The 143,235-nt window shown below is 45.0% G+C and overlaps 7 protein-coding genes across 13 annotated transcripts; 2 read left to right on the top strand and 5 right to left on the bottom strand.

Annotated features, from left to right (window-relative positions):
• Positions 1–22,919: 22,919 nt before the first annotated feature.
• On the bottom strand, positions 22,920–26,518 carry LOC121578598 (U6 snRNA-associated Sm-like protein LSm3). Its single transcript, XM_041892965.1, has 4 exons — positions 26,422–26,518; positions 25,779–25,889; positions 25,509–25,604; positions 22,920–23,502 (listed from the first exon to the last, which is right to left on the bottom strand). The coding sequence occupies exons 1-4, from the start codon at positions 26,440–26,442 to the stop codon at positions 23,422–23,424; spliced, it is 309 nt and encodes a 102-aa protein (XP_041748899.1). The 5' UTR covers positions 26,443–26,518; the 3' UTR covers positions 22,920–23,421.
• Positions 26,519–26,802: 284 nt separating this feature from the next.
• Positions 26,803–39,774, top strand: LOC121577934 (zgc:171566). The gene is made up of 9 exons (XM_041891917.2): positions 26,803–27,231; positions 28,164–28,278; positions 28,744–28,794; positions 29,052–29,136; positions 29,585–29,723; positions 32,015–32,121; positions 36,366–36,456; positions 36,788–36,925; positions 38,709–39,774. Exons 1-9 carry the CDS (start codon positions 27,129–27,131, stop codon positions 38,828–38,830), a joined length of 951 nt encoding a protein of 316 aa, XP_041747851.1. The 5' UTR covers positions 26,803–27,128; the 3' UTR covers positions 38,831–39,774.
• Positions 39,775–42,532: 2,758 nt separating this feature from the next.
• podxl2 (podocalyxin-like 2) lies at positions 42,533–86,146 on the bottom strand. The gene is made up of 9 exons (XM_041891916.2): positions 85,883–86,146; positions 61,278–61,427; positions 60,790–60,987; positions 51,327–52,108; positions 50,999–51,073; positions 46,862–47,018; positions 46,508–46,569; positions 46,147–46,326; positions 42,533–44,223 (listed from the first exon to the last, which is right to left on the bottom strand). Exons 1-9 carry the CDS (start codon positions 85,911–85,913, stop codon positions 43,984–43,986), a joined length of 1,875 nt encoding a protein of 624 aa, XP_041747850.1. The 5' UTR covers positions 85,914–86,146; the 3' UTR covers positions 42,533–43,983.
• A 7,990-nt stretch (positions 86,147–94,136) lies between these two features.
• On the bottom strand, positions 94,137–115,692 carry mcm2 (minichromosome maintenance complex component 2). Its single transcript, XM_041891918.2, has 16 exons — positions 115,606–115,692; positions 114,424–114,617; positions 114,082–114,245; positions 113,749–113,873; positions 113,421–113,559; positions 111,520–111,739; positions 111,050–111,257; positions 110,503–110,637; positions 110,049–110,240; positions 107,934–108,027; positions 107,481–107,731; positions 106,846–107,085; positions 106,460–106,702; positions 106,070–106,252; positions 102,251–102,406; positions 94,137–94,774 (listed from the first exon to the last, which is right to left on the bottom strand). The coding sequence occupies exons 1-16, from the start codon at positions 115,609–115,611 to the stop codon at positions 94,664–94,666; spliced, it is 2,661 nt and encodes an 886-aa protein (XP_041747852.2). The 5' UTR covers positions 115,612–115,692; the 3' UTR covers positions 94,137–94,663.
• ccdc51 (coiled-coil domain containing 51) lies at positions 115,393–119,530 on the bottom strand. 4 transcript variants are annotated; one of them, XM_041891921.2, is made up of 4 exons: positions 119,473–119,530; positions 117,814–118,248; positions 117,328–117,492; positions 115,393–117,101 (listed from the first exon to the last, which is right to left on the bottom strand). In XM_041891921.2, the coding sequence occupies exons 2-4, from the start codon at positions 118,186–118,188 to the stop codon at positions 116,280–116,282; spliced, it is 1,362 nt and encodes a 453-aa protein (XP_041747855.1). In that variant the 5' UTR covers positions 118,189–118,248; positions 119,473–119,530; the 3' UTR covers positions 115,393–116,279. The 4 variants fall into 4 exon arrangements, with proteins under 4 accessions (XP_041747855.1, XP_041747856.1, XP_041747853.1 ...); XM_041891922.2 differs by lacking the exon at positions 119,473–119,530 and adding an exon at positions 118,818–118,965; XM_041891919.2 differs by lacking the exon at positions 119,473–119,530 and adding an exon at positions 118,839–118,965.
• Positions 119,531–122,353: 2,823 nt separating this feature from the next.
• Positions 122,354–124,461, top strand: LOC121577941 (translation machinery-associated protein 7). Its single transcript, XM_041891933.2, has 4 exons — positions 122,354–122,497; positions 122,963–123,018; positions 123,172–123,259; positions 123,701–124,461. Exons 1-4 carry the CDS (start codon positions 122,482–122,484, stop codon positions 123,733–123,735), a joined length of 195 nt encoding a protein of 64 aa, XP_041747867.1. The 5' UTR covers positions 122,354–122,481; the 3' UTR covers positions 123,736–124,461.
• LOC121577939 (deoxyribonuclease gamma) lies at positions 123,895–133,157 on the bottom strand. Of its 4 annotated transcripts, none has more exons than XM_041891927.2 (10): positions 133,084–133,157; positions 130,894–130,979; positions 128,826–128,914; positions 128,409–128,495; positions 128,158–128,270; positions 125,376–125,488; positions 125,001–125,158; positions 124,734–124,830; positions 124,463–124,529; positions 123,895–124,269 (listed from the first exon to the last, which is right to left on the bottom strand). In XM_041891927.2, the coding sequence occupies exons 2-10, from the start codon at positions 130,972–130,974 to the stop codon at positions 124,250–124,252; spliced, it is 825 nt and encodes a 274-aa protein (XP_041747861.1). In that variant the 5' UTR covers positions 130,975–130,979; positions 133,084–133,157; the 3' UTR covers positions 123,895–124,249. The 4 variants fall into 4 exon arrangements, with proteins under 4 accessions (XP_041747861.1, XP_041747863.1, XP_041747862.1 ...); XM_041891929.2 differs by having other exon boundaries at positions 130,894–130,982; positions 133,084–133,153; XM_041891928.2 differs by lacking the exon at positions 133,084–133,157 and adding an exon at positions 131,427–131,506.
• Between the last annotated feature and the right edge of the window lie 10,078 nt (positions 133,158–143,235).

The following is a 143,235-nucleotide window of genomic DNA, read 5'->3' as shown; positions in this document are numbered from 1 at the left end:
ATTCATATATACATATTAATATTGTTATATCCAGTACAGTTAAATTAGATCTTTAGAAAGAGGAGAGGCGCTGTGATACAAAATGCTTTTAATCCGTTTTTTAAAGCGAAACATTTTGCCTGATTAACCCCTGGTGACAGAGCATTCCACGATGACACGGCTCTATACATAACTGAGCGGCGAATTAAATCCATTTTTGGTTTGTTACCGTGAAGAAACCCATAGTGGCGTGCCTTCGGAAAGTATTCACACCCTTTTCCACATTTTGTTGTGTTACAGCCTGAATTTAAAATGGATTAAATTGAGATTTTGTGTCACTGGTCTACACACAATACCCCATAATGTCAAAGTGGAATTATGTTTTTATACATTTTTACAAATTAATTAAACATGAAAAGCTGAAATGCCTTGAATCAATAAGTATTCAACCCCTTTCGTTATGGCATGCTTAATACATTCAGGAGTAAAAGTGTGTGGGTCAGTGTCCAGACCTTAGAGAGACAGATGGGAGAAAAGGTGATCTCCTCTGCCCCTGGCTAGGAATTAAAAGCAGACTGATAAGTGCCACACACTGCAATTAGGCTATTGGATCTGATGCACTTAATGTAGTATGGATGGATTAAGTAGATGATGCATTCATCCATAACTCAGCTAACTCTGTATGATACAGACAGAGACAGTGCTTTGAGCGGACGTGACCAAACTGAAGAGAGCTTTTTGTTAGGCAAACACTCCCAGTGCTCACAAGACAGAGCAGAGTCCAGGTATCAAACTCTTCTCTTCTATCCTATTTTATTGTATTGTATCGTATTGTATTCTATTGTAGTCTATTGTATTGTATTATATTGTATTATATTGTATTATATTGTATTGTATTGTATTCTATTGCATTCTATTCTATTGCATTCTATTGTATTGTATTCTATTGTATTCTATTGTATTGTATTCTATTGTATTCTATTGTATTGTATTCTATTGCATTATATTGTATTGTATTCTATTGTATTCTATTGTATTGTATTGTATTGTATTGTATTCAATTGTATTGTATTCTATTGCATTCTATTGCATTGTATTCTATTCTATTGTATTCTATTGCATTCTATTGTATTGTATTCTATTGCATTCTATTGCATTGTATTCTATTCTATTGTATTCTATTCTATCAAGCCAAATGAAAGACAGAAAGTATCAGATGAAGTACAGCTATTGGCTGTTGTGAGATGAGACACTGTGCACATTCAGCCAGGTCACCCGTGATACAAGTCAGTATTCGACGTCCATCCATGTCGGAGGATGTCGGGAGATGACATGGAACCCGGCCACTAGGGGCAACAGTGAGTGCTGTTACCTTCACGTAGGTTTGGGATGGCAATTGGGCATAAGCATCTGCCTCTGATAGCAAAGGTTGCATGTTTGAATCTAGTGATTGAAAGTTTTGTTGAGATTTTTGTTTTAAGCCTATCCCAAACCTTAACCCTTACCTTAACCATTCAGAGTTAATGCCAAACCTTAAGATTTCGGCGTTAATGCCTAAACTTAACCCTAACCTTACAAATGTGGAGTTAATGCCGAAACTTAACCTTAAACACTTCGAGATTTGGCGTTTGGAACAACTTAGAAATATGACGTTTGGAACAACTTAGAAATTTGATGTTTGCGAAACATGGATGAACATCTAATTCTGACGTGAGACTGTGAGAGCTAGTTGTGCACATTCTAGTGATGACACTGTGCACTCAGCTCAATGCCAGTTCTACTTGAACCACAGCCTCCATCGTTCAATAATGGTCTACAAATCTGGGAGCTGGACAGAAAGAAAAATATCCAGTGTGTCAAAACAGAGCAGAGCAGGGTTGGTGGGACATTCTCAGGATAACTTTGTCTCACCACAAACCGTATTACTTTTCCATGTGAATTCGACTTCAAAACAACTCAATAAAGCAATAAGGACAAGTTGCCAATGCATATCTCTGGTTGTGGATGTGGTCAAGCCAGTGCTAATAAGTCTGTGGCTTAGTGTCTACCGCTGCACGGAACCTTACAGTCTGACTGTGGCAGACCTGGGTTCAAATAGTATTTTAAATCATTTAAAATACTTGATCTGTGCTTGATGGAGCTTACCTGGCACAACGGAGTAGTCCCAAAACCACACCCTCATCTGGCACCGCAGACGGGCTAAAGCAAACCTTTAAATTATTTTAAAGATTTCTAATAGTATTTGAACCCAGGTCAGGTCTGTAGGCTTGCATGGTGAACAGATGCTATGATTATGAAGAGACTGACAACCATATGTTTTCACTGCTTTTCAATCTCTCTCTCTCTCTCTCTCTCTCTCTCTCTCTCTCTCTCTCTCTCTCTCTCTCTCTCTCTCTCTCTCTCTCTCTCATCCTCTTCATATTAGCACTATGTCTACGTCCCAAATGACACCCTGTTATCTATTTAGTGCACCCATAGGGCTTTGGTCAAAAGTAGTGCACTTTATACGGAATGGGTTGCCATTTGAGATGCAGCCTATTATAGCATAGCTACATGGAGTAAAAAGTATGCCCAAAGGAGAATTCCCATTGTGAATGTATTTCAGGAGTAGGCTTAACCTTAACTGGTTCTAGAACAGAATCTTCAACGGTCACCTCTCCCAAAGAAGTCATGTGTTGGCAGAGCAGTACTGAACCCCAAATGAAGGGGTAGGTAACAACACATCTGCCACGCTGATCCTCAACACGGGGGCCCCTCAGGGGTGTGTGCTCAGTCCCCTCCTGTACTCCCTGTTCACCCATGACTGCATGGCCAGGCACGACTCCAACACCATCACTAAGTTTTCCGACGACACAACAGTGGTAGGCCTGATCACAGACAACGATGAGACAGCCTATAGGGAGGAGGTCAGAGACCTGGCCGTGTAGTGCCAGGATAACAACCTCTCCCTCAACGTGACCAAGACAAAGGAGATGATTGTGGACTACAGGAAAAAAAAGAGGACTGAGCACGCCCCCATTCTCATCGACGGGGCTGTAGTGGAACAGGTTGAGAGCTTCAAGTTCCTTGGTGTCCACATCACCAACGAACTATCATGGTCCAAACACACCAAGACAGTTGTGAAGAGGGCACGACAAAGCCTATTCCCCCTCAGGAGACTGAACAGATTTGGCATGGGTCCTCAGATCCTCAAAAATGTCTACAGCTGCACCATTGAGAGCATCCTGACTGGTTGCATCACCGCCTGGTATGGCAACTGCTCGGCCTCCGACCGCAAGGCACTACAGAGGGTAGTGCGTACGGCCCAGTACGTCACTGGGGCCAAGCTTCCTGCCATCCAGGACCTCTATACCAGGCGGTGTCAGAGGAAGGCCCTCAAAATTGTCAAAGACTCCAGCCACCCTAGTCATAGACTGTTCTCTCTGCTACCGCACGGCAAGTGGTACCGGAGTGCCAAGTCTAGGTCCAAAAGACTTCTCAACAGCTTCTACCTCCAAGCCATAAGACTCCTGAACAGCTAATCATGGCTACCCGGACTATTTGCACTGCCCCCCCCCCCCCCCCCCCCACCCCATCTTTTTACGCTGCTGCTACTCTGTTAATTATTTATGCATAGTCACTTTAACTCTACCCACATGTACATATTACCTCAACTACCTCAACTAGCCGGTGCCCCCGCACATTGACTCTGCACCGGTACCCCCCTGTATATAGCCTCCCTACTGTCATTAAATTTTTTTCTCAACACTTTTTTGTTGTTGTTGTTTTATTTTACTTTTTTTTAAAGAAATAAATGCATTGTTGGTTAAGGACTGTAAGTAAGCATTTCACGGTAATGTCTACACCTGTTGTATTCGGCGCATGTGGCAAATAACATTTGATTTGATTTGATTTGATTTGAATCACTTTCACCTGACATCAGTTTTGATGTAAAATGTGTGTGTGGACATGGTGACAGATGAACGATGGTGTTGGATGGCGTTGGATGGACATAGAGCATAGGCATTAGACAAACACTCCAGCGCCCCTTCAAATCCCTGCACCCTGCATCACTGTCCACATAAAAAAAGCCACAATGTTATATAGCTGTACCTGTCGGTGCACACACACACACAAACACAGGCACGCACCCACCAAAGGGACTCATTTCGTGGAACAACCCAGGAGCTGTCTACAGTACCTGCACACACACGTACAGTTCCTGTGTGCCGTCCCTGACTATCAGTATTGTGGCAGGCTAGTTATCTAACACCACACTAATTAGCCATGCAGCCCCACTGACAGACAGGGCCATGGGCCTAATCACTACCGTTAGTCCTCCTGCACTTTAACTCCAGACATAGGTAGCCCCGACTGAGACCTGAACCCTGGTCCAGCAACTGTCAACCCAACACCTTAGCCGTTATGCCAAGAGATCTGAACCTCTGGATGAGGTCACTGAGTGTTGGGTTAAGGTCTCTACAGTCTACAGTATATTCCATTCAGCAGATACTGCACACCATAAATGGGGGATACTGGCTAATGACCCTAGATGGCTCACAAGTCTCCTAGACGTCTTAGCACTCTAGGTTTTGGGGAAATTATTATCAATCACAGGTAAACATTACGGTTGGCAGGTAAATTAGACTCTGTTGTCATGTTGGATGAATAGCCTACTGATTTAAAGGGACAGGGTAGTCTCATATATCAGTCTGTCTGAGAGGGGTATGGGAGGGGTATGGGAGGGAGGGGTATGGGAGGGGGTATGGGAGGGGTATGAGAGGGGTATGGGAGGGAGGGGTATGGGAGGGGGTATGGGAGGGGTATGGGAGGGGTATGGGAGTGGTATGGGAGGGGTATGAAAGGGGTATGGGAGTGGTATGAAAGGGGGTATGGGAGTGGTATGGGAGGGGGTATGGGAGGGGTATGGGAGGGAGGGGTATGAGGAGGGGTGAGGGGGTATGGGAGGGAGGGGGTATGGGAGGGGTATGGGAGGGGTATGGGAGGGAGGGGTATGAGAGGGAGGGGTATGGGAGGGAGGGGGTATGAGGGAGGGGTATGGGAGGGGTATGGGAGGGAGGGGTATGGGAGGGGTATGGGAGGGTATGGGAGTGGTATGGGAGGGAGGGGTATGGGAGGGAGGTATGGGAGGGAGGGTATGGGAGGGTATGGGAGGGGGGTATGGGAGGGGTATGGGAGGAGGGGTATGGGAGGGGGTATGGGAGTGGTATGGGAGGGAGGGGTATGGGAGGGGTATGGGAGGGAGGGGTATGGGAGGGGTATGGGAGGGGTATGGGAGGGGTATGGGAGGGTATGGGAGGGAGGGGGTATGGGAGGGTATGGGAGGGTATGGGAGGGGGTATGGGAGGGAGGGGTATGGGAGGGGTATGGGAGGGAGGGGTATGGGAGGGGTATGGGAGGGGTATGGGAGGGGTATGGGAGGGGTATGGGAGGGGTATGAGAGGGGGGTAGGGGAGGGAGGGGTATGGGAGTGGTAGGAGAGGGGAATGGGAGAGATGTGGGAGGGGTATGGGAGGGGTATGGGAGGGGTATGGGAGGGGTATGAAAGGGGTATGGGAGGGGTATGGGAGGGGGTATGGGAGGGAGGGGTATGGGAGGGGTATGGGAGGGAGGGGGTATGGGAGGGAGGGGTATGGGAGGGGTATGGGAGGGGTATGGGAGGGGGTATGGGAGTGGTAGGAGAGGGGAATGGGAGAGATGTGGGAGGGGTATGGGAGGGGTATGGGAGGGTATGGGAGGGGTATGGGAGGGAGGGGTATGGGAGGGGTATGGGAGGGAGGGGTATGGGAGGGGTATGGGAGGGTATGGGAGGGAGGGGAGGGTATGGGAGGGGGTATGGGAGGGAGGGGTATGGGAGGGGTATGGGAGGGGTATGGGAGGGGGTATGGGAGGGGTATGGGAGGGGTATGAGAGGGGTATGAGGGGGGTATGGAAGGGGTATGGGAGGGGTAGGAGAGGGGAATGGGAGAGATGTGGGAGGGGTATGGGAGGGGTATGGGAGGGGTATGGGAGGGAGGGGTATGGGAGGGGTATGGGAGGGGTATGGGGAGGGAGGGGTATGGGAGGGGTATGGGAGGGAGGGGTATGGGAGGGATATGGGAGGGGTATGGGAGGGGTATGGGAGGGAGGGGTATGGGAGGGGTATGGGAGGGAGGGGTATGGGAGGGGTATGAAAGGGGGTATGGGAGGGGTATGGGAGGGAGGGGTATGGGAGTGGTATGGGAGGGGTATGAGGGGGTATGGAAGGGGTATGGGAGGGTAGGGGGAGGAGGGGTATGGGAGTGGTAGGAGAGGGGAATGGGAGAGATGTGGGAGGGGTATGGGAGGGGTATGGGAGGGGTATGGGAGGGAGGGAGTATGGGAGGGGGTATGGGAGGGGTATGAGAGGGGTATGGGAGGGGTATGGGAGGGGTATGAGAGGGGTATGGGAGGGGTATGGGAGGGGTATGAGAGGGGTATGGGAGGGGTATGGGAGGGGTATGGGAGGGAGGGGGTATGGGAGGGGTATGGGAGGGGTATGGGAGGGGTGATGGGAGGGGTATGGGAGGGGTATGGGAGGGGGATGGGAGGGGTATGGGAGGGGTATGGGAGGGGTATGGGAGGGGAGGGGGTATGGGAGGGGTATGAGAGGGAGGGAGGGGGTATGGGAGGGTATGAGAGGGGGTATGGGAGGGGTATGGGAGGGGTATGAGAGGAGTATGAGAGGGGGTATGGGAGGGGTATGAGAGGGGTATGGGAGGGTATGAGAGGGGGTATGAGAGGGGGTATGAGAGGGGTATGGGAGGGGTATGGCAGGGGTATGGGAGGGAGGGGTATGGGAGTGGTAGGAGAGGGGAATGGGAGAGATGTGGGAGGGGTATGGGAGGGGTATGGGAGGGGTATGAGAGAGGTATGGGAGGGGTATGGGAGGGGTATGAGAGGGGTATGCTGCCAGTCCTCCTCTCTGCTGCCAGTCCTCCTCTCTGCTGCCAGACCTCCTCTTTGCTGCCAGTCCACCTCTCTGCTGCCAGTCCTCCTCTCTGCTGCCAGTCCTCCTCTCTGCTGCCAGCCCTCCTCTCTGCTGCCAGTCCTCCTCTCTGCTGCCAGTCCTCCTCTCTGCTGCCAGACCTCCTCTTTGCTGCCAGTCCACCTCTCTGCTGCCAGTCCTCCTCTCTGCTGCCAGTCCTCCTCTCTGCTGCCAGCCCTCCTCTCTGCTGCCAGTCCTCCTCTCTGCTGCCAGTCCTCCTCTCTGCTGCCAGTCCTCCTCTCTGCTGCCTGGCATACATGGTGAACCACACTTCTATTGTTGCATGAACAATTAAGACTTGGACTGCGTCTCAAACGGCACTCTATTCCCCCCTGGTCAAAAGTAGTGCACTGTAAAGGGATTAGGGCGCCATTTGGGACACAGACTTGGTTTACAGACCCGATGCAGACTTTACATTGGCTTTGGAAGGCTCAATGAACAGTTGACCTAAAGTAAACAACCAAATTAAACAACAGAAGCATTGTTTTACTACAGTCATGATATAGAGCAATATTCCTTGCCTTGTTGTGTGTGTGTGTGTGTTTGTGTGTGAGTGTGTGTGTGTGTGTGTGTGTGTGTGTGTGTGTGTGTGTGTGTGTGTGTGTGTGTGTGTGTGTGTGTGTGTGTGTGTGTGTGTGTGTGTGTGTGTGTGTGTGTGTGTGTGTGTGTGTGTGTGTGTGTGTGTGTGTGTGTGTGTGTGTGTGTGTGTGTGTGTGTGTGTGTGTGTGTGTGTGTGTGTGTGTGTGGACGTGGACGTGTTTAACTATACTTGTGGGGACCAGAAGTCCCCACAAGAATAGTAAACCAAGAACAATTTGACCAACTGGGGACATTTTGTTGGTCCCCACAAGGTCAAATGCTATTTTTAAGGGGTTTAGGGTTAAGGTTAGAATTAGTTTTAGGGTTAGAATTAGGTTTAGGGTTAGGGTTAGGAGCTAGGGTTAGGTTTAGGGTTAGGGTTAAGGTTAGGTTTTTGGGTTAAGGTTAGGGTTAGGGTAAGAGTACGGGTTAGGGTTAGGGTTAGGTTCAGGGTTAGGGTTATGTTTAGGTGTAGGGTTAGGGGTTAGGGAAAATAGGATTTTGAATGGGACTGAATTGTATGTCCCCACAAGGTTAGCTGCGCAAGACTGTGTGTGTGTGTGTGTGTGTGTGTGTGTGTGTGTGTGTGTGTGTGTGTGTGTGTATGTGTGTGAGAGAGAGAGAGTAGGCAGAACATTGCATTAAACAGCAGGGTATTCCAATTGAAATGACTATTTACATCGTTAAAAATAACCCACGATAATCCAACCGTAATGATCGCTGCAGAATTTGCACATATCCCCATCATTGTTCCTGGCAGGCTTCACATAAACCTTAAGAATCACAACAATGAGAAATGAGAGCTCGGAGAAATAGTATTATTCTGCTACGCACAGCATGACTAACACAGAGGCTGCGATCCCAAATGGAACCCTATGTAGGGCCCTGGTCAAAAGTAGTGCACTATATAGGGAATAGGGTGCCATTTGGGATGCAGACAGACAGACATTCATCCTATTGTCCACAGTCCAAACAACGAGAGTAATGCCAGGGATGGAGGGAGGCTGCCACATCGTACAATTAACTTTTCACAAACAATGCTTTAGAAAGATTAGCTTCCCACAATGGACATATCCTCTTCCGATACCGTTTCAAATGCCTGGGGCAAAGCCAGTACCGGGAAATATTCAGGGATTTAGTCTAGTTAGTCTAGGCCTAGCCTAAACCTACACAAAAGGCCAGATTGATTAACAACCCAGAACAAAGATTCACAACACAACTTTGGTGAACACTGAGAACACAGCGTGCCTCTGTTTCTGTTTCAGTGTCTATATCTGTGTCTGTGTCTGTGTCTGTGTCTGTGTCTGTGTCTGTGTCTGTGTCTGTGTCTGTGTCTGTGTCTGTGTCTGTGTCTGTGTCTGTGTCTGTGTCTGTATCTGTGTCTATATCTGTGTCCTGTGCAGTATACAGATCTCTCGTGCTTTGTTGCCCTGAGTGTCTATGTGTCTTGTTACAGGAGGGGGTCGCAGTTCCGGAGTGACCCACTAGGTGTCATCCTCCGACAACCTTAGGCACCTCCTCACTCACAGTCTGGACTAATCAGTATCCTATTGGTGTCACCTGTGTCTACCAGTTCACCTGTATTTATGCCCTCACTTCCCTGTGTTCCCTTGCTCCGTTTTCTCTGTTAGTTTCTCTATGTCCAGCAGTACTACTCAGTGTCTGTTCAGAGACCTATGTACAGGTACTTGACTTACTAGACTCCCTGCGGACCTTGCATCTTTTCACTCCCTCCTCTCTACATTTTCTTCATCTGTTTCTGGTGCTAAGGCCACTTTCTACCACTCTAAATTCCAAGCATCTGCCTCTAACCCTAGGAAGCTCTTTGCCACATTCTCCTCCCTGCTGAATCCTCCTCCCCCCTCCCTCTCTGTGGATGACTTCGTCAACCACTTTGAAAAGAAGGTTGACGACATCCGATCCTCGTTTGTTAAGTCAAATGACACTGCTGGTCCTGCTCACACTGCCCTACCCTATGCTTTGACTTCTTTCTCCCCCCTCTCCAGATAAAATCTTGCGACTTGTGACTGCAGGCCGCCCAACAACCTGCCCGCTTGACCCTATCCCCCTCCTCTCTTCTCCAGACCATCTCCGGTGACCTTCTCCCTACCTCACCTCGCTGATCAACTCATCCTTGACCGCTGGCTATGTCCCTTCCGTCTTCAAGAGAGCGAGAGTTGCACCCCTTCTCAAAAACCAACACTCGATCCCTCTGATGTCAACAACTACAGACCAGTATCCCTTCTTTCTTTTCTCTCCAAAACTATTGAGCGTGCCGTCTTTAGCCAACTCTCTTGCTATCTCTCTCAGAATGACCTTCTTGATCCAAACCAGTCAGGTTTCAAAACTGGTCATTCAACTGAGACTGCTCTTCTCTGTGTCACGGAGGCTCTCCGCACTGCTAAAGCTAACTCTCTCTCCTCTGCTCTTGTCCTTCTAGACCTGTCTGCTGCCTTTGATACTGTGAACCATCAGATCCTCCCTCTCCACCCTCTCCGAGCTGGGCATCTCCGGCGCGGCTCACTCTTGGATTGCGTCCTACCTGACCGGTCGCTCCTACCAAGTGGCGTGGCGAGAAGCTGTCTCTGCACCATGTGCTCTCACCACTGGTGTCCCCCAGGGCTCAGTTCTAGGCCCTCTCCTATTCTCGCTATACACCAAGTCACTTGGCTCTGTCATATCCTCACATGGCCTCTCCTATCATTGCTACGCTGACGATACACAACTAATCTTCTCCTTTCCCCCTTCTGATAACCAGGTGGCGAATCGCATCTCTGCATGTCTGGCAGACATATCAGTATGGATGACGGATCACCACCTCAAGCTGAACCTTGGCAAGACGGCGCTGCTCTTCCTCCCGGGGGAAGGACTGCCCGTTCCATGATCTCGCCATCACGGTTGACAACTCTGTTGTGTCCTCCTCCCAGAGTGCGAAGAGCCTTGGCGTGACCCTGGACAACACCCTGTCGTTCTCCGCTAACATCAAGGCGGTGACCCGATCCTGTAGGTTCATGCTCTACAACATTCGGAGAGTACGACCCTGCCTTACACAGGAAGCGGCACAGGTCCTAATCCAGGCACTTGTCATCTCCCGTCTGGATTACTGCAACTTCGCTGTTGGCTGGGCTCCCTGCCTGTGCCATTAAACCCCTACAACTCATCCAGAATGCCGCAGCCCGTCTGGTGTTCAACCTTCCCAAGTTCTCTCCACGTCACCCCCGCTCCTCCGCACACTCCACTGGCTTCCAGTTGAAGCTCCGCATCTGTTACAAGACCATGGTGCTTGCCTATGGAGCTGTGAGGGGAACGGCACCTCCGTACCTTCAGGCTCTGATCAGTCCCTACACCCAAACGAGGGCATTGCGTTCATCCACCTCTGGCCTGCTGGCTCCCCTTCCTCTGCGGAAGCATAGTTCCCGCTCAGCCCAGTCAAAACTGTTCGCTGCTCTGGCACCCCAATGGTGGAACAAGCTCCCTCACGACGCCAGGACAGCGGAGTCACTCACCACCTTCCGGAGACATTTGAAACCCCACCTCTTTAAGGAATACCTGGGATAGGATAAAGTAATCCTTCTACCCCCCCCCAAAAAAAAAAAAATATATATATATATATATAATTATAATAAAAAATAGGGGGAAAAAAATAGAAATATTAAAAAGAGAGATAAAAATAACAATAAAATTAGGAAAAAAATTAAATAAAAAATAAAAAAAATTGTAAAGTGGTTATCCCACTGGCTATAAGGTGAATGCACCAATTTGTAAGTCGCTCTGGATAAGAGCGTCTGCTAAATGACGTAAATGTAAATGTAAGTTTTTTCCCTGTTTCGTTATTTTTTTCAGTCGTAGGTAATATTTCGTATTTTGGCTGTCAGCTTGTTGTTGGAGACTTATTTTCTCTGCCTTTCTTTTATCGTGATAAGTCCGTTATTTTGTATTCTGGCTTTGGGACCACTGGTAAAGATCCTTGTTTCACCATCTCTGCCTACTGCCTACTGTATATCCTGCTCCGCACCTGGGTCACACCTCACACCAACCCTTAGAGTGTCTGTGTTGTGTCTGTGATGTATTGGAGTTGTGCCGCAGAGCATCATGTGTTGAGATGAGCACGTTCCAGATAAATGGTTGAATCGCTATAAATACGTGGTTATGAAACCCACGAGACATAATAAAAGATTGGCGACGAGTAAGTCTGAATCTACTGGAACTATTCTGTCCGGAAGAAGTCGGTTTTTACAAGTTTAGAACTGTTATTTTCCGTGGTACAGTCTAGGCTAATTGCTAGCAGAGGCAAGTTCATAGCCTAGCTAGCTAAGAGAGAGAGTTAGCATCGTCATGGACGGCAGAAAAGCATTCGAGACGGACGTCGGAGCGGGAAAACAACGTCATTAAAAGGGAGGAATATACAGTGTGTAAAGGAAAGGACATTTATTCAGCTGTGAAGACGAACTTTGGAATTTAAAACTGCTAAATGTGTGAACTTGAGGATAAAATGTCAGTGAGTGAAGGGAATGAAGGGTTAAGGTTAGCCCTAACCCACGTGACTGAGGAAAACATTGCCATGGTTGAGGACAATACTGAAGTGAGTGACAATCTGGAGCCTTTTGAGAAACAAAAAATTGCAGAAATTGTTGGAAACATTAAAACAGTTTGATGAAAGTGTTGAGCAGTGGAACTCGTATACAGAGCACACATCTTGGAGGGCAACCACCACCACCACCACCACCACCACCACCACCACCACCTCTATGATGACTGACTGACAGCCCTCCGAGGAGAATGGGATTGGAACGCTGCTTTGTCATTTGGATGCTGCGCTTCTGTTTTTTCTAGGCTAACCCTTTTTTCAGCTTTGTTATGAAACATAGTGGCTTTGTGTGAACATGGGTGAATGGAGTCACATTTTATCTCTGACGCGTATAGCCAATGATAACGACACTGTGTAGTGTACACCTGTAAAAGTCTGCCAAAGCCAAAGCTTCTTTAATCAGCATCGTAACACACACACAAACTCACCGCTTCTGTAATCAGTTACTATGATCTTCTAAATGAGCAGCTGTGGTTCTGGAGGTTATGCAAGTAAAGGCTAGACCAGACCAGACCAGGCCAGACGAGGGAAGAAGTCACAGGTGTCCAGCAGACCTACCTGAGTTCAAAGACTATCTGAAATCAAAGAAAACACTCAAAATACTCTGACAAAGATGTCATGTGACGTCAAAACATCAGTATACCTGTGTTCATCCAATCATGGAATAAATCCTGAACCAAGAAGATATATATCCCTGCCTGTTTATTGAGTTCTCCAACCTGTTTACCATCAATTAGTCATTTTTGGAAAGTTATTTATTGGGTAAGCCCTATCACTAGATATCCAATTGTTTTTGAACCCAGGTTTATTGGGTAAGCCCTATCACTAGATATCCAATAGTTTTTTAACCCAGGTTTATTGGGTAAGCCCTATCACTAGATATCCAATAGTTTTTGAACCCAGGTTTATTGGTTAAGCCCTATCACTAGATATCCAATAGTCTTTGAACCCAGGTTTATTGGGTAAGCCCTATCACTAGATATCCAATATTTGTTGAACCCAGGTTTATTGGGTAAGCCCTATCACTAGATATCCAATGGAATTTGAACCCATGTTTATTGGGTAAGCCCTATCACTAGATATCCAAAAGTATTTGAACCCAGGTCTGGAGTCTAGCTGGAATACACTAATATAATAATGCAAACCATAAATACCCGAGCATAACTTACCTACACAACAGCAGTCTTAATAGCTTCTAGTGTTGTTACTCAAAACAGTCTGAAAACGGATAGCAGATCAAACAAGACAGTTCAAGCTCTAGTTTATATTTCATATGCACAGGATACACATGCTTACTTAATAACATAGAATAGAATACAACTTCTGCATAAGCATAAATAAGCAACATCTCAACTTGCTAGATCAAAGCATGAATCAGTAGCCAACACCACATGAACGGCGTCAGGGCCCACCTTGAACAAATCGAAGGTGCATGTTCAGCACCAGCCTCCTGCTCCAACACTGCTGCCATAAGTCATAAGCTGTACCATGAGAGGGACATTAGCCTACGCTTTGCCCTTCTCGGCCTGACACAAATTATTATTAGTTTTTTTCAACCATATATGACTGGGCACAACAACAACAAAGAATCCCACTGCACGTTGGAAACAACGATACTGGTCAAGTGGACTACATACACATACACACACACACAAACACACACACACAGTCGTAACCTTCTCAGAGGGCACCACAGAGTCTAGATGTGCACGTTTTGCAAATGTTTAGAAGGCAATTTTTTCAGAAGGCTACTTACTGATGAGTCACTGTTCCCCTCCAGCTCAATGAGGAGACACTTATAAACCTTTTTCACATGGCTGAGCTGAGTCAAACCAATCCCAACGGTACTAGACTGGCCTGTTTAGATGTACTGGTTATGACCAGCAGTGACAACCAATGGTACGCTACATTAGTTTTTGACAACCAACAGTATGCTACATTGGTTTTTGACAACCAACAGTATGCTACATTGGTTTTTGACAACCAACAGTATGCTACATCGGTTTTTGACAACCAACAGTATGCTACATTGGTTTTTGACAACCAACAGTACGCTACATCGGTTTATGACAACCAACAGTATGCTACATTGGTTTTTGACAACCAACAGTACGCTACATTGGTTTTTGACAACCAACAGTACGCTACATCGGTTTATGACAACCAACAGTACGCTACATTGGTTTATGACAACCAACAGTACGCTACATCGGTTTTTGACAACCAACAGTATGCTACATTGGTTTTTGACAACCAACAGTACGCTACATTGGTTTATGACAACCAACAGTACGCTATTATTGGTTTATGACAACCAACAGTATGCTACATTGGACCAACACCAACAACAACATACACATTCCAAGTATACCAGAGAGACTATGTGAAACATGATTAGAAGCAGGTCTATTAAGAGAAAACTGAGTTATATTTGGGATGCAATCTCACATAAATGGATGTATTGACAATAAATCTGCTAATGCTCGTTGACATGGTGGTAAGGTGAGGGACATGGCTTATACTAGCTTGCCAGGAGAGTGTGGTGGTGGCTAGTTACTGTTGGCTCAAATTCTTCAACTGATGATCAGGTGTAATGATGCTCAAATCAATATGTGGTGGTAAGAAGGAAACACAGACACTTCGTCAAAGTATTACGATTATTCTTTAGTTAATGCAATTGCAGGCAGAAGTTAGTACAGAGTACAATATTGATAGCTCTCCCCAAGTTATGCAAGGTGTCTAAGACATCCTGTAACTTATAAAGCCTCCTCGACCCTTCATAGCGTGACTTCCCTAACAACAACAACAGCTTAATAAATCTTGTCAGTATTTTAATAACTTCAAAAACATGGGTTTGACCGATACTTTACTCCTCATAGAGGAACTAGACAGTATCATCTTGCGACATTCAACATTTCATAAGGGAGATGTAAGCATCTTCTAGATGAAGGGGATTCTTCTGCGGTTAGGTGCAGCTTCCTCTTTTCACAGAACCAGACAGCTTGGATGTCGGTACCAGACACAGGGCCTCAGTAGAGCAGGTGCGTAGGCATTCGTCTGAGACCCCTTCACTACAAACCTATTTTCAATATAGAAAACGATATGCAATATACAGTATTTGGGGACATAATTAACATAAAGTATACTGGCATGCACAGCATTGGGCTTTTGTGTTGGCAGTTTATGTCAGTGATAATGTTTTGGGATTGTGCTGTTTTTCAAACAGTTCGTAGTAAATTCCTTCTGGGTATTATCGTAAATATCCACCATTAGGCCTAGACTTTTTGGAATAGACAAAATTGTTGTTGTGCAAGAAGCTGGTTACATGCATATTATCCAACCCCACGACATAGACCACAAACACAAAACCAGACTGACTTTTGTTTTTATTTTTTCAGTTCCTTCTGTTGTTAGTCACTATATTGTTTTGATGGGTCAATTATTTTTGAAAAAGCAGTTTAATAAACAAATAAATCACCTTGAGAAAGACGCAGTATAAATCAACCACATAAACACATGGTCAGTTTCAGGACAACACAGTAGCCCTTTATATACAGACAGACCCAAAGGATTTGATTCCAACCTTTTACAAGTAAATAAACTGTTTATAGAATTCCTTTGGTTGGGCTCCTAAGGCTACTGGCAGCCTCTGGTTTAACTCATTCCAGATTTCCATTTTACATAACAGACTTTGTTAAATGCCTAACACATTGTAACGTAGTAAATGGTCGGCCTGCCAGCAGAAACCCAAAATCCAAGTCCACCCGAACCCCGATACAGAGGACCCGAGTGTGTTTATTTTACGCTAATAAGGTTAATTTATTGACCTATAGAAGGCCTAGCCAACATATAAAGACCTATTTGTTAACCAAAAGAGAAACTTGGCTGATAAACATGATCATGTCTAGGTCTGGTTGTCGTCGGGTCCATTCGGGTCTGATCTCGGGTCTGTTTGGATCTCGGGTCTGTTCGGATCTCGGGTCTGTCCGGGTCTGATCTCGGGTCTGTCCGGGTCTGATCTCGGGTCTGTCCGGGTCTGATCTCGGGTCTGTTCGGGTCTGATCTCAAGTCTGTTCGGTCCGGGTCTGATCTCGGGTCTGTTCGGGTCTGATCTCGGGTCTGTCCGGGTCTGTTCGGGTCCGGGTCTGATCTCGGGTCTGTCCGGGTCTGATCTCGGGTCTGTCCGGGTCTGATCTCGGGTCTGATCTTGGGTATGTCTGGGTCTTGGGTCTGTTCGGGTCCGGGTCTGATCTCGGGTCTGATCTCGGGTCTGTCCGGGTCTGATCTCGGGTCTGTTTGGTCCAGGTCTGATCTCGGGTCTGTCCGGGTCTGATCTCGGGTCTGTCCGGGTCTGATCTCGGGTCTGTCCGGGTCTGATCTCGGGTCTGTCCGGGTCTGATCTCGGGTCTGTTCGGGTCCGGGCCCCCCTTTCTTTTTTATTTTATGATTGGGTCCGTTCTGGTCCTGGGATGATTGTCCTCATGTCCGTTTGGATCCTGGTCCAACTTTTTGGACCCGAGAGGAACCCTAAGACAGACAGACAGAGAGATCAGGTGAAGCTTGACACGGTTTGTTTTTTTCAATAAATGATGATTCTAACCTGCCATGGTCAAGTCATATAATGACTCCAGAAAGTAAAAGAAAACACTGGGCACAGAGAATTGCCATAATTTATATTTTCTCATGACCAGATTCTAGCTAGTAGCCTAAACAACATAACAGACAGTTGGTGTTGAACACACATGTTGTGATGGAATTCATGTAGACAAGGCTCTGTAGACAGGAATAAACAGTTTACTATAGCTGCTAGCATGTGTTTTCACACACGCACACACGCAATCCTTCCATCTATTTCTGTCAGAGAAACTCTCTCAGGCTATTTCCTGCTTAGAGGGATTGGAGTGGGACAGGACAACACTAGATTCCACTAGACTAGAGCACTATGGTTGCCTCTCAAATGGCACCCTACAAAGAAAGGGGCCATCTAGAACCTAAAAGGGTTCTTTGGCTCCAGGTAGAACCCTTTTGGTTCCCTTTCCACAGAGGGTTCTACATGGAACCCAAAGGGTTCGACCTGGAACCAAAAAGGGTTCCGCTATTGGGACAGCCGAAGAACCCTTTCGGAACCATAGAACCCTTTTGGAACTTTTTTTTTTTTAAAGAGTGTATTCCGTTTATTGTGCACTACTTTTGACCTGGGCCCATAGTGACCACGATGGGATGTATAGAAATTATGGACAGAATGTGGATTCAATATGTAGTATATCTGAAGAATACGTAGATAGAATAGTATATGTACAGCAATAGTTGAATAGGATGGCCTTGACTAGAATACACTATATACATATGAAATGGGTAAAACAGTATGTAAACATTATTAAAGTGACCAGTGTTCCATGACTATGTGAATAACGCAGCAGCCTCTAAGGTGCAGGGTTCAGTAACCGAGTGGTAGCCGGCTAGTGACAGTGACTAAAGTTCAGAGCAGGCTACTGGGCGGAGGCTGGCTAGTGGTGACTATTTAACAGTCTGATGGCCTTGAGATAGAAGCTGTTTTTCAGTCTCTCTGTCCCAGCTTTGATGCACCTGTACTCACCTCGCCTTCTGGATGGTAGCAGGTTGAACAGACTGTAGCTCGGTTGGCTGAGGTCCTTGATTATCTTCTTGGCCTTCCTGTGACACCGGGTGCTGTAGATATCCTGTAGGGCAGGCATTCTCTCTCTCTCTCTCTCTCTCTCTCTCTCTCTCTCTCTCTCTCTCTCTCTCTCTCTCTCTCTCTCTGACAGGTTTTGCTGTCACCCAAATGTCTATCACTGCGCTTCAACCATTTAAAAGCACAGCAAAGTTAATATTTCTGATATTTTGTTTATTTATACAACAGATGAATGTGATATCACTGTGGTGCTTCATTTATGAAGATAAAACACCAGGTAAAAAAAACCTAACTGTCATTATAGTTCCTATAATGACTAAAATAGCTTTTTACCACCTGGGGAACATTGCCAAGGTGCGGCCGTTTCTGTCTCAGGCTGATACAGAGAGACTCATCCAAGCTTTTATTACAAGCAGGCTTGACTACTGTAATGCTCTCCTGTCTGGTCTACCCAAGAAATCATTGGTCAACTGCAAAACATACAGAATGCTGCAGCACGGGTACTGATCAAGACCAGATGGAGAGCACACATTACACCGGGTTCACACATTATCCATTACACTGTGTTTAAGGTCTCTGCACTGGCTGGCTTCCTGAGAGTTTTATAATTCATTTTAAGATTCTTCTATTGGTTTTTAAATCAAATCCACGATTGTGCACCCCAATACGTCAGACATGCTTTTAAGTTATATACCCAGTAGGTCCCTCAGGTCCTCTGGCACTGGTCTTTTAACTAATCCCAAAGCCTAGGACCAAGAGGCATGAAGAGGCAGCCTTTAGTTATTATGCCCCCAGCTTCTGGAATAGCCTGCCAGAGAACCTGAGGGGGGCCGAAACTGGGTACGTATTTAAAAGAGATCTTAAAACACACATTTTTAGCTTTTCTTTTCCTTAGGGTGCTTTTTAGTCATTTAGTTTTTATTGTTATTATTTTGTTATTTATCCTCTTATGTTTGTTGTGTAGTAAATATTTTAATTTCATTGTTTTTTCTTAGTTTTTTCTTGTGAAGCACATTGTGTTGCATTCCATGTCTGAAATGTGCTGAATAAATAAAGCTTGATTTGATTTGATTTGAATAGCAGGACCAAATGACCTGGATTGCATTTGAGATTACATTAAAAGTACATGGTGCAAATATCAAAATTTGAAGGAGATTTATCTTCTGCTTGGATAGTTCCATCTGTTCCACTGATTTAGTCTGGCTTTAATTCCAGTTTGTCTACAAATTAATAATTGAGATGTTGGAATCACGTCTCCATCTCAACCTAAAATCTAAGTTAAAGTATAGGACTAAATCAAATAAAATGTTAAATGCACTTTAAATAAAGTTTGATTTGATTTAGTTATATTCTTTAACTTAGATTTTAGGTTGAGATGGAGACGTGAATCCAACATCTCAATTATTAACTGACTGGGATTTTATTTATTCCCAGAATGCATCACAAGGACACACAGAGAGAGACACTATGGGTAATACATTTGTATCTTCAAAATAAGTTGCCTTTCATCTCTAAACACACATCTGTTTACCAGTAGCCAGCCATATGGATGAAGACAGAAAGGCAGAGACAGACAGACAGGCAGAGACAGACAGACAGACAGACAGACAGACAGGCAGAGACAGACAGACAGACAGACAGACAGACAGACAGACAGACAGACAGACAGACAGACAGACAGACAGACAGACAGACAGACAGACAGACAGACAGACAGACAGACAGACAGAGACAGACAGACAGAGACAGACAGAGACAGACAGACAGAGGCAGGCAGGCAGACAGAGGCAGGCAGGCAGACAGAGGCAGGCAGGCAGACAGGCAGGCAGGCAGGCAGGCAGACAGACAGACAGACAGACAGACAGACAGACAGACAGACAGACAGACAGACAGACAGACAGACAGACAGACAGACAGACAGACAGAAGGCTACCATAAGCTACTGTACCAAAGAGGATATACATTTAGTAGCCTACTATTTTTCCACTTTCTCTGACTGTACTGTAAAGTATTGTACAGTACCTACTGTACAGTACCAGTGACACCAAGGGGTTAACCTCTCAAAATGTCAGACCCTATTCCCTATATAGTGCACTACTTTTGACCAGGGCCCTATGAGTCAGTCCCTATGGGACCTGGTCAAAAGTAGTGCACTATATAGGGAATAGAGCGACATTTGGGATGCAGACATGTAACACTCATTTACATTTACGTCATTTAGCAGATGCTCTTATCCAGAGCGACTTACAAATTGGTGCATTCAACTTATGATAGCCAGTGGGACAACCACTTTTTTTCTTCTTTTTTTTATTTTTATGGGGGGGTGGAGGAGGGGGGGGTAGAAGGATTACTTTATACTATTCCAGGTATTCCTTAAAGAGGTAGGGTTTCAAGTGTCTCCTAAGGCCATTCCTGTTGTTGTTGTTGTTGTTGCTGAACATTTTAAGTTTGGTCGGCTGAATTGGCATCACTGCTCACATGGCCCTTTCTCCTGTAACTGTCCTCTCTCTCTCTCTCTCTGTGGTTATATAATCTGCCAGGCTTAACAACATATTTGCAATATGAAGTGACACACCCACAAAGGGGGAGGACCATGAAAAAGGCAACACTCTTATCTCAATAGAACTACAATACAATAGAACTACAATCTATTTCACTCGCTTTTGCAATGTAAACATGTTTCCCATGCCAATAAACCCCTTTGAATTGAATTGAAATGAGAGAGAGAGAGAGAGAGAGAGAGAGAGAGAGAGAGAGAGAGAGAGAGAGCGAGAGAGAGAGACAGAGAGAGACAGAGAGAGACAGAGTGAGCCAGAGATAGAGAGAGAGAGAGAGAGAGAGAGAGTTTATCCATGTTTGTGCATAATAACAAATGCATCCACATAGTACCAGTGAATTCAGAGGTCATTATAGCAGAGTAATGCAGCCAAAGACTGCATCCCAAATGGAACCTTATTCTTTGTGCTTGACTTGGACTGAAATAGGTGACGGTACTCAAATCCACAATACTTTTCAGCCAATATTCTATAAGAGGAACAGGAGCTCAAGCAGTAGAACATTTGAGGTGCCGGTACTCAGCTCTGGTGAGCTCCTGCCCAAGTCAAGCAACTACCTATTCTCTATTTAGTGCACTACTTTCACCAGGGCCCATAAGCTCTGGTCAAGATTAGTGCACTATATAGGGAATGGGGTGCCATTTGGGTTGGTACCAAGGCTAATGTTGTCTTTACACAAGAAGACGGTGGAGTGAGTGTAACGGGTAGTAATGAAGCATCATTATTTTTTCAAACTGGCAGCGGTATGGCAGGGTTATTATTAGTCTGTGGGAAGAAGATGACTTGGGGACGCATCCCAAAATAGCACCCTATTCCCTTTATAGTGCACTACTTTTGACCAGGGTCCGTAAGGCTGTGGTGAAAAGTAGTGCACTATATTAGGGAATAGGGTGCTATTTGGGACGCGGCCTTGGCCTTGGTCCTCCTGGCTGGAGAATAAGTTACTTTCTATTCTCTCAAGAACAAACTGTCAGGGAGGGAACGCAAATATCTTGCGTCGACTTTCTGACACATCGCTCCTCTACGCTACTAATCACTGGTGGCCAGGCCTGTTGAGGGAATACTGGGATTCCTTACAGACAGGTGGATCTACTGGGTCTGGGGCCATGTCTCAGAGTAGGAGTGCTTATCTTTGATCAGTTTTGCCTTTTAGATCACAATGAATATACAGTAAATACATGAACAGGGGGGACCTGATTCTAGATAAGCACTCCTACTCTGAGACATGGCCCCAGACCCAGTAGATCCACCTGTCTGTAAGGAATCCCAGTATTCCCTCAACAGGCCTGGCCACCAGTGATTAGTAGTGTAGAGGAGCGATGTGTCAGAAAGTCGACGCAAGATATTTGCGTTCCCTCCCGGACAGTTTGCACACACAGCCGCTGGTCTTGACCCCATCTCTGCTCCTAACACTACAAATACAATATAACTGCAGTTTGTCTGTGTTGTATCCATGTACATTTAACATCATTTGAATTAACAGTGTCAAATCAAATTGATTCATCAGGCTTGTCCAGCAACAGTAGTCTTACATCTTGCAAAAAAATAAACCATGACAAGCCTACGATAAATGCTCTGAACTTTGTCGTCGTTCCACTTTGTCAAACTGCTTCGTTATTTCAGAGTCGTTTGTAACGTTTCGCTGTTTCTTCTGTCGCCATTAGCATAGTCGGTTCAAAGGGAGATCAACGGAACTGATTACCAGTCTGATTGTATTTGTAATTATTTGATACTCAATCAATGTGATCATTGATACTCTGCAGCAAGCTACATGTGACTATTACAGAATTTAAATGCACCCAATTATTTGCCTGGTGAAATGATACTATTGGGCAAGTGTCAACATAAAAGGTTGTGTATCCGAATCTTAATGACAGCAGTCCTTTGCACACAAGATTGAACTTTTGTGGGGTGTTTTTGTAAACCCACTTGTTTGAATAGAGGCAGAAAAAATATATTGAAGATGTCTACAAGAGTTACTTACTAAAGAAAGCTAAATGCATTCTGTTTCATCCGCCTCTGCTATACAATGCATATTGAACAGGCAGACTCTCTCAAAGTGAAACTGGAAGTGCAGACTTCGAAAACATCATTTGAAAGGTGCGGCCTGCTCCTCTCCTCCTCCTCAATCAAGTGGATTTTAAGTCAAAACACAATTTGCCATCTCCTCCACCCGAAGCAATGGAAAATTACAGAGGTTGTGTGGCTGGTGAGACACTAGAACTGCAGAGGATGGGTTAACACTGCCATCTTGTGGTGGTAGTACTAATGGACACAAGGGCACGCGTTCCAATTCTCTACCCTTCTCTTCAGTGTGCACTCGCTCCCCCTTGTGGATATTCAAAAAGGAATGGACAGTCATAATCCTTCCATGGAAAAAATGCTTTACATTTGTATTCACTACGCTACTTTTGACATTAGTACATTTGATCATTCATGTTAATACGATTACCTCCTTCAAAGGCTTTACAAGGTTGGTGGTAATTCATCTTTGTTGGTGAAAATGTTTATTTTTGGGTTTTGGAAAGCTCAGAAGAAAATACAGGACTCATGCCAAACTTAATAGTCAAGACTGAGCTTTATTAACATGGTTTTACTTTTTTATTCAGGTGAACATCAGACTGAATTTGATAACAAAACGAATACTGGAGAATCTGAGGACATCATTTCTTGTCTCAGCATAGTTCACATGTTCATTACAAAAAATATAAATGAGCACAACTTTGACAGAAATTAAAATACTGTGCAGTACAGTGGAGCTTGTGAAATTAAATTAAACTAAAAATGTTGGGGAAGGGACGTGGTATTTGGAACAATTTAAATCCTGAATTAAACCATTACCTTGGTTTATGCATTTAATATTATGGGGGAATATCAATGTTTTACACAATTCCCACAGCGATCCAACTAAAATACAAGGCCAAACAATACTTCTGCATTAACTTCAAACCATTGGTCATTCAAAACTCACAAAATGTAACGACTAAATAATTATCTGTGATTTGTCAACAAAACATTTTATCCTTCAGGATCCAGGAACGCAGCAGAACATGGTGAGCTGCTAGCCCACCCTGAGTGGAGGAGCTACCAAGACAACTCCGTCACCTCTCACAAACAACATGGGGATGTTCCTCTTAGTTGACTGAAAAATAGAAAAACACATTAAGGAATTACGTTGCCGTCCTGAACCTTCTTTCAGCATTTCAGTGTTAGATTCCTAGGGCTGTCTAAGTACCTCTTCGGGGGTCCAGAAATCTTGGTAAGAGTGCCAGCACACTACAACTATAGACAATGCAGAATTTCATGAAAAATAGATTTGATCGTAACTTCAACTTGGTTTAGAGATCCATGACAAATAAGAACACCAATTCCTTTTCTAGGAGTAATAAGTGTATCAAAAAAATTAGCAAATATCTACAAATCCCTTCTCCAGGGGGACATTTAACGACAGAAATAGACAACAATTCAGCCACAACAGCTATCCTTGGGTTAGATCTCAGACACACAGTTGAAAACCTACAGGAGGGTAGCTCTCCAGGAACAGGGTTGAAGTTAAAACCTACAGGTTGGTAGCTCTCCAGGAACAGGGTTGAAGTTAAAACCTACAGGTTGGTAGCTCTCCAGGAACAGGTTTGGAGTTAAAACCTACAGGTTGGTAGCTCTCCAGGAACAGGGTTGGAGTTAAAACCTACAGGAGGGTAGCTCTCCAGGAACAGGGTTGGAGTTAAAACCTACAGGAGGGTAGCTCTCCAGGAACAGGTTTGGAGTTAAAACCTACAGGAGGTTAGCTCTCCAGGAACAGGGTTGGAGTTAAAACCTACAGGAGGGTAGCTCTCCAGGAACAGGGTTGGAGTTAAAACCTACAGGAGGGTAGCTCTCCAGGAACAGGGTTGGAGTTAAAACCTACAGGAGGGTAGCTCTCCAGGAACAGGGTTGGAGTTAAAACCTACAGGAGGGTAGCTTTCCAGGAACAGGGTTGGAGTTAAAACCTACAGGAGGGTTGCTCTCCAGGAACAGGGTTGGAGTTAAAACCTACAGGAGGGTAGCTCTCCAGGAACAGGGTTGGAGTTAAAACCTACAGGAGGGTAGCTCTCCAGGAACAGGGTTGGAGTTAAAACCTACAGGAGGGTAGCTCTCCAGGAACAGGGTTGGAGTTAAAACCTACAGGAGGGTAGCGCTCCAGGAACAGGGTTGGAGTTAAAACCTACAGGAGGGTAGCTCTCCAGGAACAGGTTTAGAGTTAAAACCTACAGGAGGGTAGCGCTCCAGGAACAGGTTTAGAGTTAAAACCTACAGGAGGGTAGCTCTCCAGGAACAGGGTTGGAGTTAAAACCTACAGGAGGGTAGCTCTCCAGGAACAGGGTTGGAGTTAAAACCTACAGGTGGGTAGCTCTCCAGGAACAGGGTTGGAGTTAAAACCTACAGGAGGGTTGCTCTCCAGGAACAGGGTTAGAGTTAAAACCTACAGGAGGGTAGCTCTCCAGGAACAGGGTTGGAGTTAAAACCTACAGGTTGGTAGCTCTCCAGGAACAGGGTTGGAGTTAAAACCTACAGGAGGGTAGCTCTCCAGGAACAGGGTTGCAGTTAAAACCTACAGGAGGGTAGCTCTCCAGGAACAGGGTTGGAGTTAAAACCTACAGGAGGGTTGCTCTCCAGGAACAGGGTTGGAGTTAAAACCTACAGGAGGGTAGCTCTCCAGGAACAGGGTTGGAGGGTAAACCTACAGGATGGTAGCTCTCCAGGAACAGGGTTGGAATTAAAACCTACAGGCGGGTAGCTCTCCAGGAACAGGGTTGGAGTTAAAACCTACAGGAGGGTAGCTCTCCAGGAACAGGGTTGGAGTTAAAACCTACAGGAGGGTAGCTCTCCAGGAACAGGGTTGGAGTTAAAACCTACAGGAGGGTTGCTCTCCAGGAACAGGGTTGGAGTTAAAACCTACAGGAGGGTAGCTCTCCAGGAACAGGGTTGGAGTTAAAACCTACAGGTTGGTAGCTCTCCAGGAACAGGGTTGGAGTTAAAACCTACAGGAGGGTAGCTCTCCAGGAACAGGGTTGGAGAACCCTGCACTAAATTCTGAGACTTTAGGCCAAGCACTGGTGTAACCGAAATTTCTGCAATTGAGAAGGTGGTGGACGCCCATTTTCATACCTTATAAATTTCTTCATACGTCTCCTCGTCGATCTCTACTGTTGTCACCGTCTCCTCCACATCTCCCAAGATCATGTTCAAGTGCTGATCGTAGGCCTGGAAAAAAGACAAACCGCATTAGACTTATGCAGGCCTATAGTTAGGCGAGACAAGATGCAAATGCTCACACTCAGGACGACAGCTATACACATTAGAATACATCATTGTTCAAACGTTTGGCAACATTACAAAAGCAACCAAGATGATCACCACTGTCTTACAACTACCTACATTCAATCTGCCCCTGAGTTCTCGGTCGTTTCGCATCTTAACATATATCCTCTCATCCAAACTGAGCCGGATCAGATCCAGGGGCTCCTCCACTGTGTTGGTGGTCGTTTGCTGCAACAGAAAGTAAATGGGGAAAGGAGTTGTTCACACTAGATGTCGGTTTCATGCTAAATAGTAAGCTAGCTAGTGTTCATGGTTGTCAATAAGTAGCCTAACTGGGGTTAGAATCACTTTTCATCCATAGACTATAGATTTGAATACATTTAATGTAACAAGAAAGCCCTGGGGGGGAAATGCGATGTCATTGCATTTCGCATAAATGTTCAACACCTAGTTCTGGTCCAAGTTTCAATATAATTGTATGCAACATTCGTGTCTAGTTAGCGAACTAGCTAATATGCTAGCTTACTACGCTTGTTTGATAGCGACAGCTGCTAACTAGCTAGCTAATCACCATGCTAGCTAGCCACTGTTGCCTCCACAAATAAAGTCCCCACCCATGTTTTTGCAATGATGCTGTTGGCTAGCTGGTTGCCGTAATATACTGATATAAACTGGTGTACAAGTCTATTTCTCTACTCGAATCTAAATACATGTTTTGCACAGAGAAAGATTGACAATAAAACGTTTAGATAACGCCAACCTGTTCAACTTCATCCGCCATTTTTTAACAATATCCCAGAATTCCTTGTGGTGAAAGGGTATGTTCGATTTGTTCACAGAAGTAGACTGCGAAGCAAGTAGGCTGACATGAGATGCACATGCAGAGTACCAGCGCTGCGTACATTCAGTATCCTACAAATGTCAAATAATGTGGATTTCATTAATGGTGATGAATAATTTGTCATAACTTGTGTAGAATAGTTCCTAAGTCAGCTCTACCCTGAAAAAAAAAAAGTCAGTCAATGCAAAAGCGCCCCGCAAAACCACGATGGGTGCGTTCCAGAGTGTCTCAGATTTGGGAGGTCGAAAGTTTATTGAATGTGCAATTTTCCCTTCCTTTCATGTTATTAATAGCATACTTTAGCCTTTGCCTTTTGTGTTATAGCCTGGTTGAGATATGTCGCATGTCCATATGATTTTTGTCATTAGGTTGGTTTTCATGATTGCACACGTGACTGAAACCGATATGCGATTTTTCCCGCATGTCCTCGCCACGCGCGAGAGAATCGACAGCTGCTTCTGTGTAGAATCCAGGGATTAGTCATGCAACCGTAGTAGGCTACACACCTCATCATCCTTCTCACCGAGACCATCATCATACGGCGCTGCTGATCATTTAAGCAGGAGGACAAGAGTGTCTGCGAATTAGATTTATTTTATGTTAGTGTGGTACGCTATCCGAGGTGAATGAGTTATCCGGTTGCGGTTCTTGCGGTGCTGGCCGCTTGCCTTTGCGGTGTGCCTCTCCCGGTGGCTTGTAGTGACCATCTAAATTACAGACCAATCATTGGTAAGCCATTTGAAATCCATGTAGGGTGAATGGGTATGTATGTATCTCAGAAATGCTCATTATGTAATGTCTTGATCTGTTTTATTCTAGAATGTTCTGGGACCATATTGTACCAATGTCAGCATGAAACTGTCAATTTTATGGGAAGTGGAAAGGATGAACTCTCACTTCAGAATGACATCTTGACTGTAGATTGTATAGATTATTTAAAAAACTCTTAGATTTCATGTTTTTCATTGATCAACACGATTCCTCGTGTAGCCATTGTATAATTATAGACTACTCAATATTTACATAGGGAGTTCCTTTTGTGTAGCCAAGTAAGGTTAATGGCATTCATGAATAAAGGTTTCTAGCAACAAAGCAGGTTTTGTGAAAGTAGGTTTTAAAGCAGTTTATATATGTAAATGCCCCAAAATAATGTAGGCTATGCAACTAAATAGACTCTTGAAATCGCCTATAGACGTTGCCAATCATGACTGAGAGAGAGGACAGTTAAGACAAGCAATGAATCTGTGAGATGATGATGGTTCTATTAACCACACCTCTTTACATTAAGGCCATCCCTCAGCTTTACAGCAGACCAAGTGGCTGGGTTGCAGGTTTCGTATTTTTCAAAAGAGTGGTCTTGTTGTAAGTCTTGTCCAAGCCAGAACGGCCCATAGGGCAGGAGCCTATCTCCTGTTTCTGTAGCGTGAGGCAACTTGATGTACAACTACATCCCCTGGACAGGATGCTAGTCTTGTTGTTGTACTGTAATGTAAAGTGTAATGTAATCTGTTGTTGTAATGTAAAGTGTAATGTGTTGTATTGTAATGTAAAGTGTATTGTAATGTACAATGTGATGTTGTAATGTAAAGTGTATTGTCATGTAAAGTGAATTGTAATGTTAAGTGAAATTTAATGTAATGTAAAGTGTATTGTTATTTCAGGAGTCCTGGCCCAGGAGAACATAGTGGGAGACCCTCATGCTCAGGGATCCTCCTACATCGCTGCTTCCTATGTAAAGTACCTGGAGAGCGCTGGAGCCAGGGTTGTCCCCATAAGGTATGTGTGACTGACGTGCTTCGAACCGGGGTCTCTAGAATGCCAGTGCATTATCCCGGGGTCTCTAGAATGCCAGTGCATTATCCCGGGGTCTCTAGAATGCCAGTGCATTATCCCGGGGTCTCTAGAATGCCAGTGCATTATCCCGGGGTCTCTAGATGCCAGTGCATTATCCCGGGGTCTCTAGAATGCCAGTGCATTATCCCGGGGTCTCTAGAATGCCAGTGCATTATCCCGGGGTCTCTAGAATGCCAGTGCATTATCCCGGGGTCTCTAGAATGCCAGTGCATTATCCCGGGGTCTCTAGAATGCCAGTGCATTATCCCGGGTAAGCCAAAGCATAGTGATTTACTAGGAGACAAGGCATGATGAAAGGCTTTGAAATCCACCTCACAGTTTTTTCTCAGTGTCTGTTGAGTGTTGTTGGCTGCTTGTAATAATTTACTTCCTTCCTTCCTCTAATAGAATAAACAGAACAGATGAAGAGTATGAGAAGATATTTAACTCAATAAATGGGTGAGTGAAATTATTGTTCACTTATTATATAACTGTAATCAGATACCTTCATGGGAATAATTAAAATGTGAAGGACTATAGGCTATTTGAATGTTTCTGATTGATTGATTGATTTTGATTAATTGTTTGCTTGGTTGATTGATTTTGCTTAATTGTTTGCTTGCTTGGTTGATTGATTGATTTTGATTAATTGTTTGCTTGGTTGATTGGTTGGTTGATTGTTTACTTCATTGTGATTGATTGATTGGTTGTGTTAGGCTGCTGCTACCAGGAGGGGATGTAGACCTGCAGACGTCCCAGTTCAGTCGACTGTCAAAGATCTTCTATGATCTGGCTATCAAGGTACATAATACAATCAATGTATCAATTCCATACCCACCAAAATGCTATTTGGTTTTTTATCCTTCATTGACGATAAATGTATTTAATTGTTTTCAATAACTATAAAATGGTTTCAAAGAATGAATCAACAGTTAAATATCCAAATATGGTACCCACAGTTGAAGACACTGACAGCGGGTTCCATTTTGCTCCCTACCTCTTCCCGTTGTCCCTAACCTTTCTATGTTTACAGATCTGAATAGGTATAAGCAGTTTAGTGGTTCAGCTTCCACTATATTACTTCTACCTGTTGAGCAGCACCTGTTGAGCAGCACCTGTTGAGCAATACTCCTGTTGAGCAATACTCCTGTTGAGCAGTCCTCCTGTTGAGCAGTCCTCCTGTTGAGCAGTACTCCTGTTGAGCAGTCCTCCTGTTGTTTCATGCTCTTGTTTTGTCATTGTCTTCCAGGCCAACGACGCGTCGGATTACTTCCCCATATGGGGCACGTGCCAGGGCTTCCAGCAGATGACAGTACTGACCAGCAACAAGAACCTTCTGACTCTGACAGAGACCAAGGCTGTGGCCCTGCCTCTCACATTCACCCCAGGTCAGAGACAACACTGTGTTTCTGCATGCTGTATGTGTATAGGCCTGTGTTTGTCTATGAATATTGATATTGGACCTGTACACTGCACAGACCAAGTTTTCCCTCATAGGAGTACAAGATCGTGTTCATTGGGCACCAAATAGTAAACAAAAGTGACTGAAACCAGGAGGGACTACCTGGACGGTTTAAAGCATTTGACATTGCGTTTTACATTGCCTGCCTAAATGATAAAGTCCTCTTGACCAAAATGAACTGATAATTGATCTTGCCAATGGATTTTCGGCCTCTGCAGTTGAAACAATAACAAAGCGGTCACCCCACCTCTGTTTTGGTAAAAAGCTGAGGGATGGGCCAGGATTTAACTAACCGCTTTCAAATTCATAGACAGAGCTATGGATGCAAGGACTGACCATCCATGTTATCAAAATGATCGTTTTAACCATGTTTTGAGGCTAAGAGTGTTTGTTTACATTTAAGTTGTTTACAAATATTGGCGCAGAAAAAGCTTATATTTTGGGTTCTGATGGGGTACGGCAGTTGAACTAAGCTTTTATAAGGCATTTATACGTTATATTCTTCAAGAATCAATGGGTATACACTACCGTTCAAAAGTCTGGGGTCACTTAGAAATGTCCTTGTTTTTGAAAGAAAAGCCATTTTTTTGGCTATTAAATTAACATCAAATTGATCAGAAATACAGTGTAGACATTGTTAATGTTGTAAATGGCTATTGTAGCTGGAAACGGCTGATTTTTAATGGAATATCTACATAGGCGTACAGAGGACCATTATCAGCAACCATCAGTCCTGTGTTCCAATGGCATGTTGTTTGCTAATCCAAGTTCATCATTTTAAAAGGCTAATTGATCATTAGAAAACCCTTTTGCAATTATGATAGCACAGCTGAAAACTGTTGTGCTGATTAACGAAGCAATAAAACTGGCCTTCTTGAGATTAGTTGAGGATCTGGAGCATCAGCAATTATGGGTTCGATTACAGGCTCAATATGGCCAGAAACAAAGAACTTTCTTCTGAAACTCGTCAGTCTATTCTTGTTCTGAGAAATGAAGGCTATTCCATGCGAGAAATTGCCTAGAAACTGAAGATCTCGTACAACGCTGTGTACTACTCCCTTAACAGAACAGCGCAAACTGGCTCTAACCAGAATAGAAAGAGGAGTGGGAGGTCCCGGTGCACAACTGAGCAAGAGGACAAATACATTAGTGTCTAGTTTGAGAAACAGACACAGGTCCTCATCTGGCAGCTTCATTAAATAGTACCCGCAAAACACCAGTCTCAACGTCAACAGTGAAGAGGCGACTCCGGGATGCTGACCTTCTAGGCAGAGTTGCAAAGAAAAAGCCATATCTCAGACTGGACAATAAAAATAAAAGATTAAGATGGGCAAAAGAACACAGACACTGGACAGAGGAAGATTGGATGAAAGTGTTATGGACAAACAAATCTAAGTTTGAGGAGTTCGGATCACAAAGAAGAACATTTGTGAGACGCAGACCAAATAAAAAGATGCTGGAGGAGAGCTTGATGCCATCTGTCAAGCATGGTGGAGGCAATGTGATGGTCTGGGGGTGCTTTGGTGGTGGTAAAGTGGGAGATTTGTTCAGGGTAAAAGGGATCTTGAAGAAGGAAGGCTATCACTCCATTTTGCAACGCCATGCCATACCCTGTGGACGGTGCTTGATTGGAGCCAATTTCCTTCTACAACAGGACAATGACCCAAAGCACAGCTCCAAACTATGCAATAACTATTTAGGGAAGAAGCAGTCAGCTGGTATTCTGTCTATAATGGAGTGGCCAGCACAGTCACTGGATCTCAACCCTATTGAGCTGTTGTGGGAGCAGCTTGACCATATGGTACGTAAGAAGTGCCCATCAAGCCAATACAACTTGTGGGAGGTGCTTCAGGAAGCATGGGGTGAAATCTCTTCAGATTACCTCAACAAATTGACAACTAGAATGCCAAAGGTCTGCAAGGCTGTAATTGCTGCAAATGGAGGATTCTTTGACGAAAGCAAAGTTTGAAGGACACAATTATTATTTCCATTAAAAATCATTATTTCTAACCTTGTCAATGACTACATTTCCTATGCATTTTGCTATATTTCCTATTCAAACTCATTTCATGTATGTTTTCATGGAAAACAAGGACATTTCTAAGTGACCCCAAACTTTTGAAAGGTAGTGTATATCATTACTTTATAAGTCAAAAACTTGATGTAGCAACTAAGGATTCTAGCTTTAGGGGTTTCGTTTTGTTTGTTTTGACACAGCATCCCAGAACAGCCGCCTGTTCAAGGCCTTTCCCAGAGACCTGCTCCAGTCTCTGTCAGAAGACAACATCACCTCCAACTTCCACAGCTGGAGTCTATCGCTACAGGTACTGACTGACTGACTACAGGTTCTGACTGACTCATGGACTGACTGACTGACTACAGGTACTGACTGACTACTTACTGACTGACTGACTACAGGTACTGACTGACTACTTACTGACTGACTGACTACAGGTACTGACTGACTACTTACTGACTGACTACAGGTACTGACTGACTACTTACTGACTGACTGACTACAGGTACTGACTGACTACTTACTGACTGACTGGCTGACTGAATTACTTACTGACTACAGGTTCTGACTGACTGATGGACCGACTGACTGACTACAGGTTCTGACTGACTACTTACTGACTGACTGACTACAGGTTCTGACTGACTACTTACTGACTGACTGACTACAGGTTCTGACTGACTACTTACTGACTGACTGACTACAGGTTCTGACTGACTACTTACTGACTGACTGACTGACTACAGGTTCTGACTGACTACTTACTGACTGACTGACTGACTACAGGTTCTGACTGACTACTTACTGACTGACTGACTACAGGTTCTGACTGACTACTTACTGACTGACTACAGGTACTGACTGACTGATGGACTGACTGACTACAGGTTCTGACTGACTACTTACTGACTGACTGACTGACTACAGGTACTGACTGACTGATGGACTGACTGACTACAGGTACTGACTGACTACTTACTGTCTGACTGACTAACTACAGGTTCTGACTGACTGCTTACTGACTGACTAACTACAGGTACTGACTGACTGGCTGACTGAATCACTTACTAACTAAAGGTTCTGACTGACTGAATCACTTACTGACTACAGGTTCTGACTGACTGACTGAATGACTTACTGACTACAGGTTCTGACTGACTGCTTACTGACGGACTTACTAACTACAGGTTCTGACTGACTGGCTGACTGAATTATTTACTGACTCCAGGTTCTGACTGACAGAATGACTTACTGACTACAGGTTCTGGCTGACTGACTGACTACAGGTTCTGACTGACTTGCTGACTGACTGACTACAGGTTCTGACTGACTGACTGAATGACTTACTAACTACAGGTTCTGACTGACTGGCTGACTGAATGACTAACTACAGGTTCTGACTGACTGGCTGACTGAATTACTTACTAACTACAGGTTCTGACTGACTGCTTACTGACGGACTTACTAACTACAGGTTCTGACTGGCTGACTGACTGAATGACTGACTGACTACAGGTTCTGACTGACTGCTTGCTGACTACAGGTTCTGACTGGCTGACTGACTGACTACAGGTTCTGACTGACTGCTTACTGACTACAGGTTCTGAACGACTGTTTACTGACTACAGGTTCTGACTGACTGCTTACTGACTACAGGTACTGGCTGACTGAATGACTGACTGACTACAGGTTCTGACTGGCTGACTGACTACAGGTTCTGAACGACTGTTTACTGACTACAGATTCTGACTGGCTGACTGACTGACTACAGGTTCTGACTGACTACAGGTTCTGACTGGCTGCTTACTGACTACAGGTTCTGAACGACTGTTTACTGACTACAGGTTCTGACTGACTGCTTACTGACTACAGGTTCTGACTGGCTGACTGAATGACTGACTGACTACAGGTTCTGACTGGCTGACTGACTGACTACAGGTTCTGAACGACTGTTTACTGACTACAGATTCTGACTGGCTGACTGACTGACTACAGGTTCTGACTGACTGACTACAGGTTCTGACTGACTGACTGACTGACTTTCTGACTACAGGTTCTGACTGACTGACTACAGGTTCTGACTGGCTGACTGACTGACTACAGGTTCTGACTGACTGCTTACTGACTACAGATTCTGACTGACTGCTTACTGACTACAGGTTCTGACTGGCTGACTGAATGACTACAGGTTCTGACTGACTGACTACAGGTTCTGACTGACTGACTACAGGTTCTGACTGGCTGACTACAGGTTCTGACTGGCTGACTACAGGTTCTGACTGGCTGACTGACTGACTACAGGTTCTGACTGGCTGACTGAATGACTACAGGTTCTGACTGACTGACTGAATGACTACAGGTTCTGACTGACTGACTACAGGTTCTGACTGGCTGACTGACTGACTACAGGTTCTGACTGACTGACTGACTGACTACAGGTTCTGACTGACTGACTGACTGACTACAGGTTCTGACTGGCTGACTACAGGTTCTGACTGGCTGACTGACTGACTACAGGTTCTGACTGACTGACTACAGGTTCTGACTGGCTGACTGACTGACTACAGGTTCTGACTGACTGACTGAATGACTGACTGACTACAGGTTCTGACTGACTGCTTACTGACTTGCTTTAGGGAAGGGAGGGTAAAAAAGGACAGAACAAGTAATACTGTTTCTGAGAATTAAAATCATAGTTCAAACCACTGCATCATAATACCACCTCAAGCAGTCCCTGTCTGAAGCTATCTGAAAACACTTTTGAATGTCTGTGCGTCAGTTACCAGAATATATCTTGTTCTATCCTCTTCTGTTCTCCCATGACCTAGACTAGAGCAAGACATTTATTTCTCAGCATCACTATAGTGTAACATAGAGATACATTAAATTATGTGTTCTATTTAATAACAGTGGCAAGAAAAAGTATGTGAACCTTTTGGAATTACCTGGATTTCTGCATTAATTGGTCATAAAATGTGATCTGATCTTCATCTGTTACAACAACAGACAAACACAGTGTGCTTAAATTAATAACACACAAATTATTGTATTTGTCTTGTCTATATTGAATACATCATTTAAACATTCACAGTGTAGTTTGGAAAAAGTATGTGAACCCTTAGGCTAATGACTTCTCCAAAAGCTAATTGAAGTCAGGAGTCAGCTAACCTGGAGTCCAATCAATGAGACGAGATTGGAGATGTTTGCTATTCACAAGAAGCATTGCCTGATGTGAACCATGCCTCAAACAAAAGAGATCTCAGAAGACCTAAGATTAAGAATTGTTGACTTGCATAAAGCTGGAAAGGGTTACAAAAGTATCTCTAAAAGCCTTGATGTTCATCAGTCCACGGTAAGACAAATTGTCTATAAATGGAGAAAGTTCAGCGCTGTTGCTACTCTCCCTAGGAGTGGCCGTCCTGCAAAGATGACTGCAAGAGCACAGCGCAGAATGCTCAATGAGGTTAAGAACAATCCTATAGTGTCAGCTAAAGACTTACAGAAGTCTCTGGAACATGCTAACATCTCTGTTGACGAGTCTACGATACGTAAAACACTAAACAAGAATGGTGTTCATGGGAGGACACCACGGAAGAAGCCACTGCTGTCCAAAAAAACCATTGCTACATGTCTGAAGTTAGCAAAAGAGCACCTGGATGTACCACAGCGCTACTGGCAAAATATTCTGTGGACAGATGAAACTAAAGTTGAGTTGTTTGGAAGGGACAAACAACATTATGTGTGGAGAAAAAAAGGCACAGCACACCAACATCAAAACCTCATCCCAACTGTAAAGTATGATGGAGGGAGCATCATGGTTTGGGGCTGCTTTGCTGCCTCAGGGCCTGGACAGCTTGCTATCATCGACGGAAAAATGAATTCCCAAGTTTATCAAGACATTTTGCAGGAGAATGTAAGGCTATCTGTCCACCAATTGAAGCTCAACAGAAGTTGGGTGATGCAGCAGGACAACGACCCAAAACACAGAAGTAAATCAACAACAGAATGGCTTCAAAAGAAGAAACTACGCCTTCTGGAGTGGCCCAGTCAGAGTCCTGACCTCAACCTGATTGAGATGCTGTGGCATGACCTCAAGAGAGCGGTTCACACCAGACATCCCAAGAATATTGCTGAACTGAAACAGTTTTGTAAAGAGGAATGGTCCAAAATTCCTCCTGACTGTTGTGCAGGTCTGATCCGCAACTACAGAAAACATTTGGTTTATTATAGCTGCCAAAGGAGGGTCAACCAGTTATTAAATCCAAGGGTCCACATACTTTTCCCACCCTGCAATGTGAATGTTTACACAGTGTGTTCAATAAAGACATGAAAACGTATAATTGTTTGTGTGTTATTAGTTTAAGCAGACTGTGTGTGTCTATTGTTGTGACTTAGATGAAGATCAGATCACATTTTATGACCAATTTATGCAGAAATCCAGGTCATTCCAAAAGGTTCACATACTTTTTCTTGCCACTGTATATTACTGTAACCTTTTTGATTCCGGAACATTACAAAATAAGTCATCAACGTTATGATTCATGTCACCAGAACTACAGCCGGAATTCCAAACTGAAACGTTTCTACAAGGTTCTGACCACCAACACAGACGGAAGGAGACAGTTCATTTCTACCATGGAAGGTACTGTACAGTGTCTGAGCATGGCTAGAGAGACTTTAGGTCACAAGGTTCATTTGGCCATCAAGTGAGTGATGTAACCATGGGATCCCTGCAGCGGCCGGTGTGTAAAATGCATTCACCTCAGTGTATTGATTATCAATCAATCAAAAGACCCCAGGTCCTAGTTAGCCACACTGTAACTGGAGCCTAGAGGTTCTATTGACATGCTGAACGTTTTCATTGGTCTGCTTTCTTGTTGTAGGGAATCGCTACCCATTTATATGATGTTCCAGTGGCTATACTGTAACTAGTGCCTAGATTGTACATTTTTAATCTGTTTCCTGTCTGGTAGCGAATCGCTATCCGTTCTATGCTGTCCAGTGGCACCCTGAGAAGAGTCCCTTTGAGTGGGTAGATAAGCCAGGCATGGTCCACTCTGCTGCCTCCATCAGAGCATCCTTCTACACAGCACACTTCTTTGTCTCCGAGGGTGAGTTATTTTAGTCCACTTTTCTTTAACCAGGCAAATCAGTTAAGAACAAATTCTTATTTGCAATGCTGGCCTGGTGAGTGACTGTAGATTAGTTATTAGACTGTACAATGCTGGCCTGGGGAGTGACTGTAGATGAGTTATTAGACTGTACAATGCTGGCCTGGTGAGTGACTGTAGATGAGTTATTAGACTGTACAATGCTGGCCTGGTGAGTGACTGTAGATGAGTTATTAGACTGTACAATGCTGGCCTGGGGAGTGACTGTAGATGAGTTATTAGACTGTACAATGCTGGCCTGGGGAGTGACTGTAGATGAGTTATTAGACTGTACAATGCTGGCCTGGTGAGCGACTGTAGATGAGTTATTAGACTGTACAATGCTGGCCTGGTGAGTGACTGTAGATGATAGTCCAGTTATTAGACTGTACAATGCTGGCCTGGTGAGTGACTGTAGATGAGTTATTAGACTGTACAATGCTGGCCTGGTGAGTGACTGTAGATGAGTTATTAGACTGTACAATGCTGGCCTGGTGAGTGACTGTAGATGAGTTATTAGACTGTACAATGCTGGCCTGGTGAGTGACTGTAGATGAGTTATTAGACTGTACAATGCTGGCCTGGTGAGTGACTGTAGATGAGTTATTAGACTGTACAATGCTGGCCTGGTGAGTGACTGTAGATGAGTTATTAGACTGTACAATGCTGGCCTGGGGAGTGACTGTAGATTAGTTATTAGACTGTACAATGCTGGCCTGGTGAGTGACTGTAGATTAGTTATTAGACTGTACAATGCTGGCCTGGGGAGTGACTGTAGATTAGTTATTAGACTGTACAATGCTGGCCTGGGGAGTGACTGTAGATGAGTTATTAGACTGTACAATGCTGGCCTGGGGAGTGACTGTAGATGAGTTATTAGACTGTACAATGCTGGCCTGGTGAGTGACTGTAGATGAGTTATTAGACTGTACAATGCTGGCCTGGTGAGTGACTGTAGATGAGTTATTAGACTGTACAATGCTGGCCTGGTGAGTGACTGTAGATGAGTTATTAGACTGTACAATGCTGGCCTGGGGAGTGACTGTAGATTAGTTATTAGACTGTACAATGCTGGCCTGGTGAGCGACTGTAGATGAGTTATTAGACTGTACAATGCTGGCCTGGTGAGTGACTGTAGATGATAGTCCAGTTATTAGACTGTACAATGCTGGCCTGGTGAGTGACTGTAGATGAGTTATTAGACTGTACAATGCTGGCCTGGTGAGTGACTGTAGATGAGTTATTAGACTGTACAATGCTGGCCTGGTGAGTGACTGTAGATGAGTTATTAGACTGTACAATGCTGGCCTGGGGAGTGACTGTAGATTAGTTATTAGACTGTACAATGCTGGCCTGGGGAGTGACTGTAGATGAGTTATTAGACTGTACAATGCTGGCCTGGTGAGTGACTGTAGATGAGTTATTAGACTGTACAATGCTGGCCTGGGGAGTGACTGTAGATGATAGTCCAGTTATTGGACTGTAGCTGTGTTGCACCATTAACCTGTACATGACCTGTACATGCCATCAAGTGAGTGTTGTAACCATGGGACCCCTACAGCAGCGCAACCATATGGTCCCATGTGGTTGTGCTTTAATTTAACTCCTCCTTTTGACTATCATTGTAATGCAAGAGAATGGTTGGCTACAGCACATCCAGTAGGCCTGTAGAGCTGGGCGCATGCTAGCATTAAACACAGTTAGCTAACATCTTCTGTTCTTCTACTCATCCTCCTGATCACAGCCATGAAGAATCATCACAAGTTCTCTTCAGCCAGTGAGGAGGAGAGGGCTCTCATCTACAACTATGCTGCTGTCTTCACAGGTCTGGATGGTATATTCGTGCAAAATTATTATTTTGATTAGATTTACAATTGATTCTAGTCTATGTACCTTTGCTAATGTAAAACAACTGTATGTACTTTCTGTGAAATTTACATTTGTATTTGAGCTCTGATTGTAGCTGTAAAAACTATTGTTGGAATCAGTGGTTATTGCAGTTGATGCAAGTTGTTGCTTTTGTATGATATTATTGTAAAAAGGTTACCCTTTTTGATGTGATTTCAAGTCTTGAGAACTTTGTATTGTTTTTAAAATGTTTGTTTAAATGTTATACCATTAGATGTTATGATGCAGTGTTTTATTAATGGGAAAATATGTCAATTCTACTGCCTTCCATGTGAGAACCATTACAACAACATGACTGAAACAAACAGAGCAAAACTGCCTGCACACAAATCTTTATGAAATCAGCTTTTTTTATGCATAGAAAAGTCTTGGTCTAAGGGTTTTTCGGAATGGTAAAACGTTTTCAGTGTAAACTTAAACAACTAAAACCAGATCTAAAGAATGTAGAAAATATAATAGACCTATATATTTTTAATAACTAACATTCACCAAAATAAAAGTTAGCCTGGGAGAATTAAAAATTCCCCAAATGATGCATTCAGGAATATGTTTGTCATGGCATGGGGCCATTTTGTTATAACATTTGAGTCACTCATATAGCATAAGCCATGTCGAAATGTGTAGAATTAGCTTTAAAACTACACATTTTTCTCTCAGCCCATGGAAAGATATGTAGAATTGCAGGAAATTTGCTTTAAAACTGCAACATTTTATCTCCGCTACATGGCAAAATGTGAAGAATTTGCTTTAAAAACACCCACCGCCTAAGCCCCATTTGGATCCAGAAAAAACCCTGGAAATACATTAACACATTTTTAGATGTGATGAACCACAAAAGTGTTTTTTTATTGTTAACTCACCCATGTGTCAAATGGACAATAAAGCAAACAAAACCTTGTTGACATTGTTTCTTATCATATATTGGGCCATCCTCAAGCCATCATCAACCAATCAGCTGGCATCATCAAAAAGTCCTGAATAATCAGATTCACGCGCACATGCTTCCAGAACAGGGAGGTTACTTTTATAGTATACACTAGATGGTGCTATTGTAGCGTTTTACAATATCACATAGGCTGTAAACAGTCCTACCAAAGCCACATTTCCCAAACGTTTATTTCCTATACATTACATTATACATAGATCAAAACAGTGAAACATTTATGAAAACTAACGTTTAGGGAAAAATAAGAAATCATGTTAATTTATCAATCTAAATAACAAAGATGCAGTACACTTCTAATCTCGTCTCCAGCCGACTCTCTCTGTCGTAGCAATGGAGCCTAGGGACAAGGTTAGTGTACTTATAACAGAAATAACACACACAAAACTTGATGACACTTAAATTGAAAGATGAGATGTTACTTCATCAATAACATCGACATTTTAACGACACTGAGCCACACTTGTCTAAGTGTGGCTTTCAAGTGGATAGAGACAACACCACGAACAATACATTGAGCTGCCCACACAGACCTACGGCTGGTTTCCCAGACCAGAGGCTTTGAAGCCAACGGTTGGCCATATTGGCAATTCCCAGTAGGAGCAGTCCTCCATAGGAATGAATAGAATTCTATAGTATTTCAAATAACTGTTTCAAAGACGAAATTACATTTGTAAGTCATTTTGTTTTAGTGGGGACAGTAACATTAGTAATCTCTTAAAAAGTATGTTTTATATATATATATATATACAGTACCAGTCAAAAGTTTGGAAACACTTAATCAAGGATTTAATTTTTTTTTTTTACTATTTTCTACATTGTAGAATAATAGTGAGGACATCACAACTATGAAATAACACATGGAATCATGTAGTAACCAAAAAAGTGTTAAACAAATCAAAATATATTTTAGATTCTTCAAAGTAGCCACCCTTTACCTTGATGGCAGCTTTGCACACTCTTGGCATTCTCTCAACCAGCTTCATGAGGTAGTCACCTGGAATGCATTTCAATTAACAGGTGTGCCTTGTTTAAAGTTAATTTGTGTAATTGATTTCCTTCTTAATGCGTTTGAGCCAATCAGTTGTGTTGTGACAAGGTAGGGGTGGTATACAGAAGATAGCCCTATTTGGTAAAAGACCAAGTCCATATTATGGCAAGAACAGCTCAAATAAGCAAAGAGAAACGAAAGTCATTACTTTAAGACATGAAGGTCAGTCAATACGGAACATTTCCAAGAACTTTGAAAGTTTCTTCAAGTGCAGTTGCAAAAACCATCAAGCCCTATAATGAAAGTGGCTCTCATGAGGACCGCCACAGGAAAGGAAGACCCAGAGTTACCTCTGCTGCAGAGGATACGTTCATTAGAGTTACCAGCCTCAGAAATTGCAGCCCAAATAAATGCGTTAATGTAACAGACACATCTCAACATCAACTGTTCAGAGGAGACTGCGTGAATCAGGCCTTTATGGTCAAATTGCTGCAAAGAAACCACTACTAAAGGACACCAATAAGAAGAAGAGAGAGACTTGCTTGGGCCGAGACGCAGAGTAGGTGAATGGATGATCTCCGCATGTGTGGTTCCCACCGTGAACATGGAGGAGGAGGTGTGATGGTGCTTTGGTGGTGACACTATCTGTGATTTATTTACAATTCAAGGCACACTTAACCAGCATGGCTACCACAGCATTCTGCAGCGATACGCCATCCCATCTTGTTTGTGCTTAGTGGGACTATCGTTTGTTTTTCAACAGGACGATGACCCAACACACCTCCAGGCTGTGTAAGGGCTATTTGACCAAGAGAGAGTGATGGAGTGCTGAATCAGATGACCTGGCAATCACCCACCCTCAACCCAATTGAGATGGTTTGGGATGAGTTGGACCACAGAGTGAAGGAAAAGCAGCCAACAAGTGCTCAGCATATGTGGGAACTCCTTCAAGACTGTTGGAAAAGCATTCCAGGTGAAGCTGGTTGAGCGAATGCCAAGAGTGTGCAAATCTGTCATCAAGGTAAAGGGTGGCTACTTTGAAGAATCTAAAATATATTTTGATTTGTTTAACACTTTTTTGGTTACTACATGATTACATATGTGTTATTTCATAGTTTTGATGTCTTCACTATTATTATACAATGTAGAAAATAGTAAAAAATAAAGAAAAACCCTTGAATGAGTATGTGTGTTCAAACTTTTGACTGGTACTGTATATTTTATATTTATCTCACATAATATAATTGAAAAGTATGCATTAAAGGTGTCTGTTATATAATGAATGTGGCAAAAACGAATGTAGACATTAATAAATGCATTTCTATAGCTTCCAAAATATTTTTTACAGCGGTGAGGGAGTGCCAAGATGGAGGCACGGTGGCTTCAACACAGCGCCCCCTGTCAGTCATCTAGTGTATATATAAATCATTGGTTCAGACCCACGAATCCTGAAAATCCGGACCTATTTTCTGAACTTTCCTGGGTCATGTTCATTAGGGAACGCAATGGAATTAACAAAAAAAAATAAAACATCTTGCAACGGCATATGAAAATGTATGTTTCTTATTGGACAAGCCAGGTAGTCCCCTCCCTGATTCAGTCAGTTTTCTTCCATTTGGTGCCTAATGAACACGACCCGGGCGAAGTCAACCCTCCAATACAGATTTTAAAGAGAAGCACATAGTGGATATCTGCTTGCCTAGTCATGCAAAATACAACAAACAAGGAGGGGACAGAATTAGTTTATTAGCCTATCCCTCCCATATAATATTCCTTCCTTTGAAAGCAAAACAGTTTTAGCTTGTATTACTGATTTAAGCGTTTCAAATACTCATAGGCCAAGCACAGCGTAGGCCAGCATGCCTGCTTGGTGATATTGTTCCCTTTCAAAAAGGTCTGTGAAAAAAGCTGCGCTCAAGCTGACTGTGCACTAAAAACCATATCCCACCATTTTGAAGCTGTGGCAATACTGTCAGGCAGAGAAGATATATTGTTCACATTTAAATGACAGAATGTCATTAGCGCCACATAATAAATTATAGCAGCTTGACTTCAAATTACATTCATATTTACAGGCCTTCACTTCTACAGTTAATAGCCCAAAACAATATTTGCTGTGCTTATGATGAATTAATTCAGTGTGATATATATATATATATATATATAACTATAACTGAAAGCAATATAAATATTGACAGCCTCCCTCTGTTGTTTTGCAGTCTGGTTGCCAGATGTAATTGTGCTTTAGCCAACCACCTTTAGCAAGGTTGGCTAATTGTGCTTTAGCCAACCTTGCTAAAGCAATCAGATCAGGCAACCAAGACAGTTACTCTGCTAACTTATTCTTGATTGTAAGGAGGCTGGGAGTAATGGATGCTTCCAAATGATTGTGATTTTGAACTGAGATCAGTGTGAACTGACCAGATACAGAGCAGCCATTCCAACTTTACATAATAAAAGAGTAGCTAGCACATAGCGTTTACGTCTGCATTCAACGCGTTAAATACAATATCCTAACTTCAGTAGTTCCACGACAAACATTCATACTCGTAACAGAGGGATATCTCCTCTATTCACTCTGGTTGAATATTCGAACGGTTCAATGTTTCAACATTCTGAAAAGTCCCTTTAGCTGTACAGTGTTTAGTAATAGATGTGAATCATGCTTAGTTGCCAAAAAAAAAGAAAGCAGAGAAGATGAAGTCCATATCATATAATCATAGTCAAATGATAAAACATCTAAGTAGCTTTAAAGTAGTTGACTTCTGATTAGTTTAGTTTATGTGTGTTTCTAATTTGACAGCCGATGCATTCACAAGTTTCACAACACTGATGTTTTTTTGCTTCTTCATCACGAGTTATCTTTCTAGCCTTATCCGACTCCCAGATGTGTTTGTGCCATCTTGCCACGCCAAATGTGACAATGACCATAGAAGTTGGACCATGATCTCTGTCAACACTGCAAAGACATTTTGCACAATATATAATGAAATTCCAAACCAACACATCACATATAATATGAAAAATGTATGCACTCACTAACTGTAAGTCGCTCTGGATAAGAGCGTCTGCTAAATGACTAAAATGTAAATGTGAATGTAAGTTGGGAAGACAGCACAAACAGATCTGGATCCAGGCTACCTTTTCCATCCTCCACTTCCACTCTTCTTCTCTCTACTAAAGGTGTGTGTCCTCTTCCTTCTCTCTAGGTTTGTTGACCAGGACCTGCCAGCCACTGCTCCCTCCCTCCTCCCCGGCCATCCCCCCAGACCCGGTCCCAGCCGTCAGTCCGTTAGCGTGGTGGTAATGGTGGTGTTTCTTCTCCTGCATCTCTGGCTGCCCCCCGTCACTCGTCACGTCCAGGCTGGGGTTGTCATGGCAGCCATTCTCCACAAAATGGAGCTCCTCTCCTCGAGTCTTGGGAGAGACAGGAGAAAGAAAAGAAAAAATAACATCAAAAACATAGAATTACTTAAACATGAACATACTGGAATGCAAGTATTTTGTTGCACTGGTAAAACTCTAGTCAAATAAAATAAAAATCTAATCAAAGTTTATGTGTCGCGTACACAGTTTAGCAGATGTTATAGCGGGTGCAGCGAAATGCTTGTTGTGTTACTAGCTCCTAACAGTGCAGTAAAATGTCAAACAAGTATACAAATAATCAAAAACTAGAAACAAGAAATCAAGAATGTCTGAACGAATATCCAATTAACAAACCAAATAACACTGTATCAGTAATACAAATGCAATCTATGCGTATGTCCACCAACAAGATGTACTAAGAATGATACGTACAGCAGTAGATATATTACAGTGAACTATGTTAAGAATCCACTACATAAATATGCGGTGTGTATAAACAGTGTAACATAATGCCATGTACAGCAGTAGATATATTAGATTATAAACTGGGTGGTTAGAGCCCTGAATGCTGATTGGCTGACAGCCATGGTATATCAGACCGTATACCATGGGTATGACAAAATATTTATTTATACTGCTCTAATTACGTTGGTAATCAGTTTATAATAGCAATAAGGCTCCTCTGGGATTTGTGATATATGGCCAATATACCACGGCTAAGGGCTGTATCCAGGCACTCCGTGTTGCGTTGTGCCTAAGAACAGCCCTTAGCCGTGGTATATTGGCCATATACCACACCCCCTCGGGCCTAATTGCTTAAATAAGATACGTGAATAATACACTATATGAATACACATTTTGAGAAACTGTATAAAAGAAACGGGAACTGTCCAGTGTTTAATATCTCTTCATATATACAGTGCATGGGACAGGAGCGTTGGCTGTGCGAGTGTGTTTGTGAGTATAGGAGTATGCATGTGTATGAGGTGTGTGTGTGGTATGTAGTATGCACAACACACACATAACTCCTCTACATTGACTAGTACTTTCCATTTAAGTCATAAAGCTGGTCTTACCATAGTCTTCAGCTTAGGCAGTTATCAAGCTGGTCTTACCATAGTCTTCAGCTTAGGCAGTTATCAAGCTGGTCTTACCATAGTCTTCAGCTTAGGCAGTTATCAAGCTGGTCTTACCATAGTCTTCAGCTTAGGCAGTAATTAAGCTGGTCTTACCATAGTCTTCATCTTAGGCAGTTATCAAGCTGGTCTTACCCTAGTCTTCAGCTTAGGCAGTTATCAAGCTGGTCTTACCCTAGTCTTCAGCTTAGGTAGTTATCAAGCTGGTCTTACCATAGTCTTCAGCTTAGGCAGTTATCAAGCTGGTCTTACCATAGTCTTCATCTTAGGCAGTTATCAAGCTGGTCTTACCATAGTCTTCAGTTTAGGTAGTTATCAAGCTGGTCTTACCCTAGTCTTCAGCTTAGGCAGTTATCAAGCTGGTCTTACCATAGTCTTCAGCTTAGGCAGTTATCAAGCTGGTCTTACCATAGTCTTCAGCTTAGGCAGTTATCAAGCTGGTCTTACCATAGTCTTCAGTTTAGGCAGTTATCAAGCTGGTCTTACCATAGTCTTCAGTTTAGGTAGTTATCAAGCTGGTCTTACTATAGTCTTCAGCTTAGGCAGTTATCAAGCTGGTCTTACCATAGTCTTCAGCTTAGGCAGTTATCAAGCTGGTCTTACCATAGTCTTCAGTTTAGGCAGTAATTAAGCTGGTCTTACCATAGACTTCAATTTACGCAGGCGTCAAAGCTGGTCCTACCCTAGTCTTCAGCTTAGGCAGTTATCAAGCAGGTCTTACCATAGTCTTCATCTTAGGCAGTTATCAAGCTGGTCTTACCATAGTCTTCAGCTTAGGCAGTTATCAAGCTGGTCTTACCCTAGTCTTCAGCTTAGGTAGTTATCAAGCTGGTCTTACCCTAGTCTTCAGCTTAGGCAGGCGTCTCTGCCAGCAGATATAGATGAGACCAGAGGCGATGATGACCACACAGACAGAACCTATGATCACCAGGACCACGAACAGCTTCCCGTAGTCACTACGCGTCTGACTGGGTCTGGAGTGACAGGTGCTAGCACTGCTGTAGCTCTGTATACCGATCTGGAACCAGAACCAGACATATGGAACAGTTCAGTTTCATTCAGACAGATGAATTACTAGCCTGGTCCCAGAGGTGCTGTATGTGCTCAGTCGACTCCTACTATGTGGATCAGGCTAACAAACTACTGTACAGATGTACAAAATATAAGGTTGTAAATTCCAAGGAATAAAAGTGTCTTACCTCGTGTAAACCGTTCCTTATCTCTCCTAACATCGACAGCACATCCTTGGTGGCAATGACTCCTAAAAGACAGGCAGATTTCAGAAATAAATCAATTATATGCACAAGCCAAAGTAAGCAAGCCTGATGTGAGCAACCTCTGAGAAGTGAAGTACAGTTCTGTACTACAGACTCCAGAAAAATTCAACTCAAAATCACACATTCCCTAATGAACTCCAGTAAAACTATGCCCATTAGTAGGCCTGGAACTTGACTGAAGGGACCAGAGTTCTTTGTTGGCAAAGCTGGGTCCTACCCACAGTCATAGGTCCTACCCAATGATGCAATACTGTATGTCTGTTGTCGTCCTCTTACCGTGTTCGCTGGCCAGTGTGATGAGCAGCTGGTGGTCCTGCCTGGTGGGTTTAGAGAGAGAGATGAGCCAGGAGCCCTGAGGACTGTTCATCTTCCTAGAGAAGGCTGTTTCTAGTAGCTCCAGGAGACGGTCCCCACTCTCCACACGGAACTCATCCTGACCAGGAGGCAGAGGAGAGAGAGGTCACAGGGTTAGACTTAGGGCAGAGTTAGTTGGTTAGTTAGTTAGATAGATAAGGCTGTCTCTACACTTAAAAGCTACACTCCAAAAGGGTTCCAAAAGGGTTCTTCGGCTGTCCCCATAGGAGAACCCTTTTTGGTTCCAGGTAGAACCCTTTTGGGTTCCATGTCATGGAACCCAAAATAGTTCTACCTTGAACCAAAATGGTTCTACCTGGAACCAAAAAGGGTTCTTCAAAGTGTTATTTTATGGGGACAGCCGAAGAACCCTTTTAGGTTCTAGATAGCACCTCTAAGAGTGTATCTAGAACCTAAAAGGGTTCTTCGGCTGTCCACACAGGAGAACCATTTGAAGAACCCTTTTTGTTCCAGGTAGAACCCCATATAGATCCATTTTTACAGAGGGGTCTACATGGAATCAAAAAGGGTTCTCTTATGGGGACAGCTGAAGAACCCTTTTGGAACCCTTTTTTCTAAGAGTGTTGTAGCTCCAGGAGCCGGCCCCCACTCTCCACACGGAACTCATCCTGATAACAAAAACAGTAGAGGTCAGAGGTCACGGTCACAGTGAAAACAGGGGAACCAGGTAGCCTGGTTGTTGTCAGATCAGTTTGGTGTGTGCTTTAGCCAACTCCTATGAAGTTAAGGAACTAGCAGAAACAAAAACAGATCTGGGGCCTGAGGATAGGGTAGAGTACACAAACAAACAGACAAACAAATATGCAACTGTTTAACAGTGGAGGTAAAAAGAGAAGGTCGGGTGGTGATGTTGTCTGTTGTTGTCACGATCGTTGACAGATGAAGCGGACCAAGGCGCAGCGTGATAAGCGTACATTCTTTATTTGTGTACACAACGAACCAAAACAACAAACGAAACGATACGTGAAGTCCTAGGTTATACACAAAACCTTACGGAACAAGATCCCACAAAACTAACATGCCAAAAGGCTGCCTAAGTATGGTCCCCAATCAGATACAACGAGCTACAGCTGTCTCTGATTGGGAACCACCCTGGCCAACATAGATATAAACGATCTAGAACGAAAAACATAGAAAACTAAACAATGAAAATCCACACCCTGGCTCAACATTTAAGAGTCCCCAGAGCCAGGGCGTGACAGTACCCCCCCACCCCAAAGGCGCGGACTGCGACCGCGCCAACCAAACACAAGAGGGTAGGGGCCGGGTGGGCATTCCGCTCCGGGCGTGACCACCACTCTCTCACCACCCCCCCGTTGCGCCCCTGATCTGGTCTGGCCCAGCTGGCCGGAGCTGGACTGGACACCGGTGGAGCGGATTGCTCTGGCTCCGGAATGGAGCAGCTGCCCGGTGCCGGACCAGGCACCGGTGGAACAGGCACGGGCCGTGCCGGACTGAAGACGCGCACCACTGGCTTGGTGTGGGGAGCAGGAACGGGCCGGACCGGGCTGACGACGCGCACCACTGGCTTGGTGCGGGGAGCAGGAACGGGCCGGACCGGGCTGACGACACGCACCACTGGCTTGGTGCGGGGAGCAGGAATGGGCCGGACCGGGCTGACGACGCGCACCACTGGCTTGGTGCGGGGAGCAGGAACGGGCCGGACCGGGCTGACGACGCGCACCACAGGCTTGGTGCGGGGAGCAGGAACAGGCCGGACTGGGCTGGCGACGCGCACCACAGTCTTGGTGCGGGGAGCAGGAACAGGCCGGACCGGGCTGACGACGCGCACCACAGGCTTGGTGCGAGGGACAGGAACAGGCCGGACCGGGCTGGCGACGCGCACCACAGGCTTGGTGCGAGGGACAGGAACAGGCCGGACCGGGCTGGTGACGCGCACCACTGGCTTGGTGCGGGGAGCAGGAACGGGCCGGACCGGGCTGGCGACGCGCACCACTGGCTTGGTGCGGGGAGCAGGAACAGGCCGGACCGGGCTGGCGACGCGCACCACTGGCTTGGTGCGGGGAGCAGGAACGGGCCGGACCGGCGACGCGCACCACTGGTTTGGTGCGGGAGGCCGGACCGGGCTGGCGACGCGCACCACAGGCTTGGTGCGAGGGACAGGAACAGGCCGGACCGGGCTGGCGACGCGCACCACTGGCTTGGTGCGGGGAGCAGGAACGGACCGGGCTGGCGACGCGCACCACCGGCTTGGTGCGAGGGACAGGAACAGGCTGGGCTGGACTGTGGAGACGGACTGGAGGTCTGGAGCGGAGAGCTGACACAACCCGTCCTGGCTGATGCCTATTTCCACACAATCTGTGTGAGGCATCAGCACAGGACGTACAGGGCTGTGCACTCGTACTGGCACTACAGCACGTGGCACTGGCGCAGGATATCCGGGACCGAGGAGGGGTACTGGAGGCCACGAGCGTTGAGCCGGCACACTCCGTCCTGGCTGCATGCCCACCTTAGCACGACACGTGCGTGGTGCTAGCACAGGACGTACAGGACTGTGCCGGAACACTCGTGGCACAGTACGTGGCTCCGCAAAACACGGAACCTGCCCAGTCTCACGCTGCCTAGCCTGAGTTCGGGGAGTTGGCTCTGCTCTACCTCTAGGCTCCGCCAACCACCCTTCCAGCACCCCAAACCTGGTGGCCTCCTCTCCTAGTCCGCCGATTCGCCCTGTAGCTGCCTCCAGCAGCCCCGTCGTCCACGCCGTGTGCCCCACCCCAAAAAATGACTTGGGGTTGCCTCTCGCGTGTCCGTCGTCGGCACGGTTGGCGCCGTATCTCCTCTCCTGCCTGGGCATTTACTTTTGCCCATGGCCATCTGCCTGCGAATATGTCCTCCCATGACCACCATTCGCCAACCTGGGACATCGCCAACTTCTCCTCCTGGGCACACTGCTTGGTCCTCTGGTGGTGGGATCTTCTGTCACGATCGTTGACAGATGAAGCGGACCAAGGCGCAGCGTGATAAGCGTACATTCTTTATTTGTGTACACAACGAACCAAAACAACAAACGAAACGATACGTGAAGTCCTAGGTTATACACAAAACCTTACGGAACAAGATCCCACAAAACTAACATGCCAAAAGGCTGCCTAAGTATGGTCCCCAATCAGAGACAACGAGCTACAGCTGTCTCTGATTGGGAACCACCCTGGCCAACATAGATATAAACGATCTAGAACGAAAAACATAGAAAACTAAACAATGAAAATCCACACCCTGGCTCAGCATTTAAGAGTCCCCAGAGCCAGGGCGTGACAGTACCCCCCCAAAGGCGCGGACTGCGACCGCGCCAACCAAACACAAGAGGGTAGGGGCCGGGTGGGCATTCCGCCTCGGAGGCGGATCCGGCTCCGGGCGTGACCACCACTCTCTCACCACCCCCCCGTTGCGCCCCTGATCTGGTATGGCATGCCAAGTATGGTGTTGAATTAATCCCACTTCCTCACACTCCTGTGTAGGATCTGCTGTTTCCAAAACAAAACGTGTCGTTCTGTGGATCTGAGTTCTGTCCTCCTCCCTGCTGGGTCCTACTGGTTACTCTGCAGCGGTTGGCGTGACAACCCAAAAGGTCACATTGATTATAATCGCATGGCTTTGTGCTGTTTCCATGGTGACGGGGGACTTTTGGGTGATGGAGGGGGTGTGATGGATGGCGAGGAGGATGTTGTGATTAAGGACCGACTGTCAGAGGACAGAAAGGGCTGCCGTCTGTCTGTCTGCTAGCTCCTGGGTTGTCTCACAGTGAAGGACAACAATGGAGTTGTCTGAATCTATTGACTAGCTTGGTTAAAACAGACTGAACACTACACTCACTACAGTTTCACTAGTGTTCAGGCTGGTTTAACCAGGCTACCATCTGATGGCATCCCATCATGCCATATTGATTCAATTATAGATTTAACTAGTGGGCATGACATTATTGTAGGGAATTGTCTAAGCAACAGCAGCAATACAGCGCTGCATTATTACGGTTCTAAAATACCTGTATGATCTATTTAGTCACGTTGTGGTACTCACACAGTCAACGTTGTCTGACATGTTGAGGATGACGTAGCCCTTCCCAGCCAGATCGCTCCAGTCCACACAGATCACCTGGTGGTTACACGAAGAGAGGAGTTAATATGAGCTGGTAAGAGGTTGTCAAACCAATCGCAACGCTCAAAATATACAGTTCCATAGTGTGACAGATTGGGTTCAAACCAGTCTCCTACATGCCACGACACTGTGTTAACCCGCTGAGCTAAAGCTTGGGCATTACCTCAGGGAGCTAACACAAGTCTTCAGGTCTCAGGTTACTCATCATATGATCATAGTTTACTGGACTACATGAGAGATACCACTGTACCTGCTGTATCTCCTGTGAGAAGTGTGCACCAGGGAGGAGCTCTGCCTCTGTATACAGCTCTGTTCCTCCATGTTTGACCTCCTGCTCCTCCTCCTCCTGCCTCCTCTCCTCCTCCTGGCCCTCCCTCCCAGGGAACACCTCCTCGTCCTCTAGACGATCCCAGGAGTCCTCTGTGAAGCCGACCGTGGGGGCCAAAGAAGTAGAGGGGACCGTGGTCAGGGGAGAGATGTCCCCTCCTCTCCCTCCTCTTCCCCAGTCACTCCCAGGTCCTCCAAGGACCACTGCCTCCTCTTCCTCCACCACCTCCTCCCGGCCTTCTGTATGAGTGTTGTCCGGCTGGAGGGGCCCAAAGCTGGGGAAGACACCCACCTCTGGGAGGGTGGGTCTGGAGGTGGCGATGGAGGCGTCAGGCTCAGTGGTGGGACTCTCCCTCTTCATCTCCCCATCCGTCTCCTCCTCCTCCTCCTCCTCCTCTGCTACCTCTTCCTCCACTGTGTCCCCAGGAGGTGATTCCGGGCCACCGTGTACTGGGACATATTGTGGGTCTAAGGTGGTTGAATCTACAGGAGCCACAGGGTCAGCAGCAGGGATGGTGGTGGTGGCAGGCAGGGCCTGGCTCTGGTCATAGCCAGGCTCCATGGGGAGGCCGCTGGACTCTCTCTCCATCTCCCATAGCTCCCGCTCCAGGTTCTCCACCTCAGTCATGAAAGGAGAGGTTTGGTTCCCCTGTCTGGGTTCCTCCACAGGAGAGGTGGAGGACTGGGAGAGGGTCTGACTGTAACCTGAGACGATCAAGAAGACATTGTAGTAGTTGATTTTATAGTACAGAGATGACCAGGTATTTGATAGTACACACAATAATAACAATATGATTTACTTGTTTTATTTGGAATGCAGTAACAGATTGGGATTAACTCAGGAAGGCTCTTTAACTCTGTGTTGTGACATGTGACATGTGTTTCAGTGTGACTGGGACAGATGTATTATCCACAACACAGACGGAACGTCAATCCCTAGTGAAAATATTTGGCATGGGCCCTCAAATCCTCAAAAAGTTATACAGCTGCACCATTGAGAGAATCTTGACTGGCTGCATCACTGCTTGGTATGGCAACTGCATCGCCCCCCTCGATCGCATGGCGCTACAAAGTGTGATGCGGACAGCCCAGTACATCACTGGGGCCGAGCTTCCTGCCATCCAGGACCTCTATATCAGGCGGTGTGGTAGGAAGGCCCGGACAATCGTTAGACTCCAGCCACCCAAGCCATAGACTATTCTCTCTGCTTCCGCACGGCAAGGGGTACCGGAGCGACAAGTCTGACACCAACAGGCTCCTGAACAGCTTCTATCCCCAAGCCATAAGACTGCTCAATAGCTAACAAAATGGCTACATGGACTAAATTATATGCATTTACCTGACTCTATGTACACAGGACTCTACTCACTCACACTCACTCACACACACACACACACACACACTTAATTTGCTCACATACATACACACACACACACTCACATACAATCATCATATACGCTGCTGCTACTCTGTTTATCATATATTCTGATACCTAGTCCCCTTATCCCTATACATATCTACCTCCATCACTCCAGTATCCCTGCACATTGTTAATATGGTATTGGAACTGACCCTGGAACTGACTCTATATATACAGTTGAAGTCGGAAATTTACATACACTTAGGTTGGAGTCATTAAAACTCGTTTTTCAACCACTCCACAAATTTCTTGTTAACAAAATATAGTTTTGGCAGGTCGGTTAGGACATCTACTTTGTGCATGACACAAGGAATTTTTCCAACAATTGTTTACAGACAGATTATTTCACTTATAATTCACTGTATCACAATTCCAGAGGGTCAGAAGTTCACATACACTAAGTTGACTGTGCCTTTAAACAGCTTGGAAAATTCCAGAAAATGATGTCATGGCTTTAGAAGCTTTTGATAGGCTAATTGACATCATTTGAGTCAATTGGAGGTGTACCTGTGGGATGGATTTCAAGGCCTACCTTCAAACTCAGTGCCTCTTTGCTTGACATCATGGGAAAATCTAAAGAAATCAGCCAAGACCTCAGAAAAAAAATGGTGGACCTCCACAAGTCTGGTTCACCCTTGGGAGTAATTTCCAAACGCTTGAAGGTACCACGTTCATCTGTACAAACAATAGTACGCAAGTATAAACACCATGGGACCACGCAGCCGTCATACCGCTCAGGAAGGAGACGCGTTCTGTCTCCTAGAGATGAACGTACTTTGGTGCGAAAAGTGCAAATCAAACCCAGAACAGCAGCAAAGGACCTTGTGAAGATGCTGGAGGAAACGGGTACAAAAGTATCTATATCCACAGTAAAACAAGTCTTATATCGACATAACCTGAAAGGCCGCTCAGCAAGAAAGAAGCCACTGCTCCAAAACCGCCATAAAAAAGCCAGACTACGGTTTGCAACTGCACATGGGGACAAAGATCATACTTTTTGGAGAAATGTCCTCTGGTCTGATGAAACAAAAATAGAACTGTTTGCCCATAATGACCATCGTTATGTTTGGAGGAAAAAGGGGAAGGCTTGCAAGCCGGAGAACACCATCCCAACCGTGAAGCACGGGGGTGGCAGCATCATGCTGTGGGGGTGCTTTGCTGCTGGAGGGACTGGTGCACTTCACAAAATAGATGGCATCATGAGGAAAGAAAATTATGTGGATATATATTGAAGCAACATCTCAAGACATCAGTCAGGATGTCCCCCCCCCCAGAGGAGGACTGAGCTAATGCTAAAAGACGACTGGCATCACAATTAGCCTGGTGCTGTATTGTAGGCGGTGGAACTCTTCTATCTCTGTCAAGAGCCATTCATGTTCGTCATGACGTTGAACAAACAAAGACAGAGAGGAGCTAGCTAAAACACAAACAGACTCAGTTCCAAAACCATAGCCTGGTCCCAGATCTATTTGTGCTGTCTTGCCAACTCCTATAGACAGCACATAGACTGAACCACCAGGCTAAGCTAGGCTACATAACAACAGAGGCTACAGAGACTAAACTGCTGCTGGTGCTTTCTGCCTGAAAGCCGACTCCACCCGATATCTGCAGCGTGGAATCCCATTTGCTACCGCCGTGCAGACCTGGGTTCAAATACTAACTGAAATCATTCAGATACTTTTAGTGTCTGCTCTAGCCTGCCTGGAGTACCAGGTGGGCTGGGATTTGCAGTTTTGGGACTATTCCATTTGTCTTTTAAGCTAGGCGAGTTCAATCAAGCACAGATCAAGTATTTTAAATTATTTTAAATATCATTTGAACCCAGGTCTGCCACTGTGGCGTGCGCGTGCCTGTTTGGGCAGTGAAAGATATCCCCATTCCACCTTCTGCATAATGCAAGGAATCAGAATCCACTTTCTCTTGGTGGAGACAACATGTAGAAGAATTCTGCAGTGCCCAGCCCACCAAAATAAAACAGTTCTGGGCCTAACTATACCCATTTCAGCAATATCATATTCACTTCTACAGTGTGTCTAGGTTTTTTTTAATTTATTTTATTTCACCTTTATTTAACCAGGTAAGCCAGTTGAGAACAAGTTCTCATTTACAACTGCGACCTGGCCAAGATAAAGCAAAGCAGTGCGATAAAAACAACAACACAGAGTTACATATGGGGTAAAACAAAACATAAAGTCAGAAATACCACAGAAAATATATATACAGTGTGTGCAAATGTAGTAAGTTATGGAGGTAAGGCAATAAATAGGCCATAGTGCAAAATAATTACAATTAGTATTAACACTGGAATAATAGATGTGCAAGAGATGATGTGCAAATAGAGATACTGGGGTGCAAATGAGCAAAATAAATAACAATATGGGGATGAGGTAGTTGAGTGGGCTAATTTCAGAAGGGCTGTGTACAGGTGCAGTGATCGGTAAGGTGCTCTGACAACTGATGCTTAAAGTTAGTGAGGGAGATAAGAGTCTCCAGCTTCAGAGATTTTTGCAGTTCGTTCCAGTCATTGGCAGCAGAGAACTGGAAGGAATGGCGGCCAAAGGAGGTGTTGGCTTTGGGGATAAATATAATATAATATGCCACTTAGCAGACGCTTTTATCCAAAGCGACATACAGTCATGTGCGCATACATTTTTACATATGGGTGGTCCCGGGGATCGAACCCACTACCCTGGCGTTACAAGCGCCGTGCTCTAACAATTGAGCTACGGGATGACCAGTGAGATATACCTGCTGGAACGCATACTACGGGTGGGTGTTGCTATGGTGACCAATGAGCTAAGATAAGGCGGAGATTTGCCTAGCAGTGATTTATAGATGGCCTGGAGCCAGTGGGTTTGCCGACGAATATGTAGTGAGGACCAGCCAACAAGAGTGTACAGGTCACAGTGGTGGGTAGTATATGGGGCTTTGGTGACAGAACGGATGGCACTGTGATAGACTACATCCAATTTGCTGAGTAGAGTGTTGGAGCCTATTTTGTAAATGACATCTTTACAATAGTTTTTTTTTTCGGGGGGTAAGGGGGGGTAGAAGGATTACTTTATCCTATCCTAGATATTCCTTAAAGAGGTGGGGTTTCAAGTGTCTCCGGAAGGTGATGAGTGACTCCGCTGTCCTGGCGTCGTGAGGGAGCTTGTTCCACCATTGGGGTGCCAGAGCAGTGAACAGTTTTGATTGGGCTGAGCGGGAACTGTGCTTCCGCAGAGGAAGGGGAGCCAGCAGGCCAGAGGTGGATGAACGTAGTGCCCTCGTTTGGGTGTAGGGACTGATCAGAGCCTGAAGGTACGGAGGTGCCGTTCCCCTCACAGCTCCGTAGGCAAGCACCATGGTCTTGTAGCAGATGCGAGCTTCAACTGAAAGCCAGTGGAGTGTGCAGAGGAGCGGGGTGACGTGAGAGAACTTGGGAAGGTCGAACACCAGACGGGCTGCAGCGTTCTGGATGAGTTGTAGGGGTTTAATGGCACAGGCAGGGAGCCCAGCCAACAGCGAGTTGCAGTAATCCAGACGGAAGATGACAAGTGCCTGGATTAGGACCTGTGCCGCTTCCTGTGTAAGGCAGGGTCCTACTCTGCGAATGTTGTAGAGCATGAACCTACAGGATCGGTCACCGCCTTGATGTTAGCGGAGAACGACAGGGTGTTGTCCAGGGTCACGCCAAGGCTCTTTGCACTCTGGGAGGAGGACACAACGGAGTTGTCAACCGTGATGGCGAAATCATGGAACGGGCAGTCCTTCCCCGGGAGGAAGAGCAGCTCCGTCTTGCCGAGGTTCAGCTTGAGGTGGTGATCCGTCATCCACACTGATATGTCTGCCAGACATGCAGAGATGCGATTCGCCACCTGGTTATCAGAAGGGGGAAAGGAGAAGATTAATTGTGTGTTGTCTGCGTAGCAATGATAGGAAAGGCCATGTGAGGATATGACAGAGCCAAGTGACTTGGTGTATAGCGAGAATAGGAGAGGGCCTAGAACTGAGCCCTGGGGGACACTAGTGGTGAGAGCACGTGGTGCAGAGACAGATTCTCGCCACGCCACCTGGTAGGAGCGACCTGTCAGGTAGGACGCAATCCAAGAGTGAGCCGCGCCGGAGATGCCCAACTCAGAGAGGGTGGAGAGGAGGATCTGATGGTTCACAGTATCAAAGGCAGCAGATAGGTCTAGAAGGACGAGAGCAGAGGAGAGAGAGTTAGCTTTAGCAGTGAGGAGAGCCTCCGTGACACAGAGAAGAGCAGTCTCAGTTGAATGACCAGTCTTGAAACCTGACTGGTTTGGATCAAGAAGGTCATTCTGAGAGAGATAGCAAGAGAGTTGGCTAAAGACGGCACGCTCAATAGTTTTGGAGAGAAAAGAAAGAAGGGATACTGGTCTGTAGTTGTTGACATCGGAGGGATCGAGTGTAGGTTTTTTGAGGAGGGGTGCAACTCTCGCTCTCTTGAAGACAGAAGGGACATAGCCAGCGGACAAGGATGAGTTGATGAGCGAGGTGAGGTAAGGGAGAAGGTCTCCGGAAATGGTCTGGAGAAGAGAGGAGGGGATAGGGTCAAGCGGGCAGGTTGTTGGGCGGCCGGCCATCACAAGTCGCAAGATTTCATCTGGAGAGAGAGGGGAGAAAGAAGTCAAAGCATAGGGTAGGGCAGTGTGAGCAGGACCAGCGGTGTCATTTGACTTAACAAACGAGGATCGGATGTCATCAACCTTCTTTTCAAAATGGTTGACGAAGTCATCCACAGAGATGGAGGAGGGGGGAGGGGGAGGAGGATTCAGCAGGGAGGAGAAGGTGGCAAAGAGCTTCCTAGGGTTAGAGGCAGATGCTTGGAATTTAAAGTGGTAGAAAGTGGCTTTAGCAGCAGAAACAGAGGAAGAAAATGTAGAGAGGAGGGAATGAAAAGATGCCAGGTCCGCAGGGAGTCTAGTTTTCCTCCATTTCCGCTCGGCTGCCCGGAGCCCTGTTCTGTGAGCTCGCAATGAGTCATCAAGCCACGGAGCAGGAGGGGAGGACCGAGAGAAGAAAGAGAGAATGTCCACTTGGGAGAGATGAGGATTCCTGTGCCACCACCCCGCTGACCAGATGCTCTCGGGGTATGCGAGAACACATGGTAAGACGAGGAGAGAGCAGTAGGAGTAGCAGTGTTTTCTGTGGTAATCCATGTTTCCGTCAGCGCCAAGAAGTCGAGGGACTGGAGGGTAGCATAGGCCCAATAATTGAACCCTGTGGCACCCCCATAGAGACTGCCATAGGTCCAGACAACAGGCCCTCCGATTTGACACATTGAACTCTATCTGAGAAGTATTTGGTGAACCAGGTGAGGCAGTCATTTGAGAAACCAAGGCTATTTAGTCTGCCAATACGAATAAGAGTCGAAAGCCTTGGCCAGGTCGATGAAGACGACTGCACAGTACTGTCTATTATCGATCGCGGTTATTATATCGTTTAGGACCTTGAGCGTGGCTGAGGTGCACCCATGACCAGCTCGGAAACCGGATTGCATAGCGGAGAAGGTACAGTGGGATTCGAAATGGTCGTGATCTGTTTGTTAACTTGGCTTTCAAATACTTTCGAAAGGCAAGGCAGGATGGATATAACTGTCTGTAACAGTTTGGATCTAGAATGTCACCCCCTTTGAAGAGGGGGATGACCGCGGCAGCTTTCCAATCTCTGGGGATCTCAGACGTTACGAAAGAGAGGTTGAACAGGCTAGTAATAAGGGTTGCGACAATTTCGGCGGCTATTTTTAGAAAGAAAGGGTCCAGATTGTCTAGCCCAGATTATTCGTAGGGGTCCAGATTTTGTAGCTCTTTCAGAACATCAGCTGTCTGAATTTGTGTGAAGGAGAAGCGGGGGGTATGGGGGGGGTATGGGCAAGTTGCAGCGGAGGGTGCAGAGCTGGTGGCCGGGGTAGTGGTAGCCAGGTGGAAAGCATGGCCAGCCGTAGCAAAATGCTTGTTGACATTCTCGATTATTGTACATTTATCGGTGGTGATAGTGTTTCCTAGCCTCAGTGCAGTGGGCAGCTGGGAGGAGGTGCTCTTATTCTCCATGGACTGTACAGTGTCCCAAAACTTTTTGGAGTTAGTGCTACAGGATGCACATTTCTGTTTGAAAAAGCTAGCCTTTGCTTTCCTAACTGCTTGTGTATATTGGTTCCTAACTTCCCTGAAAAGTTGCATATCGCTGGGGCTATTCGATGCTAATGCAGTACGCCACAGGATGTTTTTGTGCTGGTCAAGGGCAGTCAAGTCTGAGGAGAACCAGGGGCTATATCTGTTCTTAGTTCTGTATTTTTTGAATGGGGCATGTTTATTTAAGATTGAGAGGAAAGCACTTTTAAAGAACAACCAGGCATTCTCTACTGACAGAATGAGATCGATATCCATCCAGGATACCTGGGCCAGGTCAATTAGGAAGGCCTACTCGATAAAGTGTTTTAGGGAGCGTTTGACATTGATGAGGGGTGGTCGTTTGACCGCGGACCCGTTACGGACGCAGGCAATAAGGCAGTGATCGCTGAGATCCTGGTTGAAGACAGCGGATTTAGAGTGTATTTAGAGGGTAAGTTAGTCAGGATGATATCTATGAGGGTGCCCATGTTTACGGATTTAGGGTTGTACCTGGTAGGTTCCTTGATAATTTGTGTGAGATTGAGGGCATCTAGTTTGGATTGTAGGATGGCCGGGGTGTTAAGCATATCCCAGTTTAGGTGGGGGGCAATCAATTCACATATGGTGTCTAGGGCACAGCTGGGGGCTGAGGGGGTCTGTAGCAAGCGGCAACAGTGAGAGACTTATTTCTGGAAAGCTTTCTGTGCCCAAACAGCTCAAACTGTTTGGGCACAGACCTGGATAATATGATAGAGCTCTGCAGGCTATCTCTACAGTAGATTGCAACTCCACCCCCTTTGGCAGTTCTATCTAGACCGAAAATGTTGTAGTTGGGGATGGACATTTCAGAATTTTTGGTGGCCTTCCTAAGCCAGGATTCAGACACTGCTAGAACATCAGGGTTGGCGGAGTGTGCTAAAGCAGTGAATAACTCAAACTTAGGAAGGAGGCTTCTGATGTTAACGTGCAGAAAACCAAGGCTTTTACGGTTACAGAAGTCAACAAATGATAACTCCTGGGGAGTAGGAGTGATACTGGGGGCTGCAGGGCCTGGGTTAACCTCTACATCACCAGAGGAACAGAGGAGGACTAGAATAAGGATATGGCGTTAAGAACTGGTCTTCTAGTGCGTTGGGTACAGAGAATAAAGGGGGCAGATTTCCGGGCGTTGTAGAATAGATTCAGGGCATTCTGTACAGACAAGGATATGGAAGGATATGAGTACAGTGGAGGTAAACCTAAGCGTTGGGTAACAATGAAAGAGATAGCGTCACTGGAGGCACCGATTGAGCCGGTCTCGGCGTGTATGGGGGGTGGAACAAAGGAGCTATTTGAGGCGCTTTGAGAATGACTTGGGGTTCTATATTGAAATTGTATAATAAGAACTAACTGGAACAGCAATAGGCAAGGCATATTGACATGTTCTGGGTGAAAACCGCTAATGGTGGCTAATAGCAAGTAGCTAGTTAGCTGGCTAGCTAGTTTCAACTGGGGATTCTAGATAAAGGTGAGTAAATAATAGAATCCGTTCCTCATTGAGTGAGGCGGGTTGCAGGACAGTATATTTAGTAGAAGGATGAAAAGTGTGATAGGGAAATATGTACGAAAAATACAAAATACAGGCTATTTACACGGACACACAACAAAGAACACGACCGCACTGCTACGCCATCTTGGATCACGTGCTGCTGTTTGAGACATGTTACCTGCTGCCATGTATTCACGCTATCAAGGGTCTTCCCTGTCTTTCTCCTGTCCTTGGCACCAAATAATGGATAAGATGTAGCAGGGGAACTCTGATGTCTGACAGGAAAGACATACCACTGTCATATACATAGTCTACGTACCTCTGAGGGAGTTCCTGTCTAGACCAGTGATGTTGACTTGGTCTCTGACATCGTCCCAGAGGTTAACAGAGGACTGGAGAGGCTTGTTGTCTTCACTGTCCTCACTGAAGAACCCTGAGGACTCCTGGGACGTGTCCTGCTGGGATGTCTCCCGTCCCTGGGAGGTTAGGCCTGGTACCATGGTGGGGCTGCCTGGAACTACAGAGAAGAAGAATACTTTATTGTCTTGATTTATTATTTACTTTATTGTCAGTCCACAGACATTTGTATTTTGCTTTTAGCCCAACCCCCAAGACACAAACACACTCCCTGGAGCAGTTTCTCTGGGGTTAAATGCATTGCTCAAAGGCACAATGGCAGGAGATTGCATCTAAGGTACTGATGCCAGCGAGGCTCTGGTTGCCGGCCTATGCCCCACCAGATTTTTCAGTTGGATATGGGAAACGAACGAGCGACCCTGTGGTTGCTGGCCCGATTCTCTAACCTACCGGTCATCATCTCAGGTTGCTCCTCCACATCTAGATCCAGGTCCATGAGGGACAGAGGAGAGGGCTGGGAGGGCTGGGAGGTGGACAGCAGGGTGGGTGGCCCATCACTCAGTAGGGCGTCACAGGACAACAGGAACAACAGTGTGGAGCCTGGAACAAAAGAGCGAAGGAAAGCAAGATTTCCACACAGTTCTTAGTTAATACCAGCTTAAATCAGCTGTGAAATAAACCAAGATAAGATTTCCACACAGTTCTTCGTCAATACCAGCTTAAATCAGCTGTGAAATAAACCTAGACAAGATTTCCTCACAGTTCTTCGTCAATACCAGCTTAAATCAGCTGTGAAATAAACCTAGACAAGATTTCCTCACAGTTCTTAGTTAATACCAGCTTAAATCAGCTGTGAAATAAACCTAGACAAGATTTCCTCACAGTTCTTCGTCAATACCAGCTTAAATCAGCTGTGAAATAAACCTAGACAAGATTTCCTCACAGTTCTTAGTTAATACCAGCTTAAATCAGCTGTGAAATAAACCTAGACAAGATTTCCTCACAGTTCTTAGTTAATTCCAGGTAAGTACCATCTTAAATCAGTTGTGAAATAAACCAAGACAAGATTTCCTCACAGATAGAAGTAAATACTGTAAACAGATAAGTTGTTTTGGTTTGGTTGATAACACAGGAGGTTGGTGGGGAGGACGGGGCTCGTGGTAATTGCTGGAACGGAATCAGTGGAATGGTATCAAATACATGGTTTCCATGTTTGATGCCATTCCATTTATTCCGTTCCAGACATTATTATGAGCTGTCCGCCCCTCAGCAGCCTCCACTGGTTGATAACATGTTTGATCAACTTTCCTCAAATCTCCTGGTTTTCACTGTCAACCGTTTTTTCAATAGTGTTCGTAAAAATGTGCCTTCAAATAGGCTTCTTCTCTGCCATTTTTCTAAAGTGTTAAATTGTGGCTGCATACAGTACAGTAGAGCGGTCTCATACGGCCTATGTGTATTTAAAGCAGATGTTGTATGTGACTGGCCATAGGATAGGACACTGGCATGGCTGAGACAGATGGACATGAGGTAACTAAGCACTTAAGTGACAGTCCTCTGTCTGTCTTCAACCTGTTAAGGCACTTTCTCCTGTCTAGTGCGCTCTACTGCCTCTTCCCTGGCTTCTTAACCCCAGCCTGTCTTAACCCCAGCCTGTCCCCAGCCTAGTCAACCCCAGCCTGTCCCCAGCCTGTCTTAACCCCAGCCTGTCCCCAGCCTGTCCCCAACCTAGTCTTAACCCCAGCCTGTCCCCAGCCTAGTCTTAACCCCAGCCTGTCCCCAGCCTAGTCAACCCCAGCCTGTCCCCAGCCTGTCCCCAGCCTGTCCCCAGCCTGTCCCCAGCCTAGTCTTAACCCCAGCCTGTCCCCAGCCTAGTCTTAACCCCAGCCTGTCCCCAGCCTAGTCAACCCCAGCCTGTCCCCAGCCTCTCCCCAACCTAGTCTTAACCCCAGCCTGTCCCCAGCCTAGTCTTAACCCCAGCCTGTCCCCAGCCTAGTCAACCCCAGCCTGTCCCCAGCCTAGTCAACCCTGTCCACAACTTATTATTAACCCCAGCCTGTCCCCAGCCTCTCCCCAACCTAGTCTTAACCCCAGCCTGTCCCCAGCCTCTCCCCAACCTAGTCTTAACCCTAGCCTGTCCCCAGCCTAGCCTTAACCCCAGCCTGTCCCCAGCCTAGTCAACCCCAGCCTGTCCACAACTTATTATTAACCCCAGCCTGTCCCCAGCCTCTCCCCAACCTAGTCTTAACCCTAGCCTGTCCCCAGCCTAGCCTTAACCCCAGCCTGTCCCCAGCCTAGTCAACCCCAGCCTGTCCACAACGTATTATTAACCCTAGCCTGTCCCCAGCCTAGCCTTAACCCCAGCCTGTCCCCAGCCTAGTCAACCCCAGCCTGTCCACAACTTATTATTAACCCCAGCCTGTCCCCAGCCTGTCCCCAGCCTAGTCTTAACCCCAGCCTGTCCCCAGCCTCTCCCCAACCTAGTCTTAACCCCAGCCTGTCCCCAGCCTAGTCTTAACCCCAGCAGTCTGCTGCCTGTCCCCAGCCTTAACCCCAGCAGTCTGCTGCCTGTCCCCAGCCTGTCCCCAGTCTAGTCTTAACCCCAGCAGTCTGCTGCCTGTCCCCAGCCTGTCCCCAGTCTAGTCTTAACCCCCAGCAGTCTGCTGCCTGTCCCCAGCCTGTCCCCAGTCTAGTCTTAACCACAGATGGCTTAGTAAGGCCTAGAGTCCAACCAGCTTAGTATCACGCTCCACACTGCCTGAACACGCTTACTACACTACGGTGTCACACTGGGCTTAGCCCCCTGTGTCTCTGTCACCAGGCCAAGCTCAGGTCACCGACCACATGGCAAAAAAGTGTTACCAAGATGCAAGACAGTAATACTAATCTTGGAACCTAGAACCAAATATTGTGTGCGCAGGCTAGCTACCTCGATTAAGTTAACAGTCTGTTAGGAGAGACTACCAAGACAGATTTATTCCTTATTCCCTAAATACATTTTCCATCCTTTCCGTGGCTTTCTCTATGCAGAGTCACAGTGGCTTGTAGAACAGGCCTTTTCACCACGCCAGGTCACCGGCCCAGCCACATGGCAGAAAGAGTTACCAAGACAAGACAGAGGTTTATTCTTTCAAAACACATTTTTCCATTTACCAAGCCGTAGCTTTTTATATGCAGAGTCACAGAGGCTTGTAGTTAGATAAGGACAAGCCAGTGGAGCTGGCAGAGCTTCTGTCACACTGATTAAAACTCAAACACATCCCTGTTCTCTTCCTGGCGTGGCTCTGTCTGTCTCTGCTGGCTCTTCAAACACATTTACATTTTAGTCATTTAGCAGACGCTCTTATCCAGAGCGACTTACAGTTAGTGAGTGCATACATTTTCATACTGGCCCCCCGTGGGAAACGAACCCACAACCCTGGCGTTGCAAGCGCCATGCTCTACCAACTGAGCTACAGGGGACGTGTGTGTGTGTGTGTGTGTGTGTGTGTGTGTGTGTGTGTGTGTGTGTGTGTGTGTGTGTGTGTGTGTGTGTGTGTGTGTGTGTGTGTGTGTGTGTGTGTGTGTGTGTGTGTGTGTGTGTGTGTGTGTGTGTGTGTGTGTGTGTGTGTGTGTGTGTGTGTGTGTGTGTGTGTGTGTGTGTGTGTGTGTGTGTGTGTGTGTGTGTGTGTGTGTGTGTGTGTGTGTGTGTGTATAAAGAGGAGGCTCCTAAACTCATGGTACTGTATGTGCCAGAAAGCTTCAATCCCTCCCAGCCACAAGCTAAAAAGCTCTAATCCCTCCTAGCCACAAGCTAAAAAGCTCTAATCCCTCCTAGCCACAAGCTAAAAAGCTCTAATCCCTCCTAGCCACAAGCTAAAAAACTCTAATCCCTCCTAGCCACAAGCTAAAAAGCTCTAATATCCCCCAGCCACCAGCTAAAAATCTTAAATCCCTCTCAGCCAAAAGCTAAAAAGCTCCAATACCCCCCCGAGCCACCAGCTAAAAAGCTTCAATCCCTCCCGGCCACGAGCTAAAAAGCTTCAATTCCTCCCAGGCACAAACTAAAAAGCTCCAATCTCTCCCAGCTGCAAGCTAAAAAGCTTCACAGAGAAGTAAACATTTAAATCCTTTCACTGATACAACCAGAGCGGATGTTCAGAAGCAAGTGACAAGCAGCAAGTTACTTTTCTGGGTCGCTTCCTCTCAGCAGCTAATGCATAAATCAAAGTTAGTGGAAGCGAGAAACCCCGAACCCTCAACTGGCTAGCTTGCCAGTCTGCAGAAGCTAGGGGTTTAGGGGTTTAGGGGTTCAGGAGCTAGGGGTTTAGGGGCTAGGGGGTTTAGGGAGCTAGGGGCTATGGGTTTAGGGGCTAGGGGTTCAGAGGTTTAGGGGCTATGGGTTTAGGGGTTTAGGGACTATGGGTTTAGGGGCTAGGGGGTTTAGGGAGCTAGGGGCTATGGGTTTAGGGGCTAGGGGTTTAGGGGCTATGGGTTTACGGGCTATGGGTTTAGGGGTTTAGGGACTATGGGTTTAGGGGCTATGGGTTTAGGGGCTATGGGTTTAGGGGCTATGGGTTTAGGGGCTATGGGTTTAGGGGTTCAGGGACTATGGGTTTAGGGGCTAGGGGTCCAGAGGTTTAGGGGCTATGGGTTTAGGGACTAGGGGTTCAGAGGTTTAGGGGCTATGGGTTTAGGGGCTAGGGGTCCAGAGGTTTAGGGGCTATGGGTTTAGGGGCTAGGGGTTCAGAGGTTCAGGGACTATGGGTTTAGGGGCTAGGGGGTTTAGGGAGCTAGGGGCTATGGGTTTAGGGGCTAGGGGTTTAGGGGCTATGGGTTTAGGGGCTAGGGGTTTAGGGGCTATGGGTTTAGGGGCTAGGGGTTTAGGGGCTAGGGGCTATGGGTTTAGGGGTTTAGGGACTATGGGTTTAGGGGCTAGGGGGTTTAGGGAGCTAGGGGCTATGGGTTTAGGGGCTATTGGTTTAGGGGCTATGGGTTTAGGGGTTTAGGGACTATGGGTTTAGGGGCTAGGGGGTTTAGGGAGCTAGGGGGTTTAGGGAGCTAGGGGCTATGGGTTTAGGGGCTAGGGGTTTAGGGGCTAGGGGTTTAGGGGCTAGGGGTTTAGGGGCTAGGGGTTTAGGGGCTATGGGTTTAGGGGTTAGGGGTTCAGAGGTTTAGGGGCTAGGGGTTTAGGGGCTATGGGTTTAGGCACTAGGGGTTTAGGGGCTATGGGTTTAGGGGCTAGGGGTCCAGAGGTTTAGGGGCTATGGGTTTAGGGGCTATGGGTTTAGGGGCTAGGGATTTAGAGGTTTAGGGGCTATGGGTTTAGGGGCTAGGGGTCCAGAGGTTTAGGGGCTATGGGTTTAGGGGCTAGGGATTTAGAGGTTTAGGGGCTATGGGTTTAGGGGCTAGGGGTCCAGAGGTTTAGGGGCTATGGGTTTAGGGGCTAGGGATTTAGAGGTTTAGGGGCTATGGGTTTAGGGGCTAGGGGTCCAGAGGTTTAGGGGCTATGGGTTTAGGGGCTAGGGGTTTAGGGGCTAGGGATTTAGAGGTTTAGGGGCTATGGGTTTAGGGGCTATGGGTTTAGGGGCTAGGGGTTTAGAGGTTTAGGGGCTATGGGTTTAGGGGCTATGGGTTTAGGGGCTAGGGGTTTAGGGGCTAGGGGCTATGGGTTTAGGGGCTATGGGTTTAGGGGTTTAGGGGCTATGGGGTTAGGGGCTATGGGTTTAGGGGCTAGGGGTTTAGGGACTATGGGTTTAGGGGCTATGGGTTTAGGGGTTTAGGGGCTATGGGGTTAGGGGCTAGGGGTTTAGGGGCTATGGGTTTAGGGGCTATGGGTTTAGGGGTTTAGGGGCTAGGGGTTTAGGGGCTATGGGTTTAGGGGCTAGGGGTTTAGGGGCTATGGGTTTAGGGGCTATGGGTTTAGGGGTTTAGGGGCTATGGGTTTAGGGGCTATGGGTTTAGGGGTTTAGGGGCTATGGGTTTAGGGGCTATGGGTTTAGGGGTTTAGGGGCTATGGGTTTAGGGGCTATGGGTTTAGGGGTTTAGGGGCTATGGGTTTAGGGGCTATGGGTTTAGGGGGTTTAGGGGCTATGGGTTTAGGGGCTATGGGTTTAGGGGTTTAGGGGCTATGGGTTTAGGGGCTAGGGGTTTAGGGGCTAGGGGCTATGGGTTTAGGGGTTTAGGGGCTAGGGGTTTAGGGGCTAGGGGCTATGGGTTTAGGGGTTTAGGGGCTAGGGGCTATGGGTTTAGGGGCTATGGGTTTAGGGGCTAGGGGTTTAGGGGCTAGGGGTTTAGGGGTTTAGGGGCTATGGGTTTAGGGGTTTAGGGGCTATGGGGTTAGGGGTTTAGGGGCTATGGGGTTAGAGGTTTAGGGGCTATGGGGTTAGGGGTTTAGGGGCTAGGGGTTTAGGGGCTAGGGGTTAGGGGTTTAGGGGCTATGGGGTTAGGGGTTTAGGGGCTATGGGGTTAGAGGTTTAGGGGCTATGGGGTTAGAGGTTTAGGGGCTAGGGGTTTAGGGGCTATGGGGTTAGAGGTTTAGGGGCTAGGGGTTTAGGGGCTATGGGTTTAGGGGCTATGGGTTTAGGGGTTTAGGGGCTATGGGGTTAGGGGCTAGGGGTTTAGGGGCTATGGGTTTAGGGGCTATGGGTTTAGGGGTTTAGGGGCTAGGGGTTTAGGGGCTATGGGTTTAGGGGCTAGGGGTTTAGGGGCTATGGGTTTAGGGGCTATGGGTTTAGGGGTTTAGGGGCTATGGGTTTAGGGGCTATGGGTTTAGGGGTTTAGGGGCTATGGGTTTAGGGGCTATGGGTTTAGGGGTTTAGGGGCTATGGGTTTAGGGGCTATGGGTTTAGGGGTTTAGGGGCTATGGGTTTAGGGGCTATGGGTTTAGGGGTTTAGGGGCTATGGGTTTAGGGGCTATGGGTTTAGGGGTTTAGGGGCTATGGGTTTAGGGGCTAGGGGTTTAGGGGCTAGGGGCTATGGGTTTAGGGGTTTAGGGGCTAGGGGTTTAGGGGCTAGGGGCTATGGGTTTAGGGGTTTAGGGGCTAGGGGCTATGGGTTTAGGGGCTATGGGTTTAGGGGCTAGGGGTTTAGGGGCTAGGGGTTTAGGGGTTTAGGGGCTATGGGTTTAGGGGTTTAGGGGCTATGGGGTTAGGGGTTTAGGGGCTATGGGGTTAGAGGTTTAGGGGCTATGGGGTTAGAGGTTTAGGGGCTAGGGGTTTAGGGGCTAGGGGTTAGGGGTTTAGGGGCTATGGGGTTAGGGGTTTAGGGGCTATGGGGTTAGAGGTTTAGGGGCTATGGGGTTAGAGGTTTAGGGGCTAGGGGCTTAGGGGTTTAGGGGCTATGGGGTTAGAGGTTTAGGGGCTATGGGGTTAGAGGTTTAGGGGCTATGGGGTTAGAGGTTTAGGGGCTATGGGTTTAGGGGCTATGGGTTTAGGGGCTAGGGGTTTAGGGGTTTAGGGGCTATGGGGTTAGAGGTTTAGGGGCTAGGGGTTTAGGGGCTATGGGGTTAGAGGCTAGGGGTTTAGGGGCTATGGGTTTAGGGGCTAGGGGTTTAGGGGCTATGGGTTTAGGGGCTAGGGGTTTAGGGGTTTAGGGGCTATGGGTTTAGGGGCTAGGGGTTTAGGGGCTAGGGGTTTAGGGGCTATGGGTTTAGGGGTTTAGGGGCTATGGGGTTAGGGGCTATGGGGTTAGAGGTTTAGGGGCTATGGGTTTAGGGGCTATGGGTTTAGGGGTTTAGGGGCTATGGGGTTAGGGGCTATGGGTTTAGGGGTTTAGGGGCTATGGGTTTAGGGGCTATGGGTTTAGGGGTTTAGGGGCTATGGGGTTTAGGGGTTTAGGGGCTATGGGTTTAGGGGCTAGGGGTTTAGGGGCTATGGGTTTAGGGGCTAGGGGTTTAGGGGTTTAGGGGCTATGGGTTTAGGGGCTAGGGGTTTAGGGGTTTAGGGGCTATGGGGTTAGAGGTTTAGGGGCTAGGGGTTTAGGGGCTATGGGTTTAGGGGTTTAGGGGCTAGGGGGTTAGAGGTTTAGGGGCTAGGGGTTTAGGGGCTATGGGTTTAGGGGTTTAGGGGCTAGGGGTTTAGGGGCTATGGGTTTAGGGGTTTAGGGGCTATGGGTTTAGGGGTTTAGGGGCTAGGGGTTTAGGGGCTATGGGTTTAGGGGTTTAGGGGCTAGGGGTTTAGGGGCTATGGGTTTAGGGGTTTAGGGGCTAGGGGTTTAGGGGCTATGGGTTTAGGGGTTTAGGGGCTAGGGGGTTAGAGGTTTAGCTCCTGTACCTTTAGCTCAGCAGGCTAACACACTGCAATGCTGTTGTGACCAACTGGATTTGAACCTGTGTCTCCTGCGCAGTCACACCATAAGGCTTGTGTTAGCCCGCTGAGCTAAAGGCTGGAGCTCAGGAAGCTAACACAAGCCTCCAGGCAGGTCTCAGACAAGGTAAGGCATCATGGAAACATAACGTTTCACTGAACCACATCCATTACACTGGGCTATTGGCCAACTATTATAGTACTGCTCTGGCTCTGTGCTCTCTACGTTCCCACACGGCTGCGCCTGTGGCTAACCTTGAGTACTTCCCAATGACACACCATTACCCATATAGTGGCTCTGGTTAAAATAAGTGCACTATGTAGGGAATAGGGTGCCATTTGGAAAGCAGCCCTTCTTCACCGAGGGGCTGACGCACACAACAGTGCTGTATTCACAATGTAGCTTCAAGGACAAGACTTGAAGGTCACAGGAGAGAGACTATGGCCTAGATTCAATCAGATCAAGCGTTCACTGGCGGTAGCAGACACCCGAATAGCGGATGTTTTGGCAGTGTTGGAGGTTGGAACTGCGTTGGAGCCGTCTTGCGATCATTGTCACGAAGCCACACCCGCCCCACTCGCGTTAGAAGGTCAGAACAAGAAAGTGTAGGCTATATAGAAATAATATAATATAGAAAATATAAAAATCATTCAACTAAATAAAGAGGATTTCTATCATCATAATGGAGGTGTAGATTACATCTCGAATTCCAGTGTTCCAACGTGTAAACCAGGCTGTATTCTGTTAATGCGACTCCCTGCAGCCAATGGCAGTGTCCGCTTTAGGTATGACGCCAGGAGCCGCTTGGGGATTTGACAGCTCTAAGGCAGTTCCACCTCTGACATCGCCAAAACAACCGCTATGACCATATTTCTGGAGTTTTACCACTCACAAAACTTTACTTTCAACGTAATTTCATTGACCCATATGTGATGTCAAAGGACACTACTGACTTCACATGTAGTAATTCATACTTGCCCAATACACATAAACAACAACAACAACGATCGTCATTGTGGATGAAATCAAATTGATACTCTTGATAATTGTTCCTTTACTTGGAACAGGATTTTAGGATGATCCCTGAGTGATTGTGCAAAATATTTTGATTCTTCAGTTGATCCATTCTCTCTTGCCCCTACATCTCTCTCTATTGGAGTCAGATTCCCTCTAAATCTCTCTCTGTTGGAGTCAGATTCCCTCTAAATCTCTCTCTGTTGGAGTCGGATTCCCTCTAAATCACTCTCTGTTGGAGTCAGATTCCCTCTAAATCTCTCTATGTTGGAGTGGGATTCCCTCTAAATCTCTCTCTGTTGGAGTGGGATTCCCTCTAAATCTCTCTCTGTTGAAGTCAGATTCCCTCTAAATCTCTCTCTGTTGGAGTCGGATTCCCTCTAAATCTCTCTCTGTTGGAGTCTCCTGAGTGGCGCAGTGGTCTAAGGCACTGCATCGCAGTGCTAACTGTGCCACTAGAGATCCTGGTTCGAATCCAGGCTCTGTCGCAGCCGGCCGCGACCGGGAGACTCATGGGCGGCGCACAATTGGCCCAGCGTCGTCTAGGGTAGGGGAGGGAATGGCCGGCAGGGATGTAGCTCAGTTGATAGAGCAGGCGTTTGCAACGCCAGGGTTGTGGGTTCGATTCCCACGGGGGGCCAGTATAAAAAAAAAAATGTAATCACTAACTGTAAGTCGCTCTGGATAAGAGCGTCTGCTAAATGACTAAAATGTAAATGTAAAATGTGAGTCGGATTCCCTCTAAATCTCTCTCTGTTGGAGTGGGATTCCCTCTAAATCTCTCTCTGTTGGAGTGGGATTCCCTCTAAATCTCTCTCTGTTGGAGTGGGATTCCCTCTAAATCTCTCTCTGTTGGAGTGGGATTCCCTCTAAATCTCTCTCTGTTGGAGTCGGATTCCCTCTAAATCTCTCTCTGTTGGAGTCAGATTCCCTCTGTGTTCACTGGATCAGATAGCATCCCGGTTGCAGGGGAATCATGTGGAGTATCAAATCTAATCAAACTTACAGCAGGTATAAAAGTTGTGTGCTAGCTCCCTTCACATTACAGTACAGTAATCAACATTACAGTAGGCTACAATAATCCATCAATAACAAAGAGTCAAATCAAAAATAACAATAATAACTACAATAAGTATGAAGTACAAGTGTAGTGTCGAGAAAACGATGCTGAGATGCTGTGAGAACAAGAAATCCGCTGACACTGTCCTCGATTATAATTATTTATTACATTGAAGATCTCAGTGCCAATTTACAGACTTCTGCAGACATCTGGAGAATAACCGGCCCCAATCTCTAATATGTTATTCTCCCCTCCTTTGTCCCAAACCATAGTATATATATCCTATGTAACCCGATATGGGTGTTTTCCCCTACAGACCAATCCCAGGACTCCACCTAACAGACTTCCTCTGTTTTAGGGTGCCCCTATAGAAATACTCTCCAGATGCTTCCTCAAGCTGAGTCAACATCCTCTAAGACACCATTTGCAAACATCAGCAAAATTGTAAATTGTTCAGACACTACACAAGCATTACAGTGAGTTCTGTAGCTCTGGCCTCGCAATCTGCTTCGAGACACGGCAGAGGCCGGATTATTCCGGCGATTGTGATAGGGAGTTCGATGGTGAGGCATATATCTGTACCTGGGGCAAAGACTTTGTGTTTTCCTGAGGCAAACGTTCAGGATATCACCAGGTTGCTTCCCGAGGCTGTCAGTCAGTCACCGGGGGCTGATACTGTCTTGGTTCATGTGGGGTCAAATGACATTATGAAGGGCAGCTCAGAACAGCTGAAGATGGATTTTAAAGAACTGATTGTGTCTCTACTTCACACCAACAAACGCCCCATAATATCTGTCCCTCTGTCCTCCCTAAATCGTGGCATTGAACGATTCAGCAAACTTTTAGCCCTCCATAACTGGCTACGAGACTATTGCAGCACTGTAGGTGTAACATTTATTGACAATTTTGATACCTTCTGGAAACAAAGCTATTATAAGGAGGATGGGATCCACCCACATCATTTGGGTTCCTGGATCCTTTCACAGCATTATAAGGCTGCGTTGAGACAATGACTTATCAATGACCCAAGTCCAGCTCATTTAATCCCTACTATTGTGTCGCTGAGTTGTCATAATGATTCAGCAAATGTACATTATCCTAGGGGTGTTGGAAGAACCATGGTAAACAACCTAATTTATGTCCCTCTTACTGCCCGGAATGCCTCTGCTGATCCTACAGCTATTGTATGCAGTAATCATATGCCTATGAACCAGAGTAATACTGTTAGCACTGAGGTGGTGTGCCCTAGTAGGAAGTCCACTGTGTGCAGCTCACCCTGCACTAATAAAAATAACCAGAGTATGTCTACCTCTGCTAAGCTTCCCAGTAAAGCAAGACAAAATAATCAAGCATCCCAGAAAAGTGTTAGAAATAGCCCACATTAACATATGTAGCTTAAGAAACAAGGTTCATGAAATCAATAATTTGCTAGTAACAGATGACATTCATATTATGACAATCTCTGAAACTCACTTAGATAATACCTTTGATGATACAGTGGTAGCAATACAAGGTTATAATATTTACAGAAAATACAGAAATGCCAATGAGGGCGGTGTTGCGGTCTATATTCAGAACCACATTCCTGTAAAGCTTAGAGAGGATCACATGTTAAATACTGTTTAAGTAATATGTGTTACAGGAGGGGGTCGCAGTTCCGGAGCGACCCACTAGGTGTCATCCTCCGACGACCTTAGGCACCTCCTCACTCACAGTCTGAACTAATCATCATCCTATTGGTGTCACCTGTGTCTACCTGTTCACCTGTGTATTTATGCCCTCACTTCCCTGTGTTCCCTTGCTCAGTTTTCTCTGCTAGTTTCTCTATGCTCAGCAGTACTAATCAGTGTCTGATTGGAGAAGTATGTACAGGTACTCGAGAAGTGTTCTCCGTGTTTCTTTATTATTTCAGTCGTAGTTACTTTTTCGTATTTTGGCTGTCAGCCTGTTTTTGGAGACTTATTTGCTCCACCTTTCTTTTATTGTGATAAGTCCTGTTATTTTTGTATTCTGGCTTCGGGACCACCAGTAAAGATCCTTGTTTCACCATCTCTGCCTACTGCCTACTGTCTATCCTGCACCGCACCTGGGTCACACCTCACACCAACACTTACACATATGGCTACAGGTTCACCTGCCTCACCTGAAGCCCATTCTGGTGGGAAGCTGCTATAGACCACCAAGTGCTAACAGTCAGTATCTGGATAACATGTGTGAAATGCTTGATAATATATGTGATATCAATAGAGAGGTATACTTTCTGTGTGATTTAAATATTGACTGGCTTTCATCAGGCTGCCCACTCAAGAGAAAGCTTCAAACTATAACTAGTGCCTGCAACCTGGTTCAGGTTATCAATCAACCTACCAGGGTATTTACAAACAGTAGAGGAATTAAATCATCAACATGTATTGATCATATCTTTACTAATGCTGCAGAAATGTGTTTAAACGCAGTATCCAAATCCATCGGATGTAGTGATCACAATATAGTAGCCATATCTAGGAAAACCAAAGTTCCAAAGGCTGGGCCTAATATTGTGTGTAAGAGGTCATACAAGAAGTTCTGTAGTGATTCTTATATTGTTGAATAATATTTGTTGGTCTGTTGTGTGTAATGAGGAGCAACCAGACGCTGCACTTGACACATTTATGAAATTGCTTATCCCATTTACTAATAAGCATGCACCCACTAAGAAAATAACTGCAAAAACTGTTAAATCCCCGCGAATTGATGAGGAATTGAAAAATTGTATGGTTGAGAGGGAGGAGGCAAAATAAATGGCAAATAGGTCTGGCTGTACTACCGATAGGCAAACATACTGCAAATTGAGAAATCATGTGACTAAACTGAATAAAAAGAAGAAGAAACTACACTATGAAACAAAGATAAATGACAAAGAATGATAGGAAAAAGCTTTGGGGCACCTTAAATGAAATATTGGGCAAAAAGGCAAACTCCACTCCATCATTCATTGAATCAGATGGCTCATTCATAACAAAACCCACTGATATTGCCAACTACTTTAATGATTTTTTCATTGGCAAGATTGGCAAACTTATGCATGACATGCCAGCATCAAACGCTGACACTACACATCCAAGTAAATCTGACCAAATTATGAAAGACAAGCGTTGTAATTTTGAATTCCGTAAATTAAGTGTGGAAGAGGTGAAAAAAGTACTATTGTCGATCAACAATGACAAGCCACCAGGGTCTGACAACTTGGATGGAAAATTACTGAGGATAATAGAGGACGATATTGCCACTCCTATTTGCCATATCTTCAATTTAAGCCTGCTAGAAAATATGTGCCCTCAGGCCTGGAGGGAAGCAAAAGTTATCCCCCTACCTAAGAATAGTAAAGCCCCCTTAACTGGCTCAAATAGCTGACCAATCAGCCTGTTACCAACCCTTAGTAAACCTATGGGAAAAATGGTGTTTGACCAGATAAAATGCTATTTCACAGTAAACAAATTGACAACAGACTTTCAGCACGCTTATAGGGAAGGACACTCAACAAGCACAGCACTTACACAAATGACTGATGTTTGGCTGAGAGAAATTGATGATAAAAAGATTGTGGGGGTTGTTTTGTTAGACTTCAGTGTGGCTTTTGACATTATCGATCATAGTTTGTTGCTGGAAAAACAAATGTGTTATGGCTTTACACAACCTGCAATATTGTGGATAAAGAGTTACCTGTCTAACAGAACTCAGAGGGTGTTCTTTAATGGAAGCCTCCCCAACAAAAAATCCAGGTAGAATCAGGAATTCCCCAGGGCAGACTTCTAGGCCCCTTACTTTTTAAAATCTTTACTAACGACATGCCACTGGCTTTCAGTAAAGCCAGTGTGTCTATGAATGCGGATGACTCATCACTATACACGTCAGCTACCACAGCGACTGAAATGACAGCAACACTTAACAAAGAGCTGCTGTTAGTTTCAGAATTGGTGGCAAGGAAGAAGTTAGTCTTAAATATTTCAAAAACTAAAAGCATTGTATTTTGGACAAATCATTTACTAAACCCTAAACCTCAACTAAATCTTGTAATGAATAATGTGGAAATTGAGCAAGTTGAGCAGACTAAATAGCTTGGAGTGACCCTGGATTGTAAACTGTCATGGTCATAACATATTGATACAACAGTAGCTAGGATGGGGAGAAGTCTGTCCATAATAAAGCGCAGCTCTGCCTTCTTAACAGCACTATCAACAAGGCAGGTCCTACAGGCCCTAGTTTTGTCGCACCTGGACTACTGTTCAGTCGTGTGGTCAGGTGTCACAAAGAGGGACTTAGGAAAATTGCAATTGGCTCAGAACAGGGCAGCACGGCTGGCCCTTGGATGTACACAGAGAGCTAACATTAATATGTCAATCTCTTCTGGCTCAAAGTGGAGGAAAGATTGACTTCATCACTATTTGTATTTGTGAGAGGTATTGAATGAACCGAGCTGTCTGTTTGAACTACTGGCACACAGCTCGGACACCCATGCATACCCCACAAAACATGCCACCAGAGGTCTCTTCACAGTCCCCAAGTCAAGAACAGACTATGGGAGGCGCACAGTACTACATAGAGCCATGACTACATGGAACTCTATTCCATATCAAGTAACTAATGCCAGGAGTAAAATTTGATTTAAAAAACAGATAGAAATACACCTTATGGAACAGCGGGGACAAACATAGACACATGCATACAAACACACAATAACATGCGCAATACACACACATGTACAGTTGAAGTCGGAAGTTTACATACACTTAGGTTGGAGTCATTAAAACCCGTTTTTCAACCACTCCACAAATTTCTTGTTAACAAACTATAGTTTTGGCAAGTCGGTTAGGACATCTACTTTGTGCATGACACAAGTCATTTTTCCAACAATTGTTTACAGACAGATTATTTAACTTATAACTCACTTTATCACAATTCCAGTGGGTCAGAAGTTTACATACACTAAGTTGACTGTGCCTTTAAACAGCTTGGAAAATTCCAGAAAATGATGTCATGGCTTTAGAAGATGAACGTACTTTGGTGCGAAAAGTGCAAATCAATCCCAGAACAACAGCAAATGACCTTGTGAAGATGCTGGAGGAAACAGATACAAAAGTATCTATATCCACAGTAAAACAAGTCCTATATCGACATAACCTGAAAGGCCGCTCAGCAAGGAAGAAGCCACTGCTCCAAAACCGCCATAAAAAAGCCAGACTACGGTTTGCAACTGCACATGGGGACAAAGATCGTACTTTTTGGAGAAATGTCCTCTGGTCTGATGAAACAAAAATAGAACTGTTTGGCCATAATGACCATCGTTATGTTTGGAGGAAAAAGGGGAACGCTTGCAAGCCGAAGAACACCATCCCAACCGTGAAGCACGGGGGTGGCAGCATCATGCTGTGGGAGTGCTTTGCTGCTGGAGGGACTGGTGCACTTCACAAAATAGATGGCATCATGAGGAAGGAAAATTATGTGGATATATTGAAGCAACATCTCAAAACATCAGTCAGGAAGTTAAAGCTTGGTCGCAAATGGGTCTTCCAAATGGACAATGACCCCAAGCATACTTCCAAAGTTGTGGCAAAATAGCTAAAGGACAACAAAGTCAGGGTATTGGAGTGGCCATCACAAAGCCCTGACCTCAATCCTATAGAACATTTGTGGGCAGAACTGAAAAAGTGTGTGCGAGCAAGGAGGCCTACAAACCTGTTACAACCACTGTAACCAGTTACACCAGCTCTGTGAGGAGGAATGGGCCAAAATTCACCCAACTTATTGTGGGAAGCTTGTGGAAGGTTACCTGAAACGTTTGACCGAAGTTAAACAATTTAAAGGCAATGCTACCAAATACTAATTGAGTGTATGTAAACTTCTGACCCACTGGGAATGCGATGAAAGAAATAAAAGCATCATTCTCTCTACTATTATTCTGACATTTCACATTCATAAAATAAAGTGGTGATCCTAACTGACCTAAAACAGGGAATTTTTACTAGGATTAAATGTCAGGAATTGTGAAAAACTGAGTTTAAATGTATTTGGCTAAGGTGTATGTAAACTTCCGACTTCAACTGTATGTACACATGGATTTTGTGTTATAGATATGTGGTAGTAGAGTAGAGGCCTGAGGGCACACACATGTTGTGAAATCTGTTATGAATGTATTGTAATGTTTCTAAAATGTATAACTGCCTTAATTTAGCTGGACCCCAGGAAGAGTAGCTGCTGCCTTGGCAACAGCTAATGGGGATCCATAATAAATGCAAATACAAATTACAGTAGGCTACAATAATCAATCAATAATAAAGAGTCAAATACAAAATAACTAAAATAAGTATGAAGTACAAGCATTGCAGTAGTGATGTTCAGGATATACCGTCATTCTGGCTGGCTCCTCTCTGCTCTCCTGATGATCTCTGTAAGGGCCAATGTTGTTAACCATCTGGAAGTGAACCACATCCTTCACTTTATGGACTGTTCTCACAACCAGTGGCCCCACACTGCATGGACATCCTTCACACTCACTGCTCTGCACCACACTGGACATTGATTTTGTGGGTGATTCTTCATCTTTAGTTGAAGTCTATGTGTGTGTGTGTGTGTGTGTGTGTGTGTGTGTGTGTGTGTGTGTGTGTGTGTGTGTGTGTGTGTGTGCATGCGTGCATGTGGGTGGTGTGTGTGTGGGTGTGTGGGTGTGTGGGTGGTGTGTGGGGGTGTGTGGGTGTGTGAGTGTGTGTGTGGATGTGGGTGTGTGTGGGTGTGTGTGGGTGTGGGTGTGTGTGGGTGTGTGAGTGTGTGTGTGTGTGTGTGTGGGTGTGTGTGTGGTGTGTGGGGGTGTGTGTGTGTGTGTGTGTGTGTGTGTGTGTGTGTGTGTGGGTGTGTGTAGTAGAATGACCCAGGTTCCAGTTACTCTGTTATCTTTATCTCAGGATCTCCAAAGTCGTCTTCCCCATCATGGGGGTCATTAGCATGATTAATGACTATTCTCTGCTCTCAATAGTTTCCAGGATGCTGCTATCTGCTGTAGGTGCACTCACAATCACTGCACCACATTGGACATGGTTCATATCCTTCACAATCACTGCACCGCATTGGACATGGTTCATATCCTTCACAATCACTGCACCGCATTGGACATGGTTCATATCCTTCACAATCACTGTTTCACATTGGACATGGTTCAATCCTTCACAATCACTGTATCACATTGGACATCCTTCATATCCTTCACAATGATGAAGTAGCCAAAGCACACTGTCAATGTCAGTGCACATGTAAAGGGTTATGGTCATTATACAACCGACAGAGTTATCTCTATCTCCATCACTAATCAATCAGTTATCTGTCCTACAATGTACATTCATGAGGGTCAACAGCATGATTAATGACTATTCTACCTTCTCTAAATAGGGTCCAGGATGCTGGCTGCCTGCTGTAGGAGGACGGCTGGGCTGCAGACAGAGGCTGACTTTACAGCACTGCGTAGGCAGCTAGGTCGCTTTAACTGTGGGTAGTAGTAAGATTTATAGGCCCTGGTCTCTAGGCATGGCTGCCAGCAGTGCACATTGTTCACAGCAGAAAACTGTGGGCAGGTGGGAAAGTGGATAGAGACACAGACAAGAAGGTTTATATCTGTCTGACTCAGGATAGGTCTGATATCTGTCTGACTCAGGATAGGTGTGATATCTGTCTGACTCAGGATAGGTCTGATATCTGTCTGACTCAGGATAGGTGTGATATCTGTCTGACTCAGGATAGGTGTGATATCTGTCTGACTCAGGATAGGTGTGATATCTGTCTGACTCAGGATAGGTGTGATATCTGCCTGACTCAGGATAGGTCTGAAATCTGTCTGACTCAGGATAGGTCTGATATCTGTCTGACTCAGGATAGGTCTGATATCTGTCTGACTCAGGATAGGTCTGATATCTGTCTGACTCAGGATAGGTCTGATATCTGTCTGACTCAGGATAGGTCTGATATCTGTCTGGATGTCAGAGGAAGAAGAGAACCCTATCCTGGCTCCTTCTGAAGCAGTCAGTGAAATACAGGATGAGGAAGGAGTGTATGGAGAAACATAAACATAGCTACACATCTCTGTCAGCATAGTAAATAACCAGGTAATAAGGTTTAATATCTCTGTCAGCATAGTAAATAACCAGGTAATAAGGTTTAATATCTCTGTCAGCATAGTAAATAACCAGGTAATAAGGTTTAATATCTCTGTCAGCATAGTAAATAACCAGGTAATAAGGTTTAATATCTCTGTCAGCATAGTAAATAATCAGGTAATAAGGTTTAATATCTCTGTCAGCATAGTAAATAACCAGGTAATAAGGTTTAATATCTCTGTCAGCATAGTAAATAACCAGGTAATAAGGTTTAATATCTCTGTCAGCATAGTAAATAACCAGGTAATAAGGTTTAATATCTCTGTCAGCATAGTAAATAACCAGGTAATAAGGTTTAATATCTCTGTCAGCATAGTAAATAACCATGTAATAAGGTTTAATATCTCTGTCAGCATAGTAAATAACCAGGTAATAAGGTTTAATATCTCTGTCAGCATAGTAAATAACCAGGTAATAAGGTTTAATATCTCTGTCAGCATAGTAAATAACCAGGTAATAAGGTTCAATATCTCTATCCCGCCATAGCCAGCTTCTTGTATAAGAGTAGCATTCAGGCAAGGTTATTGTCATTTGGAGAAACATCTGTGTTACTGTCGTGAGCCAGTAAGCCAGCCAGTCAGCCAGCCAGCCAGTCAGCCAACCAGTCAGCCAGCAAGCCCGCCAGCCAGCCAGTAAGCCAGCCAGTCAGCCAGCCATCCAGTCAGCCAGCAAGCCCGCCAGCCAGCCAGTAAGCCAGCCAGTCAGCCAGCCATCCAGTCAGCCAGCAAGCCCGCCCGCCAGCCAGCCAGCCAGCCAGCCAGTAAGCCATCCTGTCAGCCAGCCAGCCAGCCAACCAGTCAGCCAACCAGTCAGCCAGCCAGCCAGCCCGCCAGCCAACCAGTCAGCCAGTAAGCCAGCCAGCCAGCCAGCCAACCAGTCAGCCAGTAAGCCAGCCAGCCAGCCAGCCAACCAGTCAGCCAGTAAGCCAGCCAGCCAGCCAGCCAACCAGTCAGCCAACCAGTCAGCCAGCCAGCCAGCCCGCCAGCCAACCAGTCAGCCAGCCAGCCAGCCCGCCAGCCAACCAGTCAGCCAGTAAGCCAGCCAGCCAGCCAGCCAACCAGTCAGCCAGTGCAGAGGAAAGCATTGTGTTGAGGTAAACACATATCACAGAGCCGGTGGAGGGAGTTGGAGAGAGAGAGAGGTCTATACTGTACGGAAGTGCTGTCTTTGTTCTGTCTGGGCCTGTGCTACAAACCAAATGTATTCTACTGTATGTGACAGCACTAGACCAATAGAACGACAGGGTAACATCAGTCATATAGAACGACAGGGTACAGTTGAAGTCGGAAGTTTACGTACACCTTAGCCAAATACATTTAAACTCAGTTTTTCACAATTCCTGACATTTAATCCTAGTCAAAATTCCCTGTTTTACGTCAGATAGGATCACCACTTTATTTTAAGAATGTGAAATGTCAGAATAATAGTAGAGAGAATGATTTATTTCAGTTTTTATTTTTTTCATCACGTTCCCAGTTGGTCAGAAGTTTACATACACTCAATTAGTATTTGTTAGCATTGCCTTTAAAATTGTTTAACTTGGGTCAAACGTTTCGGGTAGCCTTCCACAAGCTTCCCACAATAAGTTGGGTGAATTTTGGCCTATTCCTCCTGACAGAGCTGGTGTAACTGAGTCAGGTTTGTAGGCCTCCTTGCTCGCACATGCTTTTTCATTTCTGCCCACAAAGGTTCTATAGGATTGAGGTCAGGGCTTTTTGATGGCCACTCCAATACCTTGACTTTGTTGCCCTTAAACCATTTTGCCACAACTTTGGAAGTATGCTTGTCCATTTGGAAGACCCATTTGCGACCAAGCTTTAACTTCCTGACTGATGTCTTGAGATGTTGCTTCAACATATCCACATAATTTTCCTTCCTCATGATGCCATCTATTTTGTGAAGTGCACCAGTCCCTCCAGCAGCAAAGCACCCCCACAGCATGATGCTGCCACCCCCGTGCTTCACGGTTGGGATGGTGTTCTTCGGCTTGCAAGCCTTCCCCTTTTTCCTCCAAACATAACGATGGTCATTATGGGCAAACAGTTCTATTTTTGTTTCATCAGACCAGAGGACATTTCTCCAAAAAGTACGATATTTGTCCCCATGTGCAGTTTTGGAGCAGTGGCTTCTTCCTTGCTGAGCGGCCTTTCAGGTTATGTCGATATAGGACTCGTTTTACTGTGGATATAGATACTTTTGTACCCGTTTCCTCCAGCATCTTCACAAGGTCCTTTGCTGCTGTTCTGGGTTTGATTTGCACTTTTCGCACCAAAGTACGTTCATCTCTAGGAGACAGAACACTTCTCCTTCCTGAGCGGTATGACGGCTGCGTGGTCCCATGGTGTTTATACTTGCGTACTATTGTTTGTACAGATGAACATGGTACCTTCAGGCATTTGGAAATTACTCCCAATGGTGAACCAGACTTGTGGAGGTCCACAATTATTTTTCTGAGGTCTTGGCTGATTTCTTTTGATTTTCCCATGATGTCAAGCAAAGAGGCACTGAGTTCGAAGGTAGGCCTTGAAATACATCCACAGGTACACCTCCAAATGACTCAAATGATGTAAATTAGCCTATCAGAAGCTTCTAAAGCCATGACATCATTTTCTGGAATTTTCCAAGCTGTTTAAAGGCACAGTCAACTTAGTGTATGTAAACTTCTGACCCACTGGAATTGTGATACAGTGAATTATAAGTGAAATAATCTGTCTGTAAACAATTGTTTGATAAATGACTTATGTCATGCACAAAGTAGATGTCCTAACCTGACTTGCCAAAACTATAGTTTGTTAACAAGAAATGTGTGGAGTGGTTGAAAAACGAGTTTTAATGACTCCAATCTAAACGTATGTAAACTTCCGACTTCAACTGTAACATCAGTCATATAGAACGACAGGGTAATAACAGTCATATTCTCGTTGGCTATTATGAGAATATGAGAGAAAATGATACAATCCCCCCCCAGAAAACGATGAAATTATTAAAGTGGATCTGGTGAAGGGATGTAACCTGGTCCTATATCTGTCGTTGGCATCCCATGGCTGTTTACAATGTCTCAAGCAATACACGCCTGTCACGCCCTGGCTCTGGGGACTCTTTAATGTTGAGCCAGGGTGTGTAGGTTCTATGTTATAGTTTTCTAGGTTTCTGTTCTAGATCGTTGTATTTCTATGTTGGCCAGGGTGGTTCCCAATCAGAGGCAGCTGATTCTCGTTGTCTCTGATTGGGAACCATACTTAGGCAGCCTGTGGGCACTTTTGTATTGTGGGATCTTGATCCGTAAGGTTTGTGTTTAAACCCTAGGACTTCACGTATCGTTTGTTGTTTTTGTTCGTGTGTACTCATTAAAAGAATGTACGCTTATCACGCTGCGCCTTGGTCCGCTTCATCATGTGTCAACGATCGTGACAACGCCAGGTGCCCAATACATTTACAGGGTTGGGTAGGTCACTTTCTAAATGTAATCCGTTACAGTTAGTAGTTACCTGTCCAAAATGTAATCAGTAACGTAACGTTTGGATTACTTAAACTAAGTAACGTCATCTTTTTGATTATTTTACCCTTAAGAGGCATTAGAAGAAGACAAAACGGATCCATCAAACACATTTGGTGTGTCATCATAATGGTCTCTGATTGGTGGTCATCATTTGGTGTGTCATCATAGTGGTCTCTGATTGGTGGTCATCATTTGGTGTGTCATCATAGTGGTCTCTGACTTTTTTCACAGCTGAATTGAAAGTCATTGAAAAAACAGAAAATGTGTCAATGTATTTTTTCGCAAACATCCTTTCTGAATGTAAGTATTTTCTTGTAATCAGAATAGATGTAACTGCTTATATGTAATCAGTTACTCCCCAAACCTGCACCATTAGACCTACAGTGAGGGAAAAAAGTATTTGATCCCCTGCTGATTTTGTACGTTTGCCCACTGACAAAGAAATGATCAGTCTATAATTTTAATGGTAGGTTTATTTGAACAGTGAGAGACAGAATAACAACAAAAAAATCAAGAAAAACACATGTCAAAAATGTAATAAATTGATTTGCATTTTAATGAGGGAAATATGTATTTGACCCTCTCTCAATCAGAAAGATTTCTGGCTCCCAGGTGTCTTTTATACAGGTAACGAGCTGAGATTAGGAGCACACTCTTAAAGGGAGTGCTCCTAATCTCAGTTTGTTACCTGTATAAAAGACACCTGTCCACAGAAGCAATCAATCAATCAGATTCCAAACTCTCCACCATGGCCAAGACCAAAGAGCTCTCCAAGGATGTCAGGGACAAGATTGTAGACCTACACAAGGCTGGAATGGGCTACAAGACCATCGCCAAGCAGCTTGGTGAGAAGGTAACAACAGTTGGTGCAATTATTCGCAAATGGAAGAAACACAAAATACTGTCAATCTCCCTTGGCCTGGGGCTCCATGCAAGATCTCACCTCGTGGAGTTGCAATGATCATGAGAACGGTGAGGAATCAGCCCAGAACTACACCGGAGGATCTTGTCAATGATCTCAAGGCAGCTGGGACCATAGTCACCAAGAAAACAATTGGTAACACACTACACCGTGAAGGACTGAAATCCTGCAGCGCCTGCAAGGTCCCCCTGCTCAAGAAAGCACATATACAGGCCCCTCTGAAGTTTGCCAATGAACATATGAATGATTCAGAGGAGAACTGGGTGAAAGTGTTGTGGTCAGATGAGACCAAAATCGAGCTCTTTGGCATCAACTCAACTCGCCGTGTTTGGAGGAGGAGGAATGCTGCCTATGACCCCAAGAACACCATCCCCACCGTCAAACATGGAGGTGGAAACATTATGCTTTGGGGGTGTTTTTCTGCTAAGGGGACAGGACAACTTCACCGCATCAAAGGGACGATGGCCGGGGCCATGTATCGTCAAATCTTGGGTGAGAACCTCCTTCCCTCAGCCAGGGCATTGAAAATGGGTCGTGGATGGGTATTCCAGCATGACAATGACCCAAAACACACGGCCAAGGCAACAAAGGAGTGGCTCAAGAAGAAGCACATTAAGGTCCTGGAGTGGCCTAGCCAGTCTCCAGACCTTAATCCCATAGAAAATTTGTGGAGGGAGCTGAAGGTTCGAGTTGCCAAACGTCAGCCTCGAAACCTTAATGATTTGGAGAAGATCTGCAAAGTGGAGTGGAAAAAAATCCCTCCTGAGATGTGTGCAAACCTGGTGGCCAACTACAAGAAACGTCTGACCTCTGTGATTGCCAACAAGGGTTTTTCCACCAAGTACTAAGTCATGTTTCAGAGGGGTCAAATACTTATTTCCCTCATTAAAATGCAAATCAATTTATAAAATTTGACATGCGTTTTTCTGGATTTTTTTGTTGTTATTCTGTCTCTCACTGTTCAAATAAACCTACCATTAAAATTATAGACTGATCATGTCTTTGTCAGTGGGCAAACATACAAAATCAGCAGGGGATTAAATACTTTTTTCCCTCACTGTATGTGTTGAAGGGTAAGCCATTTCTGAGGGAAACTGTCAAGATAATGTGTGCTCTCTATTAGTTGGCTAATCCCCAACCAGGTTTGACTGTGCTCATTAATTATGTCTGATGCATTGACCAGGCTGCAAGAGCACAGCCACAATATAAGAACGAATAGCCCACTCTAGACCTAGGACTAGCAAGTAGGCCAGCTCCTCTTTATCAACATTAAAGATTGCTTTTCAGTTGTCTACAGACATGTTTCATTTTATGGGCTACATAGGTTTGAACAGTGACCATTATACTAAAATGTTTAAACCAATACCGTATTTGATAGGCGTACATGTGAAGCGTGTCATTATTCTAGATTATCATCTAAAGCTTGTCATGATTCTAGATTATCATCTAAAACTTGCCATGATTCTAGATTATCATCTGAAGATTGTCATGATTCTAGATTATCATCTGAAGCATGTCATGATTCTAGATTATGAAAATAATCATATTCAAATTATGATTATTTAATGTTCTTAGAACATCATTGTAAATTCACAGAAATGACACTTCTCTCACTTGGACAGATGTAGGTTTCAAATTCAAACACAGGTATTATTGAATTCACTCTACTGCAACAATCAATGCACGTATAATGAACATCACGTTCAACAAAGCAGTTTGTTGCCAATGATAGATAGAGCCTACATGGATTTTCTTTCCTTCCATACATGCAGGCCTCTGGGGCAAAATAATGATGTTGACAGTTCTATGCGTCTGTGGATATTGCGTTGGAAAATACGGTAGCAGCCTATGATCACTATAGGTCCTCTAGGGCAGGGTTTACTATGGCTTCTGTTGATAATCCACAGTCATCATCATGTGAGAATAAACAATTGCAATGATAATTTAAACGATGGATTCATTCGTAATATTGTATCAGTCAATGTTTCAACAACCAAATGCAACAAATTGAAGAGTAGACTACATCGACCGCGTTTCCAATCATGCGACACTGAAATAGCGGCGCAGAACTGCCATAATTAAAACAATACTTACCGAATATAAGCGTGCGAAGCAGGTCTGCCATAACTGCAGCATAAACACTTCCAGAAATGTTTAAATTGAGATGTTTGATTGTTGTTTTTCAGCTGTAGTAGCGCACAGGGGGAAGGCACGTCATCACAAATAGTCTGGCTGGTTAGGACGCGAGGACCGCTAGGCGTGATAGACGGCTGAACTTGGATGCGCTGGTTCACGATTATCTGCAATTGAGCTGTGGCTGCGTGGAGACAAGTTTGCTGTGACAGACGCTGCTACCACAGAGTTTCTAAACCCAGAGGCGCAACATCGCGAGACTTCCGGGAACGCTTGTAAAGCAGACCATGCAGACCAGGCCTGGGTTTGGGAAGTCAATGGGAGAGTTGGCATAATACGCATCTGTCATACAAGCTAGGTTTCCATCCAATTGGCGACAGATTTTGATGCGAATATTAAAAAATCTGCACAAAGAAAATATGTGCATTTTCCCACCAGTGGTGTGTTTACACCAAACTGACTTGTACTTTTTCGCTTAAGTTTTCATGTACCGAATACAAATCTAAAGTTCAATGTGTTTCCATCAAATTTTTTTTTTTTCATACATAGCAAATGTGCCTACATGGTCTTGGCATGTGTCATCAACCACCCGAGCCACTGCCTGTTCACCACGCTATCATCCAGAAGGCGAGGTCAGTACAGGTGCATCAAAGCTGGGACCGAGAGAATGAAAAACAGCTTCTATCTCAAGGCCATCAGACTGTTAAATAGCCATCACTAGCACATTAGAGGCTGCTGCTGCCTATTGAAATCACTGGCCACTTAAAAAAATTGAACACTAGTCACTTTAATAATGTTTACATATCTTGCACTACTCATCTCATCTGTATATACTGTTTTTTATAATATTCTACTGTATCTTAGTCCATGCCGCTCTGTCATTGCTAGTCCATATATGTATGTATTCTTAAATTCCATTCCTTACTTGGATTTGTGTGTACTGGGTATATGTTGTGAAATTGTTAGATATTACTTGTTAGATATTACTGCACTGTCGGAGCTAGAAGCACAAGCATTTCGCTACACCCGCAATAACATCTGCTAAACACGTGTATGTGACAAATATAATTTGATTTGATTTGTACTCTAGCCAACAGCTAGCAAACACAGTGGGTGTAGGCCAGAACATCTAGAAAACACAGTGGGTGTAGGCCAGAACATCTAGCAAATACAGTGGGTGTAGGCCAGAACATCTAGCAAATACAGTGGGTGTAGGCCAGAACATCTAGCAAATACAGTGGGTGTAGGCCAGAACATCTAGCAAATACAGTGGGTGTAGGCCAGGGGCGGACTGGGACAAGAATTCGGCCCTGGCATTTTACCCACACCAGCCCACATCACTGCGCCCTTGGTGTCAGTGGTGCCACTAACGTTTACTGTTGGTGGCACCAGCCCATGATTCGGTCGGAACCAAATCATGAGTAATCCTCTTATAAATTAATTCATAAGGATTTATTAAAAAGTATAATAAATAGACTACTGAGGTATTCAATGAATAAGTTGTTTCATCTAACAAGTCCAAGCAGGAATGCATGATTCAATATATTTTGATGTGCAACCTAATCCAGTGATTGTCATGAATTTTGGGTTGACAATTAGACTATAGTTGCTATATTTTACTGTCGAAATAGGATTCCAGAATTTCCAGAATATATATATTTTTTCAATAGAGATTAATTACATACATCTTTATGTGCACCAACTAATATCATGGGCTAATTCATGTGGGGTTCAACACCTGAGGAAGTGGAAACTCAAAACACATTAACTATATCACTAACTCTAAATATAATGCCCATTGCTAGTAGCCATGTATTCATCCAACAGTACATTTGTCCTAAGCAAACGTTGCAGTTATAGGCTACTACCATTGAGACCTATAGGCCATCACAATGGCCGGTGTGCGAAATGCGTGCGCACCGATCCATATCTGAAAGCCATATCAAATATCTTGGTTGTAAAATAGTTGCTATTGAGCTGAATATTGAGAGTTGAGAAATAAAAATGATACCTACGGAAAGATGAAACACTCCACTCTTCGACAGGGACAAGGGTACGAAGCTTTCAAACCTGTGTTTTTCCCACAACTGCATTTTGAAAGGTTGTACTATCAGAACACGTTTTTCTCTTAAGCACAAGCGGGAGAGGAGAGTGGCTCGCTCTTCACAAACAGCAAGCCCCAGCGAGGGCACAGGGGCAGGGCACACACTTTCATTACAGGAATAATGATTATAATACTGTTTGACCCAATTATGTTTTTAGCCGCCCAAAAAATAGTGAGTGAGGTGACAATGTAGAATGTGCTTGTAGTATCTGAACTTCTTTCATATTGTGGGTTACTCTGCTTTGCTGAAACATCTGGAAAGTGTTACCATAGGGGCCCCCTAAAACAGAGGACATTCGGCTATGTGGAGGCCAGGGATTGGTCTATTCAAATCACGCCATCTTATGTTACATGAAGCATAGGATATATATATATATATATATCATGTTTTAACAAAAGAAGGGAGAGTGATCATATTTGGGATTGGTTTCGTTGCTCTCCAGATTCTGCAGAGTCTGTAAGTTGATGCTGAAATCTTTTGATATAATAAACCTTTATAATCAAAGTACAGTGTCAGCGGATTTCCTTATCAACACATCATCGCAGCATCGCTGTTCGGACACCACATGCTCTTTCTACGTTTATAGGCCCCCTTTCTGTTTTTTAAGATCCATGATCTTGGCTGTCTAACCGACGACAGAGTCGGAGCAGGTCTCTTTGCTGATGCCGCGTTTTTAACTTTGAATGTGAGTTTGCGTGACCTCAGCTCAGCCTATCAGAGAACCGGGCCGACCCATCTTGGTAGGAGGGCCGGCCGTTGCCCCCTGATCAGCCAAGGGCTCATTATAGAGGAGTATAACAGAGAAATTGCACCAAAATCTTTAAGAAAAATAAAATGCTAATCATCTGTAGGCTGATAAATTGCATACTTTCTCAAGTCGTAGTGGGAGCACCACACACCATATCATCGTGTGACTCCAAGTTTACTTTGTTATGATGGTTATTATATCAATATTTGGGCATAAAGATGCTTCCACCGTCATTTATTTTGCTTAATACATTTTACCGACACAATAAAAGATCCTACCATGTCGAATAAACAAATTATCTGTCTGCATTTATAAAATTGTACCGAAACGTCCTGTTTCCATCACAGCTGTTATGATTTTTTTTTATATGGTATGACTTTACTCGCACAAAAACTGTGGATGTAAACGTGGTTACAGAATGTCAACAGTGGCACTTCAGAGGGCAACCCTCAGCTCTGATTTAAATGCAGACAGTAGCTAGGTTTCCATCCAATTGGCGACAGATGTTCATGGGAATATTCATAAAAACAATAAGCGCATTTTCCCACCAGGGATGTGTTTCCATCAAATTGACTTGTTGTGGATAAACGTCTGTGTGTGATGAAGTAGTTCACATAAAAAAAGATGTTCCTACTCTGAGGTGAGTTCAGTTCGCTTGAACGTTTGCTACATTGCGGAACGGGTTGTGCTGAACGACACGTTTACCCAAAACGTTCTTGTACATTCTTTAACAGACTTTGAGCTACGTTTGCTCCCATTTGGTGGGTGTGGCTTGAAGCAATGAGTGATGTATTTAAAGGGTAGTGGCCATACTGACAGCGTTCCCCAACCCCCAACCAAACCCCTCCCAGTTTTTCAACTGGTCGTTCAGTGCAGCACCGTTTCCGTTCAATTGAACGTTCCAGAACATGAACATTTACTGAACGCAGCCCTGGTCTTGGCACGTGCCGTTGTAGTCAACTGTGCTGATAGGCTAGTCTACATGAGATTATAGAGCCCCACAGTGGAGGTGTCATAATACCCATGAAAGGTAGCGGTCAAACAGGAACTGGTTCCTATTTACCATATCTTCAATTTAAGCCTACTAGAAAGTGTGTGCCCTCAGGCCTGGAGGGAAGCAAAACTCATTCCGCTACCCAAGAATAGTAAAGCCCCCTTTACTGTCTCAAATAGCAGTCTGATTGTTACCAACCCTTAGTAAACCTCTGGAAAAAATTGTGTTTGACCAGATACAAAGCTATTTTACAGTAAACAAATTGACAACAGACTTTCAGCACGCTTATAGGGAAGGACATCAAATCAAAATCAAATCAAATCAAATGTTATTTGTCACATACACGTGTTTAGCAGATGTTATTGCGGGTGTAGTGAAATGCTTGTGCTTCTATCTCCGACAGTGCAGTAATATCTAACAAGTAATATCTAACAATTTCACAATATGTACCTAATACACACAAAACTAGTGAGGAATGGAATTTAAGAAAATATACATATATGGACAAGCAATGACAGAGCGGCATGGACTAAGATACAGTAGAATATTATAGAATAGAATGCAGTATATACATATGAGATGAGAAGTGCAAGATATGTAAACATTATTAAAGTGACTAGTGTTCCATTTCTTAAAGTGGCCAGTGATTTCAAAAGGAGCAGCAGCCTCTAATGTGCTAGTGATGGCTGTTAAACAGTCTGATGGCCTTGAGATAGAAGCAGTTTTTCAGTCTCTCGGTCCCAGCTTTGATGCACCTGTACTGACCTCACCTTCTGGATGATTGCGGGGTGAACAGGCAGTGGCTCGGGTGGTTGTTGTCCTTGATGATCTTTTTGTCCTTCCTTTGGCGGGTAGTTTGACCCCGGTGATGCGTTGGGCAGACCGCACCACCCTCTGGAGAGCCCTGCGGTTGCGGGCGGTGCAGTTGCCGTACCAGGAGGTGATACAGCCCGACAGGATGCTCTCAGTTGTGCATCTGTAGAGGTTTGTGATGGTTTTAGGTGTCAAGATGAATTTCTTCAGCCTCCTGAGGTTGAAGAGGCTCTGTTGCGCCTTCTTCACCACACAGTCTGCATGGGTGGACAATTTCAGTTTGTCGTTGATGTGTACGCCAAGGAACTTGAAGCTTTCCACCTTCTCCACTGCGGTCCCATCGTTGTGGATAGGGGGGTGCACCCTCTGCTGTTTCCTGAAGTCCACAATCATCTCCTTTGTTTTGTTGACGTTGAGTGAGAGGTTATTTTCCTGGCACCACACTCCCAGAGCCCTCACCTCCTCCCTGTAGGCGGTCTCGTCATTGTTGGTAATCAAGCCTACTACTGTTGTGTCGTCTGCAAACTTGATGATTGAGTTGGAGGCGTGCGTGGCCACGCAGTCATGGGTGAACAGGGAGTACAGGAGGAGCCTGAGCACGCACCCTTGTGGGGCCCCAGTGTTGAGGATCAGCGAAGTGGAGATGTTGTTTCCTAACTTCACCATTTGGGGGCGGCTCGTCAGGAAGTCCAGGACCCAGTTGCACAGGGTGGGGTTCAGACCCAGGGCCTCGAGCTTAATGATGAGCTTGGAGGGTACTATGGTGTTGAATGCTGAGCTATAGTCAATGAACAGCATTCTTACATAGGTATTCCTCTTGTCCAGATGGGATAGGGCAGTGTGCAGTGTGATGGCGATTGCATCGTCTGTGGATCTACTGGGGCGGTGCAAATTGAAGTGGGTCTAGGGTGACAAGTAAGGTAGAGGTGATATGATCCTTAACTAGCCTCTCAAAGCACTTCATGATGACAGAGGTGAGTGCTACGGGGCAATCGTCATTTAGTTCAGTTACCTTTGCTTTCTTGGGTACAGGAACAATGGTGGCCATCTTGAAGCATGTGGGAACAGCAGACTGGGAAAGGGAGAGATTGAATATGTCCATAAACACACCAGCCAGCTGGTCTGCACATGCTCTGAGGATGCGGCTAGGGATGCCGTCTGGGCCGGCAGCCTTGCGGGGGTTAACATGCTTAAATGTCTTACTCACGTTGGCTACAGAGAAGGAGAGGCCACAGTCCTTGGTAGTGGGCCGCGTCGGTGGCACTGTGTTATCCTCAAAGCGGGCGAAGAAGGTGTTTAGCTTGTCTGGAAGCGAGACGTCGGTGTCGGCGACGTGTCTGGTTTTCCTTTTGTAGTCCGTGATTGTCTGTAGACCCTGCCACATACGTCCCGTGTCTGAGCCGTTGAATTGCGACTCCACTTTGTCTCTATACTGATGTTTGCCAGTTTAATTGCCTTGCAGAGTGAGTAGCTACACTGTTTGTATTCTGCCATATTCCCAGTCACCTTGACATTCAACACGCACAGCACTTACACAAATGACTGATGATTGGCTGAGAGAAATTGATGATAAAAATATTGTATGGGCTGTTTTGTTAGACTTCAGTGCAGCTTTTGACATTATCGATCATAGTCTGCTGCTGGAAAACTTGTGTTATGTGTTATAGAGCTGCAGGTAGTTTCAGAATGGGGTGGCAAGGAATAAGTTAGTCCTAAATAGAGAGATTGACTTCATCACTACTTGTTTTTGTAAGAAGTGTTGAAGAGCTGAATGCACCGAGCTGTCTCATTAAACTACTGGCACACACCTCGGACACCCATGTATACCCCACAAGACATGCCACCAGAGGTCTCTTCACAGTCCCCAAGTCCAGAACAGACTATGGGAGGCGCACAGTACTACATAGAGCCATGACTAAATGGAACTCTATTCCACATCAGGTAACTGATGCAAGCAGTAGAATCAGATTTTTAAAAAACAGGTAAAAATACACCTTATGGAACAACGGGGACTGTGAAGAGACACACACACAGGTACAGACACACGCATACACACACAAACGCTAGCACACGCACTCTACACACACGTACATTGTAATATTGTTGTATGGTGGTATTATACATTTTGTATTGTAGATATGTAGTGGTGTAATAATGTTAATTTTAGAAACACTTAAAATATATTGATAAAAGTTTCCTTGTCCTAGAGAGATTTTCATGGTTCTAAAACGTCACACCAGGGTAAGCCTACACGAAACACAGCCCTTATTTTAAGTGTTTCTAAAATCCCGCAAGGTTTTATGGGTATTATGACTCATACTGTGGTAATCTATTCTGTATATTTTTCTTTGTCAAATGGCAGTCAAGTGTCAATCATCATGTCACCAGCATAAGAAGCTCGATATTTATTGGAAAGGAGCATCAAGCTGGTTATAGTGATAGCAAGGGTGCAGTGATTTTTAACCAGAAGAAACCGCCTTTATAAATTCTACCTATTGCGAGACTCTAGGCTATAACAATGTGTATTTCTATGTCGCCCACACATTTTTACTGGCTGATAGAAGAGCTGTAGAGAGACGCAGCAGGCCACTACGACTACGGATGTTGATCCTTGCAGTGGCAGCAGGTGACACACCGTCCGCAAAGGACATTTGGGTCCTCCTAAGTACACTTTCTGACCATGTCTTCAGTACACATTCAGGATGACAAGCTTCAACAAAATGTAATTTATTATCAAAAACATTCTCCCATAATTCTACAGTCACAGACCAGAACTGGAAACCATGAAGATCAGCACAAACTCATTGGTACTAATGAAGACTATATTACAAGACGACTGATAGTCCAACCTGAAATCACAACACCTTCTCTCACGGACAGACTATGTAAATATATACTGAACAAAAATATAAACGCAACAAGATTTTACTAAATTACAGTTCATAGAAGGAAATCAGTCAACTGAAATAAATTCATTAGGCCCTAATCTATGGATTTCACATGACTGGGCAGTGGTGCAGCCATGGATGGGCATAGGCCCACCCAATCAGAATGAGTTGTTTCCCCACAAAGGGCTTTATTACAGACAGAAATACTCCTCAGCCTCCCCCCCACCAATGATCCCAAAGGTGAAGAAGCCAGATGTGGAGGTCCTGGGCTGGTTACACGTGGTCTGCAGTTGGACATACTACCAAATCTCAAAAACAACATTGGAAGCAGTTTATGGTAGAGACATTAACATTACATTCTCTGGCAATATCTCTGGTGGACATTCCTGCAGTCAGCATGCCAATTGCATGCTCCCTCAAAACTTGAGACATCAGTAGCATTGTGTTGTGGACAAAACGGCACATTTTAAAGTGGCCTTTTATTGTCCCCAGCACAAGGTGCACATGTGTAATTATCATGCTGTTTAATCAGCTTCTTGATAATCCATCTACCTGACAGGTGTGGTCTATCTTGGCAAAGGAGAAATGCTCACTAACAGGGATAAACAAATTTGTGCACAAAATTTGATACAAATAAGCTTTTTGTGCGTATGGAAAATATAAGGGATTTTTTTTTTTCAGCTCATGAAACCTGGGACCAACACTTTACATGTTGCGTTTATATTTTTGTTCAGTGTAAATGGTACAGTCATCAATTATGCAAGACTTTAGTTCTGGGTTAACCAAGATGAATCCACAACCATTGTAGGTCAACTTTCAAAACATGAATACAGCTCAACCATAAGATTACAAAAACACTTCATTTTTTGATAACACACAAGCTGTGTTCCAAGATGAAAAAGTAGAAAAGTTGGTCATGAAGAAATATATAGGTTACATTCACACACGTCGTACATGAATCCAGACAAATTGTAACATTGATAAGAAATTGGGCTATTTTAGGACTTAGAATTCTTCCTTCTTCCAACAACAGGGTGACAAACATTTACAAGTATTTACACATCCAGACAGAAACTGTCCCAAATGGCACCCTATGGGCCCTGGTCAAAAGTAGTGCACTACGTAGGGTACAGGGTGCCATTTAGAACGCAGAGGGTAGTCTTTTTTACTCCAGGCAACAGCAGATAGACAGATTTAGAACTGCTGCAGGATCAATTTCTTCTTCATGTCGTGAGAGAACTTGTTGGATCGGAACGCCTCGCTGTCATAGAATGCTGACAGGTTGTGAATGCTGATCTGTCTGGCCTGGGGAAGGAGAGAACAGAATAATTCAACTATACTGAACAAAAAAAAAAAAAAAAATGCACCAATTTCAAAGATTTTACTGAGTTACTGTTCATATGAGGAAATCAGTCAATTGAAATAAATTCATTTGGCCCTAATCTATGGATTTCACATGACTGGGAATACAGATATGCATATGTTGGTCACAGATAAACCCCCCCCAAAAAAAAGGGCCTCAATGGGTGTCAGGATCTCATCACGATATTTCTTTGCATTGAAATTGCCATTGATAAAATGCAATTGTGCTCGTTGTCCATAGCTTACGCCTGCCAGACCATAAACCCACCGCCACCATGGGGCACTCTTTTCACAGCAAATCGCTCACCCACACAATCGCCATACATGTTGTCTGCGTTGCAAGGCCAAACTCTAAAATGACTGGAGGCGGCATATGGTAGAGAAATGAATATTACATTCTCTGGCAACAGCTCTGGTGGACATTCCTGCAGTCAGCATGCCAATTGTACACTCCCTCAACTTGAGATATCTGTGGCATTCTGTTGTGTGACAAAACTGCACATTTTAGAGCGGCCTTTAGTCCCCAGCACAAGGTGCACCTGTGTAATGATCGTGCTGTTTAATCAGCTTCTTGTCAGGTGGATGGATTATCTTGGCAAATTAGAAATGCTAACAGGGATGTAAACACATTTGTGCACAAAATGAGAGAAATAAGCTTTTTGTGCGTATGGAAAATTTCTAGGATCTTTTATTTCAGCTCATGAAACCAATACTTTACATGTTGTGTTTATATTTTTGATCAGCGTACAGTGCATTCGGAAAGTATTCAGACTCCTTCCCTTTTTCCACTTTGTTACGTTAGCCTTATTCTAAAATAAGGCTAACGGGGGGAGAACAAGTATTTGATACACTGCCGATTTTGCAGGTTTTCCTACTTACAAAGCATGTAGAGGTCTGTCATTTTTATCATAGGTACACTTCAACTGTGAGAGACGGAATCTAAAACAAAAATCCAGAAAATCACATTGTATGATTTTTAAGTAATTAATTTGCATTTTATTGAATGACATAAGTATTTGATCACCTACCAACCAGTAAGAATTCCGGCTCTCACAGACCTGTTAGTTTTTCTTTAAGAAGCCCTACTGTTCTCCACTCATTACCTGTATTAACTGCACCTGTTTGAACTCGTTACCTGTATAAAAGACACCTGTCCACACACTCAAACAGACTCCAACCTCTCCACAATGGCCAAGACCAGAGAGCTGTGTAAGGACATCAGGGATAAAATTGTAGAGCTGCACAAGGCTGGTATGGGCTACAGGACAATAGGCAAGCAGCTTGGTGAGACGGCAACAACTGTTGGCGCAATTATTAGAAAATGGAAGAAGTTCAAGATGACGGTCAATCACCCTCGGTCTGGGGCTCCATGCAAGATCTCACCTCGTGGGGCATCAATTATCATGAGGAAGGTGAGGGATCAGCCCAGAACTACACGGCAGGACCTGGTCAATGACCTGAAGAGAGCTGGGACCACAGTCTCAAAGAAAACCATTAGTAACACACTACGCGGTCATGGATTAAAATCCTGCAGCGCACGCAAGGTCCCCCTGCTCAAGCCAGCGCATGTTCAGGCCCGTCTGAAGTTTGCCAATTACCATCTGGATGATCCAGAGGAGGAATGGGAGAAGGTCATGTGGTCTGATGAGACAACAATAGAGCTTTTTGGTCTAAACTCCACTCGCTGTGTTTGGAGGAAGAAGAAGGATGAGTACAACCCCAAGAACACCATCCCAACCGTGAAGCATGGAGGTGGAAACATCATTCTTTGGGGATGCTTTTCTGCAAAGGGGACAGGACGACTGCACCGTATTGAGGGGAGGATGGATGGGGCCATGTATCGCGAGATCTTGGCCAACAACCTCCTTCCCTCAGTAAGAGCATTGAAGATGGGTCGGGGCTGGGTCTTCCAGCATGACAACGACCCGAAACACACAGCCAGCGCAACTAAGGAGTGGCTCTGTAAGAAGCATCTCAAGGTCCTGGAGTGGCCTAGCCAGTCTCCAGACCTGAACCCAATAGAAAATCTTTGGAGGGAGCTGAAAGTCCGTATTGCCCAGCGACAGCCTCGAAACCTGAAGGATCTGGAGAAGGTCTGTATGGAGGAGTGGGCCAAAATCCCTGCTGCAGTGTGTGCAAACCTGGTCAAGACCTACAGGAAACGTATGATCTCTGTAATTGCAAACAAGGGTTTGTGTACCAAATATTAAGTTCTGCTTTTCTGATGTATCAAATACTTATGTCATGCAATAAAATGCAAATTAATTACTTAAAAATCATACAATGTGATTTTCTGGATTTTTGTTTTAGATTCCGTCTTTCACAGTTGAAGTGTACTATGATAAAAATTACAGACCTCTACATGCTTTGTAAGTAGGAAAACCTGCAAAATCGGCAGTGTATCAAATACTTGTTCTCCCCACTGTATATACACTGCTCAAAAAAATAAAGGGAACACTTAAACAACACAATGTAACTCCAAGTCAATCACACTTCTGTGAAATCAAACTGTCCACTTAGGAAGCAACACTGATTGACAATACATTTCACATGCTGTTGTGCAAATGGAATAGACAACAGGTGGAAATTATAGGCAATTAGCAGACTGTCCAGAAGTTGGCGGATGCTTTAGTCCAGGTCTGGGAGGAGATCTCTCAGGAGACCATCCACCACCTCATCAGGAGCATGCCCGGGCGTTGTAGGGAGGTCATACAGGCACGTGGAGGCCACACACACTACTGAGCCTCATTTTGACTTGTTTTAAGGACATTACATCAAAGTTGGATCAGCCTGTAGTGTGGTTTTCCACTTTAATTTTGAGGGTGACTCCAAATCCAGACCTCCATGGGTTGATAAATTTGATTTCCATTGATAATTTGTGTGATTTTGTTCTCAGCACATTCAACTATGTAAAGAAAAAAGTATTTAATAAGATTATTTCATTCAGATCTAGGATGTGTTATTTTAGTGTTCCCTTAATTTTTTTGAGCATTATATATGTATTTTTTTTTCTTCTCATCAATCTACCCACAATACCCCATAATGACAAAGCGAAAACAGGTTTAGACATTTTTGCACATTAAAAATAAACACTGAAATACCTTACTTACATAAGTATTCAGACCCTTTACTATGAGACTCGAAATTGAGCTCAGGTGCATCCTGTTTCCATTGATCATCCTTGAGATGTTTCTACAACTTGGAGTCCACCTGAGGTTAATGCAATTGATTGGACATGATTTGGAAAGGCACACACCTGTCTATATAAAGGTCCCTGAGTTGACAGTGCATGTCAGAGCAAAAACCAAGCCATGAGGTCGAAGGAATTGTATGTAGACCTCACAGACAGGATTGTGTCGAGGCACAGATCTGGGGAAGTGTACCAAAAAATGTCTGCAGCATTGAAGGTCCCCAAGAACACAGTGGCCTCCATCATTCTTAAATGGATGAAGTTTGGAACCACCAAGACTCTTCCTAGAGGCTGGCCGCCCGGCCAAACTGAGCAATCGGGGAGAAGGGCCTTGGTCAGGGAGGTGACCAAGAACCCGATGGTCACTCTGACAGAGCTCTAGAGTTCCTCTGTGGAGATGGGAGAACCTTCCAGGACAACCATCTCTGCAGCACTCCAACAATCAGGCCTTTATGGTAGAGTGGCCAGACGGAAGTGACTCCTCAGTAAAAAGGCACATGACAGCCCACCTAAAGGACTCAGACCATGAGAAACAAGATTCTCTGGTCTGATGAAACCAAGATTGAACTCCTTGGCCTGAATGCCAAGCATCACGTCTGGAGGAAACCTGGCACCATCCCTACAGTGAAGCATGGTGGTGGCAGAATCATGCTGTGGGGATGTTTTTCAGCAGCAGGGACTGGGAGACTAGTCAGGAACAAGGGAACGTCATACCCAAGAAGACGGAATACCTCATTTCTACCAGCATGTCACATGTGCAACCAGAGAGAAAAAATAAATAAAAAAATCTATGCCACCTTTACTCCACACACAGAGACTCATACAAAGCTCTCCCTCCATTTGGCAAATCTGAGCATAATTCTATCCTCCTGATTCCTGCTTACAAGCCAAAACTAAAAGCAGGAAGTACCAGTGACTCGCTCAATACGGAAGTGGTCAGATGACACGGATGCTATGCTACAGGACTGTTTTGTTAGCACAGACTGGAATATGTTCCGGGATTCATTCAATGGCATTGAGGAGTATACCACCTCAGTCAACGGCTTCATCAATAAGTGCATTGACGACGTCGCCCCCACAGTGACTGTACGTACATATCCCAACCAGAAGCCATGGATTACAGGCAACATCCGCATCGAGCTAAAGGCTAGAGCAGCCGCTTTCAAGGAGCGGGACACTAATCCGGACGCTTATAAGAAATCCCGCTACGCCCTCAGACTAACCATCAAACAGGCAAAGCGTCAATACAGGATTAAGATCAAATACTACTAAACCGGCTCTGACACTCTTCGGATGTGGCAGGGCTTGGAAACTATTACGGACGACAAAGGGAAACCCAGCCGCGAGCTGCCCAGTGACGTGAGCCAACCAGACGAGCTAAATGCCTTTCATGCTCGCTTCGAGGCAAGCAACACTGAAGCATGCATGAGAGCACCAGATGTCCCGGACGACTGTGTGATCACGCTCTCTGTAGCCGATGTGAGCAAGACCTTTAAACAGGTCAACATTCACAAAGCCGCGGGGCCAGATGGATTACCAGGATGTGTACTCAAAGCATGCGCGGACCAACTGGCAAGTGTCTTCACTGACATTTTCAACCTCTCCCTGACCGAGTCTGTAATACCTACATGTTTCAAGCAGACCACCATAGCCCCTGTGCCCAAGGAAGCGAAGGTAACCTTCCTAAATGATTACTGCCCCTAGCACTCACGTCGGTATCCATGAAGTGCTTTGAAAGGCTGGTCATGGCTCACATAAACACCATCATCCCGGAAACCCTAGACCCACTCCAATTCGCATACCGCCCCAACAGATACACAGATGACGCAATCTCAAATCGCACTCCACACTGCCCTTTCCCACCTGGACAAAAGGAACACCTATGTGAGAATGCTGTTCATTGACTACAGCTCAGCGTTCAACACCATAGTGCCCTCAAAGCTAAGGACCCTGGGACTAAACACCTCCCTCTGAAACTGGATCCTGGACTTCCTGACGGGCCGCCTCCAGGTGGTAAGGGTAGGCAACCAACACATCTGCCACGCTACTTCAATACTGGGGCCCCTCAGGGGTGCGTGCTGTACTCCCTGTTCACCCACGACTGTGTGGTCAAACACGACTCCAACACCATCATTAAGTTCGCTGACGACACAACAGTGGTAGGCCTGATCACCGACAAGACGGCCTATAGGGAGGAGGTCAGAGACCTGGCAGTCTGGTGCCAGGACAACAACCTCTCCCTCAGTGTGAGCAAGACAAAGGAGCTGATCATGGATTACAGGAAAAGGCGGGCCGAACAGGTCCCCATTAACATTGACGGGGCTGTAGTGGAGCGGGTCGAGAGTTTCAAGTTCCTTGGTGTCCACATCACCAACAAACTATCATGGTCCAAACACACCAAGACAGTCGTGAAGAGGGCACGACAACACCTTTTCCCCCTCAGGATACTGAAAGGATTTGGCATGGGTCCTCAGATCCTCAAAACGTTCTACAGCTGCACCATCGAGAGGATCCTGACCGGTTGCATCCCCGCCTGGTATAGCACCTGCTCGGCATCTGACCGTAAGGCGCTACAGAGGGTAACGCGTACGGCCCAGTACATCTCTGGGGCCAAGCTTCCTGCCATCCAGGACCTATATACTAGGCGGTGTCAGGAAGGCCCAGAAATATTTTTGTCAAATACTCCAGGTCATCCAAGTCATAGACTGTTCTCTCCGCTACCGCACAGCAAGCGGTACCGGAGCGCCAAGTCTAGGACCAAAAGGCTCCTTAACAGCTTCTACCCCCAAGCCATAAGACTGCTGAACAATTAATCAAATGGCCACCCGGACTATTTACATTGAGCCCCCCTCCATTTGTTTTTACACTGCTGCTACTCGCTGTTTATTATCTATGCAGTCACTTTACCCCTACCTACAAATTACCTCGACTAACCTGTACCGCCGCACATTGACTCGGTACCGGTATCCTGTGTATATAGCCTCGTTATTGTTATTTTATTGTGTTACTTTTTATTTTATGATTTACTTTAGTCTATTTAGATAATATTTTCTCTATTTCTTGAACTGCATTGTTGGTTAAGGACTTGTAAGTAAGCATTTCACAGTAAGGTCTACCTATTGTATTTCGGCGCATGTGACAAATACAATTTGATTTAATTTGAGGCTGAAATCGCTGCCAAAGGTGCTTCAACAAAGTACTGAGTAAAGGGTATGAATACCTTAGTAAATGTGATATTTCCAGGTTTATTATACATTTGCGAAAAAAAAAAAAAAAACTGTTTTAGCCTTGTCATTCTGGGGTACATTGTGTATAGATTGATGAGGGGAAAACAATGTAATCCTTTTTAGAACAAGGCTGTAACGTAACAAAATGTGGAAAAAGTCAAGGGGTCTGAATACCTTCAGAATGCACTGTACATGGGGGAAACTATTGAACTTCACAAAAGGTCCCAAATTATTTTTAATGCACTCAAGACATAGAATGTTGCATTTATATTTTTGTTCATTGTATATTTTACATTTACATTTTTTGTCATTTAGCAGACGCTCTTATCCAGAGCGACTTACAGGAGCAATTAGGGTTAAGTGCCTTGCTCAAGGGCACATCGACAGATTTTTCACCTAGTCAGCTCGGGGATTAGAACCAGCGACCTTTCGGTTACTGGCACAACGCTCTTAACCACTAAGCTACCTGCCGAAACATGATTATTCCCCAAGGGGAAGAACAGAAATAGAAAACAACTTCACACGATTGAGATTATGCCAACAGTTAGCATCTCGCTAGAGTGCAGATGAGGGAAAACCATCTCAGATTGAGATTATGCCAACGGTTAGCATCTCGCTAGAGTGCAGATGAGGGAAAACCATCTCAGATTGAGATTATGCCAACGGTTAGCATCTCGCTAGAGTGCAGATGAGGGAAAACCATCTCAGATTGAGATTATGCCAACGGTTAGCATCTCGCTAGAGTGCAGATGAGGGAAAACCATCTCAGATTGAGATTATGCCAACGGTTAGCATCTCGCTAGAGTGCAGATGAGGGAAAACCATCTCAGATTGAGATTATGCCAACGGTTAGCATCTCGCTAGAGTGCAGATGAGGGAAAACCATCTCAGATTATTGAGATTGCACCATGGTTACCAGCTTGGTATAGTACATTAGAGGAAATTAAAAGGAAGACACCATTCATTGAGACACCACCATCATGACTAGCAGCTCATCATTACCTTGTCCACCAGGTCTTTCTCTGGGATCTCGATGGTGTCCTGCTGGGCTCCATATCGGTTCCTCTGATACGCCACCTGCTCTGACACCAGCTGCTTCAGGATGAACAGCAGCAACTCATTGTTGTCTTTTCTGAACGCCAGGTAACGGGCAAACGTCTAGAGAGAAGAGGAACCGAGGGATATCAAATCAAATCAAATTTTATTGGTCACATGCGCCGAATACAACAGGTGCAGACATTACAGTGAAATGCTTACTTACAGCCCTTAACCAACAGTGCATTTATTTTAAACAAAAAAGTAAGAATAAAACAACAAAAAAGTGTTGAGAAAAAAAGAGCAGAAGTAAAATAAAGTGACAGTAGGGAGGCTATATATACAGGGGGGTACCGTTGCATAGTCAATGTGCGGGGGCACCGGCTAGTTGAGGTAGTTGAGGTAATATGTACATGTGGGTAGAGTTAAAGTGACTATGCATAAATACTTAACAGAGTAGCAGCAGCGTAAAAAGGATGGGGTGGGGGGGCAGTGCAAATAGTCCGGGTAGCCATGATTAGCTGTTCAGGAGTCTTATGGCTTGGGGGTAGAAGCTGTTGAGAAGTCTTTTGGACCTAGACTTGGCACTCCGGTACCACTTGCCGTGCGGTAGCAGAGAGAACAGTCTATGACTAGGGTGACTGGAGTCTCTGACAATTTTGAGGGCCTTCCTCTGACACCGCCTGGTATAGAGGTCCTGGATGGCAGGGAGCTTTGCCCCAGTGATGTACTGGGCCGTACGCACTACCCTCTGTAGTGCCTTGCGGTCAGAGGCCAAGCAGTTGCCATACCAGGCGGTGATGCAACCAGTCAGGATGCTCTCGATGGTGCAGCTGTAGAATTTTTTGAGGATCTGAGGACCCATGCCAAATCTTTTTAGTCTCCTGAGGGGGAATAGGCTTTGTCGTGCCCTCTTCACGACTGTCTTGGTGTGTTTGGACCATGATAGTTCGTTGGTGATGTGGACACCAAGGAACTTGAAGCTCTCAACCTGTTCCACTACAGCCCCGTCGATGAGAATGGGGGCGTGCTCAGTCCTCTTTTTTTTTCCTGTAGTCCACAATCATCTCCTTTGTCTTGGTCACGTTGAGGGAGAGGTTGTTGTCCTGGCACCACACGGCCAGATCTCTGACCTCCTCCCTATAGGCTGTCTCATCGTTGTCGGTGATCAGGCCTACCACTGTTGTGTCGTCGGCAAACTTAATGATGGTGTTGGAGTCGTGCCTGGCCATGCAGTCATGGGTGAACAGAGAGTACAGGAGGGGACTGAGCACGCACCCCCTGAGGGGCCCCCGTGTTGAGGATCAGTGTGGCAGATGTGTTGTTACCTACCCTTACCACCTGGGGGCGGCCCGTCAGGAAGTCCAGGATCCAGTTGCAGAGGGAGGTGTTTAGTCCCAGGATCCTTAGCTTAGTGATGAGCTTAGAGGGCACTATGGTGTTGAATGCTGAGCTGTAGTCAATGAATAGCATTCTCACGTAGGTGTTCCTCTTGTCCAGGTGGGAAAGGGCAGTGTGGAGTGCGATAGAGATTGCATCATCTGTGGATCTGTTGGGGCGGTATGCAAATTGGAGTGGGTCTAGGGTTTCTGGGATTATGCTGTTGATGTGAGCCATGACCAGTCTTTCAAAGCACTTCATGGCTACAGACGTCAGTGCTACGGGTCGGTAGTCATTTAGGCAGGTTATCTTAGAGTTCTTGGGCACGGGGACTATGGTGGTCTGCTTGAAACATGTTGGTATTACAGACTCAGTCAGGGACATGTTGAAAATGTCAGTGAAGACACTTGCCAGTTGGTCAGCACATGCTCGGAGTACACGTCCTGGTAATCCGTCTGGCCCTGCGGCCTTGTGAATGTTGACCTGCTTAAAAGTCTTACTCACATCGGCTACGGAGAGCGTGATCACATAGTCGTCCGGAACAGCTGGTGCTCTCATGCATGCTTCAGTGTTGCTTGCCTCGAAGCGAGCAAAGAAGTGGTTTAGCTCGTCTGGTAGGCTTGTGTCACTGGGCAGCTCGTGGCTGTGCTTCCCTTTGTAGTCTGTAATAGTTTTCAAGCCCTGCCACATCCGACGAGCGTCAGAGCCAGTGTAGTATGATTCAATCTTAGACCTGTATTGACTCTTTGCCTGTTTGATGGTTCGTCGGAGGTCATAGCGGGATTTCTTATAAGCGTCCGGGTTAGAGTCCGTTCCTTGAAAGCGGCAGCTCTACCCTTTAGCTCAGTGCGGATGTTTCCTGTAATCCATGGCTTCTGGTTGGGGTATGTACGTACGGTCACTGTGGGGACGACATCATCGATGCACTTATTGATGAAGCCAGTGACTGATGTGGTGTACTCCTCAATGCTGTCTGAAGAATCCCGGAACATGTTCCAGTCTGTGCTAGCAAAACAGTCCTGTAGCTTAGCATCTGCGTCATCTGACCACTTTTTTATTAGCCGAATCACTGGTGCTTCCTGCTTCAGTTTTTGCTTATAAGCAGGAATCAGGAGGATAGAGTTATGGTCAGATTTGCCAAATGGAGGGCGAGGGAGAGCTTTGTATGCGTCTCTGTGTGTGGAGTAAAGGTGGTCTAGAGTTTTTTCCCCTCTGGTTGCACATTTAACATGCTGGTAGAAATGAGGTAGAACGGATTTAAGTTTCCCTGCATTAAAGCCCCCGGCTACTAGGAGCGCTGCATCTGGATGAGCGTTTTCCTGTTGATTAATGGCCTTGTACAACTCATTCAGTGCAATCTTAATGCCAGCATTGGTTTGTGGTGGTAAATAGACAGCTATGAAAAATATAGATGAAAACTCTCTTGGTAAATAGTGTGGTCTACAGCTTATCATAAGATACTCTACCTCAGGCGAGCAAAACCTTGAGACTTCCTTAGTATTTGATTTTGTGCACCAGCTGTTGTTCACAAATATACACAGACCGCCGCCCCTCGTCTTACCGGAGTCTGCCGTTCTGTCCTGCCGATGTAGCGTATAGCCTGCTAGCTGAATGTTGTCATTGTTGTCGTTCAGCCACGACTCCGTGAAACATAAGATATTACAGTTTTTAATGTCCCGTTGGTAGGATAACCGTAATCTTAAATCGTCCATTTTATTCTCAAAAGCTTGAACGTTGGCTAATAGGATTGATGGGAGAGGCAGTTTACTCGTTCGCCGTCGGATCCTTACAAGGCACCCGGATCTGCGTCCACGATATCTCCGTCTCTTCCTCACGCGAATGACGGGGATCTGGGCCTTGTCGGGAGTCTGTAGAATATCCTTCGCGAACGCCTCGTTGAAGAAAAAGTCTTCGTCCAATACCAGGTGAGTAATCGCTGTCCTGATATCCAGAAGCTCTCTTTGGTTATAAGAGACGATGGCAGAAACATTATGTACAAAATAAATTACAAATAACGCGGAAAAACACACATAATAGTACAATTGGTTAGAGGGCTGTAAAACGGCAGCCATCTTCTTCCGGCGCTGTCTACCAATGTCGAGTTTCAGAATAAAAAGCAGCAGCTTGTCGTCTCGTCTGAACGCCAGGTAACGTCTAGAGGACCAGGAATCAGTGTTTCAGACATACTGTATTCACCTTGTTCTGACAGACAGTCCAATCCTAATTTAGTAATAGTGTATGACCACTAAGGGGAGACAAATCTATGTTGGGCTTTTTCACTCCTGCACAATCTTACCCTTTACAGAACTGTGTTTTCATCCATGCAAATGAACTAGAACACATATGACCCCTTTCCCATTGCAAAACGTTTTGCTACAGTTTGCTCTAGCGAACATCCCCGCCCACCTTCCGCATGCTCCTCATGACGCTGAACTTCTGCGTGTCGATGAAGCTCTCCAGCATGACTCTGATGGCCATGTTGACGTCATCCTCCACCACGTAGTCTCGGAGGTGCATCCTGGCGTGGGCCTCCGCCATGCGGATCATAGACTCGATGTGACGCACCGTGATGGGGATGCTGCCTGTCGCCTACACAGACACAACACATGAAGCTATTGAATCAATATTGACAGTACACAGTTTGGATATATGATGGGTCACGACGCCCCTCAAGCATTATACACACACGAAATCGACCCATGCCAGCTATGGACTTGCATTAGCTCCCCAGGCATTAGCTCAGCTAGCTTACAGTCTTATTGGAAGAGGGTTCGAATCACCGGTTGTAACACTCACCATGGACTCTTTGCGTAGGTCGCTGTAGATGCGAGCCACCTTATCCTGGTCCATCTGGTTGAGTTTGGGCCGGACCCTTTCCTTGGAGTACATGATGTATTTCCTCAGCAGCTCCTGGGGGATAGGAGGCACGTCTGTGGTGTTGGGCAGAACCACCTCCTCCAAGCCAGCCATGCCACCCTCCTTGTTGCTGGGATGGTGCTTGATGTGGCTGCCCACCACGAAACGAGCCAGCATCTCATCCTATAAAATGGTGGACAAAGACAAGTGCCTATTCATTCAGCCAACTAACAAAACATCCGGTCATGTCATTACAGGGATGATGAGGTAACAAACGTGAAACATTTGAATAATAGAAATCTGAGAAGTTGGCCAACAGTCTTTACCTGCACTGGGTCCACAGTATCTCTGACCACACACAGGACGTCAAAACGAGACACGATGGGCTCGGTCAGATCCACGTTCTCAGAGAAGGTCAGAGACGGGTCGTAGCGACCACCAATAGGGTTGGCAGCAGCGATGATAGTGCAGCGTGCCTGGAGCGAGGTGACGATGCCAGCCTTGGAGATGGAGATGCTCTGCTGTTCCATGGCCTCATGGATACTGGTCCTGTCTGCGTCGTTCATCTGGAGAGGAGAGACATGTTGAGCACTGCAGTCCACAGGAGTGTCATGGCCAGGAAACACTCTAGACTTCTTATTCCATGTTATTGTTAGGAGCTTTTCCCTGACATGACCTGACCAGAAAATACTCCTGGCCCTGCACAAGGCACTGACATTTTTTAAAACAAATTCTTTACTTTGAATGTTGCTGGGAATATACTATACTTAAGTCTCCCTAGTCTAACCCACATCCTCAAACCCTTTCCCCCACACCTTCACAAGCCCTTCCCCCACACCTTCACAAGCCCTTTACCCCACACCTTCAAAGTCGATGACACAGACCCCTCTGTCCGCTAACACCAGGGCTCCAGCCTCCACTCCCTTAGTCTAACTAACCCAAATCCCTTTCTCCCTCTCACCTTATCAAACTCGTCGATGAGACAGACCCCTCTGTCCGCTAACACCAGGGCTCCAGCCTCTAGGGTCCACTCCCTGGTGACCGGGTGTCTCTGTACGTAGGCGGTCAGGCCCACAGCGGAAGCTCCCTGGCCTGTGGTGAACACCGCTCTGCTGGCCACCTTCTCCACGTACTTCAGGAACTGGGACTTGGCCGTACCAGGGTCACCGCACAGGAGCACGTTGAGGTCACCACGCACCTTGTGCTTCCCACCTGGAGAAGAGAGGGTAAGGTAAGAGGAAGGATATATCATAACCGAGGATTGAGTAGCCAACCAGGGTGGCCCTCATCCAAGACAGCTACTGGAAATGCAGGTTTTTGCTCCAGCCCTGATCAAAACAACCAACTCTGTTTGAAGGAAGGTTGTTCTCCAGAAGGAAGGCTGGCTACCGCTGATGTTGAATGGTCCACCAACCTGGGTTCTTGGGCTCTCCACCAAACAGAGCCAGAGCCAAGCCTCTCTTGATGTCTTCATGGCCGTAGATGGAGGGGCCTATACTGGCAAAGATCTGCAGAGACAGGAGACAGAGCAGGGGATGAATAGGGTATACCAGTAGGCATGATATGACGACAGAAAACACGACCAGAAAGGAGTTACTAAAAGCCCATCTATCTACGGATATTGACAATTAACATTTGCTATATACACTGACCAGGTGAAAGCTATGATCCCTTATTGGTGTCATCTGTTAAATCCACTTCAATCAGTGTCGATGAAGGGGAGGAGACAGGTTAAAGAAGGATTTTTAAGTCTTGAGACAATTGAGACATGGATTGTGTATGTAAGCCATTCAGAGGGTGAATGGGCAAGACAAAATATGTAAGTGCCTTTGAACAGGGTATGGTAGTAGGTGCCAGGCGCACCGGTTTGTGACAAGAACTGCAACACTGCAGGGGTTTTCACGCTCAACAGTTTCCCGTGTGTATCAAGAATGGTCCACCACCCAAAGGACATCCAGCCAACTTCACACAACTGTGGGAAGCATTGGAGTCAACATGGGCCAGCATCCCTGTGGAGCGCTTTCGGCACCTTGTAGAGTCCATGCCCCGATAAACTGAGGCTGTTCAGACGGCAAAAGGAGGGGGGTACAATTTAATATTAGGAAGGTGTTCCTAATGTTTTGTACACTCACTGTATATTGTGCTGCAAGCCATTAATAATGGTTTCCACAGTATGTCAATGGCCTTGTATCTGTTGCTATTAAATACACCATACATAAATAAGAGGGAAGACTTGTGACTACAGGGTCCTCCTTGTTAAGTTCATGTATCCCTATATTTCTGTTATTATGGTGTAGGGGTCTCACTGGAGACGGACCTGGCCTGAGTGTGATGGGGACTAGGTACTGTGGTAATACGGTGAGGTAAACGTTAAACTGGAACCTAGTCGTTGTGTCATTTTGAGTTAACACTCCTAACTCAGCCTCTCTCTGTTGGGCTCGTGGTCTGACATCGTCCCAGCAGAGTCCCTCCTAACTCAGCCTGTCTCTGTTGGGCTCGTGGTCTGACATCGTACCAGCAGAGTCCCTCCTAACTCAGCCTGTCTCTGTTGGGCTCGTGGTCTGACATCGTACCAGCAGAGTCACTCCTAACTCAGCCTCTCTCTGTTGGGCTCGTGGTCTGACATCGTACCAGCAGAGTCCCTCCTAACTCAGCCTGTCTCTGTTGGGCTCGTGGTCTGACATCGTACCAGCAGAGTCCCTCCTAACTCAGCCTGTCTCTGTTGGGCTCGTGGTCTGACATCGTACCAGCAGAGTCCCTCCTAACTCAGCCTGTCTCTGTTGGGCTCGTGGTCTGACATCGTCCCAGCAGAGTCCCTCCTAACTCAGCCTGTCTCTGTTGGGCTCGTGGTCTGACATCGTACCAGCAGAGTCCCTCCTAACTCAGCCTGTCTCTGTTGGGCTCGTGGTCTGACATCGTACCAGCAGAGTCCCTCCTAACTCAGCCTGTCTCTGTTGGGCTCGTGGTCTGACATCGTCCCAGCAGAGTCCCGCCTCTTTCCTAACTCAGCCTGTCTCTGTCTGGGCTCGTGGTCTGACATCGTACCAGCAGAGTCCCTCCTAACTCAGCCTGTCTCTGTCTGGGCTCGTGGTCTGACATCGTCCCAGCAGAGTCCCTCCTAACTCAGCCTGTCTCTGTTGGGCTCGTGGTCTGACATCGTACCAGCAGAGTCCCTCCTAACTCAGCCTGTCTCTGTAGTCCCTCCTAACTCAGCCTGTCTCTGTTGGGCTCGTGGTCTGACATCGTACCAGCAGAGTCCCTCCTAACTCAGCCTGTCTCTGTAGTCCCTCCTAACTCAGCCTGTCTCTGTTGGGCTCGTGGTCTGACATCGTCCCAGCAGAGTCCCTCCTAACTCAGCCTGTCTCTGTTGGGCTCGTGGTCTGACATCGTACCAGCAGAGTCCCTCCTAACTCAGCCTGTCTCTGTTGGGCTCGTGGTCTGACATCGTCCCAGCAGAGTCCCTCCTAACTCAGCCTGTCTCAGATGTGCTCACGTTCTGACATTTTACCAGTAGGTGCTACTAACTTACCCTCTCTCCGATGCGCTCGTCCTTGGACAGCGCCACGATGGCCTTGATGTCCTCGTCAGTGAGCTCAGCCACGGCCACTTTGTTGTCTCTACAAGCGATATGATTGGCCATGATGACCGTAGCGAATACTGGGAAGCCGTTGGCCATGTTCAGAGAGCCGTCATAGTTGTTGTTGTAGATCCCTGTCAGTTCCTGGAGGAAAATAGTTATTTATTACCTTCATTTAACCAGTCAACATTGTCTTTTACAATAATGATCTAGAATGTTAACTGGGATAAGAAAACAAAACAAGTAAAAAAACACGGATGTTCAGAACGGGCTACTAAAATCATACTTGATGCAATGACATTTGTCTTTCGTCTCCCAACCCTGTACATCACACTAGCAGATAATGTTACAGTGTCCTACAGTGTTTAGAATTAGAGAGGTCAGTTCTGTTAGGAGTCAGACTCACTATTTCGTCTCCAGGTTTGCATTGGTCCACCAGGTCAGCCAACAGGATGGCATCTTTGGAGCGTGGGAGGCGGCCAGCGGCGATCTTCCCGGGGCTCTCCTGGATGGTGATTCGCTGGTAGTTCTGGTACACAGTCTGACAAAAAAAATAAAAGAGAAAAATAAAAATAAAAAAATCGGTCTTATTTATTTTTTCCAATGCCTAGTCTTCATCTGTTAGCCAGCCCCTCACTCAGCCTTCACACACTGGTGAAGAATTAGCAATTAGCCCTGAGATTAGTGAGCCCAACTGTCGATCTCGGACCTTCAAAATATCCTCTTGGTCTAATGGTTAAGACGTTGAGTTGGCAAGCGGGAGACCCAGGTTTGATTCCCAACATTTAACCATTTGGTCCCTGGACTGATTGGTCCAGTGAATCACCTCCATGTTGATGACTGAGGGACTGGCTTCACTTCCTGGTTCCAACCTTATTAGATACTCTATTTTTATTGGTCTACTCATGTTTCTAACCCTTTTTAAGAGTATTTCTATTGGTCGACTGACTCACCAACTCCATATTAATGTCAAAGGGGCCGAAAGACTGGCACTCAGGGCAGGACCCTGGCTTCACTTCCTGGTTCTGGGACTGGAAGAAGGGCCCCATGATGAAGTTACACTTGTTACAGTTGTACTTGACCATGCCCAGCTGGGGTAGAACACCTGTACAGCAGGTCACCACTCCACTGGTACGGATCAACTGGTTCAGGTGGAGTTGTCTGGAGACGAGAACAGGAAAATAAAGGAACATGTATTGGAAAGAGGCAAAGCAATCATATTAGTCCTATAGAGAGAGAGTGATGCCTGTGTGCATGGGAGTTCCCTTCACTCTACTGCTCTATCCCTGTTACAACTGTAGGACATTAGCCTCTCGCCCTGCTGTTGTTGCAAAAGTTGGCCAGATCTACTAAAATGTGTATCGCCGAGTCTACTTTTAAAATCATTGAAGACATGTGATCATCATTTCCTGTCAGTATTTACCTGAGGGATCGCAGCTCCTCGACCAGGGGCAGGTTGCAGATCCTGACGTGGATCTCGTGGGCGATGCGGTCGTATTTGGGGTACATGGTCAGGACCACCTCCTTGGCTGCCTCGTCAAATATCTTCAGCATCTCAGTAGGCGCCTCAGGCAGGAAGTAGGCCAGGACATGCTCCCTGGCTGCTAGGTCCTCGTAGTTCACCACCAGACTCTCCTTGTTCTCTGGATGGGGTTGGTTCAAATACATCAGTAATGTAGTCTTCAAGACTGTGAACCTTTAGACATAGTCAAGGTCAACCCATTTCAAGATTCAGTTAAGAGTAAAGCCAGGTGCAGAATCCCTAATGTAGTAGTTATCTTATCGTTTGTTCTCCAACCTCTTTTTAAATAGTGAGCCAACGTGTTTTCAGCACTTCCCGGACTGATCAAAACTAGTTCTCATGGCTCTCTCGTCTCTCTGCAGCAGATGTATAGTGAGCAATGTTAGGAATATCAAACCGCAATACATATCGTATCAGCACCTACGTATTGTGATATCGTATTGTGAGGTCCCTGGCAATTCCCAGCCCTACTATAGATGCAAGGTGATTTGTAAATTTTCAGTGATTCTCTGCAGTCCGACTCAATCTCAAACATGTGACTTCAGAACAGACCTAACAACAAAGTGCCATATGCGTGATCTTCAAATACACTACGACCAAAAGTATGTGGACGCCTGCTCGTCGAACATCTCATTCCGAAATCATTGGCATTAATATGGAGTTGGTCCCCCCCTTTACTGCTATAAAAGCCTCCACTCTTCTGGGAAGGCTTTCCACTAGATGTTGGAACATTGCTGTGGGGACTTGCTTCCATTCAGCCACAAGAGCATTAGTGAGGTCGGGCACTGATGTTGAGCGATTAGGCCTGGCTCGCAGTCGGCGTTCCAATTCATCCCAAAGGTGTTCGATGGGGTTGAGGTCAGGGCTCTGTGCAGGCCGGTCAAGTTCTTTCACACCCATCTCGACAAACCATTTTTGTATGGACCTCGCTTTGTGCACAGGGGCATTGTCATGCTGAAACAGGAAAGGGCCTTCCCCAAACTGTTGCCACAAAGTTGGAAGCACAGAATCTTCTAGAATGTTATTGTATTTCCCGTCACTGGAACTAAGGGGCCTAGCCCGAACCATAAAAAACAGACCAAGACCATTATTCCTCCTCCACCAAACTTTACAGTTGGCACTATGCATTCGGGCAGGTAGCGTTCTCCTGGCATCCGCCAAACCCAGATTCGTCCGTCAGACTGCCCGATGGTGAAGCGTGATTCATCACTCCAGAGAACGCATTTCCACTGCTCCAGAGTCTAATGGCGGTGAGCTTTACACCACTCCAGCCATTGCCATTGCGCATGGCGATCTTAGGCTTGTGTGTGGCTGCTTGTCCATGGAAACCCATTTCATGAAGCTCCCGACGAACCATTCTTGTGCCGACGTTGCCTCCAGAGGCAGTTTGGAACTCAGTAGTGAGGGTTGCAAGCAAGGACAGATGATTTTTACACGCTACGCGCTTCAGCACTCAACAGTTCCGTTCTGTGAGCTTGTGTGGACTACCACTTTGCGGCTGAGCCGTTGTTGTTCCTAGACGTTTCCACTTCACAATAACAGCACTTACAGATGACCGGGGGCAGCTCTAGCAGGGAAGAGATTTGACTAACTGACTTGTTGGAAAGGTGGCATCCTATGACGGTGCCACGTTGAAAGTCACTAAGCTCTTCAGTACGGCCCATTCTACTGCCAATGTTTGTCTATGGAGATTGCAGGGCTGTGTGCTCCATTTTATACACCGGTCAGCAACGGGTGTGACTGAAATAGCCCAATCCACTAATTTGAAGAGGTGTCCACATACTTTTGTATATATAGTGTACCTTTGCACATGTCGCTGATCTTCTCCTTGAAGACGTTGTGGCCATTCTCATCTACGTGGGTGCGCAGGAAGTTCTTGAAGCGGTGGTAGATCTCCAGACGTGGCGCGGCCATGACCACCCACTCCCTGACAGAGTGGCCCTGCAAGCAATCCAGCCATCAATACATCCATCCACCAATTAATCCATCAACCATCCAATTAATCAAGCCATCAACCAACCAATGAATTCATCCATCCATTGTTTGTATAGCACATGTTGTACAAGGTAAAAATACAATGCGCTTCACAGTTGAATAAATCAATAATATGAATAAATATTTGATTATTACCTTCATGTCCTCCAGGTTCTCGATGCTCTCGATCATCTCCTCGTCTTCTGCCCCAGTGCCCTCTGCAGCCCGCTCCGCCAGGCGACGCCTCCGGGCTGGGCGCTCTTCATCCTCATCCTCACTGTCTGTTAGGAGGAAGAGGAAGGTGATGAGGAGGTGGAGAGTTGAAAGGTGATGAGGAAGAGGAAGGTGATGAGGAAGTGGAGAGTTGAAAGGTGAGGAGTTTCTTAAGCTGACCATTGAGTGTCGTTTCAATCCCCCAGTCTAAGATTAGAACAACTAATCTTATGGTCAGAAAATATATAACAGACTATGAAAAAGAGAAGTCCTCACCATACAGCAGTCCTCTCCTCAGCCTGCCTCCCTGCTCCCTGTCTCTCCTCCTCATGGCGTCCTCGGCAGCAGCCCTGGCTCCAGGAGAAAGCTCTGACAGCTCCTCATCAAGATCCAGACCCTCCACCTCATACCTGTCCAGCTCAGGGATGGCTCGATAGTCTCTGCATGGGAAGAGGGAGAACGTATAAGCAAATATGATTGTATAAACCTATACAATTTGTGGTATAAGTCCTTAGTAAACATGGTATAACAGTTATAACCTGAAAACACTACATGTAAAGCACTATAGTATAAGACTACAGGGACTGAACACCTCCTGCTCTCCTCTCCCTTGCTCACCTCTCCATTGCATCTCCAATCAGTTCCTCCCCGTCTCCCTCCTCCTCCTCCTCCCCAGGCAGAGGTCCTTCACCCAGGAGCCCCTCCGACTCATCCTCGAAGGGGGGAAGGTCTCTCCCAGGGCTGGAGGTCAGGTCCCCCCGCCTGGAGCCTCTGCTGGGGCTGGTTGCCATGTGATATGACTCAGATGAATCCTGACAACGGAAAAAATAACCGTCAGTCAAATCAGATGTATTTTGCATGTTACATTTGCTACAGATGTTGCATTTGATATATTGTAGAGTCCATCTATTGTCTTAACACATATAGTTTAGTGCTAGATAGCTTGCTAGCTAAGACTAATATGCCTATTCCTTAAACATGGTTAACAAAGGCTCAAACTGTGGTAAACAGAGTTTACTAGCCGGCTAGCTAACGTTAACTACGTAACAGTCATTTATTGATACATTAACATTTTAGTCATTTAGCAGACGTTATTATCCAGAGCGATTTATAGGAGCAATTAGGGTTAAGTGCCTTGCCCAAGGGCACATGTCAGATTTTTCACCTAGTCGGCTCCGGGATTCGAACCAGCGACCTTTCGGTTACTGGCCCAACGCTCTTAGCAGCTAACTTTCATAGTGACAATGGGGTGCCAATGACATGCAAATATGTGCCTAACTATGATGGCTGACAAACTGGCAATCTCTAGCTAGCTAACAATAGAACCCATGCAGATCAAATGTTTTGCGTAACTTAGTTAGCCAACTACATAGCGAGGAACACTTAGTTACCTATATAATATAAACTATTAACTACAGATTTTAGATCAGTTTGATGTCTAACTAGCTAGCGAACTAATGAACATTAATCAAATTATGGATGTAATGTTAACCAGCACATGATTTGTCTGTCCCAGATAACGTGGGTCGATTCCTGACACTTTCTTTCTCAACTTTGACTGGCGAACAAAAGACATCACGATCAACAGAAATTCTCGGCTAATTTATCAAGGAACATACACAACTATTCAATTCAATGGGCTTTATTGGCATGGGAAACATAGGTTTACATTGCCAAAGCAAGTGAAATAGATAAACGTGAAATAAACAATCAAAAACAACAATCACCTATCTGTCAAATAAGAAATATGTTGAAACATCATATGTGAATATATTGTTGATTTTGACAATAATCACTCACCGCCATTATTTCGTGCTTGCTTCTCTATTGCTTCCACGCAAATGTTTTTTTTACATTTGTTTTACCACACTTACTTTTCGCGCGAAATCGTCACGTGATATAGAAAGCGCGCGAAATGTCATGAATATGTAATATTAGAACCAAAGAGCAGCATTATGATTGGTCGGAGTACTCTGTGAAAGGCCAATCTAATGTAATGCCGGATGTACCTTTGGATACACTCGATTTGTTTCACCCAGCAAGCCGGGTAACTGATTTTCAGTTGTTTTACTGAAGACGTGAGAAATAGAATTGTGCCGTGTTCTCACATATTAACCATATTTTCTTTATGAAATACACATGATATATTACGCTAATTTTTACTGGAATGAGAAATTATTTTTGCAACAATGTATAGAACAATCTACATTAAAAACATGACTAAATATTTGACAATGTATAATAGATAGTACTCTAATTCAAATATTTTACAATGTATTACATTTGATTTTCATATAGATACAGCACTCTAATTATTTTTATTTTAAGTAATTGATTTCACATCAGTGCATGGTTCATTTTACCTGTAGTAAAAACATGAACAGCAATCACAATATTAATTTGTAATCATTTCATTGTAAATCAAGATGGACCTTGTAAGATTAATATCACTCTCTTACAGTACATAACATTAGTTAAACACCTCTAAAGAGGATATACAGTGCAGGAACAGTGACAGCAAGCGCACCGTATGCCAGAACAGTGTTGTACATGGTAGTCTGGCCTATTGAGGCTTCAAGTCTTTTCTCCGTCTGGTCAAGACCTTGCATAACGCTCTTAGTGTCGCAAACAAACATCTGTGAATCTTGCTGACTTATAACTACTGACTGCTTTTCTTCCCTATGATAAGTCTCAATCAAATTTTGAACAGCCAGAAGTTCCGATTCCACCTTCCCAACACTCTGTTCAAGCTGTCCTAGCTGTGGCTGGATGCCTTCTACAAGACTCTGTGCTTTCTGACTATAAAGCAATATCTCTTTCAGAACTGTCTCGGAGGCACTCGGAGAAGGCTGGTGTGGAGGTGGAACCACGATGTGTTCTGGAACCGGAACAGGAGCTGCCACTGGCTTCTTCACATCCTCCTTCTCAGCCACCACCTGAGCTGCTCTATGCTGAAGTGTCACCCTCAGGGTGTCTATAAGGCCTCTCAGCTCCTGTTGTTGTGTCTTATGCATACCGGCCTGGACTTTTATAGCCTCCTGTAGACTAACAGGTCCTTTCTGAGCCTCCAGTAGCAAGGTCTTCAGCTCCTGTAGGCGTACTCTGTTGATATAGGTTGACCCCATGACCCCTATCAAAGCTCCGAGCACTGAGCCTATCACGGACCAGTTCTTTGTGCGCTCCGCCCGAGTCCGCTCTTTTTCGTGGCTCGCACGCACACCAGCTGAGAATAAGGCAAACTTCTCTCGTTCTGCACTCTCTGCGTTCTCGTAGGCTGTCCGCAGGCGACGCTCCTCCTACAAAAATTGTAAAAATGTTTTATTTTCTTTATAAAAACGTGTACAACAAGTGCATAACTAAAGTCCCCCAGTGTGAGTCTCTTCAACTCAAGCACAACAAAACTGCTTTGCAGCTGAGACTGTGTGTGTGTGTTTTCATGGGATTGGGCAATGTGACAGCAAAAATATACATTCCTATTCAACAATCGATCGTAAATCTGATTATGTCTCTTGACAGTATTACCTGCAGCAGCTTGTGCTCCAGCGTGGCCAGCTCCAGGTAGTGGGCCTCCTCTCGTGAGACCCGATCCAGTCGGTCTCTCACCTCCTTCAGCCTAACCTGTAGGGCCTCCAGGCTGCCATGGGCCTCACGCACCATCCCTCTGGCCACCATGAAGGCCCTCTCTGCCTAAATATACAGATGATTAGAAGTTTAGGGAAAGTATATGATCTGACCAGGAAAACCTCTGAGGCCTTAAGTTATAAGCTATGGGTCTTGAGCTGTTCAGATTACAAGTTTAGGAAACTGTGATGAATAGAGATGGGAGTTTTTCCTGACCACCTGACCTGAGCAGGAAGAACTCTGGGCACTAGTTATAGGCCTCCAGACATAACCTATAGACAGGACCCAGAGTTTTTCCCTTGTTAGGTATGTGGTCAGGAAAAACTAAGACTCAAGTGACACAACCTCCAGTTTCATATGCCTGACTTGCCTTCTATACTGACTTACCTCTGTGACTTGAGACTGAGCATCTCTGACTTCATTCAGGCCGACAAACTCCTCGTACCTCTCCCACCAGTAGTTAACTGTGTTTGAGGCAGTGGTCATAGACTTCTGCCCCCACTGTGACGCTGTGCTCACAGATTTCTGTCCCCACTGCTTCCCCAAGTCAGTCAGATTCTGTATTGTAGCCACGGCACGCTCTTGAATAGGAACAACAGGTTTGTCCGCTATGTCATCTTTTGGACGTGATGGCGGATGTTGTTGTGTGCTGTAGGTCCTGCTGAAATACACTGTCCCTCTAACCGTTCCAGTGATGTTGAAACGGTAGAGACATGATGTTCCATGGCACCATGGTATGAGCTGTTTACCTCTGTACCTCATTGACAAGTCAGTGGTTTATATTCACTATGCTGCTAAAGCACAAGACATTGGAGCTGCCACCTGTAAAAAACAAAAACAGTACAGTCAAAGCCTGTATCAAAGTACATCGGCTGTTGAGGTATCAATTAATGTTTATCAATGTTTTATATTGTTTCGACATTGCTATAAAAAATGATATAATAACTGTAGCACAGTTCAGTTCGCTAGATCTTCCAAAACGCCACTGTCTTGGTTACTGTACTTTGTATCCCTCAGGCATTTCCTGTATCCTTGTATCACCCCTGCTTCGGATATGCTGACCTATCTGGAGGATAATATCTACATTTCTGCAACACTGCAGAAGCTCGGTTGACCTCTACAATGCTGATGTTTATGCAATTCATTGAAAATCTATGGCCATTTTGAATGTCATCCATGACGCAGTGGCTGAGACTCCCAATGAATTACCATAGATAGCGGCCTAGCTAGCTAGCATAGCTACCTAGCTAGCTAGCATAGCTAGATGGCTTGTTAGCATAACTATCTAGCTAGCTAGCAGCTGACAGTTTTCAAACTTGCTTTAGGCAACCCAAGGCTAAATACACATCATGTTCTAGTCCTGGCTATTGATCTCTGATTTGTTTTTGTACCCAATAAGTATAATCACGTACCGGTTGTCTTCAAGTATTAAGCAAATTATCAGCTGGCTACAGAACGTACATAGCAATTCTATCATACATTTCTTATGATCAGGCACATCACAGACATCCTGCATCCGGTTTAGAGTGGAAGTAAGGTCCTAACAGCGGCAATTAGAAACAAAGATTGTCTAATATATTGACAAGATAGTCAAGTGACCACTAACAATTAAAATACACTTTCTCAAATACGTAAGCAAAGATTATGGATATACTGACAAGATACACGTCTCTCTGCCCTAACAGTGGGAATCGTTGTCCACAAAGCGGCACGGCAGGCAGTGTAGCTCCCGTCTACCCTTTCTTTGGATTAGTGGACACATCTCATTATTGTCATCTTATTTTTAACATTCGATGAGGGTTGTTGATGTCAACAGCCTGTATTCAATGGAGAGAGACGCTATATTATGAATATGCATAGCAATCTCGAGACAACTCCAATATAAAGTGTTTTTTCTCAAAGTTGCCGGAATGTCATGTGTCCTACTTTTGTCAGTACACTCATAACAACTTAAGCAGTACGAAACTTCTATTCGATCAAATAAACCACGCGTAGAAAATAAGCCATTCATTTTTTTTGTTGACCAAATTCAACACTCTCATTGACCTCTACACGAAAACCCCTTGATTGGAGAGCGAAACAACGAAAAAACGCAGCCGAGTTGGGCGTCTCTTCCTCTTCTTTTCTGATGTAAAGCATGCGGGAAGAGACCAGATCAAGTGGGAACATTCTAGCCAATGAGAGGGTAGATACGCATGTGACCAACATGCCATAGAGATAGATATAGCTAGGCCTCATCTTTGTATCTGTGCCATTATAGCATCTATGACAGCATGGGCAGCGTCATTGAGGCTATCTCCATTTTTAAATAGTCAATTGTATTTTTCTTCATTGGCAGATTGCTCCCAACTCAGGATTCCCAACCCAGTTAACTCCTTTAAAATGGTGGAAGCCCTCAATGGCTAATTACCATGCTAAAACAAGTTATATACATGATGAGTCATCTATCTGTCTCTATAACAACAGGCATAACTCTGATATAAAGTCATTTATTTTTCAAAGTTGTTGAAATGCCACGTGAGTCCACCTATATCAGTGGATTCATAATAACCTAGCTAGCTATTAAGAAACGTATATTCGGTCAAATAAGCCTAACGTGGCAAATTAGCAATTACATTTCTTGTTCACCACATTTGACACAATGACCTCCATACAAACATTGCTCACTTCGTGGGTTTATTTACGTGACCTGAGAAGTGGGTGACGATCGCCGGACAATGGGAGAAGCGGAGCTGGAGCTTGAATCTGATGTGGGAAAGGAAACATCTAGTGTTTGTGGGAGCTCGTTTTATGGGAGGACTGGGGCCTGATCCGTGGACAGTATCCGAAAGATGAAGAAAGCCTTGGGAAAGTACAGTCGGTGAACATCACGAGGAGTGAGCTTGTATTGATTTTGTGCATTTCTGCTGACCAGAAAAAGGTTGAAAGAATGCCAAGAGTGTGCAAAGCTGTCATCAAGGCAAAGGGTGGCTACTTTGAAGAATCTCAAATATAAAATATATTTTGATTTGTTTAATACTTTTTTGGTTACTACATGATTCCATATATATATACATACACACACATATAGTGCATTCGGAAAGTATTCAGACCCCTTGACTTTTTCCACTTTGTTACGTTACAGCCTTATTCTAAAATTGATTAAATTGTCGTCCCCCCCCCCCCACTCAAGGACATTCAGAAACGTGTCCCTAAGCCACTCCTGCATTGTCTTGGCTGTGTGCTTAGGGTCGCTCTGGAGCAGGTTTTCATCAAGGATCTCTGTACTTTTCTCCGTTCATCTTTCCCTCGTTCCTGACTAGTATCCCAGTCCCTGCCGGTGAAAAACATCCCCACAGCATGATTCTGCCACCACCATGCTTCACCGTAGGGATGGTGCCAGGTTTCCTCCAGACATGACGATTGGCATTCAGGCCAAAGAGTTCCATCTTGGATTCATCAGACCAGGGAATCTTGTTTCTCATGGTTTGAGAGTCCTTTAGGTGGCTTTTGGCAAACTCCAAGCGGGCTGTCATGTGCCTTTTAATGAGGAGTGGCTTCCGTCTGGCCACTCTACCATAAAGGCCTGATTGGTGGAGTGCTGCAGAGATGGTTGTCCTTCTGGAAGGTTCTCCCATCTCCACAGAAGAACTCTGGAGCTCTGTCAGAGTGACCATCGGGTTCTTGGTCACCTCCCTGACCAAGGCCCTTCTCCCCCGATTGCTCAATTTGGCCGGGTGGTCAGCTCTAGGAAGAGTCTTGGTGGTTCCAAACTTCTTCCATTTAAGTATGATGGAGGCCACTGTGTTCATGGGGACCTTCAATGCTGCTGCAGACATTTTTTGGTACCCTTCCACAGATCTGTGCCTCGACACAATCGTGTTTCGGAGCTCTACGGACAATTCCTTCGACCTTGGTTTTTGCTCTGACATGCACTGTCAACTGTGGGACCTTACATAGACAGGTTTGTGCCTTTCCAAATCATGTCCAATCAATTGAATTTACCACAGGTGGACTCCAATCAAGTTGTAGAAACATCTCAAGGATGATCAATGGAAACAGGATGCACCTGAGCTCAATTTCGAGTCTCATAGCAAAGGGTCTGAAAACGTATGTAAATAAGGTATTTCAGTTTTTATAAGGTATCACCTGTTTTCGCTTTGTCATTATGGGGTATTGTGTGTAGATTGATGAGGATTTGTATTTATTTAATCAATTTTAGAATAAGACTAACCTAACAAAATGTGGAAAAAGTCAAGAGGTCTGAATACTTTCCGAATGCACTGTATATATAGATCTCTCTCTCTCTCTCTCTCTCTCTCTCTCTCTCTCTCTCTCTCTCTCTCTCTCTCTCTCTCTCTCTCTCTCTCTCTCTCTCTCTCTCTCTCTCTCTCTCTCTCTATATCTATCTATCTATCTATCTATCTCACAGAAGGTTGGTGGCACCTTAATTGGGGAGAACGGGGTTGTGATAAAGTCTGGAGCAGAATTAGTGGAATGCTATCAAATACATCCACATCCACCATTCCATTTACTCCGTTCCAGCCATCATTATGAGCCGTCCTCCCCTCAGCAGCCTCCACTGATATAGATATATATATATACTGAACAAAAATAGCATATTCATTACACAGGTGCAACTTGTGCTGGGGACAATAAAAGGCCACTTTAAAATGTGACGTTTTGTCTGGGCCTGGCTCCCCCAGTGGGTGGGCCTATACCCTCCAAGGCTCACCCATGGCTGCATTTATATTTTTGTTCAGTAGATATATATATATATATTAATACTTTTATATATTTTGTGTGGATTAATGTTAGTTCTATTTTCCCCGTAGTGGAATTACTTTTCTTTAGTTAAGTTTTTCACCCCCGTCCAGTTGGTGGGGACAATACTCCTTTTGCGTGTAGTTCGCCAATAAACCCGAAGAAGAAGAAGAAGCAGAAGAACGCTTATTTTCGTGGACAGTTTTTGTGCGGAGTAAAATCGCTCGTTTAGCCTCTTCATCTCTGTTAGAAAGCAACTGTGAACACGCTAGCGCGGTTGTTTATTTAGATTTTATTGAAAAACTCGCAAATATGTCCGGAAGAGAAGGTGAGATTAACATTTACATATGTGACATACACCTCGGTATTTATTTTCAGGTGAAACTTAATATTGACTCTAACGTACTAGATAGAAAGTTGGCTAGCTACGACTGTCCAGTGTATCTAGCTAGCTGGAATACCTGGCGCCTGGCAAGCCATGCTACTAACTTAGGCTAGAAAGCTGAATCTATTTACAGAATTGGCATTCGTGTGTACCGTATATGCCCATAAATTGCTGATTGCTCAAACCATCTTACTAACTGCTGCTAATTAATACATATATCGAAGTTATTCTAGATGGTTAGCTGTGTAATGTGTAAAATTGGCCCGCATGTCATGATCAGTTTAGCTAGCTAGCTTCCTACCTTCTGAAGGCTTCTGTGTGTGACGCGCTTATGCGGTATTCATTCATATTTTCATTCATGATACATTGATTCATATTAATTCAATGGGATATATTCTTGTATTATAGGTGGTAAAAAGAAGCCCCTAAAAGCTGCCAAGAAAGCGACCAAGGAGATGGATGATGTAAGTTTGTAATTGTGTTGGCACGATGTTAATATGTAATATAAACTATTCTAATGAGGGAACACTCTGTGTTTTTCTAAATGTTGGAATTAAAATATAGACTACTGTATTTCCATTGGAATCCTGATCACATTCGCTTAATGTCAAATCCAGGATGAAATGGCTTTCAAACTGAAGCAGAAAGAAGACCAGAAAGCCTTGGAGGCATTGAAGACGAAAGCAGCAGGAAAGGGACCATTAAGTAAGAATAATTTATTTGTTTTTGTTGACTATCAGAATCTAATCAGGATTCCTACGTTTTTCTGATTTACTGAACAGCCAAAAGTAATCAAAGGGTGGACTTTCAATTCCCCCCAAATCTACCCAACTGACTCCAGATATACAGAGTATTATTTTCCCTTTCCAATGTTTGTAATTGTTTTATACTGCAGGGGATAACGCCCAATAGCCCAAAGAAAAAGCATCGCAAGCGAGTCAACGCTGAGCTGAGGAGAATAAGCCTAGTGATTCTGATGTCACTAGATGGCAGTGTTAGCTTTCTGGGTTTTCTTGCCCTGTCATTCAATGTACTCTGCTTGCCACAGCTGTTTTAGTAGTCCCTCTGTCTACTTTAGTTTTCTAGAAAAAGTGAAACATATTTTGCACAGTTTTCTCATTCTCTTGATTTTTCCTTTTCTTTCAGCTGGTGGAGGAATCAAGAAGTCTGGAAAGAAGTGATTATGCATTTGAAGATCATGGAATCATTTTGTTGCTGAATCACAGCCCACGGTCAAATCCAACCCCTGCTAACCCCTCCCCCTTATCTTTTCACGTGGGTCCATTGTAGAAAGAGGAAAAACATGTAATGACCTTTTTGAATAATTTCCGATGTGTTCTTGTAAAGAAAGTTCTGAAAGAAAGTATTGTAACTACTGCAGTATTTTCACTCAATCTAGATTGAGATTCTGTCAAGAAACACGTCAGTATTAGATCAGTAGCTACACTAGAGATACAAACATGACATACAGTACAAATATGACTAGTATTGTGGTAAGATTTAATCCCAGTTCAATGTAACTTTTCCCAAGCTTGGCCATCTGCATCTTCAGCACCTGTATCTCCAAATTCAGCTTCTCTTGTTGGAGGAGGCTTCTCCAGCTCCATCACCTCTTCACACACTCCCTCTTGTTGGAGGAGGCTTCTCCAGCTCCATCACCTCTTCACACACTCCCTCTTGTCCATGTACAGGGTTCTATTTCCCAGTCCCCGAACCTGAAAAGGAGTTATTTTTATCTACAATTATTTTGCTGTGTAGATGTCTACACAATATTTTTTGAATGTGCTTGGGAGTGATATGTGCATTTGTGTGTGTGGAGTGATATGTGTAAAGATGTTGCCGTTTTGACGATTTTCTTTGAAAGGAAAGTTTGGGAGATTCAGAATAAAGAGCAATGATGCTGCTTACTCTGTTCTGTAGGTGTTGATCTTTTCAGCTCTACCTCCACAGGGTAATGGTCGCTCACCTTCAGGGCCTAATAAAGCATGGTAGTTACATGTTGAGACATAAGCCAGAGGGCTCAACTTTTATATGTACTTTATTGCTAGTCCCCTTTTACGTGTATTTCTAGAACCGTTTTTTCAAAATGTAGGCTACTAACATGTTCATTTCATCTAGTTATAATATTCTAATCAAACCATCTACCAGGATTGAACTCGTCTGTAACGTGCATACTTACATCTTCTTCAGAAAGACCATATGCAATCTGGAAGTTGAATGGTTTGGCAGAGTTTGGCACCATGGCGTCAAGCATGTCATCTCCATAGATCACAATCCTAGATGTTGATCAGAAGATCAAGTCAGCAGTCATTCCATATTACACACAAGTAATTATTTTTTATGAAACCTTATGACATTTTAACGACCATTTATCAATACCAAAAAAATTACATCTCAGGTTTCATGAGGCATTCATAAATGTATTGCACAAATCACAGTGAGCAACCTGTCATAAGTGTTCTCGTTGCCTGTGTTTGCTGTGGTATCCACGTCATCTTTAATCAGCCAGTGGAAATTTTTGTCACTGCGGATACGGAGGACTTTCATGCCCTTTTTAGAAAGGTAGGACCCGTCTGCGTTGAAGTCACCTAGGATCATAACGTTCTGGGACAGAGAGAAACATTCCACAACAAAGTTACTTGTGATCCTGAGAGCAGTTAAATCGATGTTATTCTCATATATAGTTATCTTGAAATCACCATGTGGCTAGTTTTGTATTTTACTTGTCAAAGCCTCATATATTGTAGGATTTGGTGTCAAGTACACTTTCTAAACCCAAGGGTGGTGTTAAGTTCTGTCAATGGTTTAGCTCAGAACTTACATCAGTCTTCCATTTCTTTGTCACTTCCAGGAAGACATCATAAAGCTCATCCAGCTCCTTCTCTGAGTCGTCAGGCTTGGTGTGCACTGGGATCAGTACCAAGTCCTTCAGCACTGAGAAACACAGGAAGAGATTAGAAGTATATATTACAGCTGTTTATTAATGGTATTTTATTCTCTGCTGCAATCTCCAGCTGTCTGTCTGTTTGCCATTCACTTTCATATTATTTGCCAGAGATGGGACCAAGTCACCATTTTGCAAATCCTAAGCAAGTCTCAAGTCTTAACCTTTGAGTCTCGAGGCAAGTCTCAAGTATAGTCCAATGTTCCTCAGGTCGAGTCAAGTCACAAGTCCCTAATTTTGGGTTTTGAGTACCTCAAGTCAATGGTTGTGTTTTATGCAAATGTCATTGCAATTGCAATGCATCATTGATTTTGGATCCACATGTTTTACTAACTGCATCCCTTTTCCCCCCATTACCACCTAGTCTTTGCCCTGATGCAGAGGTGGCACCACATGTCCCAAAGTGGTGGGGCAAATTGTTTTCCCTGGGGCCCGGAGCTTTTCCTCATCTGGGAACCTAAGCAGGTATAAATCAGGAGGGGGGATGCAGAAAAAAGATGCCTGCGCTGAAGATGTCTATATCGGAAGGCCCTGTGAACTACTTTAGTGAAAACATTTAAACTAAATGTATTTGAGTGTTTACCAGCATTTGTAACTTGAGTCTGATAATTATCTGCACAAAACAGTTAATCTGATAATATATTGTGGAATATAAAAAGACTTGCTTGATATGTTTTCCAGTTTTTTGAAATACTTTGTAAATGCAACTTATTTCTATGTGTAAACTGAAATGGTCTATTCATTCCTTTTCCATTTTAGTATCCAGAGCCACTTACGGTAGTGAGTGCATACATTTTCATACTTTGTTGTACTGGTCCACCGTGGGAATCGAACCCACAACCCTAGCATCACAAACCACTTGATGTCTCAATGTACTCAATTACTGTATTGTGCATTGTTTTTATTCATGGTGATGGAAAGTCTACAGGTACAAACCTAGATACAGTAATTTGGCATGGGTCCTCAGATCCTCAAAAGGTTCTACAGCTGCACCATCGAGAGCATCCTGACTGGTTGCGTCACTGCCTGGTATGGCAACTGCTCAGCCTCCAACCGCAAGGCACTACAGAGGGTAGTGCGTACGGCCCAGTACATCACTGGGGCCAAGCTTCCTGCCATCCAGGACCTCTATACCAGGCGGTGTCAGAGGAAGGCCCTAAAAATTGTCAACGACTCCAGCCACCCTAGTCATAGACTGTTCTCTCTGCTTCCGCACGGCAAGCGGTACCGGAGTGCCAAATCTAGGTCCAAGAGGTTTCTAAACAGCTTCTACCCCCAAGCCATAAGACTCCTGAACATCTAATCAAATGGCTACCTAGACTATTTGCACTGCCCCCCCACCCCTCTTTTACGCTGCTGCTACTCTCTGTTTATTATCTATGCATAGTCACTTTAATAACTCTAACTATATGTACATATGACCCCAATTACCTCGACTAACCGGTGCCCCCACACATTGACTCGGTACCGGTACCCCCTGTATATAGCCTCGCTATTGTTATTTTTACTGCTGCTCTTTAATTATTTGTTACTTTTATTTCGTATTATTTTATATTGTATTTTTATGTGATTTTTTGGGGTATTCTTTCTTAAAACTGCATTGTTGGTCAAGGGCTTGTAAGTAAGCATTTCACTGTAAGGTCTACACCTGTTGTATTCGGCGCATGTGACATAAAATTTGATTTGATTTGATTTGATGTACATTTACAATTGGTTTGTAATGATGGTAAATGAATACTGCACAAAAAGTCGTTGTTTTCCATTTTATTTGATCAAGAAAAATATTTTATTTCATGTGGATGTTTTGTGTCTTTGCCCATAACTTTGCAACTTTTGATGTAAATGTTTGAGGATGGGTTTTGTTCTTTTCTGGATTCCATTAGAATCGCAGAGAAAGTGACACGGCAACAACTCGTACAATTCCAACTATTAAATCGTGCAAGATACTGTTCTTAATTATACAACTACCTTTTTTTGCCAAAGCAGAGATGCTGATTATTATAATGTTTGCCTGGGCTACAGACGTCTATATCGGTCCGCTAATACTAGTAAAGGCCGAGTGCACTACTTTAGTGAGAAAAAAAAAATATATATATATTTTTCTTATTAACATTTGTTTTTCATTCAGATTTTTCAGGGGGTGCTGCAGCACCCTCAGCATCCCTACTTCCCGCGGGTGTAAGTCGCTCTGGATGAGAGCGTCTGCTTACTGACTAAAATGTCAATGTAAAATCACATTCACATGTTCTCCTAACACAAATAAATGGGCTATAAATAGGCTACATAAAATTACCACGTTTACCCAGAGGGCCAGAGGGGACAGGGCGCATTGGCTGTAGCCTATGCAGCTGCAGGCTGTGGTTGTTATCAGTAGCCTAGTTGATGAGACTGAAAAATAGGTCTACATTGTGCGCGAGATGACAAATCGAGTCTCTCGAGTCATACAGCTCAAGTCCAAGTTGAGTCACGAGTCATAGAAGCTCAAGTCGAAGTCGAGTGGCAAGTGTTTTTTTCTTTTTGCCAAGTCAAGTCTCAAGTAGAACAATTAGTAGTACTCCAGTCCAAGTAATGTGACTTGAGTCACACATCTCTGTTATTTGCTAAATCAAATTGCATTTGGATGGATCACTCTTAATTCTAGTGCTCCTGTGCCCCTTACCAGTGTTGAGACATTTGAAGCGGAGAATGTACGGCTCCCTGGCGAAGGCATCCACATCTCCAGCCTGGTTGTCCTCATATTGCCAGGAGCCGACCAAGTCCACCAAATCATCCCTTTCAGAACAAACAATGCAACACATTTAATAGCATTAGTCCTGCATAAAAAAATAATAATCAGATCACCATGTAAAAAATGAATGGCATCAGATAAAGTTTTATGAAGGTAAAGTTGACCATGGGTTTGAATTGTACCTGTACAGAAACATAAACTGCTCCTTGTATCTGTTTCTTCCCAGACGAGTGCTGATTTTCAGAGTGTAGTGATGCTTCTTATTGGCCCTGTTTGGACAAGAACACAAGATCAATGAGTGATACGTGTATTCCAGGGGTGACAAACTCATTCCATGGAGGGCCTAGGGCCTAGTGTGGGGAGTTCCTAATTAGCGACCTTAATTCATCACTCAAGTACAAGGGAGGAGCAAAAATCCACAGCCACTCAGCCCGTCGTGGAACGAGTTTGACACCTGTGGTGTAGGGCCAGGAGTATTCCCAGATATATAGTTATAGTGTCTCATGGTCCGGAAAACCATCCGCCTACAGCACCCTGATATGACCATTCAAATCACTGTTATGAAATTACACAGCCTTGAGGGAAATCACTTGACTTACTTATTTAATTCCTCCAGGAACTTGTTCACTGAAGTACCGCTCACATCCACCACCTCCAGAATCACTATGATGTCATAGCGAGACACAATCTGATAGGACGAAAGGAAGGAAAAGGAGAAAAAGTTCATTAGTTTATCTGTTTATGTATAGGACAACGTCCTTGTTTTGAGGATAGTTTGCCAAATGTTTCTGTGAGGGAATTACACTGAACAAAAATATAAATGCAACATGTAAAGTTAAATAAAAGATACCAGACATTTTCCATATGCACAAAAAGCTTATTTCTCTCAAATGTTGTGCACAAATTTGTTTACATCCCTGTTAGTGAGCATTTCTCATTTTCCAAGATAATCCATCCACCTGACAGGTGTGGCATATCAAGAAGCTGATTAAACAGCATGATCATTACACAGGTGCATCTTGTGCTGGGGACAAAAAAATGCCACTCTAAAATGTGCAGTTTTGTCACACAACACAATGCCACAGATGTCTCAAGTTTTGAGGGAGCATGCAATTGACATGCTGGCTGTAGGAATGTCCACCAGAGCTGTTGCCAGAGAATTGCATGTTAATTTTTCTACGATAAGCCTCCTCCAACGTCATTTTAGAGAACTTGGCAGTACGTCCAACCGGCTTCACAACCGCCAACCACGTGTAACGCCAGCCCAGGACCTCCACATCTGGCTTCTTATATATATATATATATTTTGTTGGTATTTTACCCCCTTTTTCTCCTCAATTTCGTGGTATCCAATTGGTAGTTACAGTCTTGTCCCATCGCTGCAACTCCCGTATGGACACGGGAGAGGTGAAGGTCGAGAGTCGTGCGTCCTCCGAAACACAATCCAACCGAGCCGCACTGCTTCTTGACACAGTTCCCGCTTAACCCGGAAGCCAGCCGCACCAATGTGTCGGAGGAAACACCGTACACCTGGCGACCGAGTCAGCGTGCACTGCGCCCGGCCCGCCACAGGAGTCGCTAGTGCGCGATGGGACAAGAACATCCCTGCCGGCCAAACCCTCCCCTACCCTGGACGACGCTGGGCCAATTGTGCGCTGCCTCATGGGTCTCCCGGTCGCGGCCGGCTGCGACAGAGCCTGGACTCAAACCAGGATCTCTAGTGGCACAGCTAGCACTGCGATGCAGTGCCTTAGACCACTGCGCCACTTGGGAGGCCCCACATCCGGCTTCTTAACCTGCGGGATCGTCTGAGACCAGCCACCCAGACAGCAACTGCTCACCTTTGATTGCCACTGGCACGCTGGAGAAGTGTGCTCTTCACAGACGAATCCCGGTTTCAACTGTACCGGGCAGATGGCATCGTGTGGGCGAGTGGTTTGCTGATGTCAACATTGTGAACAGAGTGCCCCATGGTGGCGGTGGGGTTATGGTATGGGCAGGCATAAGCTATGGACAATGAACACAATTGCATTTTATCAATGTCAATTTGAATTCACAGAGATACGGTGACGAGATCCTGAGGCCCATTGTCGTGCCATTCATCCGCCGCCATCACCGCATGTTTCAGCATGATAATGCACAGCCCCATGTCGCAAGGATCTGTACACAATTCCTGGAAGCTGAAAATGTCCCAGTTCTTCCATGGCCTGCATACAAACCTGACATGTCAGCCATTGAGCATGTTTGGGATGCTCTGTATCAATGTGTACAACAGTGTGTCCCAGTTCCCGCCAATATCCAGCAACTTCATACAGCCATTGAAGAGGAGTGGGACAACATTCCAGAGGCCACAATCAACAGTCTGATCAACTCTATACAAAGGAGATGTGTCGTGATGCATGAGGCAAATGGTGGTCACTCCAGATACTGACTGGTTTTCTGATCCACGCCCCTAACTTTGTTTTAAAGGTATCTGTGACCAACAGATGGATATCTGTATCCCCAGTAATGTAAAATCCATAGATTATGGCCTAATGCATTTATTTCAATTGACTGATTTCCTTATATGAACTGTAACTCAGTAAAATCTTTGAAATTGTTGCATGTTGCGTTTATATTTTTGTTCAGTGTATAATATCAGGAATACATACAATCATATAACTGTACCTTCACAAGGATAGCAAGGGTCTGTGGGTCTGATAGCTTACGCTTCCCAAATTTCTGGATGTTGAAAGATGCAATCTTCATGACTGCTGCTGGAAAAAGAGAAACATTAAATCACATTCATGTTTTCACATCCATGTAAAACTCATGAACTACTAGTTGATCAAACAAGCAAAGATTCCAGAGAAAGGAAGTCATTACCTAAACCAATAAAAGTTTAATAGCCTACTTGTGTTTACTGCCCTTAATGCACAACAGCAGTGTCTCATAAATGGCTCAACACAAGGAAACATGCTTCAGGACATATATTCTGTCCATCTGGCTAGATTCTTGTTATAAAATCCCTGATGCAAAGGTAGGGTTTCTATTGGTATGGCCACATGCTGAAACTATTTTAGTGAAAGTGTTGGAAAGCATGTCTCTGTGGACACCTATTTAAAACCTTTAAGAAAGGGTTCTTCGGCTTGACCCTGTAGAACCCTTTATGGTTCCACTATTTGGTATCCAGAGTACTTGTCATATCAACGGTCACTCACGGTTGGGTGGAGGTGAAACTAGTTGATCAAGGTAGGATGGAGCTAGATAAACTCGAGCTGAGGCTTTCAAATGCAAATGCTTTAAGATGAGTTGATCAGTTGACAACAGAATGGAGGGTTATTTCCCCATGAAACACGTTGCAACATCACAGCTCCACAGTCTGTGGTTGCAATTCTAATACAGTAATACAGCTGTGAGCCAGCAGTTGTACCATTATTTTAATTGATCCTTTATTTAACCAGGAAGTGCTGTTAGATGAGAATTTATTTTTGAGGGAGACCTGGCCAAAGCAGCGTTCATTCAAGTGCAAAAAAGTTAATATTTCCGAACAGTCCTTTCAACAAAGTCGTCAGAAGTGTAGGCTTAGTCACTCCAGATGTGTAATTCCTCACCAGACGTGAAATTCCTGGTTGTGAGGAATTCCACCAAGCAGGACAGATAAAAAAACACATGACATCACTTTAGTCCTACAGTGACTCAGCCTATGGACTGGGAGTAGGTTACTGTAGCAACAGTCTGTGACTGATACTGACTTCTATTTGTTTTGCAATGAACAGGGTTTCTTCTCACAGAATAGTAGTTCTGGATGACTGGCTGGAACAGAATTACGAATTCCATGTCATGTAGGTAGCATGCAAAAACAATCCAGCATGTTTCAGGCAAATGAAACCACTTGAGTTGTAAAAGGATGTAACATGATCTCTGTTGACAAGCTCAAACATGCTCAGACATTACCTGTGTGGGAAGGGGCTTACAAGAATGTTCTATCGGGTTTCTTTCACTGATAAACTTGCAAAAACAAATTATAAATTGTTTACTTCCAAACCCTAATAGCACGATAATAAGGCTTAGAACAGTGGTTCCCAACTCCAGTCCTCCAGTAGCCCCAACAGTGGTTCCCAACTCCAGTCCTCCAGTACCCCCAACAGTGTTTCCCAACTCCAGTCCTCCAGTACCCCCAACATTGGTTCCCAACTCCAGTCCTCCAGTACCCCCAACAGTGGTTCCCAACTCCAGTCCTCCAGTACCCCCAACAGTGGTTCCCAACTCCAGTCCTCCAGTACCCCCAACAGTGGTTCCCAACTCCAGTCCTCCAGTACCCCCAACAGTGGTTCCCAACTCCAGTCCTCCAGTACCCCCAACATTGGTTCCCAACTCCAGTCCTCCAGTACCCCCAACAGTGGTTCCCAACTCCAGTCCTCCAGTACCCCCAACAGTGGTTCCCAACTCCAGTCCTCCAGTACCCCCAACAGTGGTTCCCAACTCCAGTCCTCCAGTACCCCCAACAGTGGTTCCCAACTCCAGTCCTCCAGTACCCCCAACAGTATGCATTTGTATTGTAGCCCTGGACAAGATCACCTGATTCAACTTGTCAACTAATCATCAAGTTTTTCCAGGACTACAACAAAAATGTGTGCTGTTGAGAGTACTCAATCACTGGAGTTGGGAAACACTTGCTTAGAGAGAATGATCTCTGTAGAGTTGGCTACATTTCCAACATTTCACAATTCCCTAGCCTTTTATTGCAAAGCAAAACAATAATCAAGAAGAACATCTAAAATATTCAGAGAGAGTATTCCAAATAGTTTGTGCTGGAGTCTGCATACAAATGAAAGAATACCTGATATATGTAAATTCCAGTTCGACTTCACTTACCTGAAGGGTTGATAGGCTCTACGATGTTGTGGTGCAGTAGAAGATGCAGTATCTAGTTCATCAATGAACAACTGTAACTTTCTCGGGCTTGGCCTTCTTGTAGCGATCACCTGATTGGATGAAACTTGTGTGCCAAGCCCCTGGTTGGTTGGGAGGCCCTATAGACAGGCCCCAGCTAAACCAGCCAGTACATGATAACCATAACATCAACACACCAGTCTTCACTGCACACCACAACATTCCTGCCCACACACTTATCTCCGAGATCCCCCACAACGACATCTGGAAGTGGCTTAGCTTTCTCTTGGAGGATATAGAAGTATTATAAACCTGTTAGTTCGAGCACTGGATGCTGATTGGCTGAGACAATATACCACAGGTATTATGCAAAAAAAACTGGTTTACTGTTCTATTTACGATAGTCACCTGTTTATAATAGCAATAAGGCACCTCTGGGGTTTGTGGTATATCATATCAAATTCAAATCTAATTTTATTTGTCACATGCTTAGTAGACAACAGGTGTAGACTAACAGTGAAATGCTTACTTACGGGTCCATTTCCAACAATGCAGAGTTAAAGATAAGATACAAAATAAATAAAAAATAGAAATAGTGACACAGTGAATAAGGAATAAAAATAACAATTAAAAATAACATGGCTATATATAGGAACTAGAAAATAACATGGCTATATACAGGAAGTAGAAAATAACATGGCTATATATAGGGAGTAGAAAATAACATGGTTAAATACAGGGAGTAGAAAATAACATGGTTATATACAGGGAGTAGAAAATAACATGGCTATATATAGGGAGTAGAAAATAACATGGCTATATATAGGGAGTAGAAAATAACATGGCTATATACAGGGAGTAGAAAATAACATGGCTATATATAGGGAGTAGAAAATAACATGGCTATATATAGGGAGTAGAAAATAACATGGTTATATACAGGGAGTAGAAAATAACATGGCTATATATAGGGAAAATAACATGGTTATATACAGGGAGTAGAAAATAACATGGCTATATATAGGGAGTAGAAAATAACATGGCTATATATAGGGAGTAGAAAATAACATGGTTATATACAGGGAGTAGAAAATAACATGGCTATATATAGGGAAAATAACATGGTTAAATACAGGGAGTAGAAAATAACATGGTTATATACATGGTGTACCAGTACCAAGTCAATGTGCAGGTGTACGAGGTAATTGAGGTAGATATGGACATCTAGATAGGGATAAAGTGACTAGGTAACAGGATAGATGATAAACAATAGCAGCAGCATATGTGGTGTGTGAAAGTGTGTGTGTGTGTGTAAGTGTGGCGTCAGTATGCATGTGTGTGTGCATGTTATGTGTGTGTGGGTGTATGTAGTGTGTCTGGGTGTGTGTGTATGTGTATGTGTGTGTGTGTGTGTGTGTGTGTGTGTGTGTGTGTGTGTGTGTTGGGGTGTCAGTATAAGTATGCGTGAGTGTGTGGGTAGAATCCAGTGTGTGTGCATAAAGTCAGTGCAAGAGAGTTAGTGTAAAAAAGGGTCAATGTAAGGTGTAGTGTATTAGCGGCACCTAGTGGTGCAATACCAGTGGGTCACTAGGAGACACGTGAGGAACAGAGGGAGGCTAGGCTTGGGGGACCAGGAATAAAGTACAAGTCAATGATTCCCGTGAGTCTGAGTCAAGTCTATACATTACAGCAGGTAGTCCAGGTAGCCATTTGATTAGCTATTTAGCAGTCTTGTTTAGAAGTGTTATTCAAGGTCCTGTTGGCTCCAGACTTGCATTGGTACTGCTTGCCGTGTGGTAGCAGAGAGAACAGTCTGTGGCTTGGGTGGCTGGAGTCTATACCGCCTGGTATAGAGATCCTGGATGGCAGGGAGCTCGCCCCCAGTGATGTACTGGGCCGTACGCACTACCCTCTGTAGCTCCTTGTGGTCGGATGTTTGGAGATGTGTTATCATAATGGTTAGTCAAACATCTAAGAATAGGAGGGGTGTAGTGTGTTATGAAAGCTTGCCCCACTGACATGTCATAACTGTGATTATGATCTAAGCAGCACTATCAAATGCCTGCGAGACAGTGGCTCAACTTGTTAAATACTCGGCTACAGAGACTTTATGCAAGTAATGCAGGACGGAGATGTAAAGCCACAACCAAGCAAGGCTAAGGCTGAGGCTGGACGATGGCTGGGTTATTACACCAGTAGTGGAGTATGAACTACAAGCCAATCATTATGGGGAAACATAAAGGTGGAAACCTTGCAAAAGCCTCTCCTTTCAGCAGAAACGTGTGAAAAGCTCAACCTGCTACAGCTCAACCACCAGCATGTCGTTCATGATGTCAGCACCAAAGAAACAACAAAAGGCCCCATCAGACTTGAACACCTCAGAGGCAATACTGAAACAGTTTGAGGATGATTTTGAAGGGATGGGGACTCTGCCAGGTGAGCTCCAACTGGTGGTGGATGAGTCTGTCAGACCAGTTCAACCGCTTCCCCGCCAAATCCCCATTCCACTGAAAGAAAAGATACTAAAGTCTGTTGATTCAATGGAGGAACAGGGTGTGATTACGAAGGTCACCAAACCTACTAAGTGGATAAGCAGCATGGTTGTGGTGGAAAAACCTGTCAAAATAAGAGTCCAAGTGCCCTGAACAAAGCCTTATGTAGGGCACATGACCAAATGCCTACCATTGAAGAGGTACTGCCAAGCCTGGCAAAAGCGATAATCTTTTCTGTTATGGATGCATAAATGGATACTGGCAGGTACGTTTAGATGAAGAAGGCAGTTACCTCACCACATTTTGGACCCCCAAGGGGAGATATCGGCGGAAAAGGTTACCTTTTGGAGTGAAACCAACTGCAGAGGAATATCAGCCAAGGCAACATGATGCACTTCAGGGACTGACAGGAATAAGCGTAACCTAGCTGATGACAACACGGCTGTGGTGCCACAATGGAAGAAGCAGTGCAGGACCATGACCACAACCTGACTCAGCTCCTACAAAGAGCAAGAGAGATGAATCTAAAGCTGAATAAAGACAAAGTTAATCTCAGGCTCACAAGTATTACATACATGGGGCATCTCTTGACAGCTGAAGGCCTGAAAGTAGACCCCAAGAAGGTGTAGGCAGTACAGAAAATGCTGCCACCTACAGACGCAAAAGCAGTGCAGCGACTGCTTGGTTTTGTAAATTACTTAGTCAAATTCCTACCTCATCTATGTGCCTTATGTGAGCCATTGCGTCGGCTGACCAATAAAGATGCTCTGTGGGTGTGGCTTCCTCAACATGATGCTGAATTGGAGCAAATCAAGAAATTGGTAAGCAACCAACCAATACAGAGGTACTATGACCTCTCTGAGGAAGTGACCCTACAATGGGCCGCCCATTGCATTTGCTTCAAGGATATTGACACCCACAGAACAAGGATACGCCCAAATTATAAAAAGAGTGCCTAGCCATAGTGGTCGTCTGTGAACGTTTTGATCAATACCTTCATGGTAGGGACTCTATCACGGTGCACACCGACCACAAGCTGCTTGAGGTTATCTTCAAAAAAACTTTTCTGTCTGCCCCCGAAGAGACTACAAAGGATGATGCTAAAGCTTCAGCCTTATCAACTACAGGTAGTATACAAGAAAGGAATAGAGCTCCACGTTGCAAATTTCTTGTCCAGGTCAGCACCCCCAGCAACTAGTCACCCGCAATATCAGACAAATGAGACTGTATATGCTCTACAGGCTGAGTTTGAAGATGTGAACCATGCTACTGATCAAAACATGTCCCCACTGACACGGGATGCTATCAAAGCTAACTGACAGTGGTGTAGGTACGGATAATGGGCTCCAGTTCACGAGTCAAGACTTTGCTTTTTTTTTCTGCAAAAGCCCGTGAGTTACATCATGTGACCTCCTCACCCTACCACAGTCAGAGTAATGTTAAGGCGGAGTCAGCAGTGAAAATAGCAAAGACCCTCATCACAAAGGCTATGCAGAAAGGCACAGATGTGTGGCAACCCATTTTGGCGTTGAGAAATACTCCCACAGAGGGCTTCGGCAGCAGTCCTGTACAGCCCTTAATGTCTATTCGCTCTCTGTCGCCAACAACTCCCAAGCTCCTCGCACCAAAGCTCATTAGGGACGTTCAGGCACACAAGCGTGCACCAGATGGCGCTAGTGGGTCACCTATCTAGGATAGATAAACAGGTGCATTATGAGTGTCGTGACCTCTAACATGTTATACCTGAGTAAAGGATTATGCTTGCATCTTATCTAACTCTCAGACGTGAGTTATTCACATTCACATATGAACCGTAAGTACACAGCAATGAAAAATATAGATGAAAACTCTCTTGGTAGATAGTGTGGTCTACATCTTATCATGAGGTATTCTAACTCAGGCGAGTTCAGAACGCTGCCGTTCTGTCCTGCCGAGGCATAGAAAAACCAGCTAGATTTATATTAGGATATTTCAGTTCTTCAGCTTTCTTTCAGATATTACACGTTTCTAATTTTGTCAGAAAGTTGTTTTAATTGCAAGTTAAAGCTTACTGTTAGCTAACTAGCTGACGTTAGGTGGCTGGCTCGCTAGCCAACATTAAAGTGTATGATCTTTCATACAAGGAGAATGGTTTCATGCCTCCCATCAAAAAGAGAGCTGGCCCAAGCAAGAACAGAGTCTATCTGTTCATCAGTGGTCACAGAACTCTCTCTTTCAAGTCATTTCAGTTCAAGTCAAGTCATGCTGTAGTTGTTCATCCGTGGAACAAGCAGCTAAGGATGGAGTGTCACAACCTATAACCAGAGGAGGCTCTTAACGATCCAAAACATGTTTGTAGTAATAGTCTGTGATTATAAAAATAAGCAAACCTCAGGGAGTGTTAGGAGGATTTGGGGACATTTTCAGAAAATTGGTATGACATTAACCACTTCTTTGAGTCAATAAAAAAGTAAACAATTGTTCGCAAAAAAATGAAAAACATAAGCTACCCCACCCAGCTATCAGGAGATCCAGACACATCCTGGATACCACCAGCACCAGATTTACAATACCTTTAGAGCTATTCATAGGCTACCCATGATGACAGATGACACATACCTGTTCCAGATAAGTACTGGTTATGTATCCCTCTCCCGCCCGCCCGCACCCACAGCTTTTCATACAGCACCCGCCCACACCCGCTGGCTTTCTGTCCGACTCCCCACCTGCTACCGCAAGAACTGGTCCGAACCCACCCGCAGTCCCGCAATGTTATTTTAGGCGTATGTGACGCAATTCACTTGCCAACCATGGTCCCAGCAATATCAAAATGCACAAAAATAACCCCCCAAAATAGGTTAAATCACCAGAGATTCTCACGTGTCAAATGATATTAGGCTATCGGTATTACTGGGCTATACCAGCAAATAGGCTAGACAGACACTGAGTGAACAAAACATTAGGAACACCTTTCCTAATATTAGGTTGCATCCCCTTTTGTCCTCAGAACAGCCTCCATTCGTTAGGGCATGGACTCTGCAAGGTGTCAAAAGCGTCCGTCAGGGATGCTGGCCCATGTTGACTTCAGTGCTTCCCACAGTTGTGTCAAGTTGGCTGGATGTCCTTTGGGTGGTGGACCATTCTTAATACACACAGGAAACTGTTGAGCGTGGAAAACCCAGCAGTGTTGCAGTTCGTTACACACTCAAACTGGTGCGCCTGGTACCTACTACCATACCCCGTTCAAAAGTACTTAAATCTTTTGTCTTGCCCATTCACCCTCTGAATGGCACACATACACAATCCATGTCTCAATTTTCTCAAGGCTTAAAAAGTTGAGGTAGAACCATATACAGGGGGTTCTATGAAGAACCCTACATAAAGGGTTCTAGTGAGAACCCTCTGTAAAGGGTTCGCTCTACTTAGCACCAAAAGGGGTTCCACCTATGGGGACAAACCGAAGAACCATATATGATTCTCCTTAGCACCATTTTTTTCTAGAGTATAGCTTTTAGGAGTGGGAAGATTTTCGGATGGAGAAAAATATGGGTGATCAATATTTATTTCGAGGCAATGTAGTTAACTATAGTCTAATCATATTTAGGACTTACATTTCCTAGGAAACATAATCAATCAATCAATCAATCAATTTTATTTTATATAGCCCTTCTTACATCAGCTAATATCTCGAAGTGCTGTACAGAAACCCAGCCTAAAACCCCCAAACAGCTAGTAATGCAGGTGTAGAAGCACGGTGGCTAGGAAAAACTCCTAGAAAGGCAAAACCTAGGAAGAAACCTAGAGAGGAACCAGGCTATGAGGGGTGGCCAGTCCTCTTCTGGCTGTGCCGGGTGGAGATTATAACAGAACCATGCCAAGATGTTCAAAATGTTCATAAGTGACAAGCATGGTCAAATAATAATCAGGAATAAATCTCAGTTGGCTTTTCATAGCCGATCATTTAGAGTTGAAAACAGCAGGTCTGGGACAGGTAGGGGTTTCGTAGTCACGCAGGCAGAGACAGTTGAAACTGGAATAGCAGCAAGGCCAGGCGGACTGGGGACAGCAAGGTGTCATCATGCCCGGTAGTCCTGACGTATGGTCCTAGGGCTCAGGTTCTCAGAGAGAAAGAGAGAACGAGAGAATTAGAGAGAGCATACTTAAATTCACACAGGACACTGGATAAGACAGGAGAAGTACTCCAGGTATAACCAACTAACCCCCAGCCCCCGACACATAAACTACTGCAGCATAAATACTGGAGGCTGAGACAGGAGCGGTCCGGAGACACTGTGGCCCCATCCGAAGAAACCCCCGGACAGGGCCAAACAGGAAGGATATAACCCCACCCACTCCGCCAAAGCACAGCCCCCGCACCACTAGAGGGATATCCCCAACCACCAACTTACAATCCTGAGACAAGGCCGAGTATAGCCCACAGAGGTCTCCACCACAGCACAAACCAAGGGGGGGGCGCCAACCCAGACAGGAAGATCATAACTGCCCCGTGCTTCTTCGCCCCTACTCTAGTTAATTGAGACCACACGCGTACCTGATCTCACATGTATGGCTACTGAACTTGAAGCAGCAAGAATGATGAGAGCAGACACTTGCACTTTCTCTTAAACCACTAACCCTAACCCTACCTATTAGAATGACGATTTGCAGGCAGAGACAAATAAATGGGTAAAATCTATATTTTTTGAAAAGGTGCAATGCTTGGTTACCATGGTAGCCTATGTGCATGTTGCACCTTTTCCTGTTCAATGATGATCCAATTGTTTTATTGCACCTCGACTCATGTTGGTTGAGCGCCCTCCTCCTCTTTCCATTATCAATATTTATTTACAGACACTGTAGTAAACTATAGTCTAATCATATTTTATTTTATTTCCTTGGAATGATAACTGCCACGTGATTCTCCGCCCATTGCTACTCTATTTAAATGAGACCACACATATATACTGGGCGCAATTAATCAATTAATCTCGCACGCCCAACTAGGAGAGGAGAGGTAGGTAGTGGTGGAAAAAGTACCCAACTGTCATACTTGAGTAAAAGTAAAGATACCTTAATAGAAAATGACTCAAGTAAAAGTGAAAGTCACCCAGTAAAATACTACTTGAGTAAAAGTCTCAAAGTATTTGGTTTTAAATACACTTAAGTATCAAAAGTAAATGTAATTGCTAAAATACATTTAAGTATCAAAAGTAAAAGTAAAATTATAAATCATTTCAAATTCCTTATATTAAGCAAACCACACCGCACCATGATTTTTTTTTAGGATAGCCAGGGGCACGCGCCAACACTCAGACATCATTTACAAACTAAGCGTGTGTGTTTAGTGAGTCCGCCAGATCAGAGGCAGTAGGGATGACCAGGGATGTTCTCTTGATAAGTGTGTGAATTAGACCATTTTCCTGTCCTGCTAAGCATTCAAAATGTAATGAGTAATTTTGGGTGTCAGTGAAAGTGTATGGAGTAAAAAGTACATAATATTCTTTAGGAATGTAGTGAAGTAAAAGTAAAAGTAGTCAAAAATATAAATAGTAAAGTAAAGTACAGATACCCCAAAAAACTACTTAGGTAGTACTTTCAAGTATTCTTACTTAAGTACTATACACCACTGGAGGTAGGCTACTTAACTTGAAGCAGTGAATTCTGAGTGTGTGAATAATGCGAGAAATATGTGATTTTAATACAACAGGGAGGCTAACTCATACAAAGCAGAAAGTCGAACGTTTCCAAATAATCTGCAGGACAACAAAAATATTTCCCTCCCAAAGTTGTCTGTTTTCATGACCACTCCCAACCGCAGGATGAAAAATGCAGACCACGCCGCAATTCTCTTTCCGGACCCGCAGGTCCCGCGGGCAGCCCTCTACCCCAGGGCTATCCTGTGAGAGTTGATATCTCTAAATGCTCAAGGGTCAGGTATGTACTATAGTGTATAGACTGTCACGCCCTGGCTCTGGGGACTCTTAGATGTTGAGCCAGGGTGTGGATTTTCTATGTTTATTTTTCTGTGGTTTTTGTTCTAGATCGTTTATTTCTATGTTGGCCAGGGTGGTTCCCAATCAGAGACAGCTGTAGCTCGTTGTCTCTGATTGGGGACCATACTTAGGCAGCCTGTTTGGCACTGTTTATTGTAGGATCTTGTTCCGAAAGGTTTGTGTTGTAACCTAGGACTTCACGTATCATTTGTTTATTGTTTTGGTTCGTGTTGTGTACTACTAATAAAGAATGTACGCTTATCACGCTGCGCCTTGGTCCGCTTCATCTGTCGACGATCGTGACAATAGACGGTAAAAGTCAGGATAAGCCTAGATTTTTCCAACACTAACATTACATTAGGGCTTGATGACATAGCTAACATGTCAAGACCTTTGTTGTTTTTACTTGCATGGAATGCCATGGTACCATCCATACCATCCTGGTCATGACATGTTGGAACTTGCCCTGATGAGGGGCCAAAATAAATAGGGGCCCTGTGGAACTCTCAAAATAGGGGCCCTGTGGAACTCTCAAAATAGGGGCCCTGTGGAACTCTCAGGTGTGCCACGAAACTATTCCTAATCTTGAATATTATTTTGAACACTCACTTATAAATGCAACCTGTGGAATGCACATGGAATTTCTACTTGGGACAGGGGCGGTGTGTTCATTAGGGCAATATGGGCGACGCACTGCCAAACGGGAAAAGGAAGGGATTTTTTTTCTAATCAATTATATCACGGCAACAGTAGTTATCAGTGTTCTAATCTAGACGTCTGATCTGCCACTAAATGTCCAATCAGGCTAAAGTCGTGCTTCAAATGGCCCCCCCCCCCTTTTGGGGCGATTTCAGTCAGGTTGAAAATCGCCCCAGAAGTCTCTCATAGACTCCCATGTAAAATCTATTTTTTTCAAATATCAGAGCTTTCAATACAATCTCTATGGGTTTCTGAGGGCTTGCACTTACGCGCTTTCATCATACGTAACATAACCATGAACGTAACTAAGAAAAGAGCGGGTAGCAGCGTCAATCAATTCACGTACTACTGTCAAGATGGCTATAGCGTTCAGTGCAACTCGATTGTCTCTTTGAAATAAGTTACTTTTTGTCGGCGAACAAATCAAGATAAATTGGCAACGAAACAATTAGGACCTCCCAGACCAAATTTAATAATTCAACAGGTTTCTACTAAAGGGGGAAAGTCCTACACCCGAGGATTTTCCAAAAATTGGTACGAACGAAAAACCTGGCTAGCAGGCTGCGATGTAGCTAATGCAGTCTTCTGCTACCCCCTGCTTACTCTTTCACCCTGAAGGCGGCACGGCAGACAGCACCGCTTGGACAGCGACTGGTGTGTAACGGACATGCACCATCTTTCAGGAAAGATTAAGAAACATGAGCTGTCAAAGACCCACATGGATAGCTGTTTGAGATTGTCTGCTTTGGGGAGAGTGAACATTGCCACTCAACTGGATGAGGGATACAGGCTAGCTGTCCGCCGCCACAACGATGAGGTTAGCAAGAACCGCCACATCCTCAGCCGGCTAATCCAGTGTGTGAAGTTTTGCGGAGTGTTTGAGTTAGCTTTGCGAGGCAAAGATGAAACTGAGGGCTCCACCAACCCTGGTAAGCCAACACTTTTGAGATCAGTCAATAAATGCTTCTGGT

The sequence above is a fragment of the Coregonus clupeaformis genome, chromosome 12 (assembly GCF_020615455.1).
Source record: "Coregonus clupeaformis isolate EN_2021a chromosome 12, ASM2061545v1, whole genome shotgun sequence".
Lineage (NCBI taxonomy): Eukaryota > Metazoa > Chordata > Actinopteri > Salmoniformes > Salmonidae > Coregonus > Coregonus clupeaformis.
The sequence above is the reverse complement of the archived record's forward strand: the minus strand, read 5'-3'. Positions and strand labels throughout refer to the sequence as shown.

Bases quoted from the DNA above. Each gene is read 5' to 3' on its own strand.
- LOC121578598 (XM_041892965.1), bottom strand. From the start codon at position 26,442: ATGGCGGATGAAGTTGAACAG. The intron at 25,605-25,778 runs GTAGGTAGTTGT...TCTTTTTTCCAG, and splicing joins AACTCAGGGGCAGATTGAAT to GCCTACGATCAGCACTTGAA. The intron at 23,503-25,508 runs GTATGAAAATGG...TCTATTTTTCAG, and splicing joins CGTATGAAGAAATTTATAAG to TCAACTAAGAGGAACATCCC.
- LOC121577934 (XM_041891917.2), top strand. From the start codon at position 27,129: ATGAGTTATCCGGTTGCGGTTCTTGCGGTGCTGGCCGCTTGCCTTTGC. The intron at 27,232-28,163 runs GTAAGCCATTTG...TTGTTATTTCAG, and splicing joins AAATTACAGACCAATCATTG to GAGTCCTGGCCCAGGAGAAC. The intron at 28,795-29,051 runs GTGAGTGAAATT...TGGTTGTGTTAG, and splicing joins ATATTTAACTCAATAAATGG to GCTGCTGCTACCAGGAGGGG.
- podxl2 (XM_041891916.2), bottom strand. From the start codon at position 85,913: ATGGCAGACCTGCTTCGCACGCTTATATTCG. The intron at 61,428-85,882 runs GTAAGTATTGTT...CTTTTGTTCCAG, and splicing joins GCTTCGCACGCTTATATTCG to GCTCCACACTGTTGTTCCTG. The intron at 44,224-46,146 runs GTAAGACCAGCT...GTCTCTCCCAAG, and splicing joins TGCCTAAGCTGAAGACTAGG to ACTCGAGGAGAGGAGCTCCA.
- mcm2 (XM_041891918.2), bottom strand. The intron at 114,246-114,423 runs GTGAGCAAGGGA...CTTCCCATGCAG, and splicing joins ATTGGAGATGCAATGGAGAG to AGACTATCGAGCCATCCCTG. The intron at 102,407-106,069 runs GTGGGCGGGGAT...TCTTCTCTCTAG, and splicing joins TCATGAGGAGCATGCGGAAG to ACGTTTGCCCGTTACCTGGC.
- ccdc51 (XM_041891921.2), bottom strand. From the start codon at position 118,188: ATGAGGTACAGAGGTAAACAGCTCATACCATGGTGCCATGGAACATCA. The intron at 117,493-117,813 runs GTAAGTCAGTAT...CTGTATATTTAG, and splicing joins CTCAGTCTCAAGTCACAGAG to GCAGAGAGGGCCTTCATGGT. The intron at 117,102-117,327 runs GTAATACTGTCA...CAATTTTTGTAG, and splicing joins TGGAGCACAAGCTGCTGCAG to GAGGAGCGTCGCCTGCGGAC.
- LOC121577941 (XM_041891933.2), top strand. The intron at 123,019-123,171 runs GTAAGTTTGTAA...TGTCAAATCCAG, and splicing joins CGACCAAGGAGATGGATGAT to GATGAAATGGCTTTCAAACT. The intron at 123,260-123,700 runs GTAAGAATAATT...CTTTTCTTTCAG, and splicing joins AGCAGGAAAGGGACCATTAA to CTGGTGGAGGAATCAAGAAG.
- LOC121577939 (XM_041891927.2), bottom strand. From the start codon at position 130,974: ATGAAGATTGCATCTTTCAACATCCAGAAATTTGGGAAGCGTAAGCTA. The intron at 124,530-124,733 runs GTAAGTATGCAC...ATGCTTTATTAG, and splicing joins ATGGTCTTTCTGAAGAAGAT to GCCCTGAAGGTGAGCGACCA. The intron at 124,270-124,462 runs GTAAGCAGCATC...ACTCCTTTTCAG, and splicing joins ATCAACACCTACAGAACAGA to GTTCGGGGACTGGGAAATAG.